This window comes from Carya illinoinensis, chromosome 15 (genome assembly GCF_018687715.1).
Source record: "Carya illinoinensis cultivar Pawnee chromosome 15, C.illinoinensisPawnee_v1, whole genome shotgun sequence".
Lineage (NCBI taxonomy): Eukaryota > Viridiplantae > Streptophyta > Magnoliopsida > Fagales > Juglandaceae > Carya > Carya illinoinensis.
Window position 1 is genome coordinate 5,282,584 of NC_056766.1, and position 144,179 is coordinate 5,426,762.

Consider the following 144,179-nt stretch of genomic DNA (forward strand, 5'->3'; position numbering starts at 1 on the left):
GAACCACTGCCGCCCAACCTCGGCACCAGCTCCCAACATTTTCTCTTCCATGTAATATCCTCGGCTCCGTCTTCTCCTTAACTAGCTCTCTTTAGGGGTTGGTGATCTAATGGTAGTTTTAAGGTTTTTGTTAGATGAATCATAAGTTGTTTCTAATATGATTAAATATTGGAGGGTCTCGTACGTGGGGCCAATTCCTGATCACCCTAAAACATCCATAAACAAGCACTAATATATAACATGGTCAATAGGTGGCCGGGTCATGTCTATTTTATAATTGTGGGTCCTACAAAGACTTCTTGAACATCAATTAAATTCTTTTAGCTTTCACTATCTTTGTGGTTCCTACAAAGACCTCTTTCTTCCGCTATCCTTTTGGCTGCAACGACTATTGGATTCAAGCTATACGACGTAGCCCACATGTAGGCTGTCAATGTGCGTGCAAATTATGTTCTCAAAATCAGTGAGAAGATTATCTCCTTCTCTCAAAAATCAAATACCTTAAGCAATGGTTTATGAGCTTAAACTTAGGGGTTGGTCACGTCTTGATCAATATGCAAGGCTAGCTCTGTGTGTGTGTTTGTGTGTGTGTGTGTGGTCTGAAAAGTTAAAATGAACAAATTAATGAAGTATTTTGGGCAGCAAAATGCTCATTCGAAACTGAAAAAATTATAAATATTCACGTTAACGGGACCCATGCAAACAGACTTTAATGGATTCAACGATGACATGATGGGGAAGGAAAGGCCAATATTATTCGACTATCATGTGGTCCCTTCATAATCTTTTTGACGGTCCACATTATTATTTATCATCAGCTCATGTAATGGCCTGGCTGCTACATGTCTACACTTTCTTGACTCAGATGGGCAAAATCCCACCTTTTTTGTGCGCATAAGAGGGGGCATTAGGCCGTGGCTGGGTCAAGAACTTAGAATAATGATTCCAGGATATATATTCTCTTTCAGGGTAAGAAAAGCTACGAGAATTAATAAAGGTGCATGTGTGTGTAGTAGTACTATTAATACTATATTATAATGAACAATGGATCATGTACATGGGTCATGGAATCGAAGGTCCTATGGATGGATCTAGCTAGTTAGATAGATGATCATCACTAGTCAAACAACACATGATCATGATATATATGAGCATGCTAATTTGATGCTGTGAAAGGTACATATATGAATTTTGTCCAACTTAAAATAATATTTTAGTGAGAAACCAATTAAAGAAATTTAATACATAGCTCATGGCATGCAATAATCTGTATTTTGATCGATGGTCAAATTAAAGAAAGGATATTATTCATGACGAGGATGGCTGGTGATCGATGATGGCGATTGATGGGGTTTCAAAGCAAGTTGAGAATTACAAATAGCCAAGAACGTCGTCGATCGTACGTAGAACTCATGATTTCCTATTATTTAGATTATTTATTTTGTGGTCCCATGAATATCTTATTTTAGTTCTTCCTCATCTATATATATTATATATAGAGATAATATTTAGATAGAGATACTTACACAATTAACTAAGTTAATTTAATTCTTTTCATAAGATACATTCATACAAACTCTGTTTGTATAAAAAAATTTTGAAATGCGAGCATTAACCACAAAGGTATTTTACATATTTGATATGATATATTAAATTATAAAATTATTTTTATTGTAAAATACATTTAACATATAGCCAGTTAGTTCTCTTTACATATACTGATCTCGATGGCTAATACGAGATATTATAATAGGAGGTGAATGTGCATTAGACAAGTTGATGAAAAATAGTACTTTTTAAACAAGACCTAATTTATAAAATTAAAAAAAATGGACCATGCATGGGTAACGGTTTCATAAAATTCAGTACTAGACGATGGATGATGGAAATGTAAATTGCTCCATTCATTCAAATTTTTTTTATCCAACATTCTTTTCTTGTAAGAGCCCTAACCTTGGTATTTTTCTCCTCATGGGCCCAGATTGTTGATGAGCCCAATTAATCTTCCTCGCCCCATTTCTTTTTCTTGTTAAGTACGAACCGACCAAAATGATCATGTGGCCCACCTGACACCTATTTTTAAGGCCCATTTTGGTCAGCTTCAGTCCCTTCGCTGAAAAGTTCAACGTCGTTTTAATTAGCTAGCTTGTAGGTGTATAAATATATTTATATATGAGTAATGCTATATATTATACCATCATCCTATTTTTATTATATTATATAAAATGTGACATATTTATTAATCATCAAATAAAATATTATCTAATAGTGATAAATATGCCACATTTATATTATACTTGGCTAATCGTAAACGTGCACAACCTTGCCGTGGGGGTAAACATGGCCTCCATTTTGGTTTATGATGTTGTTCAATACGCTTATGCCTGAGGTCTTTTGCATACGCTAATATTATAATGAAATGCTTTTGATAAAAGCACTACCATCTTTCTTAAGATTTGTTTGTATATGCATTCTATAACTGCCTCATATTTACATACTAATATAGGTTTGTTGTTAGTGAGTCCGTGGACTCACCCCTTTATCCACCAATGTTTTTACATATGACTTTGATTGTTGTGATGGTTGGAATAGATGACACATGACATGATTATAAAATAAGATATGAGATAAGTATCAGGTGGCATAAGTGGACTTGTATGAGTTAAGAAATTTTTTTTCATTGTTTAGTATATTTTACTTCGAAGATTTTTGCAGCATTTGATTTTTGGAGCAATTTTTGAATTTACATTCTTATTATAATGGATTTCAGGTTAAAGGGTTCACCTTGAGTATAGGGAGTGACTATCTGCTCATCTAATTATAGTGCTCGCCGTAAGTGTAATATATTTTTGGCTAACCCAAGTATTAATGACCAAAATGATCATTTCAGCATTTGCAACTTGGTAGTAGAGCTCAGTGTTAGGTAGCTTTGCTACAAACGAGTGACACTTAATATGTCTGTGATCATGGCAAGCGATTTTATTACTTTTTTTTATGTCCAATTTCTTAATCCAAACGTACAATTTTAATTACATTTCATGGATGAAGTGCATGAGTACACCATATATACATTACCACATCAACATTAACTATAACATAAAAAGAATTAGGTTACGTACTAGGAACTTTCTTTTTTCAAAGAAGAGATATGGTACTTCCAAATTTATTAATTTCCTTCACTTTCGGTAGAATCATACAATAAAAATAAGAATTTTGGGGGATTAAAAAAGGATCAAATATAAAGTTTCCATAGTCACGTCTCAAAACACCTCCGCAACCAACAGGGCTTGAGTTTCCAAGAGATGAACAATCAATATAAAACTTCATTCTCCCCACTAAGTATGCATCTAATGATCTAAACAGCCTTCATGCACGTAATTTCCACTAAACCCATGCATTTTGGTTTTAGTTATATTAGTAGGCCTTACAAAGTGGCATACTTTATTATTTGAATTTACGAGGGTTGGTAATCGATCATCGACACAATTAGAGTTGGTCATAATCAGATTTCAAGTTGTCAATTCAAGTTGATCAAATATATAACTAGATAGTGCTTGCAAGTTCAAACGGGTTGAACAGCCTTGGCCTGTAACATCATCTTATAAACCTGTATGTTTAGAACGAGAGGTATATATAACTCGTGGGTTCCCAATTTTGAAGGAATTCCTACCAAGATAACGAATTCCGCCATAGGTGCCTGGAATGGAACAACAGATTTGTTTTGCATGCATGTTAGACCACCCTAAAGATTATAAATGTACAAGTGAGGTGATTTTCCCCCCGCACATGGAAGTTCTTAGCCCTGCCCCTTGGGGGGACCCATAAGGAGATAGGAAGTATGCATGAAGAGAATGAAAGGGGATAAGGACAAGGGGTGCAAGACAGACAGAGGATAGTATTGAGAGGAGAGAAAAAAGTGGTAAGCTGACATAAAGGTGTCAGGAGAGAACTGACTTGAAATGACGGGGGAGAAGAGTTAAAAGGAAGGAAGACCTACGGATTGGGGATCTTTTTTGGGGGGACTTCTTTTCAGACGTTTTGGAGCGACTTCAAGAATTTTTTGGGATACTTCATCTTCTTCAACCCGAAGAAAGAAAATTCAAAGGAAAGAACTCCATTGTATAGTGAAGATGAGAAGTTATGAGAGACTGTAAATAAGCTTATTATAGTGGCAACTCCCCTCCCCAACCCCCATAGACGTAAGCCTAGTGTCGAACCGCATAAAATCTGCGTGTCATCTCTCTTTATTTCATTTGCATTTAAATAATGTTCACCTCTATACTACACACTAGTATAAGTTTGTTGGTTACTAAGTCAATAGACTAACCCCTTTATCCACCAATGTTTTTACAGATAACTGATAGTTGTGACGGTTGGAATAGATGGCACATGACAGGTTTATAAAATAATATATGAGATAAGTGTTAGGTGGCATAAGTGGGCTTGTATGAGTCACAAATTTTTTTTCCATTGTTTAGTTTATTTTACTTATAAGATTTTTGTGACACTTGATTTTTGGAGGAATTTTTGTATTTAAATTCTTATTATTATGAATTTTAGGTTAAAGGATTTACCTCGGGTACGGGTCGTGACACTATGATCTGCTTACCTACTTATAGTGCCCGCCATAAGTGTAATATTAATATATTTTTGGCTAACCCAAGTAAGCATGACCTAAATGATCATTTCAGCATTTGCAACTTGGCAGTAGATCGAGCTCAGTGTTAAGCAGCTTTGCTACAAACGAGCGACTGTGATCATGGCAAGCGGTTTTATTATTTTTTTCAATGTCCAATTTCTTAATCCAAACAAATATAACATTAAAAAAATAAATAAATAGGATATTTGGAATTGATACTTGCAACATGCAAATGGCTTATAATTATTTTGAAAAAAAAAATAATAAATATAGAATTTATATAAAAATTAATTATTTTTTTAATAATAAATTTTATTTTTTTAAAAATAACTGTACTGTATTTATAGACTCTATAATTACATCTATGTGTAGTCCGAGAATGATTTCGATAAAGATTATTAGGATTCTTTTTATTTATTCATTTATTTATACTTTTATAGATTTTTTTTAAAAGTTATAATATTATTTAAAAACACTTTATTAATCATTAAATAAAAAAAAAAAATTATCGAGACGCATGTACTCTCGTTCGATTTATTTATACAACACGTTCGTAGATCTACGGACTGTTTCACTCTGCGCGTGACTGCATAGTCTGCATCACTAGTCTTTGCCACGTGATTGGACAAAATCTATATATCTTCAAATCACATGCATACTCATCTCGTCTTGTCATTGCAGTTGTTTTTCTTGTTGCATGCGTCGGTACATGCTTGTATTGTAATTTGGCAAAGAGACGAATAATATTAGATATGGTTATAGAATATATAAATATTATATAATTTATAATTAAAAAGTTAATTTTTTTATCTTTTTATGTAGATTCGGTATTAATTTATTTTTCTTAAAAAAACTACATAGCACTTATATAATTACAACTATAAATATTATTTCTCTGATAACACTTACCCTACGAGAGAAATTCTAATTCTTTCGAAAAAGTGATCCCAATGAGTGTCTCGTTTTTATTTTATTTTATTTAACTTAATGATTAAAACAATATTTTTAAATAATGTTGAATTTTTTTAAATGTTTATGATAATTAAAAAAAAATGTGTAGAAAAAGAAAAGAAAAGTAAAAAAATTGAAATGCACGGTAATTGGGACATGTTTTCGGGAGCTCTTTCGATGCCTGTAGAGGACTCATCCCACAAATAAAAGCGATAATGTCGAATTTTTTTATTTAATGAATGAAAAAGTATTTTTAAATGATCTTTTGTATTTTATTTTTTTAAAGAAATTAAAGATATAAAATTTATATATATATATATAAGGATAAATAGCCCAACCAGATCATACATATGGGACAAAAAGATTCTAAAGGAGAAAATATCTCTTCAATTTTTATTTTATTTTTTATGGATTTTCATTCAGTACTCAAGTTCAATGTATCCTACCTTGCATAAATATCTGATCTTCCTCTTTCTCTCTCTCCCATGGAAATGGAGACATTCTTAATTTTCATGCTTCTTTCCCAGATTTTTCATATATTTCACATTTTTTATTCTTTATTGTCTCTTTTTTTCTTTCTTTTATTTTGATTGAATGAAAACCCTTTCGCACATCTTCCATCAATACTGTTCATGAATCTGTTTGTTGGCAATGTGGCACAGTAGCAGTACTAGTTCATCAGTCTACGTACGGTGAAGATAAATGGAAATTTGATAAAGCTAAAACCGTAGAGAGATGATTTAGAATTAAAAGGGAATATTAGCAGGCTAAGGCAATATGCAACCAGTGAAGATTAATTAAAAAAAAAATAGATAGTAAAGAAATTTGAAGACCAATTGCGAATCAAAATAAGGCCAGCCATTTTCTATATTTTCTAGGAATTTTCAAAACAAGTTTTCAAGCTATCTGAATATATATATATATATATATATTATATAGCACTAGAATTGCAAATCTTGTGATTTAATGTAAAGCATCAAATATATTAATAATGCTTCCAAACATTACAATGAAATCATGGCAAAAAAATCCCCAAAATTCCAAACCCTAAAATTCAAAATCGTAAAATTGATCAACAATTGCGAAAATTAATTAGGGCTTGGTAATACAGTACTTTCCACATCCCAAAGGCTCAACTCTACTCAAGGGAAGTATTCTATAGTGGGTTCGGGCTCATGATGACGATAGGACAATGGCAAACGGTGCAGATTGGTGTACAGGAAAAGAGCAACAGAGAGAGAACAGAAAAGAAATGAAAGAGAGTGTAAGGAAGAAGGAAGAAACGGGATCCTGCGTTTTGGACTCCCGTGTAAAGAAAACAATGTCGTTCCACATGGAATGGAACGGTACTGTCGTTCAGTTATTTTTTTAAAAAATATTCAAATATAAAATGACGTCGTTTTACATCTAAATTTAAAAAAAAAAAAAAAAAAAAGACGTCAATGTTCGGAGTCAAAGTTCAGAGCTCTACATGCCTCTGAACTTCGACTCCGACATACATTCTCGAAGGAACTCCGACTCCAACTCTGAATTCCAAATACTAATCGAAGCAGAGGTCAGACAGAATCGAAGTTGGCAAAGACTTTGGTTTCTAGGTTTTTTTTTTTTCTCTTATTTTTCTTTACTGTGCAAGGCTATGTTGGGTTGCTTGAAATTATGAAAATTTGCTAAGAAAACAAGGGACATAATTGGAAAGATATTAGTTAACACAAATTACTGTTCATAATGGATAGCCACTTATATATTGCATTATGTTGTGAAAGGTGCAGTAATTATGATAAATAGTACAAAAAGTAAGAAAAATATACAGATTTAATGTAGTTTGACAGTATACCTACATTCACAGGAGCGAGTGGTAATTAAATTTCACTATAAAAAAATAAACGTTACATCATATCATATATATTTAGACTAACCCTAATACAACACAATATGAACCACATACTACAACACATTATTATTGTCATTATTGTCATACGGTAGATACATAAGTAAAAGTGGATTGACTCCCTCTTCCAAGAAGAAATCATTTTTGTTTGCATGCATTAAATGCAGATGTGCTTGCTACACAAAACAGAAACACGTGGCCCTAGGTGTAAGACTTGATTTGTCTACCTAATTTAAAAAATGTGCAAACCCTCGTCTATAAAAGCTTGCATATCAAAGCTGAGTTTAGAGAGAAGACAGCAGAGAGGTCAAGATATACAAATACTCAATTGAGTACTTTCTCTTTAATGACATTGTGAGGATTGGGTGTAGCTTTGGGTTTCAGTAATTTGTGATCACTCTTATATAGGTACTCTACTTTTGATTACCCCCCGCCGGTGAATCATGTAGCTAGGCTGCTTTTCTTCAAATCGATCTACATAAATCTTTGTGTCTTGTATGGTTGTAGAAATTTTATTATTATTATTATTATTATTATTATTATTTTCTAGTTCTTGACGATTCTAAAATCTCCATTGTCACAACAATCACTAATATTTAAAAAAAAAACTGTTTGCAATCAAATGGAGAAAACTGTTTTTATAAATTGTGCAGAAAGAAAGCTTCACATTAAATTTGCCATCAAATTAACGAGTCCTGCACTGAACTTGGGCTTTCAGATAACACAAACGGAGGGAAGCAATCGCTAATATTCATGGCTTCAGTTGAAGAAATGCGCGAGGCACCGCGAGCACGGGGTCTAGCCACAATACTGGCCATTGGTACAGCCAATCCGAAAAACTGTATCCACCAAAAAGACTACCCAGATTTCTACTTCCGTGTGACTGAGAGTGAGCACATGACAGAACTGAAGGACAAGTTTAAGCGTATTTGTAGGTGTTCTCAGACCCCAAGTCTTTACATTTTTTGGTAATTCAAGCACTAATAAAGCATGCATGCATTCATGCATGAAACATATATAGAAAGACTATCGATATTCTCTCATGAACTAACAAATGATCAAACACTTCAACTCATTGCTTCATAATGTTGTTTATAATAATCTGTAAAACTAGTATTTTGGACGTTGAATGTAAAATCTCACGAACAGGTGACAGAACGACGATAAGAAAACGTTATTGTCATCTTACTGAGGAGATTCTGAAAGCGAACTCGAATATGTGTAAGTACAAGGCCCCATCTTTAGATGCACGTCAAAATATGCTGATTTCAGAGGTACCCAAGCTCGGAAAGGAAGCAGCATTGAAGGCTATCGAAGAGTGGGGCCAATCCATCTCAAAGATTACACACCTTGTATTCTGCAGCTCTTCGAGCATCGACATGCCTGGTGCAGACTTTCAGCTCACTAAGCTCCTTGGACTTAATTTATCTATAAACAGATACCTGATCTCCCATCAAGCTTGTTATGCAGGTGGGACTGGCCTTCGCATTGCCAAGGATCTAGCCGAAAACAATGCAGGCGCGCGTGTTCTTGTCGTGTGTTCCGACATCATGACTGTTCTTTTTCATGCACCCTGCGAAACTCACATAGACATCTTGATAGGCCAAGCACTTTTCACAGATGGTGCAGCGGCTGTAATCATTGGTGCCAATCCCGACACCTCAATTGAGCATCCACTCTTTGAGCTAGTGTCGGCCAGGCAATCGATTATCCCCGACTCTGAGAGTGGAATTAGAGGAACTGTACGTGAAATGGGCCTCACCTACTATTTATCTGAAAAGGTTCCCAAGTCTGTTGGTGACTACATTAACAATTGCTTGGTCGAAACATTTAACCCAATTGGTATAAGTGATTGGAACTCCTTGTTTTATGTAGTTCATCCCGGTGGCCCTGCCATTCTTAACAGGATCCAAGAAAAGCTAGATCTAAACGAGGAAAAACTCAGAGCAAGTAGGCATGTGCTAAGTGAGTATGGGAACATGACCGGCCCTTGCGTGCTATTTGTACTCGATGAGATGAGGAAGAAGTCTGCAGAAGAAGGAAATGCAACAACTGGTGAAGGGTTGGAATGGGGAATTCTGCTTGGACTTGGGCCAGGTCTCACCGTGGAGACTCTTGTCTTGCACAGTATTCCCATAAATTAAGAACGAAGCTTCTTACTGCTCGTGATTTTTAATCTCTGCATGGTTTTAAGGAAAGATTGATATTATCTTTTCAAATTGTTGTGTGGTGTCAACTGTACTTGATGCTTTTATATTTTTAATAAGAAGGTTTTGCTGGTAATGTGGTTAAGCGTCTTTTTTTTTTCAAATGTGAACAACTTTGTGTGTTTTTTCTTTTAATAAAGAAGTCAAATGATTGTCGAACTGGAATAATCTTTTTGTATAATAACAAAACAAACCATCGTGTCACAATTTTAAAATTTATTTTCTAAATCAAATTATCATAAAGGTGATGTATGGTATAAAATTTTTCAAATAGAATTATTCACACCTCTTATAATATTGCTATATATATACTAGGGACGACCCCGGGTGCATTAGTCCCAAAGTGCACCTGATATAGTGATTTAAATTAAAAAATTGAAAAAATCAGTAGCTTATTTATCTGAAAAAATAAAATCCAAGATTAAAGAAAGGGTAAAAATCAAGATTAAAGAAAAAGAAAAAAAAAATCCTAAATTTTAGCAAAATATGAGTATTAATTTGCATATATATTGGATTATTTATTTACTTTCTATATAATAATAAAATATTATTAATTTCATAATTTTTTTAATTTTTATTTTTCTCACATTTTATAGTTCTACTAATTAAAATATTAATAATAATTATATTCTAATTAAATTAATAATTAATATTATATATTGAGTAAAGTCATTTTAATTTTTTTATTTAAATAAAAAAATTGAAACAAAAATAAAGAAAAATGAGTACACTGTCAGGAGAAAAATGATATAAAAAAAAGACGTCAATTCATGTGCACCGCAGTGCTATTAAAGACCTTCTGGTAAAACAAGATCCTTAATTAAATTCTTTAATGAAGCTAAACGTTAAATGGTCAAGGATCTTAAAAACCGTTTGGCAAAACAGGATCCTTCATTAAATTCTACAAGAGAGCTTATGTCAAATGGTTAAGGGTCTTAAAGGCCTTTTGGTAAAATATGACTTAACGAAAAAATAATAAAAATTACTATTCACAATTAGGTAACTACTTATTATAATAAAATAGATATATAGAGATGAGATAGAAATATCTTACTATCCAAATCACCTCTTCACCATTCCCAATCTGGGACGCCAAGTTAAATATCCCGTCTGCTTTCCCCTGTTTCCTGCACATACATTGAAGCACCCTGCATTTATTTGAACTCTAAAAAGCTACATAAACCCAAATTTTACTAGATTTAAATTATATTTACCTTGAAGCACCCCGGCCCCCTTCCCTAATTGCATTGAGGTTTGTCTCGTCCAAAGAGAGTCGAAAAAATCAAAGTACATCGCTGTTCACAGGACTTCAGAGTTCAGATTCCCCGAAGCAAGAATTAATTGTACAAGCACGTTAGCATGACAACCCACAAGTGTAAAGATTACAAATACCTTCTTCCAAGCAATTCTTTTTATTTTTATTTTTTTTGTACACATTTTACTCGCACAACATTTATAGCTTAGGATGAGGGGCCACAATCAATTGTTACATAATACATTCAAAATAGTACTACAACTCCAAATTTTAAAAGTAAACCTAAATATCATATACATTAGACTTGAAAAGTCAGAAAATTATCCAATGACCCAATATCCAAACTCCCAAGGCCTACTGAAGATTTCAAATACAACAGATTCAAAATATGACAATAGAAGCATATCCCCTACTTCAATCATCAAGAACTGTTATTGGGATTCTTCCTTTTATTTAAACCATCCCCACTAATTTATGTACACAAATACAAAGCAACAAATTAAACAGTGGCTCTCAGAACAACCACTTTTGGCCAAAATGGTATCGTGTTTCTGTTCATTTCAGCAGATTCAAGCTACATATAGTTTCTGGCTCTGCTGACCAGTAATATACAACCTTCATAGTCATATTTTCCCCAGTTTTAAGCATCCAAAAGTCAGCAAGATCTAACATTCCACAACCTAAACATACCAGTCAATTTTAAAATGTAGTGAAAATAAAATTCTTGACATTGGGAGATACAAGTAAAATTGAAATCAATAGTTGCCCAAAACCATTGACTTTACGTCTCCAAAAAAATCATGATTTCTATAGCCCGATCTCAACGGCACCTGAATTCTCTTCAAACTTTAGTGTCTTTGCTGCAGTTAAAAGCATGTCCATCCCTCCACCTTTTTCCGATGCCTCTTCTCCTTTATCATTCCATCTCTTTCCAAGATTTTCAACTGGCATAAACCCCCCTACACCTTTCTTTCTATGTTTAATTTCTTTAGTCTCGTAAGCTCTTTTGGCTCTGCGTATTGCCTGGATCCCTGCATTACATTTTCTGCAGAACCATTTCCCTCTTGGAATTGATGCGCGCGGTGGTTTCATGCAATAGATGTGGTATGCGTGATCACATCCATCACATAGAATGATCTTATCATCATCTTGATCAGCAAGGCAAACCCTGCACAGACAAGAAGGGCAGTACCAACGGGGGCCATATGATTTTAATTGCTTAGTTGTCAGGCACCTAGCATGGTAGTATTTATTTGGGCAAAAGCTGTGACCACAAGCCTTCAGCTTTTCACCATCTTCTACCTCATTTCCACAAATTTTACAGAGGAAAGAGTTTTTTCCACCTTTAGATGGTTGAAGCCCATTGTCCATACTACAATTTGAGTTTTCTTCCATGTCAATAGAAGTTTCTTCATTTATAGGAGAAGTTTCATCATCACCTCCATTACTTAGGGACTTGGGAGCAATAAGCCTATCACACACTTCACAATTTTGATGGGGTGATGCGATTCTACTTGCAGTGCAAACGGCACAGTACCAGCTTTTAGGGGGAATCTCCTTGATGGCAGGTTCAATGCAGGAGACATGGTACATCTCCTCACATGAATCACATAATAAATAATCCCTACCATCTGCCTTGCATCCACATTGTCTGCAAGTGCAAACTTTGAACACACCACAATCTTCTGTTTGCACTGGTTTAATTGGAGAGTCTGATTCCCGGGGAAGAAACTGTTTTGCAGGGAAAAATAATTTGTTATACGTATTATCCAAAATGCATATAGTACAGATGAAGAGATTTGCATATAAGTCAAAGAGGAGAAGAATATGCATGATTTATCACTAAAATTGAGAGATTTAAACAGTAAGGAAAAAAGAAAGAAAACAAGAACAAGAACATGAGACTCTGCCTTGCCTTATGCCCAGCAAAACTCAGAAGCCAGAGGCAATTAGTTATCCAGTCTTACAGATAAAGTAACAACTAAAACCATCGCACACCTCACGTGTAAAGCAGGGAAAACATGAGACCTTAGTTTAAAAAAGAAATTATTTGATTTCCCAAGATGAAGAATAACCCCATGGCTTTTAGGCAAAGCCGCTCTAAAGGACAAAAGTTAAAATGCTCAAGTACTGCCCCCGTTGAAAACCTTGCTGCTAACTCTTTGGTAGCCACTTACCACATACAGGACAGGGATCCACGTGTAAGGGATTTAGTTCTAAGCACAAAGAGCACAGGAAACCTTGTAAGAAAAAACGGGGAAAAAAGGAGCGAAACAGCTCCTTTTCATTTTATCATTATTATTAGTTTTTGAAGGAAAGTAATTCAGAGTATGAAGATATTATGTGCTTGCAATCAGCTCTACAGAACATATGACTTTCAATTGTAATGGAGGCTCAAAACATGACATCGTCGGGAGTTTCCAGAAGCTTTCCTGAATTTATCTTCTTGAAAAAACCAAATGCAGCCTAATTTATCCATAATAGTAGCTTAAACATCAATCCAAATTCATCTACAACCAAATGCAGCATGTTAATATTAATGCAGATGCTGTTAAATAAAGCACCTAGTAATACTATATTACGTAGAACCTCCCTTACCTCATGTTCACCATCTTCATATGTGCTGTGTACTCGTCCTCCCACCTTGGAGACAAGAGTTAAAAAATTGAGTTGAGATAAAAACAATAGCAAACCATTACATAATTTTTTATTTTTTTTTATTTTTTTATATAAGTAAAAAAAATACCATTACATAATGTATGAAGTGTAAATGATAATACTGGAAATAAATATATATAACCAAAACTCAAGGCACTGGATTGGCTTAGCAATCTTTGAAAGTCGGTCTGTCTCACCTGCTCATGATAGGCAGTCCTTGACATGTCTGAAAGGCTCTTTGCAAGATAAACAAACCCACTTCCAATCTCCTGAAGCTTTTGCCATACCTAAAATTGTTAATTCAAATTTAAGGCATATCCAATGACATAATTCAAATTATTAAGTAAACGATTTTATTAATGAGAATAGGCATAGCCCAAGTACACAAGGGTGTATACAAGAGGTAACACCTATTTAGGAGGAAGACAGAACAAAACTTCAAGCATAAAGGTCATGCTTGGTTATGAAAAATGTTAAGAATATTTGAGAATTTTTTACATTGGGTTTTGGAAAAGAAGAGAAAATTTTGAGTAAATATATATATATTGAAGATAAGTGTTGTATTGGAGTTTGTGAAAAGTTGTTTAAATACAATTTTTAAGAGTATTTTTATTTTTGAATTTGTAAAAGTTGTAATGATTTTTGTGTTTGCATAACGATTGAGTAATAATTTGATAAAAATTTGAAATAGAAATTTCTTTGAGATTCAAAGATGTTTCGTTTGACTTGATAAACTTTTTGAAAGATTTTAAAAACTTCTGTGAAACCAAACATGACCAAAGTATTATTTATGAGATAAAGTAACCATTATCACCACACAATTACTAGAAATTTATACAATATTTCCCTAGCATAAAAACCATGATGCATTGAAAGTATCAAATATGACCAAATAACTTTTGAATGGGCTACGATACCAAAAACGTGTATTAATCAATACATAAATCAAGCAGTTTTGCAATGCAATCTGATAGAGTGCAAAATGAAGGACTTGTAGAAATTATTACAACGAAAAGCTTTTCCAAGATCTAAGTCCAACAATTTATTTGGACAGTGCAAAATTGTAAATGCGTAATTTCTTTTCCAAAATAGATATTTTTTACTACTGAAAAAAGAAAAGAACATTTATTGATACGCTGAAACAAAAGGCAAACGTCAAAAGAGTGAAGTTGTATAGGCCTTGAACTATTATTTCGAAAGTATATATAACACATAAATCTAGGGGCTTGAACAATTTCTAGGGGCTGCATCACTGTTTCTCACCTTCTCTTCGCAGATGATACTTTAATTTTCAGTGATGCTAATAAGGATCATCTTCGTGCTTTAAGAGCTTTATTGTTATGTTTTGAAGCTGTCTCTGGGCTTAGAATTAATTTATCTAAGTCTGAAATTGTTCCTGTGGGTTCAGTCAGCAATATTTTTTATCTGGCCAATATTCTTGGCTGTAAAGTTGCTTCATTACCCATGAAATATCTTGGGTTACCTTTGGGGGCTCCTCATAAATCTGTGTCTATTTGGGATGGGGTGATTGAGAAGATCGAGAGGAGGCTAGCTGGCTGGAAAAAACTATATTTGTCCAAAGGGGGTAGAGTTACTTTGATTAAAAGCACCTTGTCTAATTTACCCACTTATTACCTCTCTCTTTTCCCTATTCCAGCAGGGGTGGTCAAAAAAATTGAGAGGATTTTTAGAAATTTCTTATGGGATGGTATTGGGGAGGAACGTAAATTTCACTTGGTGAGTTGGAATAAGGTTTGTACTCCGGTGTCTACTGGAGGTTTGGATGTGCAGAATTTAAACCATCCTAATAAAGCCCTCCTTGGGAAGTGGCTTTGGAGGTACAACAATGAGAGAAACGCATTGTGGAGACGGATTATAGATGCTAAATATGGAAGGATGTGGGGAAATTGGTGTACTAATGAAATAAAAGGTTTTGTGGTGGGATTATGGAAGTCCATTCGGATGGGATGGGGGGATTTTGTCAAAAATATTAATTTCAAAGTGGGGGGCCGGGACTAATATTTTCTTTTGGCATGATGTTCGGTGTGGTAATTAACCCCTTAAATTAGCATTCACTAGCCTTTTCAGGATTGCTAAATATAAAGGGGTTGCTATGGCTGATTCATACTTGTTTTCTAACAATATGCTGAATTGGAATGTGGAATTTTCTAGAGATTTACAGGAGTGGGAAGTGAGTGAAGCAGCTGATTTTTATGTAAAACTTTATAATTCGAAGATTGATCTGATCAGGGAGGATAGGATGCTGTGGGTTAATGATAATAAGTCCAGATTCTCTGTGAATTCCTATTATAACGTTTTAAATAGTCATGGTAATAAAACATACCCCTGGAAATGCATTTGGAAAGCTAGAGTGCCCAGTAAAGTTGCATTTTTCTGCTGGTTGGTGTCGCTGGAGAAGGTTTTAACAACTGATAATTTGAGGAAAAGGGGTTTATATGTGATGGATTGGTGCTTCATGTGTAAAAAAATGGTGAATCTGTTAACCACCTGTTTCTTCATTGCGAAATATGACTGTTTTGTGGAATGAGTTATTCACAAGGGTGGGCATTGCTTGGGTGATGCCTTTTCATGTGGGGGATTTCTTGGCTAGTTGGGAAGGTGCTGCAGGTTGTGGAGGCAATAAAGTTGAGTGGAGGATGATTCCTTTGTGTTTGTTTTGGTGTTTATGGCTTGAGAGAAACTGGAGGTGTTTCCAAGATTGTGAATGTACTATGGGGGAATTTAGGGATTTTTTCTTTAGCACTTTAAATTTTTGGATGAACAATCTTGTGAGGGATATGAATATTTGTAATGCTGTTCTCTAATTTTGTTTTGCTTTAGCTTGTATTTAGGTGTATTCTCTTGTACACTTCCCATGTACTTGGGCTATGCCTATTTACTTGGAATAAAATTCTTATTACCAATCAAAATATATATATATAACACATAAAAGAGTATGACATATAAGAGCTTAACGCAAAAAGAATCTCGAGATTACCTGTTGAATATCTGAAGAGAAAAGGACAGGTGAATGTTCATAAGCTCCCTCTTTCATCCTCAAGTTTATGATACTAAAGTCAAAAAAGTCAGCCTTGATGCCTTGGAAATTCTCAAACAGCAGCTTGCACAATGAGGTGAACTTGTCCGAAATTAAAATATTAAACAAAGCACGCTGACACTTCTCAGTATTGATATTGTGATCAGATTCATTTAAACATCCACTAGATAAAGCACCTGCATGTCCATTAGCTGCTTTCTGGGATCCATTCGGCATGCACTGTGTTTGTGAAGCTTCGAGCCTGTCTTCATCACAATGGCCAGATTCCTGCAAGACAAAGATGAAAGAGAAATAATTATAAAAACAAATGATGGCTACTTTCAGTAAAACACTGCAACTTTGGTTACCTTAACCACCATCGTACCATCAGTTCCATGATTAAATACAAGTGCCTTCCTAATGCATCCCCGTATACAAGTTTCATCAACACTTGAGGACCGATACATGTGCTCCAGTATAACATTTCTCCAGTGCCTCTGTGAACAGTCATCTGAACCGTCCATAGGAAGATGGACTTCTTCAATAGAATTCTTTTCTATAACCGTGCGACCAGGTTCTTTCAGAGTCTGCAAGATTTCAAATACAATTTGATAAAGGGTAATGAGGACCAAACCACAGGCATACGGTACCATATCCTAATGTTTCACCAATTTCTGTTCACCGTATCCAAATTGTAGCATCCCCTTGTTCCCCATCCGTATCTGTGCTTCTAGGTATGTATGGATAACATCACTGTCCTAAAATCTAAAAAATATATATGCACCGACTTGCATATTTATTTGAGTATGCAATAATGAGTACACCATATGTTTGGAGGCTGCGCTCAACAGCTTCCATTTCCATAGTTTTAGAGATTTCATGGGATTGTTCTTTTTCTTTTTTGATAAGTAATAAGTAGATTTTACTCATACGAAGGAATTGTTCTTTTTCTTCTTTTCCTTAGTTGGGTGCTTCATATTGTACACTTACCATGCACTTGGGTTGCACCCTTCCACGCTCTGAATAAGATTGCCTCACTTATTCCAAAAACACCCACAAAAGATCTTTCTTAGAAAATTTCAATCTGCTCCTGTAAGAGTCTTAAAAAACATGTAAAAGAAGTGTTGTGTCCAGAATGCACAAACGTTCATGTTTCATTTTGCTAAAATATCACCACCAGTCCTAAAGGAGGTGATCACTACTACCTTCAGTGGAAGAGATCACTGTTCAGAATCTTCAGATTCAACTTGGGATTTAGCAGCCACATTTATAAAGGTTATTTTTGGCCTAAGGCTAAATCCAATTACGAGACAATATGCAAATTCCAACCAGTGATTATCCAATGCACAAAAATTCTAACTCCATTTGGAATATGACACCTCTAATAATATCATATCGTGCATGTCCTATGTATTGGGGTTGTGCCTATTATTATCAATAAAATTGTTATTTACTAAAAAATAATAATAACCTATCATGAAAACTAAAATGCCATTTAGTTCATGGTTTCCTCGTATTTATTTATTCTTCTTGCTAGGTATTTTCTCTTGTATACATCCACTGTACTTGGAATACAGCTATTGGTGTTAAAAAGTAAATTAATTACAGAAAAAATATATCACCACAACACCAAATCTAAAAGGCCAACATAAGTGATTCATTCTGATACGCATGTCAGGGAGCGCATGCGTCGATACGTCAAAAAGGATGGCCAATACTAGATGCATGCCCCATAACTGACCAGTCACAACATTTCCGCAACCCAACCTTTCTTGAAATTGGGAGATTAGTGAACAAGGCATGTCTTTGATGGTATATGGTTTAATATAACGACTAATCACATGGACTTGATTGCACATTACAACCATTTTAACTGTGTAAGCTGGGAATAGAAAGAAGCAATTTTCCTCAATTCCATCTTAAGTTCAATTTTGAGGGAAAAAACCTCATCTAGTTCACAGTGCCGAGGTAAAAGCTCAAAACATGACTACATGTTTTTCTGCTTCCACTTCCAGCCCAAGGCTTTCCAGTATAAGCCACTGGTCTTGATAAATATGCTGACTAGAACATCCCTGCATCTCTCTATTATGGCAGCAAGCAAAATTTGTATGCATGTCAGTGATAGTTTCTTCAAAAGTTTTAGGTGCCTAATCACAATCAGTTGCTTCACGTACAGTCACTGGACAGATTTTTTTTTTTTTTTTTAATATCCATGGGTGTCCGGGCCAGCTTGTGTGCACCTCGAATAATCCCACGGGGCACTGAAACTTTTTCTTTTTTTAATGAATAAACAAATTTTATTAATCAAAAACTGAAGGAAAAAGCCAGTATTACACCACAGGGCACAGAATTTAACGGCCAGTTAAACCTCAAGTGGCCCCGAGGGGACTCAAACTGATGACCATTGGGGAGCAAACTCAAGGCCTGACCACCTGAGCTACCCCTCATGGTTACTGGGCAGATTTTTTCTCCGAATAAAAGCAGCTTAGAACATTTCAGATAGAAATTTCAAGGTACAACACCCAACTTTAAGCCTTGAAACTCAAGAGTTATTAACAATTGATCAAACTGTTTTACGTGCTAGAAAAAAGTTGGCAAACACATCTTGCAATTGAACTAGATATGAAAATATAAAGTGAAGGTGCAAAAACCTGTTCAGTTAACTGACTTGCAGCCTCTGCACAAACTCTCCAGTCTTGCTGAGCTCTGCCATCGGAACTTGATCTCACATGCTTCCGCCTCTTGTAAGTTCGGAAGTGCTTGCTTCCACCAGAGTTCCACTCATTCCCATTTCCAATTGCAGAGCCATTATTCACTGCTTCACTCTTCAAGCCCTCAGCGCAGTATGTGCCATCACCGGTACCAGTTCCCTCTTCATCACCCATTCCCTCAGTACTAAAAAGAAGTTAACAATTAGGGTTTCAAAGTCATTCCCACTTTCCGATATTGGAGATTTACGTGAATTATCAGGACACCCACTACACAAAGCAAAAAATAATAGCCAAAACATCCACAAACTAAACCAATTTTGTAAAGGAAAAAGCTACTCGGATCGAAATTTTTTACTGAGAAAGGCGACCAACTGAGGTGGAAAAGCCAGATGGCTATTTAAGAAAAAAGAAAAACAAAACCCTTAGCTCCCCGAGACGCTCTCTGCTCCACATTTGTAAAACAAAGACAAAACAAATTACAAAAGAACAGTGCGGGAAGTAGGAACAGTAGCATATACTCGCCGTTCATCTCTCTCTCTGTCTGTGTATAGCCTCTCTTTTTACTTTGCTTCCAAAATTCAATGTACCTCTATCTATCTCTTTGAAAATGCGACACCAGATCTTGAAGGATTCTGTGGGGGATGGAGGGAGGGAGGAGAAAGAGGGTTTAGGGTTATGAGGGAGAGGGACGGCAAAATGAGGGAGAAATTTAGTTTTCCCAAGGGTTCAGACCAGAGACGGAAAAATGGGGGAGAAATCTTTTTCTTTGTAAGTACCCTCGAGCACCGTTCGGTAGAGAAAAAACGCAGGAATATAATTTACATGGAATTTCGAAAACTAGCGTTTTCACTTGCTTTCGGTTTCTGGGGAAACCAAAAGATGACTAAGAAGAAAGCCCAACACTTGCGCCTAACTCCTTTGAATGAAAGAAATAGCTTTCTAGAGTCAGAAACACCGAAAAGTACACATTTTCTCGCTTGTTCTTTTCTTCTGCTACATTTTTCACAGTCATGGAAATTAATAAAAGAAATTGAGAGTCCATTTGAGGATAACAGAGAGAGAGAGAGAAACGCTTACCTGAGTTGAATTTTGATTCTTGAAGCCCTAATGAGTAATGAGAGAATTATTTTGCTTTTCTGGAATCCCTAAAGAGAAAAAATCAAAACCCCAAAATGTAAGAAATTGGTGGCGTTGGGACTCTGCCGTGGCTCTTCCGACTTCCGGTGCTCTGATCCAAAATATTTTTAATATTTTAAAAAATAATAATAATAAAATTTTAAAAACATAGAGAGCGGTATTTTAGTATTTCGTTGCCTTTTATTTTATTTTGTTTATTAATATTTTTAACATGAAAAATAAGAACGAAATATAGGAGGAGATACTTTGAACCAAGCCATCATATCACTTTTGAGTAATACTATATTGATTAAAAAATGTTATTTTAATATTATTGTTATTTTAAAATTTAAAAAAATTAAATTTTTTATTATATTTTATGTAAAAATTTGATAAAATTATAATAAAAATATGAGATAATATGACATACTATCATTATCCAAACGGGGCGTAAATTTGCAAATACTGCACATTCCATTTAAAAATAAATAGTAAACTCTATGATTAAAAAAATAATTTTTTCTTATAAACTCAAGATTATTACCTTTTTTCAAAAAAATGTGAGACTTGTACAGGTTAAATCTGTAAATTTTATTTCTCATTTTTTTTAATTGATAAGATTGATTTTCAAATTTAATTTATGTATTCATAAATTTATGTAATTATAAATATAATTTATGACATTCACAACCTTAAATATAAAATTTTAAAATATCAAATATGAAGAGTTTTTTCTCTTATCAAAAAGAAACTTGAAGAGTTTGGTTTGAATTCAAATATGTTATAATTCAAGCATCGACATGCCTAGTGCAAATTTTCAACTCCCCAAACTCCTCGAACTTGATTTATCCATAACAGATACATGATCTCCCATCAAGCTTGTTATGCAGGTGGAACTGGCCTTCACATTACCAAGGATCCAGTCGAAAACAATGCAGGCGTGCGTGTTCTTGTCTCATGTTCCGACAGCATCACTATTGTTTTTCATGCACCCTGCGAAACCCACAGAGACGTCTTGATAGGCCAAGAACTTTTCACAAATGGTGCAGCGGCTGTAATCGTTGGTACCAATTCTGAACACCCCAATTGAGCATCCACTCTTGTAGCTAGTATCGGCCAGGCATTCATTGAAACTAGCAATTATCCTTTTCATGAGTTAGGATCAGTAGATAAAAAGAATTCATTTTTTTGAAGGGAACACAAGTTTTGGATATGAACTTGACAGCCATTAACCTCGATTTTATTTTCTTCCCCTAGCTCTACATGTCCAAGTGAATGCTTTCTTGATATATACTTAATTATTTGCTCTTCTTCTTTTTCTTCTAATTCATTTCTTGATCCATAGGCACATGTAGATTTGGCCTTACAGCATGCATGTTAAATTTCTGTCACAAGGAAACGTCATCTCCTCCTTATTGAGGAGATTTGGCAAATCCAAACATTGGGGACTGAGTTCTGATATGTTGAAACACTTCAAGTTATGGGAACTATCGAGATGATCAAGCTCGGCAAGGAAGCGGCAACCAAGACTCAAAGAGTGTGGTCAACCCATCTCATTGATCACGGACCTTGTATCATGCATAATATTCAGTTGGGACTTTCCCAACCCTGTCTATGAACTCACCAAGCTCCTTAGCCTTAATACATCGATTGAGACACACATGATCAATAAACACTACCATACTGGTGAGATTGGCCTTGGCCTCAGCATGTGTATTAAAGAGGACGATAACTCGTAAGATTTATTGATACTCTTAACTTATGACAGAAGAAAACTATTTTCATCATGTCTAGCACCTTGGACAAACCAATGATGCTTACGTCTGGTTTTGATAGAAAAATACTTTCAAATCATCTCATCTTATCTTATATCACCTATTCTCATCTTAATATTCAAATACTACAAACACAAACATTTTCAATTTTAAATCTTGAACTTTTTCATCTAATCATTACCAAATTACTAAAAATTTGCCAAACTTACCAAAAATATAACACAAAAAGCAATTTAGCTTTTTCAAAATCTAGAACAAAAATTATATTAAAAATTTTTTATTATAATAATATTTTTATTCAACTTTTTCACTATCATTTCTCACAACTCCATAAAACAACCAATTACCCAAGATCCTAACTCCCAAGCCATACTGAAGATTTCATATACAATAGATTCAAATATGACAAAACAACCATATCCCTACGTCAATCATCATGAACTCTTTTTGGGATTCTTCTTTTTATTTAAACAACAAAACTACCATCCCCACAAATTTATGTACACCAATACAAAGCAACAAATTAAACAGTGGCTTTCAGAACAATCACTTTTGGCTTAACTGGTATCGAGTTTCTGCTCATATTCAAGCTACATATATAGTTTCTGGCTCTGCTGACCAGTAATATACAACCTTCAGAATCATATTTTCCCCAGTTTATGCATCCAAAAGTCAGCAAGATCTAACATTCCACAACCTACACATACCAGTCAATTTAAAAATGTAGTAAAAATAAAATTCTTGGCATTGGGAGATACAAGTAAAATTGAAATCAATACTTGCCAAAAACCATTGACTTTACGTCTCCAAAAAATTCATGATTGCTATAGCCCGATCTCAACAGCACCCAAATTCTCTTAAAACTTTAGCGTCTTTGCTGCAGTTAAAAGCATGTCCATCCCTCCACCTTTTTCTGATGCCTCTTCTCCTTTATCATTCCATCTCTTTTCAAGATTTTCAACTGGCATTGACCCCCCTAAACCCTTCTTTTTATGTTTAATTTCTATAGTCTCGTAAGCTCTTTTTGCTCTGCGTATTGCCTGGATCCCTGCATTACATTTTCTGCAGAACCATTTCCCTCTTGGAATTGATGTGCGCAGTGGTTTTATGCAATAGATGTGGTATGCATGATCACAACCATCACATAGAATGATCTTATCATCATCTTGATCAGCAAGGCAAACCTTGCACAGACAAGAAGGGCAGTACCAACGAGGGCCATATGATTTTAATTACTTAGTTGTCAGGCACCTAGCATGATAGTATTTATTTGGGCAAAAGTTGTGACCACAAGCCTTTAACTTTTCACCATCTTCTACCTCATTTCTACGAATTTTACAGGGTAAAGAGTTTTTTCCACCTTTTGATGGTTGAAGCCCATCGTCCATACCACAATTTGAGTTTTCTTCGATGTCAATAGAAGTTTCTTCATTTATAGCTGAAGTTTCATCATCACCTCCATTACTAAAGGACTTGGGAGCAATAAGCCTATCACACATTTCACAATTTTGATGGGGTGACGCAATTCTACTTGCAGTGCAAACAATACAGTACCAGCTTTTAGGAGGAATTTCTTTGATGGCAGGTTCAATGCAGGAGACATGGTACATCTCCTCACACGAATCACATAATAAATAATCCATTCCATTTGCCTTGCCTCCGCATTGCGTGCAAGTGCAAACTTTGAACACATTAGAATCTTCTGTTTGCAATGGTATGATCTAAGAGTCTAATTCCCGAGGAAGAAACTGTTTTGCAATGAAATCCTAATTGAAAATACGTATTATCCAGAATGCATATAGTATAGATGAAGAGATTTGAATATAAGTCGAAGAGGAGAAGAATATGCACGATTTAGAGAGATTTACACTGCATGGAAAAAAGAAAGAAAACAAAAACATGAGACTCTGCATTAGCTTATACCTAGAAAAACTCAAAATGCCAGAGGCAATTAGTTATCTAGTCTTATAGATAAAGTAACAACTAAAACCTTCCACAACTCACAATGCAATAATAAGTGATCCATTAATTCTCCATGTTTTTTGCACAAATAGCACCAATCCATCTCAATGAGTCCCCTCCTCCTAGGGGTGGGCAGCGGGGCCCCGGAACCCGCTACCCCGCCCCGTTCGCCCCGACCCCGCATAGGGCGGGCGGGGCGCCCCGCACCGTTAGGGCCGGGGCGGGGGGCCCCGGCCCGTATCCCAACCCCCAGCGGAGGCGGGGGACGGAAACGGACCCCCCCCGGTCCGTGTTTCCCCCGCCCCGCATCTATATATATATAATATAAATATATAATATATTATATATATTATATATATATAAGTTATATAAGAGAAACGGCGCTGTTTTGTGGTGGACAAAACGGCGCCGTTTCAATTAGTGGGTTAATAATATAACCCACTAATTGAAACGGCGCCGTTTTGTCCACCACAAAACGGCGCCGTTTCTCTAAATACCCTAACCCATAACCCAACCCCCCCCCCGATCCCCTGATTCCCCTCCCCTCCCCTCCCCTCCCCTCCCGAGTCCTTTCACGGCTTCACCCCCTTCGGCGTTCCATTCGGTGTTCCCTCCTCCCACCGACAACCAGTCCGGCCGCCGCACGTATTCCATCATCCCTCTCTCTCGTACGACGCACGAGGCCGGACGCAAGCCGCACGCCGCACGGTAACATTTCTCCTCCCCTTTTGATTTTCTCCGTTTGGTTATTATTTTTTATTTTTTTTTTAGTTTTGATCAGAGATTGGAGGTAGGATGGGGTTGAATCGGAGATGGAGGATGGGATTGTTTGGATTGTGTGCTGTGGATGTCTTCGGATTGTGTGATTGTTTGGATTCCCGATTGAATGCTCTGTTATTTTTTTTGTTTTTGTTAATTGCATTGTGATTCGGACCCCTAAATTGATTTAGGGGTTTCATGATTGAAACCCCTAAATTGAATTAGGGGTTGAAACCCCTATCAATTTAGGGTTTCGGATTGGAACCCCAATCCGAAACCCTAATTTGATTTAGGGGTTGAAACCTAAATCAATTTAGGGTTTCGGATTGGGGTTCCAATCCGAAACCCTAATTTGATTTAGGGGTTTCAACCCCTAAATCAAAATTATTGGACAAAAATTCTATCAGAGTTGCATTTTTATCAGATTTGAAAAGTTTTAAATGTATTTTAAAGTTGTTACTTGTCTCTAATTAAATGTATCCCAAATCCGAAACCCTAATTAAATGTCTCTAATTTTAAAAATTCTATCCCAAATCCGAAACCCTAATTTGATTTAGGGGTTGAAACCCCTAAATCAAAATTAGGGTTTCGGATTGGAACCCCAATCCGAAACCCTAATTTTGAATTAGGGGTTGAAACCCCTATCAATTTAGGGTTTCGGATTGGGGTTCAAATCCGAAACCCTAATTTGATTGAGGGGTTGAAACCTAAATCAATTTAGGGTTTCGGATTGGGGTTCAAATCCAAAACCCTAATTTGATTTAGGGGTTGAAACCCCTAAATCATCACGTTTTGGATGCTTGTCTCTGTCTCCCATACCTAATTTGAGTTGTTACTTGTTATGAATGTTGCTTTTATTTTTATATTTTTTAGACGTTGGAATGAAGATAAATGATTGGACAAAAATTAAGAGATGAAAATATTATAATATTTAAAATAAATTTTCTTATTAAAGTGAAAATTTAATAAGATAGTTTTTTTAGTAAGATAGTAAATTTCGAAAAAATATATATTTTTCTGTCATAAATTATTATTTCTTTTGTCATGTGGTAAATAAACTATTTTTTTTAACATATATCTCATTTTCAAATTTTTTAAACATCTTTCAAGATTTTAAAAAATTAAAAGATATACCAATATACTAATATTAATGTCAGTAACTATTAAGAAATGAATTTTATAAAATTAAATATATGAAAAGTAAAAATGAGATACCCTAAATAATATAATGCCTATTAAAAAATGTATTTTAAAGTGGCCTATTAAAATAATGCCTATTTTAAAGTGGCCTATTAAAATAATGCCTATTAACATGGCCTATTAAAATAATGCCTATTAAAAATATGAAGCATCTCTCTTCGACTCTTCCTAATCAAATTATTTGGAATTGCTTATATGAGGTGTAAAAACTTATTATAGTGTAGCCATTCATATTATCATCATTATATATAAAAAGTACTTAATACATCAATAATAGTTATGAATGTAGTTTTTGCTGATTGTGTTGAATTGTACTTTGAATTTTTTTTTTTTTTTTTTTGTTGGAAAATCAGGAATGTCTTCGGATTTCAGTGATAGCTCGCCTTCCCCAGCCAACACCCCTACCCCAGAAACTAACCCTACTCCTACCCCTATAACGAGTACACCTTGCCCTGCTCCGAAGCCCACACAGGGCAAGAAACCTGTATCTATAGTTTGGCAACACTTTACCAAACTAGAGGGTGGGGACCCCAACAACCCACAAGCTAAATGTAATCACTGTGGGAAAATGTATGGATGTCACTATAAGAAACATGGTACATCCCAGCTGAAGGTCCATCTAGAGGAACAATGCAAGAAGAGTCCAATATTAAAATCCTTAGTAGAGAAGGGCCAATCTAGACTAGATATTAAAATGGCTGATGGGAGTAGTGGGGCCGGAGGGCCAACATTGAAGGGGTATACGAAGTATAACCCCGATGAGTGTAGAAGGAAGTTAGCTCGTATGATTATCATGGACGAGCTGCCTTTTCAGTTTGTGGAGGGTAAAGGGTTCCAAGAATTTGTCCAAGAGTTGGAACCCAGATTTGTACTTCCTTCTCGTCACACCGTGGCAAAGGATATTAAGAAGATGTACCTTCGTGATAAAGATGTTTTGAGGGGCCAACTCGCGGGTTTGGTAGTTTGCCTCACTACCGATACTTGGACTTCTATCCAAAATATGAATTACATGTCGTTGACTGTGCATTTTGTTGATGCTGATTGGGTTCTGCACAAAAAGATTATTAAATTTTGTCAAATAACTGATCATAAGGGTGAGACGATTGGGAAGGCATTGGAGGCCGCAATAAAGGAGTGGGGGTTGGAAAAGGTTTTGTCTGTGTCAGTTGATAATGCGTCATCTAATGATGTCGCATTGGGATATCTAAAGAATTATCTTAAAGATGCAAATAAGACATTCTTGGGTGGTGAATACTTGCATGTTAGATGTGCTGCACATATTTTGAATTTAATTTTGACTGAGGGGTTGAAAGATGTTGATGACTCGGTTGCCCGAGTTAGAATGGCTGTGAAATGGGTGAGGTCTTCTCCTTCAAGATTGGAGAAATTCAAAGTTGCTGCAAAGGCTGCGGGCATAACATCGAAAAAGGGTCTTTGTACTGATGTTCCTACCAGATGGAACTCAACCTTCTTGATGTTGGAGGCGGCCCAGGAATATAAGGCAGCCTTTCAATTATTGGGTGATGAAGACATCCAATATGTCAAATACTTTGATGAGCACGGGGGATCACGAAAGCCTAATGATGATGACTGGGTGGTAGTTTCTACTTTCGTTGATTTTCTTGGATTATTTTATGATGTCACGTTGAATATATCTGGTTCTTTGTACCCTACATCCCATGGGTTTTGTCAACAAATATGTAGGGTAAAAGAAGAATTAGAAGATATGCGTAGGGGTTCCAATGAAAGGATGAGGGGGATGGCAAATTCCATGATGCTAAAATATGACAAGTATTGGGGAGATTTGACTAGAATGAATATTTTCTTATATGTGGCTGTTATTCTTGATCCCCGTCTGAAAGTTTCAGGCTTGTTATATGGGTTGGGACTTGTTCACGATCAGGTATGGACTGACATTATTGGTGAATTGGCCCGAGATACCCTGAAAAAATTGTATGACGAGTTTATGGCAATTAAGGATGGTACTACATCGAAGACACATACACCGACCCCAACTCCTTCTACAGACATCGTGACCGGGCCTCCTACAAAGAAGCGCAGAATGCCGTGGACTAAGACCCTCGCACAGAATCCCACACTAGTCCAACAATCTACGGAGGTCGTTTCTGAGTTAGACAACTATTTGTCAGCGGATATGGTCCAAGATGATGATGATCATTGGGATATATTAGGATGGTGGAAGAATGCCTCAAAGAAATATCCCATCATTTCTGAGATTGCCCGCTGTATTTTGGCCATCCCTATTAGCACCGTTGCCTCAAAGTCAGCCTTTAGTACCGGAGGTCGTATATTGGATCCTTTCCGTAGTTCATTGTCTCCTACAACTGTAGAGGCATTTATATGCACACAGAGTTGGACGATAGGAAAGGATATTCATGTTCCGGATATTTTAGATTTTAAGGAGACCGATGAGGGTGGTGATCAGTCTGGATTTGGACCACCTGGTAATTATTTTTTATTTTATTAATTTAATTTTTTTATATTCATTTCCATTTCATCGTTATTAATTTTAATATTAATTTTTGTAGTAACACATGAGACGTCTAGCACCTCTGCAACATAAAAATGTGTTCAAGCCCGGGCCGCCCCAACTGTCACACCTCTTGACTCAAAGACAAGCCACAGCTGACAAGCCTCTTTAGAATGATCAATTTTTAATGATTTGTAAAAATTTTGTATTCAATAATTTGTAATGTTGATACAATGTCCTTTGGACACTTTTATGTTTGTAATTTTGTAATTGTTTAGCCTTTCAATTTTGTAATAGCTTAGTTATTATTATTAGTTTATTACGTATTAAACTCTTAGACATAACATTTTTTTTTTCTTTTAAATTTCGGAAAATTTTTTTTTTCTTTTTTACTTATAATTTTATGGGCCCAAAATGGCCCATTGCTGAGATTTCTAGGCCCAAAATGGCCCAGAAATTGCTTCTGGGCCCAAAATGGCCTAGAAATTGCGTCTGGGCCATTTTCGGCCCAGAAATTGCCTCTGGGCCCAAGGCCCAGAAGGGGGGTGCGGGGGGCCGGACGGACTGGCCCCCCACCCGTACCCCGTCATGCGGGACGGGGTACCCCGCCCCCGCACACCGGAGGCGGGGGACGGAGTGGATTTTTCCCATCCGCCCCATGCGGGGGCGGGGGCCGGGGGGGGGGGGGGGGGGGGGGCTACCCCGCACCGTATGGTGCGGGTAGCACCCCTACCTCCTCCTTAAGTTGTCTGTGGTCAGAATGTTCCTAAGAGTAGCGGTCCATACAAAAAAAGCTACTTTGGAAGGCACACAAGACCTCTAAATACTTTTTTCCACGGGAAATGTACATTAATTACCTTGTGATGCCAATATTTTGTAATATGCCTTAACTGTGAACTTCTTGTTGCCAATGGACCTCCACTGTATCCTATCTCCCTGTGCCGTTATACTTCCCGTGGAGTATATCAATCTGGAAAATTCTGAAACGATAGGCAATTCCCGGCAAAGTCCTTATGATGGTCACAAAAATTCAGATGTTTGGACTTTGGAGGATGGCTCCTTTGTGCTAAATGTGGTGCATTTGGCAAGAACACAAGGCCCAAAATCCTAAAGACCGTGGGAACACGAATTCGGAAGCAAAATCTATCATTTTCACCGAACTCTATGTTTGGATGAGTGCTCACAACAGCTCCCAAATCTCCAATTTACTATATTTTGAGGAATTTTGCTAGCTTTATTCTCCTTGCTAGATGGGTGTATCATTTTCTATGCTTCTTGTGTAAGTACTCAGCTTACCCCTCTATGCTTTAATATAATTTCCATTGCTTGTCAAAAGACAATTGACTTCCAAAGGTAAAGATACAAAACCTTCATCAATTCAGTTCTCAATTAATTTGGGGCAAAACTCACAATTGTTTTTAATAAGTAAACGATTGTATTAGTGAGAATTGAACAGGCATAGCCCAAGTACACAAGCGTGCATACAAGAGGTAACACCTATTTAGGTGGAAGATAGAACAAAACTTCAAGCATAAAGGTTATGCTTGGTTATGAAGAATGTTAAGAATTTTTGAGAATTTTTTACATTGGGTTTTGGAAAATGAGAGAAAATTTTGAGTAAATATATATATATTGAAGATAAGTGTTGTATTGGAGTTTGTGAAAGGTTGCTTGAATAGAATTTTTAAGAGTATTTTTATTTTGAAAATTGTAAAAGTTGTAATGATTTTTGTTTTTAGATAATGACCGAGTAATATTTGGATAAAAATTTGAAATTGAAATTTCTTTTAGATTTGAAGATGTTTCGTTTGATTGATAAAAAGTTTTGTAATATTTTAAAAAGTTTTGTAAAACCAAACATGGCCAAAGTATTATTTATGAGATAAAGTAACCGTTATTACCACACAATTACTAAAACTTTATACCATATTTCCCTAGCATAAGAACCATGAAGCATAGAAAGTATCAAATATGACCAAAGAACTTTTGAATGGGCTACGATACCGAAAAGTGTCTTAATCAACACATACATCAAGTAGGTTTGCTATGGAGACTCATAGAGTGCAAAATGAAGGACTTTTTAGAAATTATTACAACGAAAAGTTTTTCCAAGATCTCTAAAAATGAATAACGCTAATCAAACTCCACAACACAAGTGACCCACGAGATAGAAAAAAAAATTTGAATAAAAAATCAATTTTAAAAAAAGGCATAACCAGTTGTTTATCAATCTCATAGATCTCAGGAAGAGCATAACTTTAAATTAATGTTTTGAATATCTACAGGCAGGCATTTGATACAGAGACATCACGCTCAGGATATATAAACATACAAAATGAATAATGGATTGTATATCCATGCACCCAAAATTGTAAACGCGTAATTTCTTTTCCAAAAAGAAAAGAACATTTATGAATACACTGAATCAAAATGCAAACATCAAAAGAGTGAAGTTGTATAGGCCTTGAACTATTATTTCGACAGCGTATACACCATATAAAAGAGGATGAAACATAAAAGCTTAACCCAAAAAGACTCGGGATTACCTGTTGAATATCTGAAGAGAAAAGGATAGGTGAATGTTCATAAGCTCCCTCTTTCATCCTCAAGTTTATGATACTAAAGTCACAAGAGTCAGCCTTGATGCCTTGGAAATTCTCAAATAGCAGCTTGCACAATGAGGTGAACTTGTTCGAAATTAAAATATTAAACAAGGCATGCTGACACTTCTCAGTATTGTTATTGTGATCAGATTCATGTGAACATCCACTAGATATAGCACCTGCATGTCCATTAGCTGCTTTCTGGGATCCCGGCATGCACTGTGTTTGTGAAGCTTTGAGCCTGTCGTCATCACAATGACCAGATTCTTGCAAAACAACCATGAAAGAGAAACAATTATAAACACAAATGATGACTACTTTCAGTAAAACATCGCAACTTTGGTTACCTCAACCACCATCGTACCATCAGTTCCATGATTAGAGTTCTTGGAGAAACGGCAAATGGGACGAGATATAAAGGATTAGGAAAGATGATCATTGGGTTGAGACAGATGCAAAAACAGCAAGAAAAGAGAGTAGAAGACCATCAAGGGTCTTTGGTGGAGTTGAGTTCTAAGATTGACTTATTAGTGGAAGCAATTAATGGAGGAAGAATTGGTTCACGCAGTGGAAATGGTAGACATGATGATGAGATGAACACTGAACATTTAGATGTGTCGAGTGGAATGCCTTTTCATTCTATTAAGATTGAGTTTCCCAGATTTGGTGGTGAGAACCCCACAGGATGGATTTATGAGGCAAATCGCTATTTTGCCTTGTATCGAAATAGGTTTGAAGCACTGTCTGTCGCATTGAATGTGGAAGACGATGAGGTGCTTTTCATGTACGGAGTTGTACGACACAAGTGTCGTGGGGATGTGCAAGGAGTGCTACGAGGAGACAAACGAGATGGAGGAGGAGCTGAAGAGTGAGATTGATGAATTGAGAGCCAAGGTTGCTTTGCTCAAATTCTGGTCTCCCCTTGACCACCACTACCACGGCCGTCTCATTGTTCCAAGCCTCACTAGTGTTGTCCTTGTGCCCTCCTTTGATAACCCCTCTACCGAACCCGCAGTCCCCTTCCCTGCCCATAAGGCCCTTCTCATCAGTAACCAACTCAAGTCCTCTCTTTTTTTTCTCCTCCTATTTATTTGTTCTAGGAAAATTTTGTTGGCATTGATTATTAATATAAGTTTGCATTTGAATTTGTATACAAGTTTCTTGCTTTTTGAGTTGGTGAAACTGGGTTGATGATCGTGTTGTTTGATCTGTAAAATAATCAACTTTATTTGCTGTGTTTAGTTGCTCAATCATTCTTGCTATGATTGTACAAACCTTAAGTAGTGGAGAAGACCTAAGTTTGGTTTTGGGTTCATAATCATATTCTCTTAAAATCGTGAATAGTGTGCATCACTGGACTGCTCGACTATTTGTACTCTACTCTGTGCATAGCATGTGTTGTGAAATGTATTGTGTGTGGAATTACTCTTTATGTATTACTCTGAGGCATTATCCATTTCTTTCAAAATGCTTCTATATTATCAATTGTGGCTGCACTCGTTCCTAAATCACTATATTTTCTACTGTAGCAATGCAAATACTGGGTTTTTGTGTTTTGCGGATTTGAACTTGACTAAAAGGTGCAAAGAGTTCGTATAAAGCTGTCAGTGGCAAAGTTGTTATCTCCTTAATGTAAAATCCCTTGGCAAAAGTATACTATACTGACTTAATTAAGTTTTTACTTTTGATTATATGATAAAGTTAGCTATTCCCTATTGTTCAGGGTAATGCTTGAGAATGAGATGGAAGAAAGCTGTACTAGCACCATCAAGATTGGTGATGTGTCGTATAATGCCCTTCGCGCCTTTGTCAACTATTTGTACACTATTGAAGCATGCCTTGATGAGCAAATGGCTTGTGACCTTTTAGTATTGGCTGAAAAATACCAGGTAAAGCAACTCAAGGCATATTGTGAGAAGTTCCTAGTGTCAAAACTAAACTGGGACAATTCCATCATGAGCTATGCCTTTGCACACCAGGTTATGCTTGATTCGGCTTTATCATTGATCACGGACAACATGGACAAGCTTACTACAAAAGCGGAGTATGTGGAACTCTTGGAGAAGGATCCTCGACTTGTAGTGGAAATCTACAAAGCTTATCTCTCCAAATAGGTTAATATTACTGCTCACTTCTTTACCTAGGCTATAGGTAAGCATAGGGTTTCTTAGGTATGCTAATGTGAAGCAATGGTTACTCTTCAACTTGGGATATGGATCCATTTTCTAATGCAATATTGAATGTAGATGAGCTTCTTTTGTTTGGATGAAGTGAACCATCTGGTTTGGTTGGCAAGCTTTCTAATGACTTTTGGTGCCTAAATTTGAATTTGCCTAGCTTGTTTTGCTACTTTCATTTTGCGCGCCAAATCTCATCTTTTTTTTAACCCCTTCAAGAATGATCCATGTAAATCTCAAATTGAATGGTGGAAAACTTCCTTTTATTGCATCTCATCTATGGAATAGCATGCAAATTTTCTCGAGAATCGGATGAAACATGAAATGAAAATGTGTGAGGCTCAAGTTTATTAAGCTGCTTTGTAATCTTCAGGGGAAGAAATGAGGAAGGTGGCAAGTGGTGCATTAGCCTTTTATTGTGATGATATGATATTTCCCAAGATTTGCAGGCACCATTTTCTAGACCATGTGGACCTACTTTTAATGTATTACTCCAATATCTCATTGACTTGTACATGCTAGTAATGTTATGTACAAATTTCAAATAGACAAACTTCTTACAGATTTTATAAAAAAGTGGGTCTCACTAAAAAGAAGTTTTTTTTTTTTAATACTTTTTTATGATGGAATATGCTTTTTTACAAAAAATTTGTGTGGAACTTGTTTATTTGTAACTTGTACAAATCATTATTCTATGCATTATAATCAGATGTCAATTACATTCTTATGCTAACAATAGTCTTTTTCATTCTTGTTTCATCCATTTTTGTCCAAGATGATGCTTGGATTTCTGCTAAGAACATGTACTGTGTATTGCCCCTGAGTTTATGGCATGAGGTACTGGACTTCCTCTAGAAAATATGGAGGGCATGGGCTTTGTTTCTCAATCTTATCAGTCACTGCATTTATAGTGTGTTATCAATGATTGTGAATCAAAGCAAAGGTGCAAGTTTAAATCATAAAGAGGGTGTCTAGGAGTTGAAGGGAGTGAGTATTTGTCAGTTTGTTTGGAAAGCTAAGAAATGAAGTGAAATTTCAAAAATATGTACTTATTAGCTTGGGTTCACCATAAGTTCTTGAAACAAATTTTTTCTTATCTCATCATCTCTAAGAAAGTACGCTTGTTAGGAAATATTAGAAATTGTACAAGACAAGATGGAATTATAAGGGGCATTCAATGAGGTAAAATCAAATCTAATAGCGTTCAAGGAAGGAGGTAGCTAGTAACCAAGCAAAGCCTGCAAATGAAGGTACCCACCTAATTGAATAACTCCATGTACAACCAGCCCTACTTCTAACTGACTTTAGGTTTCCTTGTCCCTTTGTTTTTTTTCATTTTTACTTTTTTTCCCCTTCCTCTCTTCTGGGAAAAATGAGAAGAAAAAAAATCGCCTTTATATATAACAAAGCCAGTTTCTATAGTACTAGATATATCTAATAAAATCCTACGCTGTAAGTTACAAGATAATATACATTGTCATATGAATAGAACCTTTCTCGTTACTTAATCATATTCATAATTATGTTGCAAATTTTGAACAATCATGTTAATGTGCATTCTTGACCAATCTAATCTAGGGATGTATATTCTATAGAAAACATATCATATTAGTTAGTCGCCATCGCTTTCCATCTTGGTGAGACTTCAGGAAGACTCCTTTCACATAGCAAAGTGAATGACAATTAGGGCAAAAAGAATTATAAGTGCTTACTACCAACTTTCCCACAATCAAGCAGTTCACATACGTTTATCGCATATTAACATAATCAAGCTTGAATGAGGCCTTCTTCAATTTCACCTAGCGCAGATCGAAGCCCATCCCAATGCAGATGCAATTTCTTTCACTTCCCTAATAATTGGATACCTTGTCACATATACAAACACGCCCGCTGGGTGTTGGCATTCAATCCATCTCAAACAAGACAGTTGAGATATCACATTTGTGCCTGAGACAAGATAACATTCTAATATAATGCGAACTTTGCAAGAATGAAACAAATGCAGGTGTGAGAGAGAACATAATTCCTCTTTTCCTCAACAGTGAAAAGGACCATTTGCATGCAACAGGTCATATGTTCTAGTGTAAGTGTCAAATGGCTCGCACATGGAAACGAAAGTTTGAGCATTATAACTTAAGTCCAAAATTTTAGTGACAAAAGTAAGTCCCCAAAGTTAGTTACCAGAGCCTTCTCAAACTATCCACCAACAAATCTTTTACAAACATCCATCCCCATTAGGGAAATTTTGAACTGGCTCGCTGTAAGAGCATTTGTATTTGTCATCATGGAAAGTATGTAATTATTTTCATAGCTGGACATAGATCACAAAGGTTTAATACTCTTTCATATGCATTAAGGTACATCCAAACTGATGTGTTTTTTCTTTTTTATTTTGGGGGAAAGGAGTGTTTGTGGTTGTAATACAAGCAACTCACACTTGGAAGTCCTCCCCCAAGTACAAAAACTTGCCAAAACTGATTTAAATCAAAATGAATTTATGGTACAACTTCAGGTGGCAATATGACTAGTCTTAATCATCTTGATGAATGACGGTTAATAGATTCCAAGAAAAGGCTATGAAACTACCTAAAAATGAACAAAAGGATAAGCAATTTTCAAAAATAGAGTTGAAGGGGAAAAGCACATACCAGTCATGCCTGACTCCTATAAGTCCACAGTCATAGATAATAGGCAAGGTATTGGGCCCATTAACAGGAACAATGTTCATAACCCAGCAATCAATCTGGTGATCATGCAATGCTGCTGCAAACCTGCCACATGCAATCAGAATGATTTGAAATTCTTTTTGAGCATTTAAGGAAAGAGTTTATGGCTTTATAAAATTTCTCATTAACTTTGCAATAGTTTTCAAAAGTATGTAGAGTTATTAAATGATGTACCTCCATATCTAGCTCTCATGTCCATCACATTTCTTAGTTTGAAATCTTTCCAACAGAAACCACGAACATAGCAATGTATTATCTCATTCCAATACTTCGACTCTGCCATGAAAATTTCCTTTCTAGATACATAGGTGTCCATTTCTATGCTACGAAGCCTGTCTGGTGGATAATGAAGGCTTGCAGGCCATTTAGTTACATTAGCTCCATATCCATTCTTTGATAGTGGAGTGATGCATGCCTTCAAAGCAATATACTTGCAAAAAGTACCACTATGACATCTATATTGATTGATAAGTGTAGGCAGTTCATAGGAACTCACATTGTTTTGCTTGAAAATGAGAAGCACTTGCTCTTTATAATAATTCCAATAGGGCTCCAATTGTACTATTGAACAGTTCTTTTGGAATATTGACCTAGACGTGATTTGGTTCTCTCTTGAAGCGCTAATTATATAAGAGTCTATCTCAACCAGAAGTGAAGTGGAGAGATTGTGATACGTCATATTAACCAATGAGTGTACGTGGTGTATAGAATCTCAAATTGTACCATTGCCCAAATATGGGTTGTAACTCCAAAGAAAATTATAGGTTCAAAATCTACATGCAAAATTTCATACAAGATACTAAAGTTGACATCATTTGATATCTTTTCTTTGCCAGAACAATGTTACAAAAATGCAAGAAAATCCATCAGTTCCTACTAAGTTCTTTCCTTTCACAAAAGATATCTAACCACAATAACATAGATTTTGGTACTACATTGATCTTTTATTCATTTTATGGGCTATCAGCCAACTTTAGTATTAAAGTCCTATTCTTTCTCTTAAATCTCATCAATTTTCTTTACTGCAGTTTGCCCCATAATTTTTGCAACACTAAAATTCCGTTAGGAACATAGAAAGGATAGTGAACAAAATAAATAATGTGTCATTCCCTACAACTCAACTCAACTAAAGATAGGCTAAATAGAGTCCATGAGCCAAAATGTGGAGATTGTTATAAATGAACAAGCTAGGATTTTGCTATGATTTTAATGGTTGGAAAAAAAATTGAGGAAAAACACAATAGCATCAACGTCATCTGAAAAGGAACAGCTATGCCATCTAATTGTTGATTTTGATTGGCAATATGAAGATTTATACACTATATTATTTCACTCAACTAATGTAAACCCAAAGCAAGGGAAGCAGGTCATACCAAACATTGTCTGGATCATCATTGGAATCATATAATGGAGGCTGCACTCCAATTTCACAATTAAGATAGCAGCTGTTGTTCAACGGTTTTTTCCATATAGCAATGTATCCCTTCTTCTTTACTAGTTCCCAACAAATGCGAGTAGTCAGATCCTCCATTTATGTAGATATAAGCCACAAGGATGAATATTTGAATCCAAAGATATAATAGTACTCTATTCCTCAATACCTAAGGAAGATAACAATGGTACCAACAAAACACGTATCACCAGAAGAGAAGGCGGTAAAAAATAAAAAGGAAGCTCTTGGATGTGCAAGATCATCCTAAGGAAAGACATTACAAACAAAGATTGTTAAACTGTATAACACACTAATGATCAATAGCAGCTTGAAAAGGTATATTCAGAGTAACAATTTCATGATGAGTTACCTTTTCATTATTTCTGTAGGTTCTCTTCATGTTTATAAATAGGCTCTTCTACCCACACAAAGTGTGACGCTCCTAAATTCCGTTTGGGATTAGACGAACATTTGAAGCGTCAAGACATGCAACACAAGGTTACCTGCCCCCGTTCATGACATATTAGATGCAATGTTCCTAACATGCATATAACATTATGCAATATTCGTAGCGGATAATTTTTTTTTTCTTTAGCAATACTATGCACTTAATTGAAAATATCCCAAATGCTTAAAACATACTTCATACGTAAAGACCCATTGAATAGATCACAACACTAGTACAAAATGGTTATAATCCAAAAAGTACTAGAGATGCAACTCCATCGTACAAGTAGTAATTTACGTTAACTACTATATTAACTTTGACTTCGTACCGTCGTTTAGTCAACTGTGTCTAGTTGATCAGCTCCTGATTCTCCTTCAGGTCCTGTAACAAGATCTACCATTCGGGAGGAATGGTAGTTGGGACTACCAAAGTGAGATTTGATTACAAATCTCAGTAAGTTAACAAAAAACTTCCACACAAGCTAATGCTGCATGGATGACAGTAAAAACATAAATGCATAATCAAATTCATAAGTAATTAAAACATAACTTGGCGTACAACATAACATAATTGACATAACTTAAATTAAAACATGAACTGAACTTGACTTGACATGAACTTGATCTGAAACTTGACTTAGCATGAACTTGCTTTGAAACTTGAATTAACATAAACATGATATGAAACTTAACTTATCATGAACTTTTTCTGAAACTTGATTTAACATGAACGTGATATGAAACTTGACTTATCATGAACTTGTTCTGAAACTTGACTTATCATAAACTTGTTTTGAAACTTGACTTAACATGAAAAATACATACTCCACAGTTGTTGTGGCCCCATGTATTCTACACAAACTTGACTTAACATGAAAAATACATACTCCACAGTTGTTGTGGCCCCATGTATTCTACGTGTAAATACATACTCCACAGTTGTTATGGTCCCATGTATTCTACACAAACTTGACTTAACATGAAAAATACATACTCCACAGTTGTTGTGGCCCTATGTATTCTACGTGTAAATACATACTCCACAGTTGTTGTGGCCCCATGTATTCTACGTGTCACAATTGCTGTGTTTCACGTAGTGTATGCGTTACAATTACTGTGACCCCATACATAAGTAATCAAGATGAAACGTGATTGGAATACGAAATGACTGAAGCCCTGACGTAACATAAAGTGACTTGAACATAACTTGAAATACATGACCAACTTGAGATAGAAACATTTCGTAACATGACATAACATATAATAGACAATAAATTAAACATGACATACTTGCAACAATGAATATTACATAACTTGATATACATGTAATAGATGGCATACTTAGCATGACATACTTGTAAGGTACAGTAATACATGACAGAATATATTATGTAACAGATAAAAATTGATGACAGAATAAATTCTGTATAATAGACAATTACGTGATAACTTGGCATGGCATGACATATATGATAACACACATACATACACTGTAGTTCCTTTACTTAGCACACATACACAGTAGACTGCTAGTAAGTTAAAAGCTAACTTACCTCGATCTTCGCGTTTCTTATAAAACCTCAAGCGCGATCACGAGAAACTGTAATTAGTGATTCTAAAAATTAGCACTAAATCACTAATAACTTGAAATATGGAAAATACTAACTTAAAGAGTAAAATTTTCATTTTACTCTCTACATGTAGGAAAATGATTGTTTCACCCATAACTTAAGGATTTTGCATACTAACTCCAAAAGTCATCAAAATTTACATGCTTCATGTAAATTTTATCCTCAACTCAAATATCAATTTAGAAAAATTTAAAACTAATCACAACTATTAAAACTCCATAGGGCCGAAATTCCCATATGCTATTTCCATTGATTTTTGTTTCTAACTTGTTTTGATTAACCTTTTGATCTATGACTTATAAAGATGTGGTCTTCAAACCAAACCATCACATGGTTTAAAAAGATGTCCTAAAATATATATATATATATATATATATATATATATATATATATATATATATATATATATATATATATATATATATATATATATAAGCTTCTAATTCAAGATCACATGGTTAAAAATAAACCAAAACATAAATTTAGCCAAGAACATCCACACTTTGACTTATTTGAATATCTCTTTACATAAAATTTCATATTTTTGAAACTAACATCAAATATCTTCAAAATAATAATATAACATGTATATAAGATGCTTAGGATCCTCCAATAAAATTATCAAAGTCATTGGAATAGGTTTAGACCACCAAAGAGTTAAACTTTCTCAAAACAGAAACTGTTTTTCCTCTTCCAGTTTCTAAGTTTCTAAATCTAAGAAAATCTTTCATCAAAACCTTTAATCATGCAAAAATTCTCAAACAATAATCATATACACATGTTAACAATACTCCATAAAAATTTCGAATCAATATCTATCCATTAGCTTGGTCAAAAACTCCAAACTATAACATATTCTCCAGTTTATCTCCTAGAATGACCTTTTTATAATTTACACAATATTTGACAGACCAAATGATTTTCAAATGGGACAAATAAGATATCCACGTAAACTAGACTAAAAAAGAAACAACTTATATGAAGGAGACTTTATGATAAAACACTTAAAAAAGCTTCGAAATGGGCGTGCAAAAAAATACCTAAAAGCTGTCTGAGAGAGAGTGTTTGGTATTCTTTCAATGGAAAGTACAAATGAAGATAATTACGTGGGGAGGGGTGGCTGGAGATACTTATGGATGAGATATAGAAGAGATGAGGTTAGAGTGAGAGTTAAGTGTAGGACTCTCTTACCCGAAATGAGAGTTAAGTGTAGGACTCTCTTATCCGAAGTGAGAGTGGAGTGTTGGACTCTCTTACCTAATAATATCTACAAAAATCAACTCAAGATATTTTTACCCAATAATATCCACGAAATTAGCTTAAAATATTTTTATCAAATAATATCCACAAAATTAGCTTAAGATATTTTTATCTAATAATATCCACAATTTTGAACAGACGTTTCGTCCGAAAATATGAAAAAATGTTATTGCGCCATAAGACCTTAAATAACCCTCCGAGTCTAATGGCACAAACCATAATACATTTAGACAATTCTAACTATTTCCAATAATCAAAAACACACTTCTTATACCATAATGAGTAATAATACTAACTATGTAGTTAGACTAAAACCTATATGATTAATGGATTCGTGAAAGCTTATAGAGTCTTCACGAGGTTCCTAAAGTCAATAGAAATTCTACAATTAAATTTCTAGCGGCCTATTACACAAATTACCCTCCTGCCCTTAGGATCCTGTTGGCCTCAAGAAGCAGCTTTCCATCTCCATAACAAGCCAAAGAAAAATGGAATATTGGTGTCAAAGAGCTTTGGCTAACAAGTCTCACATATATTTACTTTCATGTTTTTACTTTCCTTTGATATACCAAACAACTCAAAACAAATACTTCTAATATATTGGAGGCCAAATAAGGCTTCGATGCTATATATAAAGGGACAAGCAAGTACCATCAAGGGTCCAATTAAATCCACAGCCTAAATAATGGATGAAGTCAAAAGCCTAACTTGGATATAATAGACATTGAGTAGCAAATGTTGCTACAATGGTATGCACACCACACTCTAAAGCAAACGAATATGGACTCATGGACATCTTTTTGTGCTGTTGATAGAGTAGTCACATTATGCTGCATCAAAAATGCACCAAAATTTACTACTCCACTCTCAACATCCAAGGCAACTTGGGTCTTATGGACAAAGGCAATTTTAGGAACCATCTGCAAATTAAGAGATTGCAATCAATGCCATACAAATACAAACTAATACATGATGAAAAATTCCAGAACAGAGTCACAGACCAACCTTAAGAATATGATTCAAGTGTTTATCTGCCATACCACCTGCCAAAAAAATGTACTCTTGTCATTTCTTATTGATATCCATTTGTAGTTACCTTTATTTCCAACCAGACCTATATGTGGCATATTACAAGACCGCACCTGCAATTATATCTCATACTTAGCCCAAAAAGAAACCCCCTTCAAAAATTTATATTGGATGAGCCACTAATAAGTTGTAGACTGAAAATAAGGGAAAATGCTCCAATATAACAAAATGCCATATATTAGCAAGCACCAATTTAACTAGGTTCTAACCACTTCAGCTACATTTTCAAAAAGTGTGCATAAAAACTTTGAGAGATCTGATCAAAATAGCATAAGTCAAGGATAAAAAGAAACTCACACAATATGTAGTTATCATTAAAAATTAGAGGTTTTCATAAAGCAATTTAAATAGCATTCCATGATGTGATAGAATGGAAGTACCACTTCATCCATTACCTAATAATTTTTTCAAAATAATGGCTCTCCTTGCCTCCCCAAAACCCCAACAGATACAACTTTCTCACCATATGAATCGGTATTACCTCTAGCTTCTCAATTCAAGAACACGGTAGTTCACACATCTTCAAACAGTATATATTTCAGAGCTACTCAAATAGGAACTCGCTCATTCAATAATATTTGAAAAAAATAGCACCAAAATTATCGCAAAAATTTAGATTTCAAAGAACCTATAAGATTTCGAACCTCAAATCTCAAGCTCTAAATGTAATCTAATAAAAAAAGGACCATCAATTAATTTATCTCGAAGAAACCCTTCATTAATCCTTTATCTAAATTCCACTTCCATTAGGCTAAGCCATCAAAAAACCCATGATTTGTACATTTCTTAACTACACAATCCCACAAGAAGAAGAAGAAGAAAGAAAATTACATAACCATGAGTCGTTCTAACAAACAATCGAAGATAAAATAATATTATTAACAATAACTCGTCTCGACTCCTCGACCAAGGTATCCTGACCTGATAACCCTTCAGCTTGGGCAGCAAGCAACCCAGCCCCTTCCTTTCCTCTGGGCAATGCCGCTCGTACTTCTCCACACTGTCACCCAATTTCAACTGCCTGGTAACATCCACATTGTCCATACACGATACATACTCAGTCATTCTCTGCTCGCAAACCTCGTACTTCTCAACCTTAAAGCTACCACGGTCAGCACCCTTCTTCCCGGCCTCCTCCTCTCTCCCGTTTCTCATGCTCCTCAACTACTCCTCTATTACACTCTCGTCTATGGCCATGACCTCGAAGTCCAGCGACATGGCCCCCATCTTGTCCATTTCCCCATCCTGATCATCATGTCCAATTGCGACAGCTTCGGCAACGTAGAAGGAGAAGATGGAGGCGGCGTCAATGACAAAGATGGTGTTTTAGTAGCTAGTGGTAGTGGATAAGTAGAATGAGGAGACGACGCTTTTTTGGTGATAGGTAAGAGGGAGGAGAAAATGAGGAAATGATAAGTGGAAGAGAAGCAGTCGAAGAGGAAGAATATGGAGAGACAAAGGACGGTAAAAGTTGTAATCTTGATGAAAGTCGGAGCTCTAACAGCCTCGCACAAGGCATTCATGCATGAACGTTACAGGTTTCATGGATTCCACTTTCCCGTTTGTCTCTCAAGAAAGCACAAGAAAAATGAAACAAAGATGAATTAATCAATGTTAAATCGAGAGGTATGATACACTCCAGAGTATGGACGTAGGGTACGGAGAGGAGCTGGGAACATTTTGAGGGTGACAAGATGGATAGGGAGAGCATGGCTGTGATTTTGTTTGAATTTTAGTAAATGAGTGTGAAAAAGTGTACTCTAAATACCCTATTATTGGACTAAAATGCTGAAATATGAATAGAAATTATAGAAATTAATGTGTATTCTTTAATTGAATTTCCATTTACGTTGGAATACTTCTAAACAGTTTTATTTTTATATTTAATTTTAGAGTTTATAAAAGAACAAGTCAAACCCAGTCAAATTAAAAGGAAGACATTCATGGGGTTTGAGAGCAATTTGGAAGAAAAGAAAAAGAAAAAAATCACAAAATGAAACCATAAGAAGTCCAAGTCCGAAATTCGCTAGGAGACAATCTGGACATACTTTAGTGTTTTGACTATATCTTTTTACTCACAAATCGTATTAATGCGACTCTTGATGCATTAGAAATCTATCTTAAAGGGCTATAACTTTGTCTCTAATAAGGATTTCAAAATTTGAACTCCTGAAGGTCGTACGTGGCTACCAAGATAAGTCCTAAAATTTAAGCGATTTTTTTATGCGGAAATTAAGAGGACATTAGGGTTTCTATCCTACCCTATATAAGCATATCATTAGCACGAAATGGAGGGGGGTGGGAGGCACAAGAGGCAGATCTGAAGAGAGGAGAAAATCAATTCCATGGCCATCGTTCGCTTCAATTTTCTCTGGAGATTTTTGTTGTCCAGTATATTTATGGGTAACTAAATTCTCAAGTAGGGTTAGGGATGAACTTGCATATTAGATGGTGTTTCTAATTTATTTTTAATTCATGTATTTGATTTTCAATTGCTAAAACTTGTTTGTTTTATCATTCTCAATTCATCGTTTATGTTTTCTTTTCTGAATAATCATAGAATTTATTCTGTTTATGGATTCAGTCATACTTTTTCTATTGAATTGATTAGTTCTTTGATTATGTTTGGATCAATTATTTATCTATATTGATTTAGTTTTTTGCTACAATATCGCTCAGGATTATGTTTGGATCAATTATTTATCTATATTGATTTAGTTTTTTGCTGCAATATCGCTCCCTGAGTATATTGTCGTCTTTGAATTTTCTTAATAGGGGTAGTAATTTAGGTATTTTAAAAGTGGTAAATGATTTTTCAAATGGTTAAATTTGATTTAATTTTGGTTTATAAATCTATACCTTCCAATTGGAAATTTTATAAATTGAGTTCCTAATTGAGTTATCCAATGAATTAAGAATAATTAAAATATCGGATTTGTGCAAGGGATTCCTGACGCTCTACTGTTCATCAAATTTGAGTACTTTTTCCTTTAATCACATTGCTTCACTTAAATTTACATTTAAAATTAATCTTTGTTCTCCATTACTTATTTAATATTTTTCTTTAGTTTGTTTGTTCCTCTTATTTGTCCTTTAATTTGTCTCCCTGTGGAATTGACACCCCAAAGTTGTGCTACAACTACCGCGTTATTCTTTGGGCATAATCAAATTTTGGCGCCGTTGCCGGGGAGACGGTAGAAAAATTGTGAGATAGTTTTTCTTTTCAACAGTTTGTAAAGGTGGTAACTTCGTTCGCTATTTTAGCTTGCTGCATCTTTTTTTTTTATTTTCTTTTTCTTTTTGTAGTTTTTTTTTAGTGTTACATTTTTCTCTACCTTGCTTGCACAGGTATATAGACGCCTTGGGTCAATTTGCTTGTAGACCTATGTTAGAGTCAGAATTTAATTTTTTTGATCATTTGTTTGATAATTCTTCTAATTCTGAGAAAATGAGTGAACACGAAGATCAACCCACTAGGACCCTTCAAGATTACCTCCACCCTACACGCACAGCCACACCATCATGCTTCATGTTTCCAGCTAATATTCGCCAATTTAATTTTAAAATAGGGATGATACAGTTACTCCCTACTTTTCATGGCTTGAAAAATGAAAATCCATATGTGCACATTAGGGAGTTTGAGGAAGTAGTTGCGACTTTTCATAGTCAAAATGCAACTGATGACATTGTGAGACTTAAGTTCTTTCCTTTCTCTTTGAAGGATAGAGCTAAGAGTTGGCTATACTTTTTGAGACCACGATCTATTGGGTCATGGAATGAGATGACTCAGGTCTTCTTTAATAAATACTTTTCCCAACATAAGACCAATGCTTTAAAAAGGCAAATCTCTACCTTTGTACAAAAGGACAATGAGATTTTGTATCAGTCTTGAGAGAGATTTAAGGAACTATTGAGTATGTGTCATCACCATGGGTATGAGAATTGGCGCTTAGTGAGCTATTTTTATGAAGGACTTACACCTAGAGAGTGTTAATTTGTAGAGATGATCTGTAATGGTGAGTTCTTACAAAAAGATCCTGATGAGGCCATAGAATACCTGAATGAGCTTGCTGAAAAAACTCACACTTGGACTAGACCTAGTGCTACTGAGAGCACAAATAGGTCACGACCTGCAGGAAACCTAAATGGTGGTGGAATTTACCATCTCAGGAAAGAAGATAACCTAAAGGCTAAGGTTAAGATGCTCACTAGGGAGCTAGAGGTATTAAAGAATAAAGACTTAAAGCCAACACACTTGGCTAATCATGCAGAGTCTTTTGGACCATGTTTTGTGTGTGGCGGGGTAGATCACCTTGCCCAAGAGTGTCTCACATTTGCTGAGATGAGAGAGATGTATGAGGAACAATGTAATGCCTTAGGTATGTACATGAAGCCTGTTACACCTTTCTCTGATACCTACAATCCTCGGTGGCGTAATCACCCAAATTTTAGTTGAAAATCTAAAAACCAGCCACCTGCACATCCCCCTAGATCATATCCTGCACCATATTATGCACCTTCATCTTCTAAGAGCCCCTTAGAAGATACTTTACATGCTTTTATTAAGGCACAGAGTAAAACTAATTAAAAGTTTGAATATTTGATTATGCAGGTTGTTGAAAAAAATAAAGAAATAAAGAGTCATATATCTAAGATAATGAACTCCTTGAGTGTGAATGAGTGTGGCAAGTTTCCTTCTCAAACTCAATCCGCACCCCAAGGTCAGCATATGGCACAAAAAAATTTAAAAGAGGTCAATGCCATTGTAACAAAAAGTGATAAGTTCTTACACATCCAAACAACTGATAAACCAAAGGATGTTGAAGAAGAACACAACAATGATAGTACCGAGTTCCCCAAGGATGCTGAGGTAATCAAGAGTCCAGTTAAGGTACCATTTCCTCAAGCTTTAAAATCTAGTATGCGAACTTTAGATCCTAATAATGAAATCTTGGAGAACCTCAGGCAGGTAAAGATTAACCTTCCTCTTTTGCATGTTATTAAACAAGTTCCCACTTATGCAAAAGTTCTTAAAGATTTGTGTACAGTTAAGAGGAAGCACCATGTTAAGAAGACAGCATTTCTGACAGAGCAAGTTAGTGCTCTAATTAAACAGTAAATTCTTCCTAAGTACAAGGATCCTGATTGTCCAACTATTGCATGTAATATTGAGAATCATGAGTTTAGGCAAGCCTTGCTATATCTAGGAACAAGTATTAATTTGATGCCTTATTCCATTTATTTGCATCTTGGTTTGGGTGAAATTAAGCCTACTTCTGTCGTGCTTCAGTTGGCTGATCGTTCAATTAAGAAATCGAGAGGGATAGTTGAGGATGTTTTGATCCAAATTGACAAGTTTTATTATCCTATTGATTTCTTAGTTTTAGACACTCAATCAGTTGTTGAGTCTAACTCTAAAGTTCCTCTCATATTAGGTAGACCTTTCCTTGATACGGCTAATGCACTTATAAATTGTAGGAATGGGTTGATGAAGCTATCTTTTGGAAACATGACCATGGAGGTCAACATTTTCCATATTGAGAAATAGCCAACAGATGACGAGTGCCACCAAATGTATATGATTGACGCACTCATAGATAAGGGAGTTCACACAACTCATGATTTTGATCCCCTTGAATATTTCCTTGTGAATTCTGAGTTTAATACATCTGTTAGTGATTCATCTGATATTATTAATATTTGTGTTGTTTTTTATGAAACTCAAGATTATGACACACATGTTTGGCAACAGAAATTTGAAGAGTTGCCTTAAAAATGTGGAAAACAAATTCCTGTAAGTATGAAAGCACCAAGAATTAAATTGAAACTTTTGCTTAAGTCTAAAGTCTATAAGGTTAAAATGAAAACGTTTCATGATAAAAATATTCTTAGGAAGAGGTTTAAACCTAATGACCGAATATACTTATATGATTTTGGATTTCACAAGTACCAAGGAAAACTTCGGTCTAGGTGGACTGGCCCTTATTTAGTAATGAATGTTTTTGTAAATGGGGTGGTAGAAATAGAAGATCCTAAAGATGGTCGGATCTTTAAAGTAAATGGTCAACGCCTTAAAGTATTAATTGATAGGCAAGTTTCGGAAGTGGAATATATTCCACTTGTGGATCCAGTCTATCAACTTTGACCACACCACCCAGGTATGTTTTTCTTTATTTATTTTGTTTTATTTTTTTTCCTTATTTTCTTTCTTTTCCTTTTTGTTTGCTGTTGTTTTCTTTGTTTTTGATTACAAGATAGTTTAATTTCATTTCAAGTTACCATCTTTGGTGTTTAGTGAGCTACCTATGTCACTTATCAGGTGTATTCTACTATTTTCAGTTACTCCCCATTCAATTTTGATTCTTAAACATTGAGGACAATGTTTCATTTAAGTTGGGGGGTGGTGGTGCAAATTCAGTATTTAAAATGCTTGTTGGAGCTTTGTGGCATATTTTCATGTGTCAATTTTTTTTTTAATTTGCATCACACGTGCATCATTTTCATATGTGTACTCATTCTTATTCATAGTCATCTTCGTGAATTCACCAAATTCACCATAATCATTTTTGCTGAAGCATTCACAGAATCCTTAATGCACTTATCCAAATTTTGTGGTAAGATGGTGGTTTGACACATGCAGCTAGAGAACTCTTTTGCTCAAGTATTCATGTGAGTTTGGAAAGGATTGAGAGCATACAAATACAGTAAATTGTGATAAACGTTCATTGATTTGTTGAATTGGGCACTTCTTTTGAGAATATTATTACATGATTTGTGGTATAATGGTGGATATACTTAGGATATGACGAAGGTCAACTTACGATTAACGTTTGAGCTTTCAAGCTATCCATTTCCATTATAGACCCCTAGTAGCCAACTTTGAGCCAATAAATACATGTAACTTTTTTTTTTCATATGCCCATATCATCCATGCCTCTCCACATTGGAGTATAACCTATACATAGATTTTCTTACCATTTTTACTTCCAAGTGTATACTAAGTGTAGAATTTATATTTTCTTTCTTTAATTTTATCATTTTCAATTAAAAAAAGAAGAAGACGACAGAAAAAAGAGAAAAATGCAAGTTGCAAAGTGTTCAATTGAGTGAGCTCCGAAAAAAAAAAGAAAAAAAAAAGAAGAAGAAGAAGAAAAAAAAAAGAAGTTGGTAGAGATGGAAAGAATACAAAAGTGGCATGTGTTTGTCCATCAAATTGTTGGAAAAAAAAAGAGGAAGAAGAAGGAAAAACATTATTATTTGATGATCTGAAAAGTTGGAGAGTACATTAAGCGAGAAATGTGGTCTATTGAGATATTTAATAAAATTCCCTTTGTATGTACTTGGAAGTTTTTTAATCCGTGTCATCCTTTTTTTTCATATAGCCCCGAAATCAAATCACATTACAACCTTTTGTGTTGACCGTTCTGATCCTAAGTAAGCTGTTGGAAAGACTGGTAGAAGTCTCATTTATTAGTGTTTCTATCATAAGATCAATGTTTGCTTGTTGCTTGTACATATTTGCCTAATTTTTCATGAGAGTGTATATACACCCATTGTCAACTCCATAGAGAGAGCCCTTACACGAAACACTATTATACCCGTGAGTTATGGAGTTGAACCTTTTGCTTGAGACGTTCTTAATATTGCATGTGTCAAGATTAGTATTAAGATGATTATGGCTTGGAGAACACACACACTCTGTGGATTGCTATAGGTGGATTGATCTTGTGGATTATTGGATTCCTTAGATTGTTTTGATATGTGAAATTTGAAAAGTGTGACTTGATGGCCTTTATGTGTGATTTTTTTTATCTCTTTCGTCGTTTTGACATGAAAATTGTTAGGGATTAGCAATGAGTAAGTTGGGGGATGTGATGAGTGTGCAAAAGTGCACTCTAAATACCCTATTATTGGACTAAAATGCTAAAATGTAAATGGAAATCATAGGAATTAATGTGTATTCTTTAATTGAATTTCTATTTACGTTCTGATACTCCTAAGCAGTTTTTTTTTTTTATATTTAATTTCAGAATTTATAAAAGAGCAAGTCAAGCCCAGTCAAATTCAAAGGAGGACATTCATGGGATTTGAGAGCAATTTGGAAGAAAAGAAAAAAAAAATCACAAAATGAAACTACAAAAAATCTAAGTCCGAAATTCGCTTGGAGACAATGTGGACATACTTTAGTGTTTTTACTTTATCCTTTTACTCACATATCGGATTAATGCGATTCTTAATGCATTAGAAAGCTATCTTAAAGGGCTATAACTTTGTCTCTAATAAGGATTTCAAAATTCAAACTCTTGAAGGCCGTACGTGACTGCCAAGATAAGTCCTAAAATTTAAGCGATTTTTTATGCGAAAATTAAGAGGACATTAGGGTTTCTATCCTACCCTATATAAACATATCATTAGCACGAAATAGAGGGAGTGGAAGGCACAAGAGGCAGATCTGAGAAGAGGCACAAGAGGCAAATCTGAGGAGAGGCACAAGAGGCAGATCTGAAGAGAGGAGAAAATCACTTCTATGGCCACCGTTCGCTTCAGTTTTCTCTAGAGATTTTTGTTGTCCAGTATATTTATGGGTAACTAAATTCTTAAGTAGGGTTAGAGATGAACTTGCACATTAGATGGTATTTCTAATTTATTTTTAATTCATGTATTTGATTTTCAATTGCTAAAATTCTTTTGTTTTATCATTCTCAATTCATCGTTGATGTTTTCTTCTCCGAATAATCATAGAATTTATTCTGTTTATGGATTCAGTCATACTTTTTCTATTGAATAGATTAGTTCTTTGATTATGTTTGGATCAATTATTTATTTATATTGATTTAGTTTTTTGCTGCAATATCGCTACCTAAGTATATTGTCGTCTTTGGATTTTCTCAATAAGGGTAGTAATTTAGGTATTTTAAAAGTGGTGAATGATTTTTAAAAGGGTTAAATTTGATTTAATTTTGGTTTATAAATCTATACCTTCCGATTGCGAATTTTGTAAATTGAGTTCATAATTGAGTTCTCCAATGAATTAAGAATAATTAAAATATCATATTTGTGCAAGGGATTCCTGACGCTCTACTGTTCGTCAAATTTGAGTACTTTTTCTGTTAATCACATTGCTTTACTTAAATTTACATTTAAAATTAATTTTTGTTCTCCATTACTTATTTAATATTTTTCTTTAGTTTCTTTGTTCCTCTTACTTTTCTTTTAATTTGTCTTCCTGTGGAATCGACACCCCAAAGTTGTGTTACAACTACCGCGTTATTCTTTGGGCGTAATCAGGTGACCTCTAACAAGGGACTTGCCGCTTGTCCTGTAAAAGTTAATAATTCACTCCCACGTGCATGTTTTGGGATACTTCATTTGTCTGTAGATTTGAATATGTATGAATAATGCTCATTATGTGCATATGATCTGTGAGATTATATGTTGCTATTATTTTTCATACATTGAAAATATCTAAGATAGATTAATAGAGATTTTAATCTGCTTTGGACATGTTTCATACGTACCGCGTGATCTCCTTAGACAATTAGTGTGTATTTTGCAAAATTTGCAAAAGCACAAATTCTAAGGAAGGCTCATGGGTAGTCAAGGGACTCTCTTATACCAAAGTCAGTTTTTTCTTTAGAAAGTATTTTTTAGCTCTAAAAGTTTATGAGTTTGAATATAAATTGGCTTGACTTATCTTATACTAGGTTTGCGGTGTCACTTACTCCTTTTTTTTTTAATATACTAGGTTTGTTGTGCCAGTACGTTGACGATTTCGAACTGTCACAAAAAACCTTTTGTAATGGTTTATTTCATTTCTGTGACGGTTTCTTCTATCATAAAACAATAAACATGCTTTCTGTTGTAGTGAGAGTATTCTTAGATATTCCCATATAGTTTCTTTCAAAACATCATTAAAAAACAAAACACTTTTCTTTTCTAAATTTTCATCTAATTGATCATTACAAATTTTGCAAACTTTCAAATAAAATACAAAAATAATACAATTTTTTCAAACTTCAAAACAAAAATAATATTAAAAAATAATATTTCAACAATTTTTTAATTTTATAATATTTTATTCAATTTTTTATTTGTATTTTTTTTTAAATTAAATAAAATATTTTAACTGTAATTATTTTACTATTTATAGAATTTTCATTTATCTTGTTACGACGTTACCCAAGCACGTCTTTAACCAAGATATATAAACCCAACATGCATCATCCTACTAGCCCAAGTTGATGATCAAGTGGACTGACTTGGGAACTTAAACATGATAAATTAAAAGGTTTCGTGAAAGTCCAACTTCTCATGCGAATTTAGATATACACTTGGACTTCAGATATGAAAGAACCACACAAGGTCGGGCTTGGAACAGGAGAATTAATGGCTTGAAGTACTTAACCCTAGCTAGCACGTACGATTAATTCTGGACCATATTTGGCCCCACGTACGTTGACGTGCATGCATGCATCAGGTTGTGATGATTTGATGAATATCAATAATCAATAATATATTATTCGGTCGATGGGAATTTCGCAGCAATTCACAGATCGAAATAGTTTTCAACCTTAGACGTCATGATCATATATATGTTGATCGATCAACTTCCAAAAAGGTGCAACAATTTTCAACCCATTTTTAGCAACTTTTACCTATCATTCACATCACAGGTCCAAAACCGACTTATTCCCTGCTGCTGAAATTGAAAAAATAGGCCCTATTTTGAGGTCGATCAGTATATATGTAAATAGCTCAGAAAATCACGTCACGCGTATTATTGATTCGAATGCAATGGGCAGAACGTAGCTAGCTAGCTAGGGCAGATGTACGTCTGACTTTCATGGGAGGGCAACTTTGTACGTTATTAGTCACGAAGAATGTAATATTTGTGAGCTTTCCTCGAAGCTTACTAACCTTACTTTTCAAGAAAAATAATCCCAGATCTAAAGATCAGTACAAGAAAATTAATAAAACGTGGAAGACCATAAACATCTATATCAACATAATTAGCTGCGAGCGCCATGCGATTCATACCATGTTGAACGCAAGTAATATGCAGATCGTCCATACTATATATGACGTTTAGGTATTTATACATATGCCATTGTATATGGCAGAAAAAGCAGCCACAAAATCCCTTTTTGCATCCCTTATATATATAAATATACAAAAATTCTATATATAGTCATTTTTACGTATTCTTTTATATACTTTACTAATGTGATTGATTGTGTATTAAAAAAACTGATCTAATCAATCATATTTGTGGAGTTTACAAGAAGTACATAAAAATAACTATATATAGTCATTACTTATATATATATACACTGTATGTGGAGTAATATATATGAACTACTTTAGCACTAACCCATTTCAATTATATGAAACTAAATATTAAAATTATAATGGATTGATGATATGTATCACATGAGATCGAAAGATAGAGAGATGTGGACCATGTATACTTATTTCCTGCAGATAACTTTCGCAATATAGACAAGAAATGATCCGGATTGAGATTCGATCGAGTTTTGTGGTTGTAATGCCATTTGGCTAGCTTGTGCATGGGATATTATTAATGCCCGAATATCAAGGCTACGGCGTTTTACATTTTCATGATCATTAACTATAAATATATATAGAAGGATATATATTGCATGCATGTGTGGGCGAGAACATATACTAGAACATTCCTTAATTTGTCAGAAGCTTAATATATTATTATATGGTTCTTATTCTTTGTTTGCGGCGTTGAGTTTTCATTATTTATTAATAGCAATGATAATAAGAAGATTTTCCCGTATATATAATGTCGTAAATGAGAAGAACAACGGACGTACGATGAATATATAGTAGTACTAGTACACGAAGAAATTATCAATGGTCAAGAAATAGTAAGAAACATCATGTTCTTGAATTCCTCGAAGTCAAGTTGGCCGTCCAAGTTGGTATCGTAAACACGAATCATAGCCCTGCAATCTCGGCCGCTGCTCTCGTCCCAGAGCCCCAGCCGTGACAACACGTCCTGCAGTTCCTCGCAGGAAATGAAGCCGTCGCCGTTTAAATCGAACACTTCGAATGCCTTGGCAAGGTCGCTTTCTTTATCGGACTCTTGGTCGGCCACCAGGACTTCGCTACTGCTGCTAATGTTATTGTCTTTCTCCGATGATATGGAATCGTAAAAGAAAAGGAACTCGTTGAAGTCGAGGCTTGGTTTTCCCAAGAGTGGTTGGAGCTCCTCTAGGCTGAATTTGACGCCAATTTTCTCGAAAAGCGGCCAGTTGAGTTCCTCCAGGCTCACGAGCCCATCTCCATTCTTGTCAAGCTTTCCAAAAATCTGTTGTAAATCGTCGGTGTTGAGGGGAGACATGATGAAAAAATCACCGTAAAGGTTAACAAATGAATTAGCAGAACGTACACGACATGACATATATATGCTTGCCGTTCGAGTAACTTTGTGGTTGCGGCCTTCAATGTTGATGAATGCGGCAGGTTACTGCATGCTAGCTAATCGGCATATTTATAGCCCCAATAGGCAAAAAGTCACCGTTTTTGCCATTCCATGGTACGGAATTTAGGTACGAAATGATATATAATTTTCAACAAAAGACAATGAATATATCGTGGTGTACTTGCCTATATAGGCACCTCGTACGCGCGTCAAGTATATAGGGGCAGTTATGATAGGATCTCATGAAGAGAAGGTCAACCTAGTGTCACGGACTTAGAATTTCTTCACTCGACCCGTGCGGCCTTAGGAGGCTTTCTCTCCCACAAAGCTCCTAAGTAAACCTTCTAAAGGACTCAAGACAATAGAGAACAAACTAGAGAGAGAAGATAGAGAGAGATGCTCTAGAGAACTTGTTTTTCTTATTGCTTGGTGATTTATACAAATAAGAGCCCCTCTATTTATAGGGAACTCTTGGTACAAAGAATGGTTAGGATTGTGATACTTGTCACCAATCCAAGGGTAAAGAACTTTCTAGATTCCTACTCTAGAATTGTCTATAACACACTTTCTAGAACACTACTCTAGAATTGTCTATAACGCCCCTTCTAGATGACTCTACACAATTCCACAAGATTACAAAGGACTAGGAGGCATCTAGAAGGTTAGGAAATTCTCTAGAAAAATCTAGATGGTGACATTCTCCCCCACCAAGCTTCGCGACGTCCTCGACGCGGTGTCTTCATGGAACTTTCGGATGTGATCTTCAAACTGCCACAATGACTCATTTGGTTCCCAAGTTGTCTCACTTTCGGGCAATCCCTTCCACTTGATCAAGTATTCTTGGCGTGGCATATGACTCTTTCGCCTGATGACACAGTCCGCCAAGATTTCTTCTACTTCTTTGTCGAAAGTGGTAGTTATGCCCAATGGCGCACGCTTGGACTCTCCTCGTGTTGGCTCCTCTTCATCACCATGGTAAGGCTTCAAACAGCTGACATGGAAAACTGGATGAAGTTTGAACTTGGAGGGTAAGTCCAGCTTGTAGGAGACCTTCCCTATTTTCTTGATGATTGGGAATGGTCCCTCATAACGTCGTACAAGCCCCTTGTGTAGCTTTCTTGTGAACTTGTGTTGGCTCGACAAGATCTTTACTAACACCAAGTCGCCTATACGATATTCTGCGTGCCTCCTCTTCTGATCAGCCCACTTCTTCATCTTCTTGGTTGCTTTGTCTAAGTAGGAACGGGTCACATCCAATTGCTCGTTCCAAGACTTAGCAACCTTGAAGGCTGTCGGACAATTCCCCGCGTAGCTTGTCTCCAATGACTGGGGAGTAAGTGGCTGCTGTCCCATTACAATCTCAAATGGGCTTTTGTTTGTGGACTCGCTCCTTTGTAAATTGTAGGAGAATTGAGCGACATCCAATAATTTGGCCCAATCGGATTGGTTGGCACTTACAAAGTGCCTCAAGTATAACTCTAACAAGGCATTCACCCTCTCAGTTTGCCCATCTGTCTGAGGGTGGAAGCTGGTAGAGAAATGTAGGGCAGACCCCATAAGCTTGAATAGTCCTGACCAGAACTTTCCTGTGAAGCGAGGGTCTCGATCACTAATAATGCTCCGTGGTAAGCCCTAATACTTTACCACATGTTTGAAGAATAACTTTGCAGTTTCTTCAGCTGAGTAATCCTTAGGAGCCGCGATGAAGGTGGCATACTTAGAGAATCGATCCACCACCACAATGAGGGTACCGCAACCCTCAGATTTAGGTAGAGCCACTATAAAATCCATGCTCACACTTTCCCATGGGTGAGAAGGAATGGGTAGTGGTTCTAGCAATCCTGCAGGACTTTGATTCTCCACTTTGTCTTGTTGACACACAAGACAAGTCTTCACGTAGAGTTCCACCTCATCTCTCAATTGAGGCCAATAGTAGGAAGCTTCTAGCAAAGCTCGAGTACGTCGTTGGCCCGGGTGTCCAGCCCACAAGGAATCATGGCATTCCTTGATAAGGTTCCTCCGTAGGTTTCCCCATTTTGGAACATAGATTCGCCGCCTGATGGTGTAGAGAAGACCGTCTTCTACCCAGAATCTCTTGGTTTTCCCTTCCTTAGCCATGTTCACCAAGTTCTTGGCTAAGGAATCATGCTCCATGCCTTCACGGATCACATCAAGTAGCTCCCCTTGAACTTGAGTGATAGCAAAAAGTTCCCCCTTCCTACTTAGTGCATCAGCAACGAGGTTGGCCTTGCCCGGTTTGTACTCCAAGACAAAGTCAAATTCTGCCAAGAAGTCTTGACACCTAGCTTGCTTTGGGCTTAGTTTCTTCTGACTCTGGAAGTAACTAGTGGCAATATTATCTGTCTTGACCACAAAACGGGAGCCAAGCAAATAGTGTCGCCAAACTCTGAGGCAATGGATGATGGCCGTTATCTCCTTCTCTTGCACGGTGTATCTCCGTTCAGTCTCATTGAGTTTGCGACTCTCATATGCAATGGGATGTCCCTCTTGCATAAGAACTCCCCCTATGGCAAAATCTGATGCATCTGTTTGCACCTCAAAAGGCTTGGTACAATCTGGTAGGCCCATGACCGATTCCTCCGTGATGGCTGTCTTCAGATCGTCAAAGGCTTCCTGACACCTTGATTACCACTCCCATGTTTTGTTCTTCTTGAGCAAGTCGGTGAGGGGGGATGCTCTTGTAGAGTATCCCTTTATAAATCTCCTATAATATTTGACAAGCCCAAGGAAGGATCGAAGCTCGGTAACCTTAATGGGAGGATCCCACTTCTTGATTGCCTCAATTTTCCCCTTTTCCATGCTAAGTTTTCCCCCTTGGATTTTATGGCCAAGGAAATGGACTTCATTTAGAGCAAATGAGCACTTCTCTTTCTTGACATAGAGTTGGTTTTCCCTTAAGACACGGAAAACAACCCTTAGATGCTCCACATGTTCTTCAAGGGTAGAACTATAGATGACAATATCATCTAGATAGACTACCACAAACTGATCGAGATAGGGATGGAAGATCTTGTTCATGAGCGTACAGAAGGTGGCTGGAGCATTTGTGAAGCCAAATGGCATCACTAGGAACTCGTATGCTCCATAGCGAGTTACACAAGTTGTCTTTGCTTCATCCCCTTCCGCAATCCTCACTTGGTAATATCCCGATCTTAGATCAAGTTTGGAGAAGTACTTTGCATGGCCCAATTGATCAAACAAATCAGCAATTAAAGGAATAGGATACTTGTTCTTGATGGTTACCTTATTTAGGGCCCGGTAGTCAATGCACAGCCGCAAAGACCCATCATGCTTCCTTTGAAACAAAATGGATGCCCCGTATGGTGCCTTGGAGGGTTGGATGAATCCGGCATCAAGTAGCTCCTTAAGTTGCCTCCTTAGTTCTTCAAGCTCTGGAGGCGACATGCGATAAGGGCTTTGGCGGGTGGTTTAGTGCCGGGTTCCATCTCGATCTGATGATCCACCTCTCTCCTAGGTGGTAGTTGCTTGGGCAACTCTGGAGGCATGACATCCTCATAGTCCCTGAGGACCCTTTAGATTTCCTTGGGTGGAGGGGAGGAAATCTTCACTTCATCCTCCTCCATGGAGGCCAAGTAAGACACCTCTCCCTTCTTCCATCCTTTCTTGAATTGCATGGCGGATAGAAGTTGGGTGGTGTTTGGCTTGGACACGGTGGGTATCATGCATGGACCCCCTTCCAAGATGCACACCGAGTTGTAGTGGGGAAGAGACACTACATTGAACTGTCTCAAGAATTCCATCCCTAACACGATGTTGAAATCATCCATAGGAGCGACCGAGAAATCCACCGTACCTTTCCAGGTGCCAAGTTGTAGCTCCACCCCGTGAGCTACGCCATCAAGGGGTTTGGCCTCAGAATTCACGGTCTTCAGCCACCCTTGACCCTTCTTAAGAGGAATCCCTAGCCGTGTGGCCTCTTCCTTCTTAATGAAGTTATGAGAAGCTCCTGAGTCGACCATAGCGTGACTCTTCCTCCCATTAACGAACACCTCTACAAACATCAAAGACCCATCCTTGGTGGTTGGCTTCGTGCTTGCCTTGAGAGAGTTGAGAAGTTGTAGACACCCCAGGTGCGACTTCTCTTGAACTTCCTTCTCCTCCAACATAGCGTTGAGGGCCTTCCTCTTGGGACAATCTCTAGCCCAATGTGGGCCGTTACAAAGGAAACAAGCATCCTTTGGCTTCTTGTCCTTAGAGTAGTCCTTCTTGCCCTCCTTTGATGTTGAAGGCTTGTCACCTCGGTCTTTATACTGTGGAGGCTTGAACCCCTTCGCTCCCCCACCCTTAGTGTGATTATCCTTCGAAGACTTGGATTTTGAAGAGTTGTCACTCTTATGATACTCAAATTCTTCTAAGGTTTCTGCCACGGTCAGGGCGGTGGAGATGTCGTTGACTCCACGACGCTTGAGTTCTTGAGCCACCCAAGATTTGAGACCATCGGTGAAGTTGAAGAGGAGATCTTCTTCACTCATGTTTGTAATTTGAAGCATGAAGGCAGAAAATTCCTCAACATAGTTGCGGATAGAAGAAGTGTGCTTCAACTCCTTCATTCTCTTCCGCGCATGGATAGCCACATTCTCGGGCAGGGCTGAGCACCGATTGAATCGGAGTCGGATTTGGCCTCCTTCGACTCCGACTCTGACTTTGTCGGAGGCCGAATCCGACCTCCGACTCCGACTCCGCTTACACCCTACTCCGCTCCAACTCCGACTCCGACTTGTCGGAGCGGAGTCGAAGTTGGGCTTTTTGTTGGGCTTTTTTATTGGGCCTTTTTTTAGACTTTTTTCTTTAACCTAATTAACATTTCAATTTTACAATTTGCAACTCTAATCGGATTTGGACTTCTATATCAATTTTTTTTTTTTAAATATAATTTGAGATTTCTAATTTATCTAACCAAAATCATCACATTAGAAAATAAAACTAAATTCAAAATCTATCACTATAAAAAATAAAACTAAATTCAAATGTGCAACTAAAATTAAAAACTAAATTAAAACTAAATACACACATTAAAATTACATAACCAAAATTACAAAATGTTAATTAAAAAATACATAACCAAAATTAAAACTTAAAATTAAAAATACATAACCAAAAGTCCAAAATTACAACCTAAAATTAAAAATACATAACCAAAGGTCCAAAAAATGTAATTTTTCAACTTGTGCCTGAAAAAAAAAAAAATTAGTAAAGAAATAAGATATCATATAAATTTATAAAAATAAAGAAAGCAAAATTGAAATAAGATACCAGAAACAAGATTGTCAATCCTCTTCACGGAGTATGCTAGCCATAGAATTGGCTAATTCTGCATTAAGATGTTAAAGTATAGGAAATTAGTATTACAAAATGTTAAAATCAACTCATATAACAACTTAAAAAAAATCTCTAAATACATTACCTGAGTCTAGCTTATAACTCTCTGCATCATCAATGGCTTCAGAATAATTTTGACTCAAGCATATGGGAGTAGACTTCAACCAATTTTGCGAGCACACGAGAGCTTCTACAGTTCTAGGAGCCAAAGAGCTCCTAAACGGATCCAGGACACGGCCTCTTGTGCTAAATGCTGACTCAGATGCAACGGTGGTGATAGGAATGGCCAAGATATCTCTTGCCATTAGAGCAAGAACTGGATACTTGGTAGAGTTGACTTTCCACCAAATTAAAATATCGAAACTCCCCGTAGGAATCTCAATATTCTCCAACAAATACCGCTCTAACTCTGACTTACAATCCATCAAAGATGCTGTATGCTCTTTATGGAACTCCCTCAAAAAATCCAAGGGATCATAGTCTGTAACTGTACTACTACTCCCCATTGATGCACTAGCTTCACCGCTTTGAGTTTTGTTAGCACCAGTTACGCACCCACCACCAAACTCTACATATGCCTCATACAAATATTCCATATCCCTCTTGAGGAGTGCAACAAATTCCTCACCCTTCGCCTCACCCAATGTTTTCTTGAACCAATATGCTTGAGTAACCAATTTAAACCGCGGATCAAGAATAGCAGCAATAAACAACAACCGATTTATTTTTTCAAGATCACCCCAATATTTATTATACTTTGTCTTCATTCTGAAAGCCATTGAACTCAAACGTCGATTACTATTGTCACAAAAATTATTCAAGTGTTTATGAATGGCAATAAGCTCCTGGACATAATTATTTGATGTGACATATAGTGTACCAGAAATGCGCAATGTAACACCATAAAATATTTGAAGAAACTTCGAAAAGTTTCTTATGGTCTCCCAATCATCCGGCCCAGGAGCTCCTAGACCCTTTCTCCCATGTCCATCCTCAGACAAATAAACTCGTGAGTAGGGATCTTCATCAAGCAAAAGTTGGAAGGCTTTTTGATACTTCTCAGCCACGTCCAACATAAGAAAAGTCGAATTCCATCTAGTAGGCATGTCAAGAGTCAAAAAACTAGAGCGTTGAACTTTTGATCTATCAACACAAGACTTGAAAGTGGCAAGTCTTTGGGGAGAAGACTTCACATACTTAATCAGATTTCGGACCCTTACAATTGAGTCATCAACATCTTTCAAACCTTCACTCACAATAAGGTTTAAGATGTGTGCCGTACACCTCATGTGAATAAACTCGTGATTTGCTATACAATCCGCACTTCCTATTTCCCTTGTTCTCAACCAATCAATAGCAGAGTCGTTAGAGGTAGCATTATCCACTGTAATTGTGAGGATTTTGTCAATGCCCCAATCAAGCATACACTCCTCCAACTCCCTCCCAATCGTTGCCCCCTTATGGTCGCTAATCCGAACAAATGAAATGATCCGTTTATGCAACTTCCAATTATTATCAATGAAGTGAGCGGTCACACACATGTAATTAATATTTTGGATAGAAGTCCAAGTGTCGGTGGTTAGGCATACTCTTTGTTTGGTGGTCAAAAACATTTTCTTCAAGCTATCCTTCTCTCTCAAGAATACCCTCATACAGTCACGCATTACGGTAAATCGAGAAGGAATAGGAAACCTTGGATCAAGGGCTTTAACAAATTCCCGAAACCCTTCTCCCTCAACACATCTAAATGGTAGCTCATCCACTATCACCATCCTAGCAAGGGCAGCTCGTATTTTTTTCTCATTATATTTGGCCATCCCTAAGGTCTTCTCCCCTTCCCCTCCTTCACTTCTTGCTTCCGGGACCAAGAATGTTTGACTCTTATCCAATTTACTCTTACGGTTTTTGGGGCAAAGTTGGATGTGTGTTTTCATGGCCGAAGTGCCTTGCCTTTTGGGATGGCATTTCCATTGCCTATGACAATGATTACAAGTAGCTATAGGCTCTTCGGGATCACAATCGGGCACTCTTGTTAAGTGGGACCATACCTCAGACCTATTCTTAATATTTCTACTACCAGGTGGAGGGCGAGGGGTAGAATGAAAGGCACTAGGAGTACCTACTGAAGAGCCTATTGGTCCGCTAGACTCATCAACTATTGGAATGGAAATATCAATCGGTTGTTCTGGGGCTGGAATGCCAGGACAAGATGCACCTGTGGATGTAGGAGTGTTTGTGCCTTCCATATCCATTATTTAATAACTAGAACTGTAGAGCACAACAAATAAGATAAACATAAAGAAAATAAATTCATGAACTAATGTAAAGATTACTCAAGTAACTTATATGATATACATATATACTTATATAGTAGTAATGAGAAAAAATGTCCTATGAATCTATAAATGTGGTTGCATCGCTTGACCCTGGCTCGACACTTCGCTCGAGCGAATTCAGGCAGAGTGTGTCGCTCGACCCTCGCTCGACAGTGAGCTCGAGCGAATTCAGGCAGAGTGTGCCGCTCGACCCTCGCTCGACACTGAGCTCGAGCGAACTCAGTGCTTACTGGGTTAAAAGCTTCTGCAAATCTGCTTAGTGCTTACTAGAGGAATGGGAAAAAACAAGTAATAGCATTTCAGATCATCAAGGGCTACTGAAGGAGATTGATCCTAACAACATTTAGTGTATTTCATAGTAGATCCTAACAACAAATTCCAACAAATTCCATACTTCAATAAATTCTAAACCATTTGTACACTTAAACCCATGACCCCCATCCATCTCTCATGAAGAAAACCCATGGCCTTTCATAAATAGCACACAACAATCCTAAAATCCACAACTATCCAACGATTCCAGCACACAAACAAACCTAATATCAACAACTATCAAGAAAATGAACAAAAATAATGCAAAAATAGTTAAGATATACAAATTATAGAGAGAGAAAGAGAGAGAGAGAGAGGCACCTTGGTTTTGCAAAGAATGGGCTTTCAGAGGAGTGACGGAGGTCGGAGGGGCGACGGCACGGCACGGGTTCAGATGAGAGGTGAGGCACTGAGGAGTGAGGAAGAAAATGAGCTGTGAAGGCACTAAACACTGAAAGTCTGAAGGGGGAGGGGAGGGAATCGGGGGGGGGGGGGGGGAAATGAAAAGTGGAAAACCCTAATGGGTTAGGCTGAAACGACGCGGGGGGGGGGGGGGAAATGAAAAGTGGAAAACCCTAATGGGTTAGGCTGAAACGACGCCGTTTCAGCCTAACCCATTAGGGTTTTCCACTTTTCACTTTTAAAAAATTGGGAAAAAAAAAAGTTAAAATACAAATTAATTATTTAGTAAAAATAAATTAATAAGTTAGTAAAAATATATTTAAGTTAGTAAAAATGTATACTAATAAATATATTATATATTAGTAATATACTAATACTAATACTATTAGTCTATTAATATATAGTAAATTAGTAATATTTATTAACTTATTTACTATGGTCTAATAACTAGATAGTCTAGATGTAATAATTAGTAACTAATAATATCCCTTTCAAAAAAAAGTAACTAATAATATCTAATAACACTAGTTACACTAGTACTGATAGATAATAACTTAAAGATACTAATTTAATATACATACAACTAATAGTATACTAATAAATATATTATATATTAGTAATGCACTAATACTAATACTATTGGTCTATTAATATATAGTAAATTAGTAATATTTATTAACTTATTTACTATAGTCTAATAACTAGATAGTCTAGATGTAATAACTACTAACTAGTAACTAATAATATGTCCATAACACTAGTTACACTAGTAATAATAGATAATAACTTAAAGATATATATTTAATATATATGTAACTCAATAGTATACTATTGAATTATATTAGTAATTTACTATATATTAATAGTCTAATACTATTAGTCTATTAGTAAGTTAGTATATGGACTATGGTATAATAGTAAATTAGTATATGGTATAATAGTAAATTAGTAATATTTATTAACTTATTTACTATAGTGAATGGTCTATAACAAATATGTAATAACTAGATGTAATAACTAGTAACTAATTATATGTAATAACACTAGTTACACTAGTACTAATAGATAATAACTTAGAAGATATTAATTTAATATATATTAACTAATAGTATACTATTATATATATATTATATTAGTAATAAACTACTACTAATACTATTAGTCTTTAATATATAGTAATATTTATTAACTTATTTACTATAGTCTAATAACTTATAACTAGATAGTCTAGATGTAATAATTAGTAACTAATAATATGTGATAACACTACACTAGTACTAAATTACTAATAGATAATAACTTAAAGATATTAATTTAATATATACAACTAATAGTATACTATTATATATATTAGTAATTTACTATATACTAATAGTCTAATACTATTAGTCTATTAGTGTATAGTAAATTAATAATATTTATTAACTTATTTACTATAAGTTTATAACTAATAACTAGTGCTAATTGCTAGTATATTATTGGATTTAACTAATGATGTTACTATATGTATATTTATATGATTACTATATAGAAAAACACATATTTTTTACAAAACATGTACACTAGCGGAGTCGGAGTCGGAGTCGAAGTCGGAGTCGGAATAGGGAGTCGGAGTCGGAGTCGGAGTCGGAGTCGGATCCGGCTGGACTCCGACTCCGACTCCGACTCCGACTTTTCTCGAGAAAAAACTCCGACTTCGACTCCGACTTGTCAGAGCCGGAGCGGAGTCGGGGTTGGAGTCGGATTTTCGGATTTTTGCTCAGCCCTATTCTCGGGATAGAATTGCCTCTTAAGTTCACGCTTGAACTCTTCCCAAGAATCAATGGAGCAAGTACCCTTCTCTATCTCACTATGCTTACGACGCCACCAAGTACCAGCAAGATTAGTAAGATAGAGGGAAGCAGTACGTACCTTGACACGCTCGTCTTGCATGTTCAAAGCTTCAAAGTAGCGCTCCATGTGCCACATGTAGTTGTTAAGTTCTTTGGCATCCCGCTTGCCATCGAACTCTTTCGGTTTGGGGGTATCCACCCTTGGTGTCGCCATCATTCCAGCTCCGACGACGCCCCCATTGGCCACTGCACGCTTGCATATAGCCCAATCCACCTTGGTCTCCTCCAGATCGACGCGGTATTCCTCCATTTGTCCTTGGAGTTTTGTTAGCTCCCCCAAGACCCGGTCTTGGAAAGCAACGTTCTCAACATGTTGTGCTTCGATGGTAGGGTGGATGGTGCTCAGAATGGACTCCTTGAGCGATTCGGATTGTCCCTCCAATCCTAGCTCCTCCAAGCCTTGCTCCACGATATCAAGTCGGTCCCTGACATCTGCTACCGCCACCTCCATCCTGGTCACCGTGTTGTCGAGGGTGCTCACCTCCCTGTGAGACTGATCCCATTCCTCGATCTTGGCCAATATCTTGGCCATGGCCCTCTCGATCCCATCGAGACGAGACTCCATAGATGAGCTTGAGTCCTTCGACCTCTTGCTCTTTCTTATCTCCTGGACCTCCATGGTGATCTCACTTGGATCTGCCATCCCAACCTGGATAGCTCTGATACCAACTGTCACGGACTTAGAATTTCTTCACTCGACCCGTGCGGCCTTAGGAGGCTTTCTCTCCCACAAAGCTACTAAGTAAGCATTCTAAAGGACTCAAGACAATAGAGAACAAACTAGAGAGAGAAGATAGAGAGAGATGCTCTAGAGAAATTGTTTCTCTTATTGCTTGGTGATTTATACAAATGAGAGTCCCTCTATTTATAGGGAACTCTTGGTACAAAGAATGGTTAGGATTGTGACACTTGTCACCAATCCAAGGGTAAAGAACTTTCTAGATTCCTACTCTAGAATTGTCTATAACGCCCTTTCTAGAACACTACTCTAGAATTGTCTATAACGCCCCTTTTAGATGACTCTACACAATTCCACAAGATTACAAAGGACTAGGAGGCATCTAGAAGGTTAGGAAATTCTCTAGAAAAATCTAGGTGGTGACACTAGCCTACCCATGGACTCATATATGCTATGAGTCAACTTGGCCCATGCCAACTATATTATTGCTTATTGTTTATTTTAATTTAATTATTTATTTTCCAAGGAAACTATTGAAGGTTTTCAAGTTGTAATCTTTATAAATAGGACCCTTAGTCTTTGCATTTACATATTTTGGCAAATTTCCTAGAGGAGAATTATTTTGTTTAGGAGATCAATAATCAGTACTAGGTACTTGTGCTTTTTGGGTGCAATTCGTGAATCCCAAAGAAAGGATCACACCTTGCAATTTGTGAATAGGTGTGATTCATTTATCTTATTCTTGCAACTTGGTGCAATTCGTGAATCCAAGTTGAGTTCTTCAATACATAAGGTTTATAGCTTTCTTGTGCAATTCGTAAATCAAGTATTGAATTAATATTGTTTATGCTTTTGTTCATTCAAGTTCATAAGTTTGTTCTTTTGTTCTTGAGTGTTCTTCGTTGTTCTTGAGTGTTCTTCATATTTTTTGCTCTTCCAATCCATCCAATCCATAAAATCTTCCAACACTTGTGTTTGTCAACTTTCCATAAAGTGTTTGCAACATCTTTTTAGCCTTGGCCGAAATTCACTTCTTTTGGGAATTGAATTCAAATTTTGGTAAATCCTTTCCTAATTTGAATTGTCTAATCCGCCCACTCATCTTGCCAATTAAGGTTCCTATAATTTAAGAATCCTAATTGACCAAGCCCTCCTTCCATAGCCGACCATACACCTCATCCCTTAATTAAAGGAATTGTCAATCATTTCCAATCCCTTAAATCCCTCATCCCTTGATTTAAGGAATTGTCAATCATCTTCAATTCTTTAAATCTCTCATCCCTTAAATCTCTCAAGTCCAATTTGACTTATCAAATTATCCCCACCAAATCCTCAAGGATTCCTACTACTTAGGAATCCTTCCAAAGTCATGTTCTTCATCCACTCAAATCACTCAATCCCTCAAACCACCCTATCCCTAAAATCACTCCAATTCCAATTCCTTAATTTAAGGAATTTATAGTCATCTCCAATCCCTTAAATCCCTCATCCATTAATTTAAGGAATTGTTAATCATCTTCAATTCCTTAAATCTCTTATCCCTTAAATCTCTCAAGTCCACTTTGACTTACCAAACTAGCCCCACCAAATTCTCAAGGATTCCTACCACTTAGGAATCCTCCCAAAACCCTATCCTCCATCTACTCAAATCACTCAATCACTCAAACTACCCTATCTCTAAAATCACTCAATTCCTAGAATTCCTCAAGTCAAGCAAAACCCTAAACCTTCATCCTAGCCGTCCATCATACATCTTCTAAACCCTAAACTCCATCTTCCAAGTGGCGCTAACCCTAGCCCACTCTAGTGTCGTGCGCCTCTTACCATTGAACCCACCACAATTCCTTGCTCATTTCCATCACTCCATACACCCATCTTTGCCCAAACATCTAACCACACCATACCCAAGTGGTCATCTTGACCACCATTGCTCGAGAACCAAACAAGAGAGGAACAAGGATCCGGTCATCATAAGACCACCATTGGCGTGGAGGACTTATTGTCTATGGACTTGACTGGAGTCCCTAACAGGTTGACAATGGAAGTTGTCATGAAACTTCGTAGGAAGTTCACCGAAAGACAAATCATTCAATTTTAGAACTAGAATTTACCAATATATAGCTGCATGTGCGTTGATCATAAAACGATGTTATAAAATTAAATTTACAAATTAATATAATTTGATATAATAATTATAAAATTATTTAATTTTATTATAAAATAAGTCTAATATATCACGTGAAAATATATATGTATATCAATTTATAAATTTATTTTTATAAAATATTTATGTCACTTCTCTTTCGAATATTCTAGCTAGGGCAAATAATTCAGATCACTTGGTCGATAGGCATAAGCAGACAAGTTTTTGCGTATCAGATCATCAAGCAGTGCCAAATCGTGAGTCTATGAAATTAGAATTTTATGGTGGAGATCTACTTGTTCACATAATATGGTGGAAATCCAGCCCAGCCCGTAATCCAGTTATACCGGATTTCGGTTCCCATTTTCGGACCGGGTCAAATCCGAGCCGGCATCCGGATTTGAAAAACCGGATTAATCTGGGACCCGAGTTTAAAACCCGGTACCTGGGTGTTATAAACTAAAGAAACAAGACCCAATTCTAGCCACGCCACCCCCCCTCCCATTCAGATTTTCCCGTCTCTCTCAATCTCTGCTTTGCAATGAGCAAACTCCTTCGCCTCCCTCCACCAGTTTCCTCTCTCTCTCTCTCTCTCTCTCTCTCTCTCTCTCTCTCATCCCTTCAAGTGCTAGAGCTTTCATCTTGTCCGGAGCCCGAATTTGATCTCGCGGCTTACCGAACGGTGGAAGTGCTTTCGGATCCAAGGGATTAGAACGTGTTTTCGTTTGGGTATGTTTTCTTTCTTTCCTTTGTTATTTTCTCTATTTGTTGATTTTGGGTTTTTTTTTTTTTTATGAGAATTCATGTTGATTTTTTTTTTCTTTTTTTTTGGGGAATGTTTGAATGTTTTGAGTATTTTTATGTAGATTTATTTGAATGTTGGTTAGCTGCATTTTCTATCTTCCCCCTGTTCTTTTCTCTATTTGTTGATTTTGGTTTTTTTTTTTTTTTTATGAGAATGTTTAAATGTTTTGAGTATTTTTACGTAGATTTTTTTGAATGTTTGAGGAGTATTTATTCTGTTAGCTGCAAAATGCTAGAGCCATGGGTAATGGGTTTAAATCTAAAAATTGGGTTTGTTGCTATGTACATAAAAGAGATAGGGTTTCTGTTAGTTGTACTAAATCCATCAGGAATCAGAGTAAACTTGATTTTCTATTGCATTAATGACTTCCTGTGCAAGTTAGCTTTTGTTTATTGCTAAATATAAAAATTTGAACAGAAGACATATTAGCTTTTGTTTACTTGGTCTGCTTGAGTATTTTGGTTATCTGTGAGCGTGAATATTTATTAATTTGTCAACTTTTGGTCTTTCTTGGGTTAGGATGTGTTGCTATGTGGAGTTTATGCACGAACAGAGGCTGTTTATGGGAATATTGATCATGCGAGACAAGTCTTTGACATGGCACTGACATTAATTGAAGGGCTTCCAGTGGTATGGTCTCTGTGTTTGTGTGGATTCGACTCATGATCAACAAAAATAAAGAATAAAGAAGAGATATAAAACAAATTAAAACATGCATGTATGTACCATGCATGAAACATTAAATTAACAAAGATTCCTTGGCAACATGCATTGCAATTTCAACCAGACATGCTAGATCACCTGGATTTATATATATATATATATATATATATATATATATATATATATATATATATATATATATAAACTTGTGGATTAAGGGAAGAACAAACAGAAGCAATTAGCAGCAAGGCCGGTGATCGGGAATCTGATCATTGATATCAGTTCATGAAGAAGAAATTGAATGTGCATTGAACTTGAAAAAGAATAAGCCAAGGAGTGTTTGGATGCGATAAATGTGTAGCAAAAGCAGCACTTTATAATATTCAGCACTGGCATTATTTAAATGATTTTTCTTTTTTGGGTTAGTAGAATAATTAGATTATTTTTCTGATCTTTGTAGCATGCATTTATCAATAGCAAACTAAGTCTGGTTTTGGACAGGTTGTACTTGCCAGTCTTGCCTACTAGTTTTCCCACTAGGTCATTGACACCAAATAGATCAAAAGTTTTACAGATGTGTAGAGCATAGAAGTTTTACAAAATGCAACTTATAAAGGTATTTCCAGAAATCTATAGATGCTAATTTCTGTTCAATATGGTGATAATTAAAGTTATACATAACTGTTTAATTTTTTACTAATTTTGTGATTTTGTAATTACATTGCACATTTTAGTATTTTTCTTTTTTCTGTATTAGCCCCTTGTCACATTTTAGTACTTTTTTACTGACCTTTTTAGCTTACAATATTTGCAGGATCTCTCAGCTAGATCACTTAGAAGTTGCTACATGCCGGAATTATTTTGTAATTCATATAATGTAGTTTTGTATTTTGCAGTGTAATATAATGTGTAAATAACAAAATAATGTAGTGGATTGTGACAATTTGCAGGAATCCAGCAAAGAAGAATCAGAGAGCAAGGTACCTCTGCCATCTCAGGTACGAGTAAGGCCTTTATGACGGTAATGCAAATCAGGAAAATCAAAAGCTAATTGGTTGGAAGCATCCTCTGAATGATCAGGATTCGGGCTTCCACATTCTCTGCCTTCTATCTATTCCGCCATAAGATGGGTTGAATGCTAAGATGGATCCAACGTGATACATTTTTGGGGGGCTGCATGGAAGACTAGAAAAATTGTGGTTCTCTTTGATTGTGTGTAGATTATGGTCATAGGTTTTAGCGATTCTGCATCTATTGATAGAGTGAGCATAGAGCTTGAGGATAGAAATGTGAACTGGAAGTTTTGTCTGATCATTATTTCTGGTTTCATTGCCCTGGCAAGGGACTTGAAAAGTTGCAATTAGCCAGCTGTTAGGCCTGTGTAACTTGGCACAATATGGAGCCGAATTTTGTACATTCTTTTTCTCTATGGTGGGTTTCAAAGATATGGATTATGGAGGGGGCTCTCATTAGCTTCAGTGCGAGTTGGAATGGCGTATTTGTAAATGTGGAAGAATTCTGCTTTTCAACATTTTTAATGCAATATAGGCTTTTATCAACAAAATTATACTTCTAAACCCTTACATGAAAATAATAAAAAAAATAAAAATCTGGGTTGAACCCAAAACCCGAAATCCTGGTTTTAAAAAACCCGAAATCATCCAGGTTCCGGCCCGTGTTTGACCCGGGTTAACCTGGTCCGAGTTCCAGTCTGGGTATATCCGGATTTCCAGATTGGAATCTAGATAAACAATCCTAATCATCCTCAGTAGATAAATAGTTTCTCTAGATTCTCCTAACTTAACCTTAAGAATAACGCCAACTATTATTTCTATTTAGTATATAACTTAGCCCAACCAGATCATACATATGGGACAAAAAGATTCTAAAGGAGAAAATATCTATTCATTTTTTTATTTTATTTTATTTTTTATGGATTTTCATTCAGTACTCAAGTTCAATGTATCCTACCTTGCATAAATATCTGATCTTCCTCTTTCTCTCTCTCCCATGGAAATGGAGACATTCTTAATTTTCATGCTTCTTTCCCAGATTTTTCATATATTTCACATTTTTTATTCTTTATTGTCTCTTTTTTTCTTTCTTTTATTTTGATTGAATGAAAACCCTTTCTCACATCTTCCATCAATACTGTTCATGAATCTGTTTGTTGGCAATGTGGCACATTAGCACTAGTTCATCTGCAGTCCACGTACGGTGAAGATAAATGTTAATTTGATAAAGCTAAAACCGTACAGAGATGATTTAGAATTAAAAGGGAATATTAGCAGGCTAAGGCAATATGCAACCAGTGAAGATCAATAAAAAAAAAATAGATAGTAAAGAAATTTGAAGACCAATTGCGAATCAAAATAAGGCCAGCCATTTTCTATATTTTCTAGGAATCTTCAAAACAGGTTTTCAAGCTATCTGAATATAATATATATATTATATAGCACTAGAATTGCAAGTCTTGTGGTTTAATGTAAAGCATCAAATATATTAATGCTTCCAAACATTACAATGAAATCATGGCAAAAAAATCCCCAAAATTCCAAACCCTAAAATTCAAAATCATAAAATTGGTCAACAATTGCGAAAATTAATTAGGGCTTGGTAATACAGTACTTACCCATCGCAAAGGCTCAACTCTGCTCAAGGGAAGTATTCTATAGTGGGCTTGGGCTTACGATGATGATAGGACAATGGCAAATGGTGTAGATTGGCGTACAGGAAAAGAGCAACGGAGAGATAACAGAGAAAAAGGGAAAGAGAGTGTGAGGAAGAAGGAAGAAAGGGGGTCCTGCGTTTTGGACCCCCGTGTGAAGAAAACGATGTCGTTCCACATGGAATGGAACAACGTTGTTTAGTCTTTTTTTAAAAAAAAAATTCAAATATAAAACGACGTCATTTTACATCTAAACTTTTTTTAAGAAAAAAATGTCAGTGTTCGGAGTCAGAGTTTAGAGCTCTATATGCCTTTAAACTCCGACTCCGACATACATTCTAGAAGGAACTCCGACTCCAACTTTGAATTTCAAATATTAATCGAAGTAGAGGTCGGACAAAATCGGAGTTGGCGGAGAGTTTGCACAGCCTATGGTGGTTTCTAGGTTTTTCTTTTCTTTTATTTTTCTTTACTATGCAAGGCTATGTTGGGTTGCTTGAAATTATGAAAATTTGCTAAGAAAACAAGGGACATAATTGGAAAGATATGATATTAGTGAACACAAGTTATTGTTCACACTGGATAGACACTTATATATTGCATTATGTTGTGAAACGTGTAGTAATTATGATGAATAGTATGAAAAGTATTAGGAAAGTAAGTTAACTCTATAATTTGACGTAGTTTGACAGTATACCTACATTCACAGGAGCGAGCGGCGATTAAATTTCACTATAAAAAAAATAATGTTACACCATATATATCATATATATTTAGACTAACCCTAATACAACACAGTATGAACCACATACTACAACACATTATTATTGTCATTATTGTCATACGGTAGATATATAAGTAAAAATGGCTTGAGTACTCCCTCTGCCAAGAAGAAATCATTTTTGTTTGCATGCATTAAATGCAGATGTGCTTGCAACACAAAACAGAAACATGTGGCCCTAGGTGTAAGACTTGATTTGCCTGCCTAATTTAAAAAATGTGCAAACCCTCGTCTATAAAAGCTTGCATATCAAAGCTGAGTTTAGAGAGAAGACAGCCGAGAGGTCAAGATATACAAATACTCAATTGAGTACTTTCTCTTTAATGACATTGTGAGGATTGGGTGTAGCTTTGGGTTTCAGTAATTTGTGATCACTCTTATATAGGTACTCTACTTTTGATTACTCTCCGCCGGTGAATCATGTAGCTAGGCTGCTTTTCTTCAAATCGATCTACATAAATCTTTGTGTCTTGTGTGGTTGTAGAAATTTTATTATTATTATTATTATTATTATTATTAGTTTTTTTTTCTAGTTCTTGACGATTCTAAAATCTCCATTGTCACAACAATCACTAATATTTTAAGAAAAAACTATTTGCAATCAAATGGAGAAAACTGTTTTTCTAAATTGTGCAGAAAGAAAGCTTCACATTAAATTTGCCATCAAATTAACGAGTCCTGCACTGAACTTGGGCTTTCAGATAACACAAACAGTGGGAAGCAATCGCTAATATTCATGGCTTCAGTTGAAGAAATGCGCAAGGCACCGCGAGCACGGGGTCTAGCCACAATACTGGCCATTGGTACAGCCAATCCTAAAAACTGTATCCACCAAAAAGACTACCCAGATTTCTACTTCCGTGTGACTGGGAGTGAGCACATGACAGAACTGAAGGACAAGTTTAAGCGTATTTGTAGGTGTTCTCAGACCCCAAGTCTTTACATTTTTTGGTAATTCAAGCACTAATAAAGCATGCATGCATTCATGCATGAAACATATATAGAAAGACTATCGATATTCTCTCACGAACTAACAAATGATCAGACACTTCAACTCACTGCTTCGTAATGTTGTTTATAATAATATGTAAAACTAGTATTTTGGACGTTGAATGTAAAATCTCACGAACAGGTGACAGAACGACGATAAGAAAACGTTATTGTCATCTTACTGAGGAGATTCTGAAAGCTAACTCGAATATGTGTAAGTACAAGGCCCCATCTTTAGATGCACGTCAAAATATGCTGATTTCAGAGGTACCCAAGCTCGGAACGGAAGCAGCATTGAAGGCTATCGAAGAGTGGGGCCAACCCATCTCAAAGATTACACACCTTGTATTCTGCAGCTCTTCGAGCATCGACATGCCTGGTGCAGACTTTCAGCTCACTAAGCTCCTTGGACTTAATTTATCTATAAACAGATACCTGATCTCCCATCAAGCTTGTTATGCAGGTGGGACTGGCCTTCGCATTGCCAAGGATCTAGCCGAAAACAATGCAGGCGCGCGTGTTCTTGTCGTGTGTTCCGACATCATGACTGTTCTTTTTCATGCACCCTGCGAAACTCACATAGACATCTTGATAGGCCAAGCACTTTTCACGGATGGTGCAGCGGCTGTAATCATTGGTGCCAATCCTGACACCTCAATTGAGCATCCACTCTTTGAGCTAGTGTCGGCCAGGCAATCGATTATCCCCGACTCTGAGAGTGGAATTAGAGGAACTGTACGTGAAATGGGCCTCACCAACTATTTATCTGAAAAGGTTCCCAAGTCTGTTGGTGACTACATTAACAATTGCTTGGTCGAAACATTTAGCCCAATTGGTTTAAGTGATTGGAACTCCTTGTTTTATGTAGTTCATCCCGGTGGCCCTGCCATTCTTAACAGGATCCAAGAAAAGCTAGATCTAAACGAGGAAAAACTCAGAGCAAGTAGGCATGTGCTAAGTGAGTACGGGAACATGACCGGCCCTTGCGTGCTACTTGTACTCGATGAGGTGAGGAAGAAGTCTGCAGAAGAAGGAAATGCAACAACTGGTGAAGGGTTGGAATGGGGAGTTCTGCTTGGACTTGGGCCAGGTCTCACCGTGGAGACTCTAGTCTTGCACAGTATTCCCATAAATTAAGAACGAAGCTTCTTGCTGCTCGTGATTTTTAATCTCTGCATGGTTTTAAGGAAAGATTGATATTATCTTTTCAAATTGTTGTGCTGGTGTCAACTGTACTTGATGCTTTTATATTTTTAATAAGAAGGTTTTGCTGGTAATGTGGTTAAGCGTCTTTTATTTTTCAAATGTGAACAACTTTGTGTGTTTTTTCTTTGAATAAAGAAGATCAAATGATTGTTGAACTGGAATAATCATTTTGTATAATAACAAAACAAATCATCATGATAATTTTAAAATTTATCTTCTAAATCAAATTATTATAAAGGTGATGTATAGTATAAAAGTTTTTAAATAGAATTGTTCACCTCTTATAATATTGCTATATATATATACACAAGAACCGGCCCCGGGTGTATTAGTCCTGGGGTGCACTGACATAATGATTTAAATAAATAAAAAAAAGTGAAAAAATCAGTAGTTTATTTGGCTAAGAAAATAAAATACAAGGTGAAAGAAAGGAAAAATCTAAATAAAAAATAAATAAATTTCAGCTAAGTATGAGTATTGGTCTGCATCTATGTTAGATTATCTATTTACTCTATATAATAATAAAATATTATTAATTTAATAATTTTTTAATTTTTATTTTTATCACATTTTATAGTTCTACTAATTAAAATATTAATAATAATTATATTCTAATCAAATTAATAATATTAAATATTAATATTAATAATAATTATATTCTAATTAAATTAATAATTAACATTATATATTGAGCATTTTAAGTATTTTATTAGTTAAATTTACTTAAAGTTGAATTTTACAATAAGAATGCTCTAAAGCGTTTCTATTCTAAAGAATAAAGTTATTTTAATTTTTTTATTTAAAAAAATTGAAACAAAAATAAAGGAAAACGAGTACACTATCAGAAGAAAAATGATATGAAAAAGAAACCTCAATTCATGTGCACTGCAGGGCTATTAAGGACCTTTTGATAAAGTAAGATATTTCATTAAATTTTATAATTGTGCTACGTGTCAAAAGGTCAAGGGTCTTAAAAACAGTTTGGTAAAATAAGATCATTCATTAAATTTCAAAACAGAGCTACACGTCAAATGGTCAAAGGTCTTAAGGGCCTTATGGTAAAACAAGACTTAACGAACTTAACAAAAAAATAAGAAAAGTTAACGGAAAAATAATAAAAGTTATTATTCCTAATTAAGTAACCACTTATTATACTTGAGATGAGATGAAAATATCTTTTCTTTTCTTTTTTTATAAATAAAACGTTATTTCGTTGAGATGAGATGAAAATATCTTACTATCCAAATCATACATTTTCACCATACCCAATTCGGCACGCCAAGTTAAATATCCCGTCTGCTTTCCTCTATTTCCTGCACATACATTGAAGCACCTTGCATTTATTTGAACTCTAAGAGCTGCATAAACCCAAATTTTACTAAATTTAAATTATGAGTAATGCTACATACAGTCATTTTTACGCACTCTCTGCGCACTCCACTAATATGATTGGCTAGATTAATTTTTTTTTAATACACAACCAATCATATCACTGGAATGCACAAAGGAGTCCGCAAAAATGACTGCACATAGAATTTTCCTTAAATTATATTTACCTTGAAGCACCCCGCCCCCTTCCCTAATTCCATTGAGGTTTGTCTCGTCCAAAGAGAGTCGAAACAATCAAAGCTCATCGCTGTTCACAGGACTTCAGATTCCCCGAAGCAAGAATTAATGGTACAAACACGTTTGCATGACAACCCACAAGTGTAAAGATTACAAATACATTCTTCCAAGCAAAACCCTTCTTTTTATTTATTTTTATTTTTTGTACACATTTTACTCGCACAAGATTTATAGCTTAGGATGAGGGGCCACAATCAATTGTAACATAATACATTCACAACAGTATTACAATTCCAAATTTTAAAAGAAAACCTAAATATCATATACATTAGACTTGAAAAGTCAGAAAATTATCCAATGACACAATATCCAAACTCCCAAGGCCTACTGAAGATTTCAAATACAACAGATTCAAAATATGACAATCGAAGCATATCCCCTACTTCAATCATCAAGAACTGTTATTGGGATTCTTCCTTTTATTTAAACCATCCCCACTAATTTATGTACACAAATACAAAGCAACAAATTAAACAGTGGCTCTCAGAACAATCACTTTTGGCCAAAATGGTATCGTGTTTCTGTTCATTTCAGCAGATTCAAGCTACATATAGTTTCTGGCTCTGCTGACCAGTAATATACAACCTTCAGAATCATATTTTCCCCAGTTTTAAGCATCCAAAAGTCAGCAAGATCTAACATTCCACAACCTACACATACCAGTCAATTTAAAAATGTAGTGAAAATAAAATTCTTAGACATTGGGAGATACAAGTAAAATTGAAATCAATAGTTGCCCAAAACCATTGACTTTATGTCTCCACAAAATTCATGATTTCTATAGCTCGATCTCAACGGCACCCGAATTCTCTTCAAACTTTAGTGTCTTTGCTGCAGTTAAAAGCATGTCCATCCCTCCACCTTTTTCTGATGCCTCTTCTCCTTTATCATTCCATCTCTTTCCAAGATTTTCAACTGGCATAAACCCCCCCACACCTTTCTTTCTATGTTTAATTTCTTTAGTCTCGTAAGCTCTTTTGGCTCTGCGTATTGCCTGGATCCCTGCATTACATTTTCTGCAGAACCATTTCCCTCTTGGAATTGATGTGCGCGGTGGTTTCATGCAATAGATGTGGTATGCATGATCACAGCCATCACATAGAATGATCTTATCATCATCTTGATCAGCAAGGCAAACCCTGCACAGACAAGAAGGGCAGTACCAACGGGGGCCATATGATTTTAATTGCTTAGTAGTCAGGCATCTAGCATGGTAGTATTTATTTGGGCAAAAGCTGTGACCACAAGCCTTCAGCTTTTCACCATCTTCCACCTCATTTCCACAAATTTTACAGCGGAAAGAGTTTTTTCCACCTTTAGATGGTTGAAGCCCATTGTCCATACTACAATTTGAGTTTTCTTCCATGTCAATAGAAGTTTCTTCATTTATAGGAGAAGTTTCATCATCACCTCCATTACTTGGGGACTTGGGAGCAATAAGCCTATCACACACTTCACAATTTTGATGGGGTGATGTGACTCTACTTGAAGTGCAAACGGTACAGTACCAGCTTTTAGGGGGAATCTCCTTGATGGCAGGTTCAATGCAGGAGACATGGTACATCTCCTCACATGAATCACATAATAAATAATCCCTACCATCTGCCTTGCGTCCACATTGCCTGCAAGTGCAAACTTTGAACACACCACAATCTTCTGTTTGCACTGGTTTAATTGGAGAGTCTGATTCCCGGGGAAGAAACTGTTTTGGAGGGAAAAATAAGTTGTTATACGTATTATCCAAAATGCATATAGTACAGATGAAGAGATTTGAATACAAGTCAAAGAGGAGAAGAATATGCATGATTTATCACTAAAATTGAGAGATTTAAACCGTAAGGAAAAAAGAAAGAAAACAAGGACAAGAACATGAGACTCTGCCTTGCCTTCTGCCCAGCAAAACTCAGAATGCCAGAGGCAATTAGTTATCCAGTCTTACAGATAAAGTAACAACTAAAACCATCGCACACCTCACGTGTAAAGCAGGGAAAAAATGAGACCTTAGTTTAAAAAAGAAATTATTTGATTTCCCAAGATGAAGAATAACCCCATGGCTTTTAGGCAAAGCCGCTCTAAAGGACAAAAGTTAAAATGCTCAAGTACTGCCCCCGTTGAAAACCTTGCTGCTAACTCTTTGGTAGCCACTTACCGCATACAGGACAGGGATCCACGTGTAAGGGATTTAGTTCTAAGCGCAAAGAGCACAGGAAACCTTGTAAGAAAAAAGGGGAAAAAAGGAGCAAAACAGCTCCTTTTTATTTTATCATTATTATTAGTTTTTGAAGGAAAGTAATTCAGAGTATGAAGATATTATGTGCTTGCAATCAGCTCTACAGAACATATGACTTTCAATTGTAATGGAGGCTCAAAACATGACATCATCGGGAGTTTCCAGAAGCTTTCCTGAATTTATCTTCTTCAAAAAACCAAATGCAGCCTAATTTATCCATAATAGTAGCTTAAACATCAATCCAAATTCATCTACAACCAAATGCAGCATGTTAATATTAATGCAGATGCTGTTAAATAAAGCACATAGTAATACTATATTACGTAGAACCTCCCTTACCTCATGTTCACCAACTTCATATGTGCTGTGTACTCGTCCTCCCACCTTGGAGACAAAAGTAAAAAAATTGAGTTGAGATAAAAACAATAGCAAACCATTACATAATTTTATTTATTTTTTTATAAGTAAAAAAAAACACCATTACATAATGTATGAAGTGTAAATGATAATACTGGAAATAAATATATATAACGAAAACTCAAGGCACTAGATTGGCTTAGCAATCTTTGAAAGTCGGTCTGTCTCACCTGCTCATGATAGGCAGTCCTTGACATGTCTGAAAGGTTCTTTGCAAGAGAAACAAACTCACTTCCAATCTCCTGAAGCTTTCGCCATACCTAAAATTATTAATTCAAATTTAAGGCATATCCAATGACATAATTCAAATTATTAAGTAAACGATTGTATTAATGAGAATAGACATAGCCCAAGTACACAAGGGTGTATAAAAGAGGTTACACCTATTTAGGAGGAAGACAGAACAAAACTTCAAGCATAAAGGTCATGCTTGGTTATGAAAAATGTTAAGAATATTTGAGAATTTTTTACATTGGGTTTTGGAAAAGAAGAGAAAATTTTGAGTAAATATATATATATTGAAGATAAGTGTTGTATTGAAGTTTGTGAAAAGTTGTTCAAATACAATTTTTAAGAGTATTTTTTTTTTTTTTGGAATTTGTAAAAGCTGTAATGATTTTTGTGTTTGGATAACGATTGAGTAATAATTGGATAAAAATTTGAAATAGAAATTTCTTTGAGATTCAAAGATGTTTCGTTTGACTTAATAAAATTTTTGAAAGATTTTAAAAAGTCACAGTTCTGTGACACCAAACATGACCAAAGTATTATTTATGAGATAAAGTAACCATTATCACCACACAATTACTAGAAATTTATAAAATATTTCCCTAGCATAAAAACCATGATGCATTGAAAGTATCAAATATGACCAAATAACTTTTGAATGGGCTACGATACCAAAAACGTGTATTAATCAAGACATAAATCAAGCAGTTCTGCAATGCAATCTGATAGAGTGCAAAATGAAGGACTTGTAGAAATTATTACAACGAAAAGCTTTTCCAAGATCTAAGTCCAACAATTTATTTGGACAGTGCAAAATTGTAAATGCGTAATTTCTTTTCCAAATAAATAGATATTTTTTACTACTGAAAAAAGAAAAGAACATTTATTAATACACTGGAACAAAAGGCAAATGTCAAAAGAGTGAAGTTGTATAGGCCTTGAACTATTATTTCGAAAGTATATATAACACATAAATCTAGGGGCTTGAACAATTTCTAGGGGCTGCATCACTGTTTCTCACCTTCTCTTCGCAGATGATACTTTAATTTTCAGTGATGCTAACAAGGATCATCTTCGTGCTTTAAGAGCTTTATTGTTATGTTTTGAAGCGGTCTCTGGGCTTAGAATTAATTTATCTAAGTCTGAAATTGTTCCTGTGGGTTCAGTCAGCAATAGTTTTGATCTGGCCAATATTCTTGGCTGTAAAGTTGCTTCTTGACCCATGTATCTTGGGTTACCTTTGGGGGCTCCTCATAAATCTGTGTCTATTTGGGATGGGGTGATTGAGAAGATCGAGAGGACGCTAGCTGGCTGGAAAAAGCTATATTTGTCCACAGTGGGTAGAGTTACTTTGATTAAAAGAACCCTGTCTAATTTACCCACTTATTACCTCTCTCTTTTCCCTATTCCAGCAGGGGTGGTCAAAAAAATTGAGAGGATTTTTAGAAATTTCTTATGGGATGGTATTGGGGAGGAACGTAAATGTCACTTGGTGAGTTGGAATAAGGTTTGTACTCCGGTGTCTACTGGAGGTTTGGATGTGCGAAATTTAAACCATCCTAATAAAGCCCTCCTTGGAAAGTGGCTTTGGAGGTACAACAATGAGAGAAACGCATTGTGGAGACAGATTGTAGATGCTAAATATGGAAGGATGTGGGGAAATTGGTGTACTAATGAAATAAAAGGTTTGGGGTGGGATTATGGAAGTCCATTCGGATGGGATGGGGGGATTTTGTCAAAAATATTAATTTCAAAGTTGGGGGGGGGGGTGAATATAAAGGGGTTGCTATGGCTGATTCAGACTTGTTTTCTAACAATTTGCAGAATTGGAATGTGGAATTTTCTAGAGATTTACAGGACTGGGAAGTGAGTGAAGCTGCTACTTTATAATTCGAAGATTGATCTGATCAGGGAGGATAGGATGCTGTGGGTTAATGATAATAAGTCCAGATTCTCTGTGAATTCCTATTATAACGTTTTAAATAGTCATGGTAATAAAACATACCCCTGGAAATGCATTTGGAAAGCTAGAGTGCCCAGTAAAGTTGCATTTTTCTGCTGGTTGGTGTCGCTGGAGAAGGTTTTAACTACTGATGATTTGAGGAAAAGGGATTTATATGTGATGGATTGGTCCTTCATGTGTAAAAAAATGGTGAATCTGTTAGCCACCTGCTTCTTCATTGCGAAATGGTGACAGTTTTGTGGAATGAGTTATTCGCAAGGGTGGGCATTGCTTGGGTGATGCCTTTTCATGTGATGGATTTCTTGGGTAGTTGGGAAGGTGCTGCAGGTTGTGGAGGCAATAAAGTTGAGTGGAGGATGATTCCTTCGTGTTTATTTTGATGTCTATGGCTTGAGAGAAACGGGAGGTGTTTCAAGATTGTGAACACACTATGGGGGAATTTAGGGATTTTTTTCTTTAGCACTTTAAATTTTTGGGTGAACAATCTTGTGAGGGATATGAATATTTGTAATGCTGTTCTCTAATTTTGTTTTGCTTTAGTTTGTATTTAGGTGCATTCTCTTGTACACTTCCCATGTACTTGGGCTATGCCTATTTACTTGGAATAAAATTTCTTATTACCAATCAATATATATATATATAACACATAAAAGAGTATGATATATAAGAGCTTAACGCAAAAAGAATCTCGAGATTACCTGTTCAATATCTGAAGAGAAAAGGACAGGTGAATGTTCATAAGCTCCCTCTTTCATCCTCAAGTTTATGATACTAAAGTCAAAAAAGTCAGCCTTGATGCCTTGGAAATTCTCAAACAGCAGCTTGCACAATGAGGTGAACTTTTCCGAAATTAAAATATTAAACAAAGCACGTTGACACTTCTCAGTATTGTTATTGTGATCAGATTCATTTAAACATCCACTAGATAAAGCACCTGCATGTCCATTAGCTGCTTTCTGCGATCCATTCGGCATGCACTGTGTTTGTGAAGCTTCGAGCCTGTCTTCATCACAATGGCCAGATTCCTGCAAGACAACGATGATAATTATAAATACAAATGATGGCTACTTTCAGTAAAACACTGCAACTTTGGTTACCTTAACCACCATCGTACCATCAGTTCCATGATTAAATACAAGTGCCTTCCTAATGCATCCCCGTATACAAGTTTCATCAACACTTGAGGACCGATACATGTGCTCCAGTATAACATTTCTCCAGTACCTCTGTGAACAGTCATCTGAACCGTCCATAGGAAGATGGACTTCTTCAATAGAATTCTTTTCTATAACCGTGCAACCAGGTTCTTTCAGAGTCTGCAAGATTTCAAATACAATTTGATAAAGGGTAATGAGGACCAAACCACAGGCATACGGTACCATATCCTAATGTTTCACCAATTTCTGTTCACCATATCCAAATTGTAGCATCCCTTTGCTCCCCATCAGTATTTGTGCTTCTAGGTATGTATGGATAACATCACTGTCCTAAAATCTAAAAAATATATATGCATCGACTTGCATACTTATTTGAGTATGCAATAATGAGTACACCATATGTTTGGAGGCTGCGCTCAACAGCTTCCATTTCCATAGTTTTAGAGATTTCATGGAATTGTTCTTTTTCTTTTTTGATAAGTAATAAGGAGATTTTACTCATACGAAGGAATTGTTCTTTTTCTTCTTTTACTTAGTTGGGTGCTTCATATTGTATACTTACCATGCACTTGGGTTGCACCCTTCCATGCTCTGAATAAGATTGCCTCACTTATTCCAAAAGCACCCACAAAAGATCTTTCTCAGAAAATTTCAATCTGCTCATGTAAGAGTCTTAAAAAACATGTAAAAGAAGTGTTTTGTCCAGAATGCACAAACGTTCATGTTTCATTTTGCTAAATATCACCACCAGTCCTAAAGGAGGTGATCACAGCTACCTTCAGTACAAGAGATCACTGTTCAGAATCTTCAGATTCAACTTGGGATTTAGCAGCCACATTTATAAAGGTTATTTTTGGCCTAAGGCTAAATCCAATTACGAGACACTATGCAAATTCCAACCAGTGATTATCCAATGCACAAAAATTCTAATTCCATTTGTAATATGACACCTCTAATAATATCATATCGTCCATGTCCTATGTATTGGGGTTGTGCCTATTATTATCAATAAAATTGTTATTTACTAAAAAATAATAATAACATATCATGAAAACCAAAATGCCATTTTAGTTCATGGTTTCCTCGTATTTATTTATTCTTCTTGCTAGGTATTTTCTCTTGTATACATCCACTGTACTTGGAATACAGCTACTGAAGTTAAAAAGTAAATTAATTACAGAAAAAACTATATCACCACAACACCAAATCTAAAAGGCCAACATAAATGATTAATTGTGATACGCATGTTAGGGAGCGTAGGCGTCAATACGTCGAAAAGGATGGCCAATACTAGATGCATGCCCCATAACTGACCAGTCACAACATTTCCGCAACCCACCCCTTCTTGAAATTAGGGGATTAGTGAACAAGGCATGTCTTTGATGGTATATGGCTTAATATAACGACTAATCACATGGACTTGATTGCACATCACAACAATTTTAACTTGTGAGCTGGGAATAGAAAGAAGCAATTTTCCTCAATTCCATCTTAAGTTCAATTTTGAGGGAAAAAACCTCATCTAGTTCACAGTACTGAGGTAAAAGCTCAAAACATGACTACATGTTTTTCTGCTTCCACTTCCAGCCCAAGGCTTTCCAGTATAAGTCACTGGTGTTGATAAATATGCTGACTAGAACGTCCCTGCATCTCTCTACTATGGCAGCAAGCAAAATTTGTATGCATGTCAGTGATAGTTTCTTCAAAAGTTTTAGGTGCCTAATCACAATCAGTTGCTTCGCGTACGGTCACTGGACAGATTTTTTTTTTTTTTTTTTAATATCCATGGGTGTCCAGGCCAGCTTGTGCGCACATCGACTAATCCCACGGGGCACTGAACTTAACAGCCAGGTAAACCTCAAGTGGCCCCGAGGGGACTCAAACTGATGACCATTGGGGGGCAAACTCAAGGCCTGACCAACTGAGCTACCCCCTCAAGTTTAATGGGCAGATTTTTTCTCCGAATAAAAGCAGTTTAGAATATTTCAGATAGAAATTTCAAGGTACAACACCCAACTTTAAGCCTTGAAACTCAAGAGTTATTAACAATTGATCAAACTGTTTTACGTGCTAGAAAAAAGTTGGCAAACACATCTTGCAATTGAACTAGATATGAAAATATAAAGTGTAGGTGCAAAAACCTGTTCTGTTAACTGACTTGCAGCCTCTGCACAAACTCTCCAGTCTTGCTGAGCTCTGCCATCTGAACTTGATCTCACATGCTTCCGCCTCTTGTAAGTTCGGAAGTGCTTGCTTCCACCAGAGTTCCACTCATTCCCATTTCCAATTGCAGACCCATTCTTCACTGCTTCACTCTTCAAGCCCTCAGCACAGTATGTGCCATCACCGGTACCAGTTCCCTCTTCATCACTCATTCCCTCAGTACTAAAAAGAAGTTAACAATTAGGGTTTCAAAGTCATTCCCACTTTCCGATATTGGAGATGTACATGAATTATCAGGACACCCACTACACAAAGCAAACAATAATAGCCAAAACAACCACAAACTAAACCAATTTTGTAAAGGAAAAAGCTACTCGGACCGAGTTTCTTACTGAGAAAGGCGACCAACTGAGGTGGAAAAGCCAGATGGCTATTTCGGGGAAAAGAAAAAAAAAAAAAAAAAACCCTTAGCTCCCCGAGACCCTCTCTGCTCCACATTTGAAAATCAAAGACAAAAAAAATCACAAAAGAACAGTGCGGGAAGTAGGAACAGTAGCATATACTCGCCGTTCATCTCTCTCTCTGTCTTTGTATAGCCTCTCTTTTTAATTTGCTTCCAAAATTCAATGTACCTCTATCTTTCTCTTTGAAAATGCGACATCAGAGATCTTGAAGGATTCTGTGGGGGATGGAGGGAGGGAGGAGAAAGAGGGTTTAGGGTTATGAGGGAGAGGGACGGCAAAATGAGGGAGAAATTTCGTTTTCCCAAGGGTTCAGACCAGAGACGGAAAAATGAGGGAGAAATCTTTTTCTTTGTAAATACCCTCGAGCACCGTTCGGTAGCCAAAAAAAGCAGGAAAATAATTTACATGGAATTTCGAAAACTAGCGTTTTCTCTTGCTTTTGGTTTCTGGGGAAACTAAAAGTTCGACTAAGAAGAAAGCCCAACACTTGCGCCTAACTCCGTTGAATGAAAGAAATAGCTTTCTAAGTCAGAAACACCGAAAAGTATACATTTTCTCACTTGTGTTCTTTTCTTTTGCTACATTTTTTACAGCGTCAGGGAAATTAATAAAAGAAATTGAGAATCCATTTGAGGATAACAGAGAGAGAGAAACGCTTACCTGAGTTGAATTTTGATTCTTGAAGCCCTAATGAGAGAATTATTTTGCTTTTCTAGAATCCCTAAAGAGAAAAAATCAAAACCCCAAAATGTAAGAAATTGGTGGCGTTGGGACTCTGCCGTGGCTCTTCCGACTTCCGGTGATCTGATCCAAAATATTTTTAATCTTTTTTAAAAAATAATAAAATTTTAAAAACACAGAGAGCGGTATTCTATGTATCAGTGACTGTTTATTTTCCCACCACATATTTATAATTTTTTATAAAATATAAAAATGTTTTTCATAATATATATATAGCTGTTTTTTATAAAATATGTAGTGTGTAATAGGGAATAATGATTAAAAAAATTATTTTAATATTATTATTATTTTAAAATTTAAAAAAATTAATTTTTTATTATATTTTATGTAAAAATTTAATAAAATTATAATAAAGAGATAAAATAAGATGACATGCTATCACTATCCAAAGGCGCGTAATTTTGCAAGTATTGCACACTTTATCTAAAAGAAAAGTAGAATCTATGATTAGAAAAATAGTTTTTTCATATAAACTCAAGATTTATTACCTTTTTTCAAAAAAATGTGAGAGACTTGTACACCTTAAATCTATAAATTTTATTTTTCATTATTTTTAATTGATAAGATTTATTTTCAAATTTAATTTATATATTATCTTTCATCATTCATAAATTTATGTAATTATAAATATAATTTATGAAATTAACAACCTTAAATATAAATTTTAAAATATTAAATATGAAGAGTTTTTTCTCTTATAACAAAGAAACTTGAAGAGTTTGGTTTGAATTCAAATAGGTTATAATTCAAGCATCGACATGCCTAGCACAAATTTTCAACGCATGAATCTCCTCGAACTTAATTTATCCATAACAGATGCATGATCTCCCATCAAACTTGTTATGCAGGTGGGATTGGCCTTCACATTGCCAAGGATCTAGCTGAAAACAATGCAGGCGCGTGTTCTTGTCTTGTGTTCCGATACCATCACTGTTGTTTTTCATGCACCCTGCAAAACCCACAGAGACATCTTGATAGGCCAAGAACTGTTCACAAATAGTGCAGCGGCTGTAATAGTTGGTACCAATCTCGACACCTCAATTGAGCATCCACTCTTTTAGCTAGTGTTGGCCAGGCATTCATTGAAGCTAGCAATTATCCTTTTCATGAGTTAGGATCAGTAGCTAGAAAGAATTCATTTTTTTGAAGGGAACACAAGTTTTGGATATGAACTTGACAACCTTGAATCTCGATTTATTTTCTTCCCCTAGCTCTATATGTCCAAGTGAATGCTTTCTTGATATATACTTGATTATTTGCTTTTCTTCTTTTTCTTTTAATTCATTTCATGATCCATTGGCGCATGTAGATTTTTGGCCTTACAGCATGCATGGTAAATTTCTGTCACAATTGAGAAGTTATTGATAAGGAAAAGTCATCTCCTCCTTACCGAGGAGATTTTGGCAAATCCAAACATTGGGGACTCTGAGTTCTGATATGCTGAAACACTTCAAGCTATGGGAGCTGTCGAGATAATCAAGCTCGGTAAGGAAGCAGCAACCAAGATTATCAAAGAGTGGGGTCAACCCATCTCAAAGATCACGGACCTTGTATTATGCACAATGTTCGGTTGGGACTTTCCCAGACCTATCTATGAACTCACCGAGCTGCTTGGCCTTAATACATCGATCGAGACACACATGATCAATAAACATTGCCATACTGGTGAGATTGGCCTTGGCCTCGCCATGTGTATTAAAGAGGAAGATACCTCGTAACATTTATTGGTACTCTAACTTATGATAAGAAAATTATTTTCATAGCCAAGGATGCTTGGACAAACCAAGGATGCTTAGGCCTGGTTTTGATAGCAAAGTACTCAAGTCATCTCATCTCATCTCAAAATTTAAATACTACATATATAAACACTTTTCAATTTTAAATCTTCAACTTTTTCATCTAATCATTACCAAATTATTACAAATTTGCCAAACTTACCAAAAAAAAAAATACAAAAAAAAAATTAAGCTTTTTCAAAATCTAAAACAAAAATTAAATTAAAAAATTTCTTATAATAATATTTTTATTTAACTTTTTCACTATCATTTCCCACAACTCCATAAAACAACCAATTACCCAAGATCTTAACTCCCAAGGCATACTGAAGATTTCATATACAATAGATTCAAATATGACAAAACAACCATATCCCTATTTCAATCATCATGAACTCTTCTTGGGATTCTTTTTTTTATTTAAACAATAAAACTACCATCCCCAAAAATTTATGTACACCAATACAAAGCAACAAATTAAACAGTGGCTCTCAGAACAATCACTTTTGCTTAACTGGTAACGTGTTTCTGTTCATTTCAACAGATTCAAGCTACATATATAGTTTATGGCTCTGCTGACCAGTAATATACAACCTTCAGAATTATATTTTCCCCAGTTTATGCATCCAAAAGTCAACAAGATCTAACATTCCACAACCTACACATACCAGTCAATTTACAAATGTAGTAAAAATAAAATTCTTGGCATTGGGAGATACAAGTAAAATTGAGATCAATACTTGCCAAAAACCATTGACTTTGTGTCTCCAAAAAATTCATGATTGCTATAGCCCGATCTCAACAGCACTCAAATTCTCTTCAAATTTTAGTGTCTTTGTTGCAGTTAAAAGCATGTCCATCCCTCCACCTTTTTCTGATGCCTCTTCTCCTTTATCATTCCATCTCTTTTCAAGATTTTCAACTAGCATTGACCCCCCTAAACCCTTCTTTCTATGTTTCATTTCTATAGTCTCGTAAGCTCTTTTTGCTCTGTGTATTGCCTGGATCCCTGCATTACATTTTCTGCAAAACCATTTCCCTCTTGGAATTGATGTGCGCAGTGGTTTTATGCAATAGATGTGGTATGCATGATCACAACCATCACATAGAATGATCTTATCATCATCTTGATTAGCAAGGCAAACCCTGCACAGACAAAAAGGGCAGTACCAACGGGGGCCATATGATTTTAATTGCTTAATTGTCAGGCACCTAGCATGATAGTATTTATTTGGGCAAAAGTTGTGACCACAAGCCTTTAACTTTTCACCATCTTCTACCTCATTTCCACAAATTTTACAGGGTAAAGAGTTTTTTCCACCTTTTGATGGTTGAAGCCCATCGTCCATACCACAATTAGAGTTTTCTTCGATGTCAATAGAAGTTTCTTTGATGGCAAGTTCAATGTAGGAGACATGGTACATGTCCTCACATGAATCACATAATAAATAATCCCTTCCATCTGCCTTGCCTCCGCATTGCCTGCAAGTGCAAACTTTGAACACACCAGAATCTTCTGTTTGCATTGGTTTGATCTGAGAGTCTGATTTCCGGGGAAGAAACTGTTTTGCAGTGAAATCCTAATTGAAAATACGTATTATCCAGAATGCATATAGTACAAATGAAGAGATTTGAATACAAGTCAAAGAGGAGAAGAATATGCACGATTTAGAGAGATTTACACTGCATGGAAAAAAGAAAGAAAACAAAAACATGAGACTCTGCCTTAGCTTATACCTAGAAAAACTCGGAATGCCAGAGGCAATTAGTTATCCAGTCTTACAAATAAAGTAATAACTAAAACCTTCCACACCTCACGTGTAAAGCAGGGAAAAAATGAGACCTTAGGTAAAAAAGAAATTATTTGTTTGCCCAAGATGAATAATGACACCATGGCTTTTAGGCAAAGTGGTTCTCAAGGACAAAAGTTCAAATGCTTTTTTTTTTTTTTTTTTGATAAGTTAAAGAGAAAATATTATTGATCTGAACAAAAGTTAAAATGCTCAAATACAGCCCCCGTTGAAAATCTTGCTACGAACTCTTTGGTAGCCACTTACTGAATACAGGAAAGGGATCCACATGTGTATGGGATTTAGTTCTAAGCACAAAGAGCATAGGAAACCTTGTAAGAAAAAAGGGGAAAAAAGTAGCAAAACGGCTCTTTTTATTTATTATTATTATTAGTTTTTGGAGGAAAGTAATTCAGAAAATGACGATATTATGTGCTTGCAATCAGCTCTAAAGAACACATGACTTTCAATTGTAATGGCGGCTCAAAACATGACATCATTGGGAGTTTCCATAAGCTTTCTTGAATTTATCTTCTTCAAAGAACCAAATGCAGCCTAGTTTATCTATATTAGTAGCTTAAACATCAATCCAAATTCATCTAGAACCAAATGTAGCATGTTAATATTAACAATGATGCTGTTGAATAAAGCACATAGTAATACTATAATACGTAGAACCTCCCTTACCTCATGTTCACCATCTTCAAATGTGCTGTGTATTTGTCCTCCCACCTTGGAGACAAAAGTGAAAAAATTGAGTTGAGATAAAAACACTATCAAGCCATTACATAATGTATGAAGTGTAAATGATAATACCGGAAATAAATATATATAACCAAAACTTTTTTTGATAAGTAATAAAAAAATTTTATTAATAAGCATAGTCTAGCTACTATAGAACCAAAACTAAGGCACTTGGATTGACTTAGCAATCTTTGAAAGTCGGTCTGTCTCACCTACTCATGATAGGCAGTCCTTGACATGTTTGAAAGGCTCTTTGCAAGAGAAACAAACTCACTTCCAATCTCTTGAAGCTTTTGTCATACCCAAAAATATTAATTCCAATTTAAGGCATATCCAATCACAAAAAGAAACTGAATACATCTGGGAATAAGCATATGTCCTTATTGTAGAAACTAAACATTGCATATGTAGCATAGTAGCTTCTAGATGAATACGCTTGTGAACTGGGTCTATTTCGTCGTGCAGCATCAATGCAACACAGCAACATCTAGAAAATAACATTTCATTAGCCATCAATTCTCATGGATACAAACACACCCTAACATCCAAGAAAAGATCAAGAAAAGAACATGCGTAAAAACTTTAATCTAACTGCAGGCTTTTACCCCTTTTCAAACTTATATGCCAATAGTTAAGGAGCTTTCATAATTAACATGCTAAGAAGCGTTTCAACACTATCTGGTTCTATAATTGACATGCTAGGGGTTGACTCAAGTGGTAATGCCTTGGGTTTGAGGGTATGCTGTAACAGCCCGCTAGAAATTCAATTTTGAAATTTCTATTAGTTTTAGGAACCTCGTGAAGACCCCATAAATTTTCACGAATCGACTAATCGCATAGGTTTTAGCATGTCAACATAGTTAGTGTTATCACTCACTATGGTGCCAAAAATGCGATTTTAATTATTTGAGATAGTTAGAAGTGTCAGAATACATTAAAGTCTACACCACTAGGCTTAATTGAATATTTAGGATTTTTCAGTACTAAGTTTATTACGTTTATTTTTGGAGTGAATAGTAACCTCGGTAAACGTACTAAGTGCAGTGTTTGCAAAATCACAGTGTGTAATGTCCAAATTAGGTTAGCGAAATTTTATTTGGACACTTGGCAAGATCTTAACCACATATAATGAATAGTATTAGATACTTGGCACAAAGAGAAACCATTAGATGGAATTGTGAAGGAAATCAAGGTGTGAGATCATGACACCTAAGCAAAATATTTTTCATCTGATCAACCAAATTGAGACCCACTAAGGCCACGAAATTGGCCACCTTGGCAAGGCTTCTTGGAGAAGTTTCTTCCCCCACTTGGCAGATCATTCATTGCCTCAAGCTGCATTCAATAGTATGGAGGAACCCACCCATCAAGCACCATGCCCCATAGCTTTTGTCCTTGCCCCCCACTATCCTTCACTTCATATCACATGTATATCTCCACTCAATGATCATTAAGGTCCAAATAATCTCCCTTCAGAAGTCTAGAGTCGTGCAAGACACATTTACTTCACTTTAATCATCTCTTCACCCCGTTCTTAGAGAGAAACCCAAAAAAGCTCTCTCAGACAGATTTATGGATCTTTTTGCGTGGAGATTATCAACCCTTTGTAAGTATTTTCACATGATGACTCCTTCATAAAAGTTGTTCCTCTTTGAGTCTAGTTTCCATAGATATATTTTTCGTATCATTTCATGGTCATTTGGTCAGTCAAAAGTATTTTTAACCATGGAAAGGTCATTCTGGGCGTGAATCTGGAGAGTATGTTATGTTTTGGAGTTTTTGACCAATCTAATGGACATATCTTGGTCCGAAAATTTTATGGAGTGTTCTTAACATGTGTTTAAGAGTTTTCATTGAGGTTTTGTTACATGACTAAAGCTTTTGATGATAGATTTTCTTAAATCTAGAAACTTGAAAACTGGAAGTGGCAAAACAGTTTTTATTAGGAGAAAGTTTGAATATTTCGAGATTTGATCTTACTCTAAAGGCTTTGATATTTTTATATGATGATCCTAAGTCTCTTATTTTCATGTTAGAATGTTATTTTGGAGATATTTAGTATTAGTTTCAAATATATGATTTTTCTATGCAAGAGGATTTCGGTTAGGCCTAAGATTTGATATTTTTGGATTAGATCCATGTTTATTTTTTTCTAGCCATGTGATTTTAAGTTTGATGGTTGGATCCTATTTAAGACACATCATTAAACCATGTGATGCTTTATTTCGAAGATCTCACATTCTTAAGCCATTGATCAAGAGATTTATCAAAACTAGTTGAGGAAAAAGTTTCTGTTTTTGTACTAAGTGTAAAACTAAAAACTCCAAATGTTATTTTGTGATTTTGGTGACTTTAGTTTGATGATTTAAAGCATGGTTGATGTTAGGATGATGTTATGAATATGTTAGAAGTAAGATTTGATTTTTGAAATTCTTGGAGATGTTTTGATTTAAGGTCAAAACTTGTGATTCAAATGCTTGGATCTTTTTACAAAAAGTTTGGTGTTGATTATTAGTTTTTTCTAAATGGATATTTTAAGTATGGTTTTGAACTTAGGATTGGAAGATGTTTGTTGCAAAGTTTTGGTTTAAGCATGAGTTTTGAAGTTGGAAAGAATTGCAACAAAAATCATGAGAAATGGCCTATGGATGTTTCGGCCATAGTGTGTTTTCCATAGTTGTGTTTTGTTTTAAATTTTTCTGAGTTGATATTTAAGTTTAGGACAAAATTTACATGAGGAATGTAAATTTTGGAAACTTTTGGAATTAGTATGCAAAATCTTTAAGTTATGGGTAAAACGGTCATTTTTCCACATGTAGAGAGTAAAATGAAAATTTTACTCTTTAAGTTAGTATTTTCTATATTTCAAGTTATTAGTAATTTAGTGCTAACTTTTAGAATCACTAATTACAGTTCCTCGTGATCGCGCTTGAGGTTTTATAAGAAATGCGGAAATTGAGGTAAGTTAGCTTTTAACTTACTAGCAGTCTACTGTGTATGTGTGCTAAGTAAAAGAACTACAGTGTATGTATGTGTGTTATCATATATGTCATGCCATGCCAAGTTATCACGTAATTGTCTATTATACAGAATTTATTCTGTCATCAATTTTTATCTGTTACATAATATATTCTGTTATGTATTACTGTACATTACAAGTACTCATGCTAAGTATGCCATCTATTACATGTATGTCAAGTCATGTAATATTCACTGTTGCAAATATGTCATGTTAAATATGTTGTCTATTATATGTTATGCCATGTTACGAAATGTTTCTATCTCAAGTTGGTCATGTATTTCAAGTTATGTTCAAGTCACGTTATGTTACGTCAGGGCTTCAGTCCTTTTGTATTCCAGTCACGTTTCATCTTGAGTACATTATGTTTGTATAGAATACATGGGGCCACAAAAACTGTGAAGTATGTATTTAACTACAATTGTGATGCGTAGAATACATGGGGCCACAACAACTGTGGAGTATGTATTTACACGTAGAATACATAGGGCCACAACAACTGTGGAGTATATATTTTTCATGTTAAGTCAAGTTTGTGTAGAATACATGGGACCACAACAACTGTGGAGTATGTATTTATACGTATAATACATGGGGCCACAACAACTGTGGAGTATGTATTTTTCATGTTAAGTCAAGTTTGCGTAGAATACATGGGGCCACAACAACTGTGGAGTATGTATTTACACGTAAAATACATGGGGCCACAACAACTGTGGAGTATGTATTTTTCATGTTAATTCAAGTTTCAAAGCAAGTTCATGCTAAGTCAAGTTTCAGATCAAGTTCATGTCAAGTCAAGTTCAGTTCATGTTTCAATTTAAGTTATGTCAATTATGCTATGTTGTACTCCAAGTTATGCTTTAATTACTTATGAATTTGATTATGCATTTATGTTTTTACTGTCATCCATGCATCATTAGCTTGTGTGGAAGTTTTTTGTTAACTTACTGAGATTTGTAATCAAATCTCACTTTGGTAGTCCCAACTACCATTCCCCCCGAAGGGTAGATCTTGTTACAGGACCCGAAGGAGAATCAGGAGCTGATCAACTAGACACAGTTGACTAAGTGACGGTGCGACATAAATGTTGATATAGTAATTAACGTAAATTACTACTTGTACGATTGAGTTGCATCTCTACTACTTTTTGGATCATAACCATTTTGGACTAGTGTTGTGATCTTAGTTGTTCAATGGATTTTTATGTATGAAGTATGTTTTAAGCATTTGGGATATTTTCAATTTGGTGCATAGTATTGCTAAAGAAAAAATTTATCCTCTGCGAATATTGCATATTGTTAGATGCATGTTAGGAATATTGCATCTTATATGTCATGAACGGGGGCAGGTAACCTTGTATTGCATGTCTCGACGCTTCAAATGTCCGTCCGATCCCAAACGGAATTTAGGGGCGTCACATATGCTCCCCCCATGTCCAAGGTTCAAATTCTCTTGAATGCAAACAATCTCTAGGGGTCAAGGCCATCAGGCTGAGAGATCTTTCCTTGAATTACCCAATGTGTACTTACGGAAAACTCCTTGCTAAGGGACTATGCACTCCGGGGATTAGTCAGGACGATGTTCCCAGACACCCAGTGCTAATAAAATTAAATAAATAAATCAAGAGAAAAGAGAAAAATTTTGATAGGTAAAATAATGGGATCTAAGGGAATTAGAAAAGTTCCAAAGAAAGGGAATGAGGTCCTATAATTAGCATAGGAGGCATAATGTAGCATTGGGATGATGTCATATGAGAAAGCAAGACTGGAAAAATATTAATCTTCTACTACATCATGAGATGGTAGGAGCTCATGGTGGAGTTGTTGAGTGGATTATGCCCTAGAGGATGGTGGAGTTGTTGGCTTGTTGGCAAAGTCCTTTTTCATTTTTTGATAAGCAAGAGATCAATTTAATTGAAGTGAGGCAAATAGGCATAGCCTATGTACAAAGAAGTATATAGAAGAACACCTAAATCCATTCTAGAAGTGCTAAATTAAATATAAGAAGTCATGAACATTGGTCACATTAAGCACAATGGCTGAAAACCAAAGCAATAATGTGTGTATAAAAAAAATCTGAAGCTCTACCATAGTGCGCTCCCTATGACATCTATATTGATTGATAAGTGTTGGCAGTTCATAGGAACTCACATTGTTTTGCTTGGAAATGAGAAGCACTTGCTCTTTATACTAATTCCAATAGGGCTCCAATTGTACTGTTGAACAATTCTTTTGGAATATTGACCTAGACGTGATTTGGTTCTCTCTTGAAGCGCTAATTATATAAGAGTCTATCTCAACCAGAAGTGAAATGGAGAGATTGTGATACGTCATACTAACCAATGAGTGTACGTGGTGTATAGAATCTCAAATTGTACCATTGCCCAAATATGGGTTGTAACTCCCAAGAAAATTATAGGTTAAAAATCTACATGCAAAATTTCATACAAGATACTGAAGTTAACATCATTTGATATCTTTTCTTTGCCAGAACAATGTTACAAAAATGCAAGAAAATCCATCAGTTCCTGCAAAGTTCTTTCCTTTCATAAAAGATATCTAACCACAATATCATAGATTTTGGTACTACGTTGATCTTTTATTCATTTTATGGGCTATCAGCCAACTTTAGTATTGAAGTCCTATTCTTTCTCTTAAATCTTATCAATTTTCTTTATTGCAGTTTGCCCCATAATTTTTGCAACACTGAAATTCCATTAGGAATGTAGAAAGGACAGTGAACAAAATAAATAATGTGTCATTCCCTACAACTCAACTCAACTAAAGATAGGCTAAATAGAGTCCATGAGCCAAAATGTGGAGATTGTTATAAATGAACAAGCTAGGATTTCGCTATGATTTTAATGGTTGGAAAAAAAAATTGAGGAAAAACACAATAGCATCAATGTCATCTGAAAAGGAACAGTTGTGCCATCTAATTGTTGATTTTGATTGGCAATATGAAGATTTATACACTATGTTATTTCACTCAACTAATGTAAACTCAAAGCAAGGGAAGCAGGTCATACCAAACATTGTCTGGATCATCATTGGAATCATATAATGGAGGCTGCACTCGAATTTCACAATTAAGATAGCAGCTGTTGTTCAAAGGTTTTTTTCCATATAGCAATGTATCCCTTCTTCTTTACTAGTTCCCAACAAATGCGAGTAGTCAGATCCTCCATTTATATCGATATAAGCCACAAGGATGAATATTTGAATCCAAAGATATAACAGTACTCTATTCCTCAATACCTAAGGAAGATAACAATGGTGCCAACAAAACACGTATCACCAGAAGAGAAGGCGGTAAAAAATAAAAAGGAAGCTCTTGGATGTGCAAGATCATCCTAGGGAAAGACATTACAAACAAAGATTGTTAAACTGTATAACACACTAATGATCAATAGCAGCTTGAAAAGTATATTCAGAGTAAAAATTTCATGATGAGTTACATTTCCATTGTTTCTGTAGGTTCTCTTCATGTTTATAAACAGGCTCTTCTGCCCACACAAAGTACCCTCCTGCCCTTAGGATCTTGTTGGCCTCAAGAAGCAGCTTTCCATCTCCATTACAAGCCAAAGAAAAATGGAATATTGGTGTCAAAGAGCTTTGGCTAACAAGTCTCACATATATTTACTTTCATGTTTTTACTTTCCTTTGATATACCAAACATCTCAAAACAAATACTTCTAATATATTGGAAGCCAAATAAAGCTTCAATGCTATATATAAAGGGAAAAGCAAGTACCATCAAGGGTCCAATTAACTCCACAGCCTAAATAATGGATGAAGTCAAAAGCCTGACTTAGATATAATAGAAGTTGAGTAGCAAATGTTGCTACAATGGTATGCACACCACGCTCTAAAGCAAATGAATATGGTTCTCATGGACATCTTTTCGTGCTATTGATGGAGTAGTCACATTATGCTGCATAAAAAATGCACCAAAATTTATTGCTCCACTCTCAACATCCAAGGCGACTTGGGTCTTATAGCCAAAGGCAATTTTAGGAACCATCTGCAAATTAAGAGATTGCAATCAATGCCATACAGGTACAAACTAATACACGATGAAAAATTCCAGAACAGAGTAACAGACCAACCTTAAGAATCTGATTCAAGTGTTTATCTGCCATACCACCTCCCAAAAAAATGTACTCTTGTTATTTCTTATTGATATCCATTTGTATCTACCTTTATTTCCAACCAAACCTATACGTGGTATATTACTCGACCGCACCTGCAATTATATCTTATACTCAGCCCAAAAAGAAACCCCCTTCAAAAATTTATACTGGATGAGCCACTAATAAGTTGCAGACTGAAAATAAGGGAAAATGCTCCAATATAACAAAATGCCATACATTAGCAAGCACCAATTTAACCAAGTTCTAACCACTTCAGCTACATTTTCAAAAAGTGTGCATAAAAAACTTTGAGAGATCTGATCAAAATAGCATAAGTCAAGGATAAAAAGAAACTCACACAATATGTAGTCATCATTAAAAATTAGAGGTTTTCATAAAACAATTTAAATAGCATTCCAAGATGTGATAGAATGGAAGTACCACTTCATCCATTACCTAATAATTTTTCAAAATAATGGCTCTCCTTGCCTCCCCAAAACCCTAACTGATACAACTTTCTCACCATATGAATCGGTCTTACCTCTAGCTTCTCAATTCAAGAACGCGGTAGTTCACACATCTTCAAACAGTATATATTTCAGAGCTACTCAAATCTAAACTCTCTCATTCAATAATATTTGAAAAAAATAGCTCCAAAATTATTGCAAAAATTTAGATTTCAAAGAACCTATAAGATTTTGAACCTCAAATCTCAAGCTCTAAATGTAATCTAATAAAAAAAGGACCATCAATTAATTTATCTTGAAGAAACCCTTCATTAATCCTTTTATCTAAATTCCACTTCCATTAGGCTAAGCCATCAAAAAACCTATGATTTGTACATTTCTTAACTACACAATCACACAAGAAGAAGAAGAAAGAAAATTACATAACCATGAGTCGTTCTAACAAACAATCGAAGACAAAATAATATTATTAACAGTAACTCGTCTCAACACCATGGCCAAGGTATCCTGACCTGATAACCCTTCGGCCTGGGTACCAAGTAACCCAGCCCCTTCCTTTCCTCTGGGCAATGCCACTCGTACTTCTCCACACTTCATGAATGTTACAGGCTTCATGGATTCCACTTTCCCATTTGTCTCTCAGGAAAGCATAGGAAAAATGAAACACAAATGAATTAATCAATGTTAAATCGAGAGGTACAATACACTCCAAAGCGTGGACATACGGTACAGAGAGGCGCTGGGAACATTTTGAGGGTGACAAGATGGATAGGGAGAGCGTGGCTCTGATTTTGTTTGGATTTCAGTAAAGGTGACCTCTAACAAGGAACTTGCCGCTTGTCCTGTAAAAGTTAATAATTCACTCTCACGTGCATGTTTTGGGATACTTCATTTGTCTGTAAGGTATCGTTTGTATTTGAATATGTACGAATAATGCTCATTATGTGGATATGATCTACGAGATTATATGTTGCTATTATTTTTCATACATTGAAAATATCTAAGATAGATTAATAGAGATTTTAATCTGCTTTGGACGTGTTTCTTACATACCGCGAGGTCTCCTTAGACAATTAGTGTGTATTTTGCAAAACTTGCAAAAGCACAATTTCCAAGGAAGGCTCGGGGGTAGTCAAGAGACCCTCTTATGCCAAAGTCAGTTTCCTCTTTAGAAAGTATTTTTTAGCTCTAAAAGTTTATGACTTTGAATATACATTGGCTTGACTTATCTTATACTAGGTTTGCGGTGTCACTGACTCCTTTTTTTTTAATATACTAGGTTTGTTATGCCAGTACGTTGACAGTTTCGAATTGTCACAAAAAACCTTTTGTAATGGTTTATATCATTTCTGTGACGGTTTCTTCTGTCATAAAACAATAAACATGCTTTCTGTTGTAGTGAGAGTATTATTAGATATTCCCATATATTTTCGATCTTCCCAAAATCATTAAAAAATAAAACATTTTTCTTTTTCAAATTTTCATCTAATTAATCATTACAAATTTTGCAAACTTTCAAATGAAATATAAAAAATAATACAATTTTTTCAAACTTCCAAATAAAAATAATTTTTTAACTTTATAATATTTTATTCAATTTTTTTATTTTTATTTTTGCAAAATCGAATAAAATTTTTAACTTTAATTATTTTACTAATATTTATAAATTATTTTACTATTATTTATAAAATTTTCATTTATCTTGTTACGACGTTACCCAAGCACGTACGCCTTTAACCAAGATATATATATAAACCTAACATGCGCATCATCCTACCAGCCCAAGTTGATGATCAAGTGGACTGACTTGGGAACTTAAACATGATAAATTAAAAGGTTTCATGAAAGTCCAAATTCTCATGCGAATTTAGATATACACTTGACTTCAGATATGAAAGAACCACACAAGGTCGGGCTTGGAACAGGAGAATTAATGGCTTGAAGTACTTAAACCCTAGCTAGCACGTACGATTAATTCTGGACCATATTTGGCCCCACGTACGTTGACGTGTATGCATGCATGCATCAGGTTGTGATGATTTGATGAATATCATTAGTCAATAATATATTATTCGATCGATGGGAATTTCGCAGCAATTCACAGATCGAAATAGTTTTCAACCTTAGATCACGTCATGATCATATATATATGTTGATCGATCAACTTCCAAAAAGTTGCAACAATATTCAACCCATTTTTAGCAACTTTTACCTATCATTCACATCACAGGTCCAAAACCGACTTATTCCCTGCTGCTGAAATTGAAAAAATAGGCCCTATTTTGAGGTCGATCAGTATATATGTAAATAGCTCAGAAAATCATGTCACGCGTATTATTGAATGCAATGGGCAGAACATAGCTAGCTAGCTAGGGCAGATGTACGTCTGACTAATTTCATGTGAGGACAAGCTAATTGGTTATTAGTACTCACGAAGAACGTAATATTTGTGAGCTTTCCTCGAAGCTTACTAACCTTAATTTTCAAGAAAAATAATCCCAGATCTAAAGATCAGTACAAGAAAATTAATAAAACGTGGAAGCTAGCTGACCATTAATATCTATATCAACATAATTAGCTGCGCGTGCCATGCGATTCATACCGTATTGAACGCAATATGCACGTCGTCAATACTATATATGACGTTTAGGTATTTATATATATGCCATTGTATATGGCAGAAAAAGCTGCCACAAAATCCCTTTTTGCATCCCTTATGTTGGTAACGGGTAAAGTTGTGTCCACTACCCACATGGGTGGAGAAGTTATTTGTTAACTCCCCACCACTATTATAACTTTAAGGAAAGTTATTTAACTTCCTCATTTGCAGGAAAGTTAATTAACTTTCAGATGTAAAAACTCTTTACGTGCATTTTATAGTGGTGGAAAAAGTCTAAGAAAAACTCTCCTCTCTCTCTACATTTTTCTAGAGAAACCATCTAAATCTCTTGATCTTGAAGCGTGGAATTATTTAGAAGACTCTAGTAGCCTCCTAAGTGACGTAGAAGTGCAAACGACATGGTAACGTGGGCCGTAAGACGAACAAAGATCTGACCTCGCGAAAATTCTGCTCCTTGAGGTAATTCGATTTAATCTCATTTAACACCTTATATATATAATATACAAAAATTTTATGTGCAATCCTTTTTATATACTCTTTTATACATTACACTGGTGTGATTAGTTATATATTAAAAAAAATTGATCCAGCCAATCATATTAGTAAATTGTACAGAGAGTATATAAAAGTAACTGTATATAATATTAGGGGTGGGCAGCGTGGCCCCGGAACCCTCTGCCCCGCCCCGTTCGCTCCGCCCCTGCATAGGGCGGGGCAGGGCCCCCCGGCCCGTATGGCCACCCCGAGCGGAGGCGGGGGACGGAAATGAACTCCCCGCAGTCCGTTTTTCCCCCGCCCCGCACCGTTTATATATATATAATATATAATATATTATATATTATATATATATAATATATAATATATTATATATTATATATATATAATAAGTTTCCTTTCAGGGGTTTGGCCTCCTCTGCTGTGGCTGGATCGAAGACCTCTCAACACCATCTACGGGAACCGGACTGAAAATCCACCTCTCTACATCTTCCCATTTCGATGGCAACGTCGACCGTCTGTTATTGAAAGGTAGCAACGCCACGTTTGCTGGCTGCGTCCGATTAGTACTGGTTTGCATCGGTACACGCTCCGAGCTCCAACCCTTTTGCATTCCGATGCCCACCTGACGATAATTTGGTGTCTCGGGACTCGGCAATGAACCGGACTTGCGAGACGACACAGCCGAGCTTTTTTTCATGGTTGCCAGCCGTGGCGAAGAGGAGGCGACGGTAACATTGTTGAGATCCAATGAAGCGGGTCTTCGTCTATCTGGCTTCTTGGATAGAGCTTCAGATCTAGATCTCCGATCCTGACATTCTGCGTAGACAAAGGGAAAAAGTTGTACAAATCAAATGCTTAACATAAACAAGGTAAAACCAAAAGCAAAAGCTTTCAGTTTGTCTTGTGAAGGAAGCGTACCTTTGAGAGCTAGAGAGAAGGAGCTCCTTGCAGAATCTAGAGGCTGATTTTTGTCTTCAAAATCTGCGTCGCTGTCTTCCTTTAGAACTACGTAAGATACAAGGAAACAATGAAGAGTGTACTGAAGGGGGGTGCGGGGGGCAGACGGATTGCCCCCCCCACCCCGTACTCCATCATGCGGGACGGGGTACCCCGCCCCCGCACACCGGGGGCAGGGGACTGGGGAGATTTTCCCCATCCGCCCCATGCGGGGCGGGGGGTGAGGGAGGTCTACCCCACACCGTATGGTGCCGGTAGCACCCCTATATAATATTACTCATATATATATGTATATATACACACTATACGTACATCGAGTACTATGAACTACTTTAGCGCTAACCCATATCGATTATATGAAACTACATATTAAAATCATAATGGATTGATGATATTATGTATCACATGAGATCGATAGATGGAGAGATATGGGCCATGTATACTTATTTCCTGCAGATAACTTTCGCAATATAGACAAGAAATGATCCGGATTGAGATCCGATCGAGTTTTGTGGTTGTAATGCCATTTGGCTAGCTTGTGCGTGGGATATTATTAGTGCCCGAATATCAAGGCTACGGCGTTTTACATTTTCATGATCATTAACTATAGATATATATAGAAGGATATATATTGCATGCATGTGTGGGCGAGAACATATACTAGAATATTCCTTAATTTGTCAGAAGCTTAATATATTATTATATGGTTCTGATTCTTTGTTTGCGGCATTGAGTTTTCATTATTTATTAATAGCAATGATAATAAGAAGATTTTCCCGTATATACAATGTCGTAAATTAAGAAGAACAACAGGCGTACGATGAATATATAGTAGTACTAGTACACGAAGAAATGATCAATGATCAAATAGTAAGAAACATCATGTTCTTGAATTCCTCGAAGTCAAGTTGGCCGTCCAAGTTGGTGTCGTAAACACGAATCATAGCCCTGCAATCTCGGCCGCTGCTCTCGTCCCACAGCCCCAGCCGTGACAACACGTTCTGCAGCTCCTCGCAGGAAATGAAGCCGTCGCCGTTTAAATCGAACACTTCGAATGCCTTGACAAGGTCGCTTTCTTTATTGGACTCTTGGTCGGCCACCAGGACTTCGCTACTGCTGCTAATGTTATTGTCTTTCTCCGATGATATGGAATCGTAAAAGAACAGGAACTCGTTGAAGTCGAGGCTTGGTTTTCCCAAGAGTGGTTGGAGCTCCTCTACGCTGAATTTGACGCCAATTTTCTCGAGAAGCCAGTTGAGTTCCTCCAGGCTCACGAGCCCATCTCCATTCTTGTCAAGCTTTTCAAAAATCTGTTGTAAATCGTCGGTGTTGAGGGGAGACATGATGAAAAAGTCACCATAAAGGTTAACACATGAATTAGCAGAACGTACACGACATGATATATATGCTTGCTGTTCGAGTAATTTTGTGGTTGCGGCCTTCAATGTTGATGAATACGGCAGGTTACTGAATGCTAGCTAATCGGCATATTTATAGCCCTAAAAGGCAAAAAGTCACCATTTTTGCCATTCCATGGTACGGAATTTAGGTACGAAATGATATATAATTTTCAACAAAAGACAATGAATATATCGTGGTGTACTTGGCCCCCGTACGCGCGTCAAGTACGCGGGGGCGGTTGACGAGGGAAGTTGTCATGAAACTTCCTGGGAAGTTCACCGAAAGATAAATCATTCAATCTCAGAACTAGAATTTTCCAATATGTAGCTGCATGTGCGTTGATCATAAAAAGATTTTATAAAATTAAATTTATAAATTAATATAATTTGATATAATAATTATAAAATTATTTAATTTTATTATAAAATAAATTTAATAAAAATATATAAATATATCAATTTATAAATTTATTTTTATAAAATATTTTTGTAATTATGTCACTTCTCTTCCGAATATTCTAGCTAGGGCAAATAATTCAGATCACTTGGCCGGTAGGCACAATCGGACAAGTTTTTGCGTATCAGATCGAGCGGTGCCAAATCGTGAGTCTATGAAATTAGAATTTTATGGTGGAAACTTGTTCACGTAATATTGTCCTCTTCTTTTATTTTCTTTTTTGAATAATTATTGTCCTTTGCTTGGCAATATGATAGGGACTATCGATCGTTGCCAATTCTGTATTTATTTATTTTTTTAAAGTGATTGCTTGGTACTTATGCGACTGTAATTATCATATTTCTATAAATGAAATCTAATCAATCTAATTTTTTTTATTTTTTTCCATTTTTTACACTTTTTTTTTCTTGGACATACCAAGGTGTTTAAATGTAATTACAATATTTCTTTTATAACTAGCACAATACAAATAATTTAGAGTAATGCTACATGCAATCGTGGAGTGTGCATATGCCACACAATCATTTAAAAAAAATGGGGTTTACGATTAAAAAATTAGTTTTTTTTTTCACGTGGCTCCCGTATTAATTCACTTTTTTCAAAGAGACTGCACGCCGCTTGCATAACCACGACTACAAATATCATTTCTCTTATAATAATTATTGGCCTCTCTTTTATATCTATTTTTTTATTTTTGGATGTCATCGACGCGTCGTGTGTAATATTAGAGACATCCCCATCAAATATTCTCTCCACTAGTTAGAATTATCTCTTTTTTTTTTTCTTTTTAAAAAAAAAAAAAAGATTTTGTCTTTAAGCAATTAATTTTTTGCTTCATATTTGATTTTAGGAAAACTCTGTACGCCCCCGGGGAGTAACCCCACCGCGGCCTCGTGGCCTATGTGGCACTAAATGGAAACGGCACCGTTTCTTTCTTCATATCTCTTAACCGTTCCCTCTCATTTTCGATTCGTTTTAGCGTAGTACTTCAACACAGCTTCTTCATCTCAAAATCGAATAAGTACATCTGTTCCTTCGTCTTCCCCAATCAATTACTCTCCCTCCCTCAGTTTGATCTCCCACCGAAAATGAAAAAAGAAAGCTGCTGTTAGTTCAAAACCAGAGAGAGAGAAGCTGGATGCGTCTCTCGTCGCTGTCGTGCATTGGAGGGAAATCAAATCAAAAGAGCTACTTTTGGTTGGATGCTGTAGAGGGAAACCAGAGAGTGAAACCAGAGAGGGAGATCAAAACTGAAAGAGGTCTCTGTCGTGCTTTGGATGCGTCTTGCAGAGTCGTCGTGCGTTGGAGGGAAATCGAATCCAAAAATCTGTTTTGGGTTGGATGCTGTAGAGGGAAACCGGAGAAGTCACCGTCGTGCTTTGGATCCGTCTTCGACTTCATGCATCTTTGGTCGCCGTCGTTCATTTCGCGTCACATCCTACAAATAAGAGCTGCTTGAGGCATCCTGCTGTATAGCAAAACCACAATGATTCGAATGAGACCCAGTCTTCCTCCGAACATTCTGAGTGAATTTCTTCAGCAAAAAGTTCTCCAGACATTAATCAAATTTCATTTTAAAATTTTTGTCAATGAGTGGCTTTTGTATTGAACAGGTTGTTGGGTACTTTGACAAAAGCACTACAGAGTTCGTGGGTGGATCTCATTGGGTAATAACAAGTTATCATATTGTTAGTTTTATAGCATTAATGGAGATAGCAGATTTCTTATGAACTCGTTTTTTAAAGCTGAATTGAAGAAATTTATTGAGGACCTACTTCCAGAGAAAGAAAAGGGACCATAACACCATTAAAAGAAGTTGAAAAAAATTGAAATCATCTGCTAATTAAAAGAAGCGGCTTTCTTGTGACAGAAGGGAGAAGAAGAAGAAGATGGAAGAGAGAGAGAGAGAGAGAGAATATGGGGCGAATTGGCGAAATGAGGAGATGAGAGAACTTAGTGAAGGAGAAATGCAGTGCATTAGAAACGACGCATCCAGCTTCTCCCTCTCTGGTTTCAAACTAACATTAGCTTTTATTTTTTATTAATATTTTAATTGTCACGTCAACCCCGGGACCGCGGCGGGGTTATTCCCCGGGAGTATGTAGTAGTTCTGTTGATTTTATCATCCCCGATGACACATTGACATGCACATTTAAGTTATTATAAATTTTTTGATGTCGGTAAGTTATTATAAATTTATAAGTTAGTCATTTAAATAAAAATAGAGAAATGCTTGGAATCCCGATAATGGGTACTCTTGAGAATTTCTCCCCACAGTGTATTTTTATTTTTTATTTTTACTTAATAATTAAGAAAGTTTTTTAATGGTATTGTGAATTTTTTGTTTTTTTTTTTAAATATTTAAGAATACCAAAAAAATAATAATAATGATGAAAACAAATCATAAAAAAAAAATGAATACCAATAAGCTGATTATGTGATTGGAAATGACAAAATTCAGAGTACCATCATTTCTTCTTTAGCCAAGAAGTTTAATATTTGTGGACTTTGTGGAGTTTATCCCTTTTTGCTTTGCTTTAATTTGTTATATTTTCTTTCTATACGTTATTTATTTATTTTTCAAGCAACTTTCATCCCAATAAAAAAGACTTTCAATTTGAGTATATATATATATATATATAATATTGTGTCAACTTCACAAATGGCCATTTGTGAAATGCAACCCTTAAATATCATGAAGAGCCATTTATATCATAAATCAGATCAAAGATAATGATTATCAATGAAAGTGATCGATCATGAAGATAATGAAGAGACATTTTATATGAAAGTGATCATGTGATAATGATTATCAATTCAGCTGAAATATTACATTTCTACACATCGTATTTGATTTTTCAAAGTCAGTGGTAGAACGAGAGAAAAACAAATCACAACATTTTCTTTTCCACAAGCACTTGTGTGCTGAGCAAATACGATCTCCCTTGTTCAGAACATGAGGATAGATACACAGGTTTTGACCCATTAAGCATCTTGCCATCAAGCTTAATTAAATCCAATAACGTGTTTTGAAAACTCTACCTAAACCTTTTGGATAATTATTACATACAACGGCCAAGAAAATTTCTGCACCAAATTGAATAATATTGTTTCTGACTGTCTTGATAAATAGGGGAAATTAATCTTTGAAAAAACTTTGATAAGGAAATTAAAAATATCAAGGAAAAAACAAAATCTAACACCCCTTAAGCTATCCCGAAATATTCAATTATTTCATCTAATTATTTCTGGCTTGAGACATGATATGTTTGGATAAGTTCACTTTCATGGCTCCAAGCAGAACTCGCCAGGTTCTGTGTAATTCTTTTCAAGCTGCTCTATCTTGTTTAATCTGAAACCCCTGATTCTTAGTTCCTCAGGCACCGAAGCATCTTTATAATCAATATTTTCAAGAATCCATCCTTTGTTCTGTACCGAACCTCGTACTTTTACCTGTTTAAAAAGATCATGTTAATAAAAGTAATTCGTTTCTAAACATACTAAACCATTGGGTATTGACATTGTCACCCGTATGAAATTAGTTTAAATAACCGAATCAAATGGCGCCAACAGCAGAAAACACGAGATGAACAGGAAGAAATAGAATGAGAGCATATATCAATCGTTTCTAATTTCTATAATGAAGTTTCGGTGAAAAATAATATCAAGAAAAATATGAGTCAGAAAAGGCAACAGGCTTAGAAAGCATCCATATTGATGTCAGATATATGTGGAATTCTGGAATTTATGACTAACTTGGTAATATTTGCTGCATTAATGCTAAAGAGAGAATTTTGGGAAAATTTACTTCAAATCCATCTTTTTTATCAGCTTGTCCTAGCTTACCTTTGCATCATCAACAGCATCGATGAGAAGAGCTCCATCCAAGGAGAGATCCTCAAGAATGACATCACGGCCTTTAATGACCATGGTGGACCTCTGAGAAATGGTGCAACTTCCACACACTTTCCTTTTGATTTCTGCAAAAGTAAGCCCCCATTTGGGCTTCCATGTGGTACGAGGCCAGACTTCTACCTCTTGCCCATTGAACACCTGTAGTACTGGATCAGCAACTTGGGCACCAGCCTAGCAGACAGACAAAAAGCCGAAATGCCATAATTTAAACAATGGAGAGAGAGAGAGAGAGAGAGAGAGAGAGAGAGAGAGAGAGAGATTCAAAATCTATGAGCACTTTAGATTTGCATTGATTTCTTGCAATATTATTCAGGTAGTTCCGTTTACAAAACAACTGAAGTATTCATACATCAAATCCAATAAGATTATGAGCACGTGTCTGTACATATATAATATCAATGCATATATATGTTAGGTCTGTTCACATTACTCAGAGAAGTGCAGTTTCAATAAAAGAAAAATTTTTAACCTTCTTTAAACCACGCATATACTTGGAGCAGAACATATTTTAGGTTTTGGCCATTTGAAAATAAAGTTAGCTGGAGATTATTCGGTAAAATAGAATACTAGGAGCTAGGGATCATTGCAGAGTATGTCCACCCAAAATGGAATCAATCAAAAAGGTTGGGCTGAGCACCGCCCCCCTCCACCTTGCCCCACCCCTCCGGCATCTGCCTTGCTGGGGTGGGGTCCCACGTCCACAGATGGGGGGCAGGGCCCGGGTTGTGCCCAAGCCCACCCAATGTTTATCCCATCCGCCCTGCCCATACATATATACATATTTTTTTAAAAAAAAATTCTCTAATAAAACAACGTCATTTCTTATTAGGTTCTGTTTAAAAACCACAACCCCTCACCCCGCAGCGTCACTCTCTCTTTTCACTCCCACTCTTTCCTCTCTTAGTGTCTCCTCCTCTTACGTCCTTGATGTCTCAAACCCCCGTCGTCTGTCGCTCTCTCTCTCTCTCTTCCTCTTGGCATCAACCCCGGCCTCCCAGCCCCATCTCTCTCTCTCTCTTAGCCAGAGTTTGGTTTTAGATGATTTTGGATTTTTTTTTTGGTTCATTTGGGCTGTGGTAGAGCCTGAGCTGTTGGTGTCGAGGCTTGGGGGGAAGCATACAGCCACGGAGGCCATTCCATCCCCTAGCAAAAAGGGAATCATTGTAGAGTGTGAAATGTGGTTATTAAAAGACCAACTATGAAGTGGAAGGCTTACCCAAAGAGTGCATCATGGAGAAAAATCTCATGATGTGGGATCAGAGAATATATAATTTGTGAAATCGCCACTTGTCCCAAAAACCTAAGCTCAAGTTTATGGGATGTGGTAGATTTTATGAATTGTATTATATCTTAACACTCACACTCGTGTGGATCAGACTCTCACTTCATAAGTAGGCCAAACATGTGAAATATTTAATTAAATTAGGTGAAGTGTAGAGTCAGGCTTGAACTCAGGACCTCTGCTCTGATGGAAAGAGATGGATTTTATTATTTATATACCCTTTTTGATACAAGTATGACAAAAGGATTGTCACAATTCCCTGCAACTTTGAACTATTTTTCATCCTGTATGATCTTTGAACTGTTTCTGTATGTATATGTAATCAGCAAGTAATCTCAGTTACAATCACGATTTATGATGCTTAACAAATTTATATAGAATTAAAATATTAGTTACCGTTTTAAGAATAAGGCTGTTTGCACGATAGATGGCCATTTCTCCAGAAGTTGCACTATGATATGGATTTCCTTTTGGTACCTTCAATTAAATTCAAGGAAATGAATAGAAACAGAATAAAACCAAACTGGTAAGCCCAGATCTCGTTTGACCTCAATTAGGTATAGAAGATAAAGGATAAAGAATTCTTAAATGCTGTAAACATCTACTAATAGCCAGAGAAAACTAATAAAATGGAGTAACAAAGATAAGAATGGAAATACATGCATAATAACCAATGAGTACTTAAATGGAAACTAGGCATATCCATCCATAAGAAATTAAATGAGTGGTTTACTGAGCTTCATGCTCAACAGATCGGAGTTATAACCACAAATATACATAACCTACAAGATAAATGACAGGCGTTTATTAGGAGAACTATAAATATATCACCATATAAACACGTCTTTTTTTAACAGGCTCTTGAGCCATCAGGCTTCTAATGCAGCCCTCTGGACTCAACAGGAAATCCAACAATATGCAGTCCAAGATGCTTCGTTAGTCTAAACACAAACTTCCAGTGCCAATGTTTGGGCATCAAGAGGAGCTAGACCAGATATGACTTCTCAATTTGATGGCCGGCCAAAGTGTAGAATCCATAAATCTATACTTCTAATTTAAATTGGTGTCTAGAACTTCAAATATATGGTATCTTATCTTGCTCTTAATATATGAAATTCCGCAAGACTAAGGCCTAATTTGGTTACACAAATGAGATGAGATGAAAAATCTGTAAATAATTGTGAGATAATTTGTGAATAGTAGTGAGATGGTTTGAGTAAATGAGATGAGATAAAAAATCTATAAATAGTAATGAGATAATTTGTGAATAGTAGTGAAATAGTTTGAGTTAAGATTTTTATGGGGTTTTGGGAAAGGAGAGAGAAAATTTTGAATAAAAAAAGTATAAAGTTAAAAGAGGATTAGAATATAAGTTTTTAATATGATTTTTGTTTTGGGATTTGAAAAAGTTGAATTGTTTGGAAGTTTGGAAGTTTGGGAAAGTTGAAATGATTAGGTAATGATTAGATGAAAAGGTTGAAAATTTGAAAATTTGAAAGTGAAAAATGTTTGTGTTTGAATGGTATTTGGATGTTGAGATGAGATGGGATGAGATGGTTTGAAAGTTTTGTGAAACCAAACTAGGCCTAAATGAATTGGCAATAACTACCCTGTTTAACAAGCTTTTGTATATATAGAAAGGCATAGCTATTGGTAATACAATTTTTTCTTTTTTTTCTTTTTATAGGTAAATTGGTAATACAAGTTTTAAGATAGCTTAGACTATTATATAAACATGGAAGTGTATCCCAGAGCATAAATTTCCATACAATAGACCAGACTTCCATTACCATTATTACTATCTTTGTCAACAAAATCACGGGCGGTCCTACTAAACAAGTCACACTGTTTATCACTTGATCTTTGAGGAGCTCTTGCATCCAGGGGATTAAAATATATGACATAACTATATATCCAGCAGATGGAGAAAAAGGGGACACTCTGTTTTATTTTATGGCATGAGTTTGACCAAATTCAATGTCATAAACTCCTCATTCTGTTAATCAAGAAAATGCACTGTACCACTTGAGTTTTTAAAACCACTAAATTATCAACCAACAAACTGGTCAGACTTAGGAAAATTATAATTTGTTGAAAACCACCCAGTATATCATTCAAGTTCCAAAACAAGGAACAGCCAAAAGGGTAGTGAAGATACTCTTACCTTAGCAGCATCCTCAGGGTTGTTCTTCACAGGTGCATAAGCAAGCCATGCATCCAAGACCTAATCATCATAGTACAACTACCAAACAATGAGGGCAACGATGAAAGAACTACCTTAATAGCACATGCTATCACAAAATAAATATGAAGAGCATTCTTCAGATAGCATTAAAACCACCAAGTAGATCTAAACACTCAAAATTAAGGAAGGATTGTGAGTGGCTTGAACCCTACTCAGGAAACCATAAATTACCGTAAATCCAACCCTTGCTGTTGGAGGCAAAGTTTTCGGATAGTCTTGCATCATACACTCAAGACGAGTTGAGGATTTAAATGAAGTTTTGCTAGCATCTTTGTATCTGCAGTAATATTGGATATAAGGACGATGGTAAACAAAAAGGAAGCACTAGCTTATATTTGCAACATCATGTGTGAGTGAGAGTGTGTCGCCAAACCTCCAAAAAATTGGAATCATGCTTTGGATTCTTTAACAACTTTTCCAACATGAATAATCGTGCTGAATCTAACTTCTATAGCCTTCAAAATTAAAGCAGCTTTCTATTTAAAGCAGGACTTAGCTATAACTACCTCATTCCCTAAACATTGCCATGAGCAAAATAATTTACGAAACAACATTTCTCCAAACTAGAGGGTCATAACCAGCAAATAGAAAATTTATAACATGGAATATACAAAGGTGTGACTAACACATTAATCGATTAGTCAGGTGAATTACTCTCAATCTATCAATTCAGAGTTCTTATACTCAGCAGCCCTACACCACACACCTGTTGAGGGAAAAAAATAAAAAGATAAAAAATAAAAGCAAGTATGTGGTGTAGGGTTGCTGAATAGAGTTGTTCTTCAATAAGAGTTATGAGGCCCAAGTGAAAAGGTTCACAGATTAAACAACAAATCAAAGAAAAGAAAACTTGATAATTTTTGGAACACTTGATCACTGCAAGCAATTAAGCACACACAATAATTTAGAAGTTCTAACCAAAACTTGGACATAAATAGAGAAGGTTTACTTTGGGTTAACAAACTCCTTTATGGCACCTCCTGTTTTTGTGAGCTCCTCAATGTATGGATCAAGTTCCAAAATCAACTGGAAAAAGAGTCATACAAGTCAAGCCTAGGCATGTAACATAGTAACAGTTCCATTAAAGAGAAAGTGCAAGTAAAACATATGAAAATCTCAATCAAATGCTAAAGCCAAGATACAAAGTCTTATAATTGATATTGATGATAGCTGAAATGTATAATGAAGCAACAGGTAACTTTTATCTAAAAGAAAAAACAGATGTTGGTAGGACTGCTAAAGCCTAGGCATGTAACAGTTCCATTAAAGAGAATGTGCAAGTGAAACTTAGGAAAATCTCATTCAAATGCTAAAGCCAAGATACAAAGTCTTATAATTGATATCGATGATAGCTGAAATGTATAATCAAGCACCCGATAACTTTTACCTAAAAGAAAAAACAGGTGTTGGTAGGACATGTATTTCATCAAAAACCAACGAAACAAAAATTCTCAAACCTCCTTTTCTAAATTGCTCCTATGATTTCATTAAAATGTACGACCAAAAAACTTAAGTTAGTAGATCAAGAGGTGACAGGTCTAATAGATACTTCTAATCATAACAAAGTATACATCCAACTGGTATGGATTCCTTATGATCACCTCCTATGTCCAGGAGGAAGCCAATAATTTGCACATGCAAAGCACTGAATAGGGAGCTCCAGAATACACAAAAAAGTTGATGTTTTCCCTTTGTGTAGGCATCAGGAGATTGGATCTAGTATAAGAAGAATGATTGAAAAACTAGAAAAATACTCTTGATGATCCAATTAAAACAAAAATACTGCTTCACAACATGTATTATACAAGAACGAAAAAAAAAAAACCAAGCTTCAATACCATGGTAAATGATGTCACCGAGAAGCTTAAGCTGGTATGTGGAGAAGCCTAATAAGTACAAATACCATTAATCAAGCATGTGTGCGCGCGCGCACACACAATTGAGAGAGAGAGAGGGAATAAAAAAAACACTGCTTCACTCTACAGATTCTGCACTATTTCTAGATTTTTATGCTCTGGTAACCAAATTTATGAATAGTAGTGACACAGACAATCCTTTCCTTTGTTTTAAATGGAGGGCAACTTTGTAAAACAATAATACTCCTATAGCTATTTTACAACTTATTTTACAAAAATATCATTTATTTAAAACAGAGTTGTATTATTATGTTTTGAAGCTGTATCAGGCCTTAAGGTGAATTTGGATAAGTTGGAGTTGATTCCGGTGGGGGAGGTGTGGAATATTAACGGCTTGGTGGACCTATTGTGTTGTAAAGTTGCTTTTTTACCTATGAAATATTTTGGCCTTCCATTGGGCAAATTGTTTAAGGCTAAGTCCATATGGGAGGGGTAGTTGAGAAGATTGAGAAAAGGCTGGAGGGTTGGAAGCGATTTTTTCTTTCTAAAGGGGGTAGAATTACTCTTACTAAAAGTACACTTGCCAATCTTCCAACTTATTATCTATCCTTATTTCCATTGCCTGCAGGGGTGCCAAGTCAGATTGAAATATTATTTCATACTTTTCTGTAGGGTGGAATGGTTGAGGAGACTAAAATTCACCTTGTTGGTTGGAATAGAGTTTGTGCTCCTATTTCAAATAGAGGTTTGGGGGTTCGAAATTTGAGAAGTTTCAACAAGGCTTTGTTGGGGAAATGGTTCTGGAGGTATGAATTGGAAGGGGAATCATTGTGGAGGGAGGTTATAGATCAGAAATATGGGAGTGATTGGGGGGGTTGGTGTTCTAAAGAGGCATGGGGGGCTTATGCTGTGAGTCTTTGGAAATTTATTAGGAAGGGTTGGGAGATTTTTGCTAATCATATAAATTTTGTTGTTGGTGAGGGTTCAAGGATCCCTTTTTGGCTTGATGTTTGGTGTGGTGATCGGGCTCTTTCTAGTATGTTTCCAGTTATTTTTCGTTTGGCAGCCAATTGGAATGCTACTGTTGCTGATTTGTTAAACAGTTCCAATGGAACATTGCAGTGGGATTTTTTTTTACTAGAGCTGTACAGGGCTGGGAAATTGATGAGGTCTCTGATTTTTTCAGCTTCTTACACTCACTGGGGATCGGTGGTAATGAGAGGGATAGAATGATATGGAAGCATACGGATAGTATAAAGTTTTCAGTACGGTCTTACTACAAGCGTTGACGTCCTCCTTTTCCTTGGAAGAGTATTTGGAGGTCACATGTGCCTTCCAAAGTCACTTTTTTTATATGGACAGCATCACTCGGGAATATTATGACGATCGATAACTTGAGAAAGTGCAGTCTTGTTGTTATGGAGTGGTGTTTCATGTGTAAGAAACATAGGGAATCTGTGGATCGTTTGCTTCTGCACTGCAAGGTGGCAAAGGCACTGTGGGATGGCGTTTTCAGTAGAGTTGGGATGGCTTGGGTGATGCCTATGAGAGTAGTGGATTTACTTGCGTGTTGGCTTGGATTGCGAAGTTCTTCTCAAGTGGCTGCTGTGTCTCATGTGGTGTATTTGGTGGGAAAGGAATGAGAGATGTTTTAATAATGAGCGCACTATGAAGGAAATCTGGAAACTCTTTTTCTTTATTTCAATGATTTTCAGCTATAATGCTTAATGGAGATTCAGCTCATGATTTTCTGTTTTCATTTCCTTCTTTCTAGAATGTAATTAGGCCTTTGTTTTTTTTTTTTTTTTTTGCATGGACTGTCTATTTCATTCGATGAAAAAAAAACAAAGAGTTGTAAAAAAGGTTGTGTTTTAATCATTTTCTATTTATAAATATGAAAAACTGCTGTAACTTTCTATAAAGGTACTTTACAGGACATCCACCCACTTTCCCTTGCCTTCCGATGAGGAGGGGAAATTTTGAAAATTAATTTTGAGATTTTCATCAGAAGCTGAAAAGATCCAGTGGATTTTTCAGTATACTTGGCAGCACTCATTGTAAACTTAGGTATGGCACAGTCCAATAAACTACACCAGAAATTTGAGAAGATTAATATAGGGGATAGGCACCCTATTTGATCAGAAGATGATGAGTTTTCTCCAGAAGCTTACTTGGTTTATATTTCCTGGGAAAGGAGAATAGCCAGTCTCATCGTTGACATCTCCATCATCATGTCCTGTTGCTCTTAGTAGAGGATCAAGCTGATTGTATTCCACATTGATCACCATTGTCCTCCCTGAAGCAATTTAGTTTGTAGAGGAATGATTAAAGACTAGAATAGAAACAAATTCTCCACATGGACACCACAATAAATTTCGCATGTGATATACCATTTTCACACAAGTTAAGCAAAGTAATTAACATAGCGAATAACTTCCAGGAAAAGAAAGCCATGATACAAGTTGGAAACTGTGAACCACGTACAACTGAATGTATTCAATAAAACAGAAAAATACCATCGGCATGAGTAAGTTTTGTAATTCCTCCAATAGCTTCTTTTGCTTTACGAGGAACAGTAAGAGAGTTAACATGGTATTGTCTGGTAGCACTTACACCCAGAGCCGCTGGGATTGCCTACATTCAAACAAGAACCAATGCTGAGAAAGTTTATTTTGCAACCAAGCACAACCCTAGCAGAGACATTTTTTTATATGGGTAACCCTACCAGAGAGATATTTCAACCAAAAATAAAACATAACATTGAATCAACCAACCTTGAATAGAAGTCCATTTGTATCTTGGAAAAACAGAACCCATCTCAAACCAGCATCATGCCTGAAATAATCATGAACTACTATAATCATGAAAGTACCTTTTTCCAAGCCAATTTTGAAATAAATGCATATCATGGGACATAACAATTTCTTGCTCTTATATATGTCCCGTATACCAGGGTTATGCCTATTACCATCAATAAAATACTTGTTTATTGATTAAAAAAACATTTGTATCCAGTACCATGAATTTCCAAAGGTAATTTTAGGCTGTCAAACTTACAGAAACAAAATTTTAGGGAGAAAGCTACAGTCATTGTTGATAAAATGATTGCAAACCTGCTAATTCTACTTTAAATAGAAGCAAAAAAGGATGCCAATAAACAGAAATTTGAGGTGCAAATTAGATTGGCTATAGTTTTACATTATGCAGTGGCTTTCTATCTGCTATAAGTCCAGAGGTTATTTATGTGACTCAGCCAGAAAAGAATGAGATGCAAGTGAGGACACAAGCATAGATCTCATATTTGTACACAAACAAGCAATCAAGATAAACAGTAAAATTACGAAGTTTAAAATAATGATGAACTCATAAGCACAAAAAGAAATTCCGGAGTTGAGATGAGATCTTAAGAATTACCAAACTTTCAGAAGGCCGCTAGAAAACAGAAGTGAATGCACATCACCATGGCCATGAGGTTTTGTCTACCACAAATAGAAAAGGGTTAAGGAACGAATATGCAATAAAGTTCCAAGGTTAAGAATTTTATTTGATGCCAACGACCAAATTATCAAGTCTATTTAATGCCATCGCTACCTGAATCCTGTATTTGTTACGTGGTTCAACTGCAAGCCTGGCATCATTATCATCCAAGCATGCAACCTTTTCCTGTAATGAATGGAAAATTGATTACAGAATGAACCCATTCCACTACTATAATGAGCTTTGTCCCTTAAGACGTCAACAACCAATCAAATCTGTTTTAAAATACCTGTTTTAAAAGTTTTACTTGTGTAGGTTCCATTCCAAAATACAAATTTGATTCTAAAAGCTCTACAATGCGTGTATGTGTGTCATCTGACGTCATTATAACCAAAGGAATCTGTGTTTGACAATCACCTACAAAAATATCATAGACGTTATTACTTTAACCAAGAAGCAAAATTAAGAAGGTAGTTTAATACTATTTTTTTTATGTGTAAAAATAAAGTATTTTAATACAATAATCACCCTCATTCACTAGTTTGCATTGACTAAGGGAAATCCAATAGCCAGTGACATGAGACATTTAATATGGGTCAGAGGGGATGTCATGGAAGATAAAGTAAGAGATAAAAATATCTGTTCAGAGGTGGTGATAGAACTTATTTAAGGAAAAGATGAGAATGAGTCACCAAAGGTGGTTTGCCAAGTGCATAGGAGATAGAAATTTAATTTAATTCAAGTTCAGAGAAAGTGATGATGAAGACAACTATGACTAGAATTGATAGAATAAAGAAAGAATCATGCAACCTGCCCTAATTTTTTAGGTTAATCTTACTTGCACTATCTGATAACAGGCTTGCATTTGCCTACCTTGCAAATAGTAGAAATTTAGGTATGTAATGTTTGAAAGGTTCAAGTAACTTAAATGACTTATTTTTTTTTTTGATGAGTAAAATCAAAGTATATTAATGAAAAGAATAGGCAAAAGCCATGTTCAGTACAAAGAATGCCCTACTACGTAGGCTCACTAGCTACCAGAAAATCATGGAGTAACTTAAATGACTTATTGGCAGCACAACTGGTGTAATGAGGATCATCTAAAGAAATTAGCTTCCGTTCAAAGTGATTAGCAACTCTTGTAGTGTCCTAACTTACAGATGCATCGTTCTATGAGTGTCTCATTATGTGATAAGTTCATGATTATTGTCCAGTACGTAAAAGAAATGAGCTAAACAGCAGAAGAAAGATTGGAGACTAAGCTGGAAATATTTTCATTCCATCTTTCCATACATTTGCACCAAATACAGTTAGCCACTTTTCCCAACAGAAATGACTCATCAGTCTTAGAATTTCCAGAAGCAGCTTTCTTTGGATATTCAATATCTTGGAAACATTTCATAAGGGAGGACATTTCATTAAGAGAACTGGATTGCTCTGAACTATTTCATGGCGCAAAAATCTAAAATTTTCAACTGCTAATTGACCGTTCATTTGCCCCTGCCATCTGAAGCTGCTTCCCACTTACTTGGTCTTACATCGTGCAGCTATTAGTTCCTTTCATTCAACAGAATTTTCTGAAAGAAGACAAAACTCTAGGAGAAAAATGACACTATCTCAGAACATCAGAAGCCATCCAAGGGGATGGTCCTATGTCCTGTTTTATTCCTAGCACCACCTTAAAGTTTTGTCAGATATGATTTTACAGGACACCAAGATAAGAACTTCAGAGATAATTGATCCTCTTTCCACATAATAACTAAATGTCCTGTAGATCCAACGAATGGTCCATAGCAAATCAGAAAAAACTGACACTTGATTACCAAGACAGCATCTTATGCAATCTCTAGATATTGCATGACAAATAGTATCGGTTGGCAACAGACCTTGTGTGAGCCTTCCACTAGCTTCTTGAAGAGCAAGAATAGACTCGATGTACTGCTGTAAAAAACATGCCCCTGTAGTAGTGTCTGCCGGAAGAGCCACCTGCAAGTCATAAAGACAATTTGGCTGAAGATATTCGCACCAGCATTGATCAAAATATGGGAGAATAAAATCATCAACCCCACTAATCTGCTAAGATACTTATCAAAAAAAAAAACTAATCTGCTAAGATCACATGCATCTATTAATCCAGAAATGAGATCAATTACACAAACAAAGACACGTGTGCAATGAAATTTCAATCAAATAATCAAGACAGCCATGTGCCAACCATAATTGACTTGAAGGAAGTAGTGTCAATAAACATGTCCTTACCAATGAGGACGCGAGATGATACAAATGCATTAATAATATGTTTAAAATTGCTGGAAACTAGGTACAATATGAAAAAAAATAAAAAAATCAAGCAACATAACGTGACCCAATGAAATGCAGACCGACAGAAGATCACTTGGGACATCTAATTGAAGACCTTTGAAAATGGAAATAGGTTAAAAAGAAGGAAATTAGACATTTAAAAAAGACAATTGATGGTTAAGCCAAATCTGTTTAAGATATGTGGGCTCTCACTATGTGGGTTGTCATGATAGATGATACATAAGAACATTGTGATCAACAAGAGAACTACATGCAAATGTATTTAATCAAGGATTAATTACCTTTATTCCATTGTATCCCAGACGTTCCCCAAGTCCTCCAGCAACAAGGACAAATGCAGCTTTTTGGGCCTCCCTGACCCCTGACTCCTCAAAATTGATAAAGTTTTCATCACCAAAAGTCAAAACCTCGCCTTTCGGAACCTGCAAAAATTATTTTTTTCATGTATCCACAAAGATTACTCTTGGAAAAGAGAGATTAACAGGCTCAGCACATCTTAAATATGTTTGTTGCATGGGATGAAGAGGTCAAAAATGGCTATACATGGCATTAGCCCATTCGTTTTAATGAGCATCAAGAGATTGTCTCTGAGAAATAAAACAGAGGCCTTGTCCCTCATTGGCATCCACAGTGCTTCCCAAATGAGCACAGGTCTGAAGGCAGGGAGTTCAAACCACAAGCTACAGGATGACAATGACTATAAACATCTAGAAAAGTAAAAATAATCCCGCAAAACCAGCGCTTGAGTGCCAGCATGTAATGATATACATTTCTTTTGAGAAAAGTAAGAAGGCATGTAATGATATACATATAACAAACTACTGATATTTCTTTTAGGTGCTGAGCACTGAGTGGAATTTGAAGCTATAGAATTGCTAGTTTACAAAAATGTCAAATTTGCACGTACTTGCATGTCTTTGTGCAGATGGTAAGATGCATTTTCACACATACTGTACGAACTAATTTGGAAGAATAAATTCTAGTTATTTGTGCCTGTTTACATTGAATGGCTCACGAAATGTAAGATGATTGTAGGTCATAAGTTCATAGGTGTAATATATATATATTAATATTCACTTACAGAAGGTGTGAAGCCATCAAAAGGGTTCTTTCCTGCTTTTGAATCCGCTAAGAGTTCTCTGGCAGTTTTAATATACAATTCCAAACCCCCAGGATAGCTGGAATTAAGCCGAGCCACCTGAAATAAACTTCCAATGAAAAGAAGAAATGGAAGGCTGCATAGTTAGTTTAAAATTGATTAAGGCCATTGTTAAGATAAGTTTAAAAACCCAATAACAGAGCTTAAAGGAAACAATAATGAATTGAATTAGAAGCAATTTTGGAGGAGAAACGCAACAAATTGGCAGTTATAAGAAGGTTCTCACTTCACTCATGCACCAGTCCTTGGGTGCATCAATTCCCGCACCCATCTTCTCAGCCTTCCACTCGACCCTATGTCTTCCAAGTTCTCACTCTCACTCATTCTCAAACGCAACATTTTCCGTCGCTCATCCTACTGTTCGAATCAACCCAATGCAGATTTTTCAAAGCCAGAATCATTTGCATATCGAATTCCTCAATCTTTTTCTTATTTAACAATTTTTTTAACGCAGATACGTGAAATATGCAATTAAAATTCACATAAATCGATCGTGACATAAAGAAACAGAACCAAGAACTTTGAACAAGGGCCTTCTCCAATTAAACTCGACAAGACTCGGCACTAATTCCAAAACATTTCACAGAGACTCAATTTCAAATACAGATCCAGCAAACAGAAATAGACCAAAAAAGCACAATTCTGAGACAAATCACAAACAAAGAATCAAAATATGTATTGAACCCAAAATTTTAACATCATAAACAATGAAAAAAACCAAACCTGATCCAAAAAACCTCTCTTTTCCTCATCATCGAAACCAGGCTCAGCCCAATGATCAAATAAATGACTCTGGCCCATCTCCACTAGCATCTTTGCCAGCTCAATCTGCCCAACCACCACCATTCCCAGTGAAAACCACCCAAAATCACGAAAACCATAACACATAAATAAATATATACATATTGGCGCAAACGGACCTTATCCGGGGACAGAAGGTGGAGGTTCTCGTGCAATTTAGGAGCAGAGGAGGCGAAACTCGCGCTGATGCCAAGCCTGGAGAGGCTGTCAGCGGTGGATTCGAGGGTTGTGGAACGCATGGTTGCGAGAGAGAAGTCGCAGAGATGTTGCGGTGCGATAAAGAATGATAGTAGGACTGTAGGAGTAGGAGTTTTACGGACGCGCACACAGAGAGAGAGAGAGAGAGACTGAAGCAAGTTAAAAGAGTTACAGCACTGCACGTTACAAACTCGGGATCAGAGATACAGTAGACAACAAATGTACGTTATACTTCTGTTTTTTTAAAGCGAGCCCCTTCGGACCGGTCGGGCTGTTTTTCTCATAATAACAGCCTCCACACATGGAATGACACGTAGGCAAGCTCACAATGAACTGTCTGAAGGAGATTCCAGCCGATTGATTTCAGAAACAACCCACTACGTATTACGAAAGGAAATACCAGGAACTCTCTCTTCCAAACAACCAGCTCGACTTCGCCGCACCATACCAGCACTGTCGTCGCCAACAAGTTTCGTCGCCCCCCACTGGGGTATTTTCCTCCGTCGCCTCCCAATGAGGTCATTTCCTCCATCGCCCCCCACCCCCCCAAAAAAAATTCCTCATTGCTCAGTCGCCCACCACTGAAAAGCTTTTCCTCCGTCGCCCCACCAAGTCGTCGCCCCCCATTGATTTGTGTTGTGCTCTGTATCACAGACAAAAAGGCCCAGATAAAGAAAGTGAATCGATTGTTTCTTTCTGCAATTTGCGTATAGTTAATTGGGAAGAGAAAACTCTGTCGTCTTCTATTTGATCTCAATGATTCTTTTACATGACCGAATACTAAAGGAACCAAAATCCAAAATCCAAAACCCAAAAAGAAAAAAAAAAATTGAAACAAACAGAGGAAAACAGTCATCAAAATCCCTCTATGGAGGCCAAAAAGAAACCAAGCTTGCGCCACCACGCTCGGGTTCGAGTTCGTGCCGCACCGTGAGGTAAAGCTCCGTCACGGCTCGAGGTCGAACTCTGTCGCGGCTTTGGGTCGAGCTCCTTCGCACCATGCGAAACGGGGTCCGTCGCATTGGTTCTGGTCGAAACCAAGCTTGAGCCACCACGCTCGGGTCCGAGTTCGTGCCGCACCGTGAGGTCAAGCTCCGTCGCGGCTCGAGGTCAAGCTCTGTCGCAGCTTTGGGTCGAGCTCCTTCGCACCATGAGAAACGAGGTCCGTAGCATTGGTTCTGGTCTGGTTTGGGATGGAGGCTTTGGCGGAAAAGGGAGAGTTCCGTGGGATCGATGGGTCTGGTTTGGGATGGGATGGGGTCTGGTTTGTGTATTCAATTTCTTATCAGCTATAGTCAGGCGTATAAAGAGGTGAAATGGAGGAGTTACGTGGCAATAGTTTATTGGTGGGCTGTTATTTGGGTATTAGCAGATTGACCGGTGGGAAGGTTTTCTCTTTTTTAAAATGAATCGGTGAGCCGGTAATGCTAGAGCTTAAAGCAGAGACAGACACTTGCAAGTATTACCGAGAGCTGGTTTGGATTTTCATTTTCTCCGACTTGTCCAGTCTCGTTATTATAATTTTTTAAAATTTTTATATAAATTATAATATATAATTTTATTTTTTTAAATTTTAAAATAATAATAATATTATAATAATAGTTTATTTAACTTTTAATTTTTATTTAAAATTATCTCATCTCATCAAAATCAGTAATCCTACTTGTAATCACAAGTCTATTACAAATCATTTTAAAAAAATAAATAAATCTAACTAATAAATAATAATTTTTTTATATTTTTGTAAAGTAGAGTTCATTTTTTTACGAGAGCTTACACGTAATTTGTCTATTTAAGACTTATATAAATTATTTCTCATTATTAAATTATTGAACCTCGCTAAGATTTTTTTTTTTTTTTTACTTTTTTAACAATAAAATTATTATTATTCAAATAAATTATGCAGGACTTGTATTATGTATATTGGGATCTATACAAATTATTACAATTTTAATAATACCTTGTAGCACAAAGGGTGATTTTGTCTTGTCATATAAAAGAGGACAAAGAAAATCCCTATAAGTTTATATGAGATAGTATAAAATATGGACATTGGACAATGATATTAGAGTGAGCATAAAAGATAAGGTTTGTGAATGAAAGAGTCTCGAAAACATGGGGTCCATCGAGTCTCCCTCGGTTCTTATATTTTTTATTTTTTTATTCCCCTTGTTTGTGCAACAAGGGTTGGAGGGATTAAGCATATTCTTAGCCTCGCATAAGCATATTCTCAGCATAAATCTGATCTCTTTTCTAATGGGAATTTGTTCTTGCCTTGTACCAAATGACTGGTTATACTTTCCAAATTGAAAATATAATGTGTTTTTCATTAACCTGAGAACCTTTTCCTGCAAAAATGATAATATATAATCAAAGATGATTCTGGTTCCTCAATGATTCCAACAAGTAGTGCTTTGAAAATGGAACCTGCTGAAGAGAGATTGAGGTCATTGATGAAGTGCCTGTCTTAATGATTTTAAAGGTGAGATAATTGATTAGTGCTTTGCTAATATCATCTGCAAATTATGGATGAATGGAGCATTCGCATTAAAAATTACCCAACAATGAAAGGGGACATCAGAATTTCTAATGCTCAATTCCATATGATACTAAAATGCTTTATTGATTCAGTAGCTTTTGTAAATGTACAAACAGAGAATATGCCCGAGCAGCATATAAAATTGTTCTGCAATGGCAGAAAACAAGAAGCTGTCAGTTCCAAAAAACAAAAAGAAAAAAGAAAAAGAAAAAAGAAAAATTGCTTTATGGAATTTACAACACACACAATTCCTCCATGGTATTTGCTGGATGCTTTCACTTAGCAGTCACCTTCTGGAGATACTTCAGTCAAATTTGTTAATTCATTATACGAACTGGTTTTATTAGCTGATCAAGATCATCAAATTGTACATCTGACAAATCACTGTCACAAAATGTTTGCTCGCTTCCTGGATCATTACTTTCACCAACTTCTTCATCGCTGACATCAAGGCCGATGTAATCAGCAAATTTTCCTTCAAGTAAAAGGTCGTCATTGTTATGTGAGGGGTGTTTTTCAAAAACTGTTGTTCCAGGCTCAGAAACATTGATATGCATAGAACCAAAGTAACGCCCTCGAGCATTCTTCTGTGCTCCCACCCGTTTCCTTTTCTTTCCCTTACTTCGGTTTTTTGGGTGATGAAGTTTGCACTTGGACCCTTCAGGACAGGTTCCTGTTGCTTCAAAAACGGGGCAGACATAGCTGTGCTTCTTCCGACACTGTGAGTGCAGAGATATTCCCATTTACTCATTCTAAAGTTAGTGAGGGTTTGTGTGCGTGTGGGGAGAGAGAGAGAGAGGGGGGGGGGGGGGGGGGGGGGGGGTAATCAAGTATAAACAGAAATACAGGATTTAAAAGAATTGTCAAGACAAGATGCAGAGAGTATCAACAATTATAGAGCCTTCCAGAATAAACGGCAAAGAGAAGGAGCTGCTGAGGATTGGAAAAAATATGTTTGACCAAGGCGAAAAATAAAAGTACATGCTCATCCCTAAGAGGTCAATTGCTTGAGTCAGGTTAGACCAGATATAGCATGATCTACCCAATATTAAATGGAAGAGATTCATATTCTAATACTTGGAAGGAATTAAAGATGTGATCCAAGAAGGTTGTTAACATAATCTATGGCATGTCTAAATAAATATTCATAATCCCTTCATAAACCATAAGGCATAAGCACTTTATAAGAAGCAAGAAAGACAAAGTTCAACGTACATATAAAGATTCTTACTACAGACAATTTGAGGAAACGTCATGTAATGGTATTGGACTGGTGTTGCATGTGTGAGAAGAATAGGGAATCTGTAGATTTCCTGCTTCTACATTGTGAGATGGCCATGACCTTGTGAGATAGTTTTTTGTGGGAATAGGATTATCATGGGTCATGCCTCATAGGCTGGTGGATTTTCTAGCAAGCTGGGGAGGACTCCAAGGCCATCCACAAGTGGCAGCAATATGGAAGATGGCCCCTATATGTATGTGTTGGTGCATTTGGCAGAAAAGAATGATAGGAGCTTTGAAGATCAAGAAGACAATGGATGAGCTTAAGGCTTTCTTCTTTAAAACCTTGTTCTTATGGGCAGGGGTCATTGATTTTAAATGACTAGGTTGTGCTTGGATGCTCAGATGATCTTAAATAATTTGAATTGATCTGTGAATAGTAATATTTTGTAAGTCCCATTGAGATGTGTTTGAATGTAAATAGGTTAAGATACGTGTTTAAATGTATGAAGTAGGTTGAGATAGGTTTAACTTTTTTATAGGAAGTTGAAAAAGTAGCTGGTCCCATCAATGATTGGTTTTAGATGGGTTGAGGTGAGTTTGTGTTCCAATGTCCATGTTTTCAATTTTCAGTTGTAAACCCTAGTTAAGTACTTCTCAGTGTTCTTATGTATACATCCTGTGTACTTGGATTATTCCTCATTTTCCTACTAATAAAATTTCTTGATTACCTATCAAAACACATATTGTATAATTGATATCAATAGGAGAAAAAAAAGCTCAGTATACCTCGTTACCATCAGCGCAATAGCCCTTTAGAAATCCTTCACAAGTAGAGGCCTTTGGATTCACATTCACGTGTCTATAAGGACAACTTCTGTTGTTGCATAAACCTGCGAGGAAATCTATCAGAATTCTGAATGCATTTAAATACTTCAACTACAGTAAATTTAGCAAAAAGCACCTTGTAAAAAGAAAGAACAATCAGGCATTCTTTCTGGAATGACCTGCATCAAGATATACCGTCAACAAACAAGTATAGAATTATTGAGTTGGACCACATCAAGCTTTTAACTGAATATTTAGTTAGACCTTATGAGTCAATTTGCAGTTGGGATTGGAACATAAACCATTCAGAAACTTTGTGCAGACAGCAATCTTGGAGGAATCGTGGATATAGGGACATTTCCCATCATCTTTATTGCATTTCCCAAACCTCGTAAAGAACTGACAGTACTTTCGTTTTCTAGCTAACCTAAGCCTGGCAGTATGCAAACTCCATCTAACTTTCTCACTTGCCAATTTGCGAGTTCGTTTCTTTGGATCTCTAATAAGCTGGTTACCATTGCCAATCCGGACATACCTGCCAACATTGGAACACATATATCCCACTCAATAATATATTCAAAATGGTGAGACACTAAAATTCACATTTTTTTGCACCAGGTGACCTCGTTTATAAGCACACCCACATTTACTTCCATTAACTGGAGAAATCTATTAAAGAAGGAAAAATAACAACATACTCATCATTGCCAATCACTAATCTCCTTGGAATGTAAGATTTCTTGGTATCTTTTTCTGATGGAGCAGCAGTAGAACCCGGACACTCATCACCTACATCATATGCAAAAACTGGTAAGAGTAATTTAGTGACTACTTATGTGTGTGTGTGCGCGCATGTGAAAAGAGACTAACTAGTGACTACAACGTGACAACTTGCCATAGAAAAAAAAAAACAAAAACAGAGAACCCGAGCACAGACAAAGTAAAGAACTGAGGCCCAAGTTCATCAATGACCAAAGGAACCAAGAATAGGCCACCTGATATCCTCTGAAGCGTCTGCTTTGTGGAATCCATCTTGTAGCGAAATGAACCAATGCGGAATATCCGTTCTCCTACAAAATCATTGGATATATGAAATCTCAATTTATTACAGTAAAAGGAAGAAACTTTGCTGAATGTCCAATTTGTAACAAAATATTGATCATATCCAATAGTACAGATATCTCAGAGATATTTTTGATCAGTTAGAGGAATATAATTGTAATATATCCATGAGACAAAAATCTCACAGATTTCAAGAAGTGAAAATGCATCTGCACACTAGGATTCATAAATGGCCAATGTGGGTTATCTCTATAGTACGAAAAGACTCACGGGAAGAATGGTTTCTATTCTTTGTCCGAGAACAACTGCGTGCAGAGCCAATCTGTTCTCTTTTCTTCCTCTCAACCGCAGCAACTGCCAGTGTAGCTTCCTATAGAAAAGTTGAAGAGTACTTCTTAAGAAGCAATAAGAAAGCTCTTTTGTTTGAAAACCAACCATTACTCAGCTTAAGATAACTATAAAGGGTGAAATAATTGGCTGCATGGGTTGCAGCAGAACTAACCTCATTAGCTTTCTTTGAGTTCTTCTCAATGGATTTTGACCATTTAAGACTAGACCCACCAACACTTAATACCTTAAATTTACGAAGTGAAAATCCATTGATTGACCTTGTATAAACAGTATCCCTTTTTCTCAAGAGCAGCAGTTTCCTACTGAAAGAAGGAATATATTTGCTTAGGCGAACAGAAACAGGCATGATAAGAAATGCAACCAGCTATAAATATCTCTTTCAAACAAACAAAAAAGGTACCACATGCTGATGTACCTGATCATAGATAAGGAACTATTATTGGAAATGGGAATTTGATTGTGCATGAAATTTCTCCAGTATGTTCCTCTTTTCCAGGGAAAGAGGTGAGGCAAGACCTTCTGATGATGCAAAGAATCACGTTCATCTTTTGAGGACTGCATGCCACGTAGTGTCCACACCAAAGAGGATTTTATAGGTTTACATGTCTTTGCCACAACTGCAAATAAAAACATAACTTACACCTTTCAGTAACTCCTGACCATGTAAAAGCCAACTAATCTTTAGGCCAACTAATCTATGTGAAGGCACCAATGTTTCAAAACTTCTCCATCAGTAGTAAGTTGATAATTTAGAACAATTGGGACTGGTACCACAAGTGACATTTAGTGAATTTGCAAAATAACACCACCAACAAACCTACAGCTTTGAACAACAATTGTACCAAATCAAAACCAATTGAGATATGATGTCTACAGTAAAGATCATAGTTCACTCCTCAAATCTGGCAATGGTGGTGATTTTATATCATAATACAAAAGCCATGTCCAAGATAAAGGTCAACATTTGCATAATGGACATTTAACATTTTTTTTATCAGTATTATGGTCATTTAACTGAAAAACCAAATGGCACTCCAGAACCAAAATAAGTCTCTAGAATAGGTAATTACCAATATAAATAAACATTTTATGTATAATATATCACTGAATAACAAATACAATAACTTCCATCATGAAGTCAGATTGCAGAACATCATACAACTTCTACTGTAAATACATAGTCTCAGCCATGCCAGTGCCAGTGCTCGTGCTCGTGCTCGTGCTCATTGGCTAGCAAACACAGTGGAAGAGTGCTCTTTTTAGAGGGAAGGAAGGATTTGTTCAAGACTTATCGTATTGGGTCTTTGTCGTTGGTTGCCCATCGGCGTTCCAATGGCTACCAGCATTATTTAGAATTCATTGAGTATGGTGACAATGGGCGATGAGGTCTGATTGTGTTCCCGAAAGGGATGGAAGGAAGGGGAAGGAAAAGCCTTTCCATGGAGATGAAGCATGCTCTGTCTCGCCTTTCCAAGGCTCCAATGGTGGATCAAGGTGATGGGAAAGGGAAAGAATTGGGTAGGCATGCTAGGACGTATGTTGCGGCTGCGAAGGGTGGTAGAGTAGGAAGTAGGGTGGCATTGCAGGGTGGTACAGGCCATTCTTCACAAAATGGAGAAAAGGACAAAAGGCATTGGGTAGCAAGGGAGTGTTATGTTGTAGAGAGCGTTGGTCGAAACTCTGTACCTGAAAAAGATAGTGGTGGTTTGTTCGGTATTTGCATAGTGGAAAGTGAGGGGCGCAGAGTCCTGTTTGGGCTAGAGGACGAGCTGCGTTGTCTTAAGAAGTCTGTTGAAGATTTGCTAGGCAAGGTGGACTGCGATTGAAATCCTAGTCAAGGCTTGGGCCTAGGCCAAGGTAACTCTGGTTTTGGGTCAAGGCAGTATACGAGGCATGAAAAAGCAAAGCTAAGATGGGCTTGGGCTTGGGCCTGACAGGCCCAACTCGTCCCAAAAAGGGATGGCGCCTAAAACAAAATGGGCTTACACCCATCCAAGCCCAAAGGAATACCTAGTTTGAAAAGGGCTCAACGTCCTCCTCTGGGACCATGGCTATGCTGCCACAACATCCAGGGGTATCACCATCCCTCTGTCAACGTCTTCTAGGGTAGTTTCCAGTGACCCATGTGCCAGAAACCTAGCGCCGACACTGTACAAGAAAGATGGGAAATCGAGGGACACATCTTCTGGTGGGCCGATGCTCTGTGGGATGATGCAGACTAGTGCACCGACATTATCTAGGCTGCTTCTCGACACCGCAGAGGTAAGGGTGACGTCTCCAATGCCAGCAACAAAGCTTATGCATCAACGTTTGGGTTTGGGAGGTTAGGAGTGAGGGGGGTTAACACAAGAAATTTCACAGGAGACATATAGGCAAGATCTCAACCTCAATGCAGTGCAGATGAATATTCCGATGCCGGAAAAAGTTGTAACCATTGAGAAAAATCTTCCTAATGTGGCTGAGAGTGTGGCATCTATGGGTGATAATGCGCACACAGTAGGGGAGGCAGAAGTGGAAGGAACTATGGTTCTCTTTGGGTCTAATTTGGGTGAGAAGGTACAACAACTGGGGTTGATCCTGTCCCTATTTGTACCGTACCACCTAGTTCATCCTCAGCTTGGGTCATTCAAAAAGTGGAATAGATTCAAAGTTGTGTAGGAATCTCGTGTGGGTTTTGAAGACCAATTTATACTTGGTTTGGTTACTAAATACCAAACTATTTCATCTCATTTCATCTCATCTAATCATTACAAATTTTTCAAATTCTCATACAAAATATAATAAACAATTCAAAATTTTCAAATTCCAAAACAAAATTAATATTAAAAAATTATATTATAAAAATATTTTATTTAACTACCAACAAAACATCTCATCTTATCTCATCTTAACTGTGTAACCAAACGAGGCATAAGGCTCTCCTCACAGCAATTGATGCAGGTCACTATCATCATGATATGGGATCTAAAAGAAATAGAGAATTAAGAAGACTTACTTGGTCTATCAATTATGAAGGGAATGAGGGGAGTACAAACAAAGGGAGGGCTATAGCTGTTGATAAATGAAGCCCAAAATTCTTATTTAGAATGTTAGGGAGTTGAATGAGATTGAAAAGCACCTCCGAATAAAAAATTTGTTGAGACTTTGGAAAGTAGACATCATTTGTTTGATGGAGACTAAATTGAAGTCTATTACAAGAAGCACTATCTGAAGTATTTGGGGCTGTCAATATGCAGGTTGGTCATATTTAGGTTCAAATGGGGCGTCAGGTGGAGTTTTGGTTATGTGGCTTGAGAGAGCTTTTGAAGAGGAGGAGGTACACCGAGTAGTTAGAAAAATAAATAGAGACAAAGCTCCAAACCCGGATGGTTTTACCAAGGCATTTTTTCAGACTTGTTGGGAGGTGGTGAAAGAGAATGCCATGCAGGTTTTTCAAGAATTTTTCACTTTTGGGAAATTTGAGAAGAGTTTAAATGCTACATTCATTGCACTTGTCCCCATAAAGGTTAGTGCAATGGAGGTGAAAGATTTCCATCCTGTTAGTCTTGTGGGCATTATGTGTAAGATACTTTCAAAAGTTCTTGCTAATAGGATGAGCATGGTCATGGACAAAATCATCTCTACGTCTCAAAATGAACATGTTAGGGGAAGGAAAATTTTGGATTTGGTCCTTATCACTAATGAATGCTTGGACAGCAGGATAAAATCAGGAGTTCTGGGTATTTTATGCAAATTAGACATGGAGAAGGCTTATGACCATGTTAATTGAGAATTCCCTTTTTATTTGTTAAGGAGATGTATTTTAGGGAAAGATGGAGGTCATGGATGAGGCATTGTGTGTAAACAGTTTGTGAGGGTTGCATCGAGGCGATCCATTATCTCCCCTCTTATTTGTTATTGTCATGAAGCTCTAAGCAAAATGTTGTCAATTTCAGTGGAGGGTGGACTCTTGTCAGGATACTCGATGGGGGATACTAACCAAGGCTCTACCATTATTTCACATCTTTTGTTTGCAAATGACAAGTTATTTTGTGAGGCAAATCAAGGTCATATTCAATCTTTGAAGGCCATCTTGCTTTGTTTTGAAGCGGTATCCAATCTAAAAGTAAATCTTTCAAAATCCAAGTTGGTTGCCATGGGTAACACTCGCAATGTCAGGGGAATGGCCAGCATATTGAGCTGTGGGGTTTCATCGCTGCCTATGAAGTATCTTGGTCTTCCGCTAGGAGCATCATTCAAAGCCAAGACTATTTGGGATGAGGGGTTAGAGCAGATAGAGCAAAGGCTGGCTGGGTGGAAAATGTTGTATTTGTGTAAAGGGGGTTGTATTACTTTATTAAAGAGTACTCTCTCAAATCTTCCTTCATATTTTTTATTCATTATTTCCCCTTCCAGCTAGTGTTGCCTTACGGATTGAGAAGCTCCAAAGAGACTTTCTGAGTGGACTTGGCGACGAGTTTAAGTTTCACCTAGTTGGTTGGGACAAGGTGTGCTCTCCATTGAGAGGTGGCGGTTGGTGGTATGAAACTTGAGAGACTTCAAAAAGGCAGATCTCAATGGTATTACATGTCAGCAATGGTATATAGGAAGTACATAGGAAGTACATGGCAATGGTATTATTCACATGTATACTCAGCATCTCAATGGTATTATTCCGCAATCTGAAAGCATCAACGAAGGCAGATCTCTCTCCGTAGAGGAAAGAACAAGAAAGGCAGAATTGACTTCAGAGATAAAAAGGGTATTATCTTTTGAAGAAATATCTTGGCGACAGAAATCAAGAGCTTTGCAGCTGAAAAAAGGGGATAAGAGTACAAAATTCTTCCATAGAGTGGCAAATTCGCATAGGAGGAATAATACCATTGAGATGCTGAGTATCAATGGTAGAGAGTGTACGGAGGCCCCTGTGATATGGGAACATGTGCTGAATTTTTTCGAACAACTATTTACAGAAAGAGAGGGATGGACGCCAAAAGTGGATGGACTTGTATTTGATTCCATTGAGCCACAGATTGCGACAAGATTGGAAAGAGCGTTCGAGGAAGAGGAGATATATGAAGTGATCAGACGTATGGGGAAAGACAAAGCACCAGGACCAGACGGTTTTTCGATGGGGTTCTTCCACACTTGTTGGGAGGTGATAAAAGAGGATTTGATGAATGTCTTCCAGGAACTATTCTCGTCAGGGAGATTTCAGAAAAGTTTGAACACGACCTTTATTGCATTAATTCCAAAGAAGACCGAGGCTGTAGAAGTGAAGGATTTTAGGCCCGTTAGCCTCATTAACGGGGTCTATAAAATTATTTCAAAGGTTCTAGCAAACAGGTTGGGCGAGGCCATTGGTAAGATAATCTCAAAGCCACAAAATGCCTTTGTTAGGGGTTGTCAGATTTTGGACTCGGTATTAATAGCCAATGAATGTTTAGATAGTAGATTAAAATCCAGTATGGCAGGGATTATTTGTAAATTAGACATGGAAAAGGCATATGACCATGTAAATTGGGATTTTCTTATATATCTCTTGAGGAGGTGTGGTTTTGGGGAAAAATGGTGTAGATGGATCAAATGGTGCATTTCAACAGCAAGATTTTCAATTCTGATTAATGGCAGTCCAGAAGGCTTCTTTAACAGCTCGAGAGGTTTAAGACAAGGGGATCCATTGTCCCCTCTTCTCTTTATCATAATGGAGGCCCTGAGTCGAATGATAATGACTCTAGTTAACAATGGTTTGCTGGTTGGTTTTTCCGTGGGTGATCTGAACAGGGGCCTTATCTCGATATCTCATTTACTTTTTGCTGATGACACGCTGATTTTCTGTGAGACTGAACAAGAACAACTTAGGACTCTGAAAGCGCTACTGTTATGCTTTGAAGCAGCATCAGGTCTGAGAGTAAATTTTGATAAATCAGAATTAGTTCCAATTGGGAATGTTAGTAGATCTCGACAGTTGGCTAACACATTGGGCTGTAAGGTCACCGCTCTTCCAATGACTTATCTGGGTTTACCTTTGGGGGCGGCTTCAAGAGCCATAGCTATCTGGGATACAGTTATTGAGAAAATAGAGAGAAGATTGGCTGGATGGAAAAGACTGTACTTGTCGAAGGGAGGCCGAGTGACCCTGATAAAGAGTACTCTTTCTAACTTACCCACTTATTTTCTATCTCTTTTTACAATACCAGCTTCTGTGGCAGCACGGATTGAAAAATTGTACCGTGATTTTCTTTGGAGTGGGTTGGGGGATGAATTCAAGTTTCATCTAATCAATTGGGATACGGTTTGCAGACCAATTTCTTCAGGAGGGTTGGGGATAAAGAATCTGAGAATTTTCAATCGGGCTCTCCTAGGGAAATGGTTTTGGAGATATAATATGGAGTCGGACGCACTATGGAAAGTAGTAGTTCATAGTAAATATGGCAACCTTTGGGGGGGATGGTGTACTAGAGAGGGGAATGGATCATATGAAGTGGGGATGTGGAAACAAATTAGAAGAGGGTGGAGGATGTTTGCCAATAATACTAAACTTTTGGTGGGGGAGGGCACACGAATAAGTTTTTGGAGGGACATTTGGTGTGGGGAAGAGGCACTGAAGGACACTTTTCCATGTGTATATTTAGTGGCCTGTGATCAAGAAGCTTCGGTCGCGGACCTGTTGGTTCGCTCGGGGGATCAAGTTCACTGGAACATCACTTTTTGTAGAGCAGCACAGGATTGGGAAGTAAACAATTTCACTGATTTTTTCAACCAAGTGTACTCTATGAAGCCGAACGGATTGCATGAAGACAAACTGTGGTGGAAACATACGGGTAAGGGTATTTTCTCGGTTTGCTCTTATTATAAGGCCCTTACAGCTACACCGAATGTTTCGTTTCCATGGAAAAGATTGTGAAGGAATAAAGCGCCGCCCAAAACACTTTTCTTCGTTTGGACAACAGCTCTGGGCAAGATTCTGACTACCGATAATTTGCGGAAGAGGCGGGTAATCATTACTGATTGGTGCTATATGTGTAAGAAAGATGGTGAGTCAGTGAACCATCTCCTGCTACATTGTGAGACAGCGAGAGCCTTGTGGTGTGAAGTTTTCCGTCGAGTAAGGTTAAATTGGATGATGCCGAAGTCAGTACTTGAACTAGTAGCCAGCTGGGCGATGCCGGGAGGAGATTTACAAGTCAAAGCTATGTGGAAGATGGTACCTATCTGCATTATGTGGTGCATTTGGCAAGAGAGAAATGAACGAACATTTGAAGATAAGGAGAGGACAACTGAGGAGCTTTGTATCTATTTGTTCAGCACTTTACTTCTATGGTCTCTAGCTATAGACTTTAATGGCCTAAATGTACACGAGTTTCTGGTGACTACTTTAGCCACCTAGATAGGTTTTACCGCTTGTATACCTTCTTGTGTACTTGGGCTATGCCTTTTATTAATATTATCGTTTACTTATCAAAAAAAAAAAAAAATACATAGTATCAACCTGCAAATTTATCTCTTTATCTAGAATGATGTATGTAATCAAATGAGTTGCACAACACTTTATTACATAACAAAAACAATGGGAAAAAACTGGCACTTATTTTTTCAAATATTTCCTGTAAGCAGCCATGTACAATCACCAAAGGAAGAATATGACAATATCAACGGAGGAAGGCATACACTTAGGTTCTTGACAGATTAACAGGAGTCGGAACATATGATGGAACAAAGCTACCAACTCAAAAAATACATTCCGAAATTTCATGCGCTAATTTTACCCAGCACTAAAAAATGCTAACTCTATGTGAATGGATTCTTTACTGCCAAACATTAACTTTAAACTAAATGCCAGCATTTGTGTGTGTGTGCAGACTAACTGGTTGGGTCAGACAATAGTTGTTTGTAAAGATAAAATAGACAACACACGATTAATAAGTTCTTCAAACATATTTCTTTTACACACCTCGTTGTATTTGGATAGCACCTTTGTGCTTATAATAAAATTCTTACTAATAAAAAAAAAAAGTTCTTCATACATACCCTTATGCTGTCGCCTCTTAGTAAATTTTCGGCTAGAAACAACCTTAGGAGCCTGTTGCCTTTCTGAATTTAAAAGGTCATCACACACGGCAACTGATTGCTTGATCTGATTTTCCAAAGAAGCCCTAATAAGCTGATTTTTGCTCCTCTTGTAATAGCCCTCAGAGCCTGCTTGAACTTTACTGCCATTTTGTACAGACAGATCACAAGGGCTTGAGGTTGCAACCAGCTGATTTGATTTGCGTTTTACATATACTATCTTCCTCGTGTTAAAAGACGACACATTCCCGTCACTTAGTTCAGTTTGGCTTTCCAAGTTGTTTGATGTGCCAGTAAGATTTTCAGAAATTTCAGAAATCTTCAAAGAATCTTCAGCAGTATTTGTCAGATTGTTAGCTTCTGTAAGTTTCATGGGAGCTGATGTAGTTTCACAGCAAACACGATTCGGATGCTCCACCTGTGAGGAAGATGATTTATCCCCAGAAGAACCAGCATTTTGAGTAGGTAATTTGGTGCCATTGGGTAATGGAGGTGTCCCAGGTCTCTCAATAGGAGTATGAATTCCTGTTCTCAGAAGGTTCTGTGGGTCAGTATCATCAAACCTACCGTCAGACCCTGTACTCTTCCTCGACTCACCTGCAACTGAAGAGTTCGCCCGATATACAGATGAACTCAAACCATGAGAACCCTGGTGTCGTGCAGCAACTAGAGCAGGTTTTCTTACAAGACTGTTGCCTTTACGAATGTAAGAAGTACTTAGAGTCTTCCCATTATTTTCCACCAACTTCCTTCTGGGAGGAAAGGTATTTGAGAAAGGCTTATTTCCTGACAGAGGAGGAACAGAAGGATTACCAGTTCGATGCCAAGTTCGGGGCTTTACAATATGGGTAGAAGAGGCTGTCTTCTTTGAATTGTTTGAAAAAAATGATGAACGGCCTGGAAAAGTCTTAGGAAGGGAATGAATCAGCTGTGTCTTGCTTCCCATTAATTCTGCACTCGTGAGATTTAGACTATGAGATGTAAGTTTGGAATCTTGTGATGGTAATGGCACCGTCTTCCCCACTATTGGGTGGTCAATTCCAGTTGCAAGGTTGAGCTTGGTGGACTGTGGAAATGAAGTATGAGCAGGTGCATTGGAACTGACTCCAACAACAGTTTTCTGATTAAATTTTTGGTCATCCCCACATACCTTCTCATTGGAAAGTTGGCCGGGTGGTTGTTTGCAATTTAACATGCGTATGCTCAGGACTTCAGCCGAGATTTCTGGAAAACCTATATCTGGAAGTGTTCCAGACACAGCATCCATAACTTCATCATTAGTGTTAGATGAAGAAACTCCAGCACCATCATCAGATAAAGACAGATAGTTTGACCCTAGAGGTAAATTATCCTTCACAAGAAGATAATCAGATTCCATATCTGAATTGGAAAGTCTTTGATATAAGTCTGGGGACTGAGGTTCAGAAGTAACTTTGCACCGAGGCGTCTCACCATGAATCAGAACTTTATTTTTTGCATCATTTGCCTCCATTTTTTCTCCACCACTAGTGTCTATATCCATAACATCATTTTGATTAATGTTATCGGCTATAAATACAGCACTATTTTCTTTCTGCTCACTACCAAACCCTGATGGACAAGGGGACTGTGCATTTGGATCCCCAGCATGTGAACAAGATTCAACCCCTACATCAAAAAGTTTCAAATAATCATCTGATAAGACATCCCTTGTTGCACCCACAGCCTCAGCAAATCGTACCTCTGAAGTGTTCTCAATCAACACAGTGAAACCAGTACTACACATATAGTTTATGCTAGACACTGCAACTTCCCCTTCTTTTTGTGTTAGATCATCATTGCTAGTTAGGGACACTTCTGCACAACATGTGGAGGTGCCTGTGGGTCCCTCATTGGTCTCAGATACAGTTGGCCTAGACAATGCTGAATCAGAGACAGAAACCCCTCTCTTCTTTTTGTATCTGGGTGAAGTCTCATTCAGATAACCATGAACATCATTTTTTACTGTGAACTCTTCAGATAGCCCAGGTACTGAACTTTTTGCATGCAGCACACTGATGCCATCGGCACCAGGTAGTATGCCATCCAAACTTCCAACATCAGAAACTGCAACTTCCACGGGACATGAACCCTTAACAGATAAATTTAAGGTTGTATTCGCTGGGGTTTCAGGGCCAACTGCATCATTGACAGGCTCTACACATATGTCAGTCGAATTTGAGAAATTTAACTGAGTCCTTGTATTTCTCCTCTTCTTAATCTTAAGTGTGTTATCCTCACAAGCTCTGACCAAAACCATGCCATTTAAAGATTCTTCTACCCTAAAATTCTCTTGTGACACAGTAGCCCCACCTGGAGATGGATGCTTGCCAGCATCATTGATGGTCCCTCTGTTGAAAACATTATTTTTCTTCTCTTCTAAACTACCATGACCATTGTCAGAATTCCTGGTGGCATCTCTGCCATGGTTGGAGCATTCTGCATAAACAAGACCCTGGCATATATCAATTTCTTCTGAACTCGACAAACCAAGTATCGCACTGCTTCCCACCAGTCCCTCATGAATTTCTTCCACAATACCATTTACAAATGATGTGGTGAACTGATTTGTACTGGGCTCTTTTTTAATTGCACCCTTGATGCCAATATCACAAACTGTACTATTCTCTTGTGACTTAACCATATCATTTTCAAAACCCAATTTGCTATCTGTACCATGGGGTGAACTAAATGAATTAGTTATATCCTCATGAATTTTGATTTCCTCTGAACTTAAAAAGGCAGAATTAACATTTTCATCAGTAAATTCTTTTTCTCGACCTTTCTCAAGCAATAAAGGGAGTCCCCCATGACAAAACTGCTTGCTGACATTTTCCACACTACCAACGCCAGAAAAATGTATTTCATTTGATGGCTTACATAAATCATTGTCAGAATTTGAGATGCTTTGCGAACTCTGAATTGTATTATCCGCATTTACAGGACTCTTGTCAATTTTATTCTCTTCACGACTCGAAGAAACTAATGGAGAAGTTGAATTGTTCAAATTTTTCTTGATGCTAGGTGCACATGTCCTACTAGAATCAATATTAATTCTACAATCATATGATACTGTGGGCAATGAAGATATATCTGCCACGTCATTTTCAGGCAAAATATTTACCTTATCTGTACAAGGCTGCAAAAACACATTGGACCTTGAAGTCATGCCATCAGAAGTTCTTATCTGTTCCGAAGGTGTTGCATTCTTATCAAAACCAGAGGCAGCAGCTGGACTGTGAGTAGAGTCATCTGCTTTAACGGGTTCATCAAACTTTTTTGTTTGTTGTGAGCTAGAAATACGAGATTGATGGTTTATAACTTTCTTCACAACTTTCTTTACAACTTTCTTCTTCTTTATAACCTTGGGGGCAGTTGTTTTACCACAGCCAGCAACAGTACCATTTTTATGCAAAAGCAGACCCTTAGGAGACCTGTCCACTGCACTCTTCCCTAGTGACGCACTGGCTCCACTGGAACAAGGCTGTGAATTACCATCATGAACACTCCCAACAACAGAAGTCAGTACTCTCTTTTCAAACTGTTTCGAGTCCTTTCTAGAAGTGGAAGCCTTATTAGGAATACCTGTGGAGCTATCCATATTGACAGCGCCCACATTGAGTTTACTCAGTCGGGAATTTGAATGATCTCCATCAGAGACTTTCCTAGTTTTTTCATTTCTAGGGGTCAAATCTGCATCAGAAACAACTGCTGAGCTAGATGGTGCCACTATTGCCTTGGCCACCAGTGAGTTAGATTTGAAAGAAACATCAAGCTCTACAGGGCTTCCCTGTCTCTCCTGTTCTTCTTCTTCTTCCATCCCATATCCCGAATTCATATATTGATCTCTACCTCTGAAGGAACCAGAGTTGGTTTTTTCAAAATAACCAGAATAATGTGACCGTTCACTCTCTCTACTCCTGTGATTAGGTTTGGCCATCTGAATTCTCAGAAAAGCACTCTTCTTCTGTATTTGTTTCCTCGGGGTGTGATTATGATTATATTCATGACTACCCTCCCTGCTCCCTCTATTATGATTATATCTTGCAACGTCCAAACCAAAATACTCATGCTTTGTTGAACCAATTTGAACCCCTTCACCATCACTAATCTCATTGCTTCCCATCTCATACAAAAAATCACTTACATCTCTGGCGGCTTGTCGATCATGACCTCCATCACTTCTACCACTCCTATATGCCTCATTATCATGAACCGAGCCAAATCGGTAATCATAAACACCCGAGTTTGGTTCAATATCCCTTGAATTAGAAACAAATCCAAAATCACGAGAAGATGTATCAGAATTAGATAGAATATGACCTCGGCGATGATAATTGTTATCGCCACGACCCCAAACCAAATTTTCATTTCTGTGGTTTGGATCAAACCCATCATCGTATTCTACTCTGAACCTGGAACTACCCTCTGAATCATGCCTAAACTGATCAAACAAGCGCTGACGCTGATGTGCGTCGTTTCGATCCAAAACGAGAGGCGGGAGGTAAGGCTTCTCAGTGGAGCGGTGGTGGATATCGGGCAGAACCCCAGAGGGGTCAGAGAAATCGGGGCGGGTGTGGTCTATATCTGGCAACCGGTGACGAGGGCGGTCGTCAATTCGGCGAATTTGGGTGAAATCCTGAACTGGGTGGGCATAAGTGGGGGAGGAGAAAGCAAATTGGGGCTGATTAGGGTTGTATTGTTTGTGGTGGTGGGGGTGGTGGTGTTGGGATGGAGGAGGAGGAGGAGGAGGAGGGGGAGGGAGGGATTGTTGGTAAGAACGAGGGAGAGTTGAAATATGCGGTAGAGGCGGCGGTAGCTGTGGCAGAGGCTGAGGCTGAGGCTGAGAAAGGTAGCGGTTGTGATGATGGGGATGGAAATTGGAGGTTTCGCGGAACTGAGGGTGAGGAGTGGAAGCAGAAGCAGGAGGAGGAGGAGGAAGAGGAGGATGAGGATGGGGAACAGGATCATACCTGGAGGAATGGTGGAGGAAGTGAGGATGAAGATCCATGGAGGCGGGCGGTTGTTCGTGGTCTTCTTTACTTCGATGCCGATGATTCCTTGCGTAGGTGCTTGCGAACGAGCTCAAGATTTTTGACCGCTCGCCGGTTCCTTGAATTTAAAAGATTTTGTGTGTCCAGTCAAAGCACTTCGGTTCGACGTGCCCACCTTTATCTTAAATCTAATCCAATGGCTATCAGCAGGCCACGCTATCCAGCAGTTTCAGACCGCGTTTCCTACCGTGCAAGAAAAAAATGGTAATGCTATTATGTCTCCAAAATTTATCCCCTAGGTGTGTTCTTAGGGCTAATTATATTTTTTTTCTTTTACTTTTTATTTCAAGTATTTTTTAATCATATTTAAATATTTTAAAAAAATAAAAAAATATCATACATTAATAGTCACTTAATTAATTAGTAAGTAAAAAAATTTTAAAAAAATACATAAGTAGTCAAAATGAAAAAGATAAAATAAGGAGGCAGATTAACATTATTCAATAAAAAAAATCAGTTATTATCTTCACACCACACATTAATATATAATTTTTTATTTTTGTTTTTAAATAAATTAGCAAAAATGATAAAGCACATATCGGTTTGTGATATAGGAAATTATAAGTAGAATTTTTCAAGAGAGAGAGAGAGATACTACTTAGAAGTCGGTTCACCTACACACCCCGATCTCATAGAGTTACGTCATAGTCCGGGTGGGCCAAACGCCCATCTCCCATTGTCTCTTTCCCTTATGCTTCTCGCATCTTTCATTGTTAGAATGGCTTTTTGAAAAAAAAAAAATTTAAAAATTGGCAATATGAACTCTCTCTCTCTCTCTCTCTCTCTCTCTCTCTCTCTCTCTCTCTCTCTCTCTCTCTCTCTCTCTCTCTGTGATCTATAATGAATTTTCAATTGTAATTATTCGATTTATCAGCTTCACAAATGCACACCATAGCAGGAAAGTAGGTCCTCAAACAGATAGTGGGCGGTTTATTCATCATTGAATGGAATCTCATAGTAACTACAGTTATTTGCATTGTGATAAATTTGGTGATTCCTCTATGCATGCTAGAGGCAGAACTGCTCATAGGGGACAATGTTGTTCATGGCAAGGAAGCATACACATTGTGGGGTGATCAAGAGAAGTATGATCCTTCCAAGCATGGCCCCTTCTCAGATATTTTCTTGCACATTAATCCCTCAAGTACTGGTGTGACGCCCCCAAATTCTGTTTGGGATCGGACGGACATTTGAAGCGTCGAGACATGCAACACAAGATTACCTGCCCCCGTTCATGACATATAAGATACAATATTCCTAACATGCATCTAACATTATGCAATATTCGCAACGGATAATTTTTTTTTTTTAGTAATACTATGCACCAAATTGAAAATATCCTAAATGCTTAAAACATACTTCATACATAAAAACCCATTGAATAACTAAGATCACAACACTAGTACAAAATGGTTATGATCCAAAAAGTATTAGAGATGCAACTCTATCGTTCAAGTAGTAATTTATGTTAACTACTATATTAACATTGACGTCACACCATCGCTTAGTCAACTGTGTCTAGTTAATCAGCTCCTGATTCTTCTTTAGGTCCTGTAACAAGATCTACCATTTGGCAAGAATAGTAGTTGGGACTACCAAAGTGAGATTTGATTCTCAGTAGGTTAACAAAAAACTTCCACACAAACTAATGATGCATGGATGACAGTAAAAGTATAAATGTATAATCAAATTCATAAGTAATTAGAGCATAACTTGGCGTACAACATAGCATAATTGACATAACTTAAATTGAAACATGAACTGAAATTGACTTGACATGAACTTGATCTGAAACTTGACTTAGCATGAACTTGCTCTGAAACTTGAATTAACATGAACATGATATGAAACTTAACTTATCATGAACTTGTTCTGAAACTTGACTTAACATGAAAAAAACATACTCCACAGTTGTTGTGACCCCATGTATTCTACGTGTAAATACATACTCTAAATTTGTTGTGGCCCCATGTATTCTACACAAACTTGACTTAACATGAAAAATACATACTCCACAGTTGTTGTGGCCCCATGTATTCTACGTGTAAATACATACTCCATAGTTGTTGTGACCACATGCATTCTACGTGTAAATACATACTCCACAATTGTTGTGGCTCTATGTATTCTACACATCACAATGCAGTTAAATACATACTCCACAGTTGTTATGGCCCCATATATTCTACGTGTAAATACATACTCCACAGTTGTTGTGGCTCCATGTATTCTACACGTCACAATTGCTGTGTCTCACGTAGTGTATGCGTCACAATTGTTGTGACCCCATACTTCGTGTGCCACAGATGTTGTGGACCCCACGAAACTGAATGTACTCAAGATGAAATGTGACTGGAATACGAAAGGATTGAAACCCTGATGTAACATAACGTGACTTGAACATAACTTGAAATACATGACCAACTTGAGATAGAAATATTTCGTAACATGGCATAACATATAATAGATAATATATTTAACATGACATACTTGTAACAGTGAATATTACATGACTTGACATACATATAATAGACGGTATACTTAGTATGACGTACTTGTAAGGTACAGTAATACATGACAGAATATATTATGTAACAGATAAAAATTGATGACAGAATAAATTCTGTATAATAGACAATTACGTGATAACTTGGCATGGCATGACATATATGATAACACGCATACATACACTATAGTTCCTTTACTTACCACACATACACAGTAGACTGCTAGTAAGTTAAAAGCTAACTTACCTCGATATCCGCGTTTCTTATCAAACTTTAAGCGCGATCACGAGGAACTGTAATTAGTGATTCTAAAAGTTAGCACTAAATTACTAATAAATTGAAATATGGAAAATACTAACTTAAAGAGTAAAATTTTCATTTTACTCTCTGTATGTAGAAAAATGACCGTTTTATCCATAACTTAAGAATTTTGCATACTAACTCCAAAAGTTACCAAAATTTACATATCTCATGTAAATTTTATCCCCAATTCAAATATCAATTTAGAAAAATTTAAAACTAATCACAACTATTAAAACTCCATAGGACCGAAATTTCCATATGCTATTTCTATTGATTTTTGTTTCCAATTTGTTTTGATCAACCTTTTGATCTATGACTTATAAATATGTGATCTTCAAACCAAACCATCACATGGTTTAAAAAGATATCCTAAAACATATATAAGCTTCTAATTCAAGATCACATGGTTAAAAATTAACCAAAACATAAATTTAGCCAAGAACATTCACACTTTAGCTTATTTAAATATCTCTTTACATAAAATTTCATATTTTTGAAACTAACATCAAATATCTTCAAAATAATAATATAACACGTATATAAGATGCTTAGGATCCTCCAATAAAATTATTAAAGTCATTGGAATAGGTTTAGACTACCAAAGAGTTAAACTTTCTCAAAATAGAAACTATTTTTCCTCTTCCAGTTTCTAAGTTTCTAAATCTAAGGAAATCTTTCATCAAAACCTTTAATCATGCAAAAATCTTCAACTAATAGTCATATATACATGTTAACAATATTCCATAAAAATTTCGGACCAATATCTATCCATTTGCTTGGTCAAAAACTCCAAACTATAACATATTCTCCAGTTTATCTCCCAGAATGACATTTCTATAGTTTACATAATATTTGACTGACCAAATAATCTTCACATGGGATAAATAAGATATTCACGTAAATTAGACTCAAAAAGAAACAACTTATATGAATGAGACTTTATGATAAAACACTTACAAAAGTTTTGAAATGGGCGTGCAAAAGAACTCCTAAAAGCTGTCCGAGAGAGAGTGTTTGATATTTTTTTAATGGAAAGTGTAAACGAAGATAATTTCGTGGGGAGGGGTGGCTGGAGATACTTATGGATGAGATATGGAAGAGATGAGGCTGGAGTGAGAGTTAAGTGTAGGACTCTCTTACCCGAAATGAGAGTTAAGTGTGAGACTTTCTTACCCGAAGTGAGAGTTAAGTGTAGGACTCTCTTACCCAATAATATCCACGAAATTAGCTTAAAATATTTTTATCCAATAATATCCACAAAATTAGTTTAAAATATTTTTATCCAATAATATCTACAAAAATTAACTCAAGATATTTTTTTATCCAATAATATCTACAGTTTTGAACAGACGTTTCGTCCGAAAATATGAAAAAGTGTTATTGCGCCATAAGACCTTAAATAACCCTCCGAGTCTAATGGCACAAACCATAATAC

General features: G+C 36.4%; 9 protein-coding genes and 3 pseudogenes across 20 annotated transcripts; 3 read left to right on the forward strand and 9 right to left on the reverse strand.

Annotated features, from left to right (window-relative positions):
* Positions 1-7,747: 7,747 nt before the first annotated feature.
* Positions 7,748-9,761, forward strand: LOC122296179 (chalcone synthase-like). The gene is made up of 3 exons (XM_043105654.1): positions 7,748-7,886; positions 8,197-8,409; positions 8,628-9,761. The coding sequence occupies exons 2-3, from the start codon at positions 8,232-8,234 to the stop codon at positions 9,620-9,622; spliced, it is 1,173 nt and encodes a 390-aa protein (XP_042961588.1). The 5' UTR covers positions 7,748-7,886; positions 8,197-8,231; the 3' UTR covers positions 9,623-9,761.
* Positions 9,762-11,353: 1,592 nt separating this feature from the next.
* On the reverse strand, positions 11,354-20,595 carry LOC122296178 (PHD finger protein EHD3-like). Of its 4 annotated transcripts, XM_043105650.1 has the most exons (7): positions 20,424-20,595; positions 19,287-19,530; positions 17,004-17,222; positions 16,597-16,923; positions 13,796-13,885; positions 13,539-13,583; positions 11,354-12,671 (listed from the first exon to the last, which is right to left on the reverse strand). In XM_043105650.1, exons 2-7 carry the CDS (start codon positions 19,518-19,520, stop codon positions 11,748-11,750), a joined length of 1,839 nt encoding a protein of 612 aa, XP_042961584.1. In that variant the 5' UTR covers positions 19,521-19,530; positions 20,424-20,595; the 3' UTR covers positions 11,354-11,747. The 4 variants fall into 4 exon arrangements, with proteins under 4 accessions (XP_042961584.1, XP_042961586.1, XP_042961587.1 ...); XM_043105652.1 differs by lacking the exon at positions 20,424-20,595 and having other exon boundaries at positions 17,021-17,222; positions 19,287-19,427; XM_043105653.1 differs by lacking the exons at positions 19,287-19,530; positions 20,424-20,595 and adding an exon at positions 17,626-19,262 and having other exon boundaries at positions 17,021-17,222.
* A 2,242-nt stretch (positions 20,596-22,837) lies between these two features.
* Positions 22,838-31,534, reverse strand: LOC122296577 (annotated as a pseudogene).
* A 486-nt stretch (positions 31,535-32,020) lies between these two features.
* LOC122296579 lies at positions 32,021-33,814 on the forward strand (annotated as a pseudogene).
* A 1,410-nt stretch (positions 33,815-35,224) lies between these two features.
* On the reverse strand, positions 35,225-43,537 carry LOC122296580 (annotated as a pseudogene).
* Positions 43,538-53,796: 10,259 nt separating this feature from the next.
* LOC122297252 (probable calcium-binding protein CML44) lies at positions 53,797-54,724 on the reverse strand. Of its 2 annotated transcripts, XM_043107255.1 has the most exons (2): positions 54,436-54,724; positions 53,797-54,354 (listed from the first exon to the last, which is right to left on the reverse strand). In XM_043107255.1, the coding sequence occupies exons 1-2, from the start codon at positions 54,445-54,447 to the stop codon at positions 53,902-53,904; spliced, it is 465 nt and encodes a 154-aa protein (XP_042963189.1). In that variant the 5' UTR covers positions 54,448-54,724; the 3' UTR covers positions 53,797-53,901. The 2 variants fall into 2 exon arrangements, with proteins under 2 accessions (XP_042963189.1, XP_042963188.1); XM_043107254.1 differs by having other exon boundaries at positions 53,797-54,700.
* Positions 54,725-73,243: 18,519 nt separating this feature from the next.
* Positions 73,244-74,813, forward strand: LOC122296210 (chalcone synthase-like). Its single transcript, XM_043105709.1, has 2 exons — positions 73,244-73,424; positions 73,643-74,813. Exons 1-2 carry the CDS (start codon positions 73,247-73,249, stop codon positions 74,635-74,637), a joined length of 1,173 nt encoding a protein of 390 aa, XP_042961643.1. The 5' UTR covers positions 73,244-73,246; the 3' UTR covers positions 74,638-74,813.
* A 2,015-nt stretch (positions 74,814-76,828) lies between these two features.
* On the reverse strand, positions 76,829-85,802 carry LOC122296209 (PHD finger protein EHD3-like). 6 transcript variants are annotated; one of them, XM_043105704.1, is made up of 7 exons: positions 85,615-85,802; positions 84,469-84,712; positions 82,268-82,486; positions 81,869-82,195; positions 79,150-79,239; positions 78,902-78,946; positions 76,829-78,034 (listed from the first exon to the last, which is right to left on the reverse strand). In XM_043105704.1, exons 2-7 carry the CDS (start codon positions 84,700-84,702, stop codon positions 77,111-77,113), a joined length of 1,839 nt encoding a protein of 612 aa, XP_042961638.1. In that variant the 5' UTR covers positions 84,703-84,712; positions 85,615-85,802; the 3' UTR covers positions 76,829-77,110. The 6 variants fall into 6 exon arrangements, with proteins under 6 accessions (XP_042961638.1, XP_042961637.1, XP_042961640.1 ...); XM_043105703.1 differs by lacking the exon at positions 85,615-85,802 and adding an exon at positions 85,054-85,561; XM_043105706.1 differs by lacking the exon at positions 85,615-85,802 and adding an exon at positions 85,123-85,560.
* Positions 85,803-87,935: 2,133 nt separating this feature from the next.
* Positions 87,936-88,996, reverse strand: LOC122296581 (PHD finger protein EHD3-like). The gene has a single exon (XM_043106384.1). It carries the CDS (start codon positions 88,994-88,996, stop codon positions 88,256-88,258), a length of 741 nt encoding a protein of 246 aa, XP_042962318.1. The 3' UTR covers positions 87,936-88,255.
* A 13,464-nt stretch (positions 88,997-102,460) lies between these two features.
* Positions 102,461-103,367, reverse strand: LOC122295730 (probable calcium-binding protein CML44). Its single transcript, XM_043104834.1, has one exon. The coding sequence runs from the start codon at positions 103,041-103,043 to the stop codon at positions 102,564-102,566; it is 480 nt and encodes a 159-aa protein (XP_042960768.1). The 5' UTR covers positions 103,044-103,367; the 3' UTR covers positions 102,461-102,563.
* A 3,165-nt stretch (positions 103,368-106,532) lies between these two features.
* Positions 106,533-121,015, reverse strand: LOC122296207 (UDP-sugar pyrophosphorylase-like). Of its 2 annotated transcripts, none has more exons than XM_043105698.1 (17): positions 120,734-121,015; positions 120,537-120,641; positions 119,736-119,852; positions 118,936-119,076; positions 118,219-118,318; positions 116,622-116,749; positions 116,447-116,518; positions 116,270-116,334; positions 115,630-115,690; positions 115,372-115,489; positions 115,027-115,151; positions 111,949-112,025; positions 111,171-111,276; positions 110,919-110,978; positions 109,151-109,231; positions 107,404-107,643; positions 106,533-107,010 (listed from the first exon to the last, which is right to left on the reverse strand). In XM_043105698.1, the coding sequence occupies exons 1-17, from the start codon at positions 120,851-120,853 to the stop codon at positions 106,843-106,845; spliced, it is 1,884 nt and encodes a 627-aa protein (XP_042961632.1). In that variant the 5' UTR covers positions 120,854-121,015; the 3' UTR covers positions 106,533-106,842. The 2 variants fall into 2 exon arrangements, with proteins under 2 accessions (XP_042961632.1, XP_042961633.1); XM_043105699.1 differs by having other exon boundaries at positions 119,736-119,862; positions 120,734-121,013.
* Positions 121,016-123,414: 2,399 nt separating this feature from the next.
* LOC122296208 lies at positions 123,415-140,014 on the reverse strand. 2 transcript variants are annotated; one of them, XM_043105702.1, is made up of 10 exons: positions 134,824-140,014; positions 127,229-127,430; positions 126,965-127,112; positions 126,733-126,832; positions 126,396-126,470; positions 126,099-126,189; positions 125,665-125,935; positions 125,537-125,579; positions 125,362-125,465; positions 123,415-124,070 (listed from the first exon to the last, which is right to left on the reverse strand). In XM_043105702.1, exons 1-10 carry the CDS (start codon positions 139,889-139,891, stop codon positions 123,669-123,671), a joined length of 6,504 nt encoding a protein of 2,167 aa, XP_042961636.1. In that variant the 5' UTR covers positions 139,892-140,014; the 3' UTR covers positions 123,415-123,668. The 2 variants fall into 2 exon arrangements, with proteins under 2 accessions (XP_042961636.1, XP_042961635.1); XM_043105701.1 differs by having other exon boundaries at positions 126,965-127,115.
* Between the last annotated feature and the right edge of the window lie 4,165 nt (positions 140,015-144,179).

Coding starts and splice junctions, on each gene's coding strand:
- LOC122296179 (XM_043105654.1), top strand. CDS start 8,232: ATGGCTTCAGTTGAAGAAATGCGCGAGGCACCGCGAGCACGGGGTCTA. Junction 8,410..8,627: donor GGACAAGTTTAAGCGTATTT/GTAGGTGTTCTC, acceptor TCTCACGAACAG/GTGACAGAACGACGATAAGA.
- LOC122296178 (XM_043105650.1), bottom strand. CDS start 19,520: ATGGGTGATGAAGAGGGAACTGGTACCGGTGATGGCACATACTGCGCT. Junction 17,223..19,286: donor CAAGTCAGTTAACTGAACAG/GTTTTTGCACCT, acceptor GAAATCTTGCAG/ACTCTGAAAGAACCTGGTCG. Junction 13,584..13,795: donor GGACTGCCTATCATGAGCAG/GTGAGACAGACC, acceptor CTTGTCTCCAAG/GTGGGAGGACGAGTACACAG.
- LOC122297252 (XM_043107254.1), bottom strand. CDS start 54,447: ATGTCATGTCGTGTACGTTCTGCTAATTCATTTGTTAACCTTTACGGT.
- LOC122296210 (XM_043105709.1), top strand. CDS start 73,247: ATGGCTTCAGTTGAAGAAATGCGCAAGGCACCGCGAGCACGGGGTCTA. Junction 73,425..73,642: donor GGACAAGTTTAAGCGTATTT/GTAGGTGTTCTC, acceptor TCTCACGAACAG/GTGACAGAACGACGATAAGA.
- LOC122296209 (XM_043105703.1), bottom strand. Junction 82,196..82,267: donor ATGGTACGATGGTGGTTAAG/GTAACCAAAGTT, acceptor GTTGTCTTGCAG/GAATCTGGCCATTGTGATGA. Junction 78,947..79,149: donor GGACTGCCTATCATGAGCAG/GTGAGACAGACC, acceptor TTTGTCTCCAAG/GTGGGAGGACGAGTACACAG.
- LOC122296581 (XM_043106384.1), bottom strand. CDS start 88,996: ATGCAAACAGAAGATTCTGGTGTGTTCAAAGTTTGCACTTGCAGGCAA.
- LOC122295730 (XM_043104834.1), bottom strand. CDS start 103,043: ATGTCTCCCCTCAACACCGACGATTTACAACAGATTTTTGAAAAGCTT.
- LOC122296207 (XM_043105698.1), bottom strand. CDS start 120,853: ATGCGTTCCACAACCCTCGAATCCACCGCTGACAGCCTCTCCAGGCTT. Junction 119,853..120,536: donor AGAGAGGTTTTTTGGATCAG/GTTTGGTTTTTT, acceptor AGTTTATTTCAG/GTGGCTCGGCTTAATTCCAG. Junction 116,750..118,218: donor TAGTGGAAGGCTCACACAAG/GTCTGTTGCCAA, acceptor ATATTTTTGTAG/GTGATTGTCAAACACAGATT.
- LOC122296208 (XM_043105701.1), bottom strand. CDS start 139,891: ATGGATCTTCATCCTCACTTCCTCCACCATTCCTCCAGGTATGATCCT. Junction 127,431..134,823: donor TAAGAGGCGACAGCATAAGG/GTATGTATGAAG, acceptor TTTTATTTGCAG/TTGTGGCAAAGACATGTAAA. Junction 126,833..126,964: donor ACTCAAAGAAAGCTAATGAG/GTTAGTTCTGCT, acceptor ACTTTTCTATAG/GAAGCTACACTGGCAGTTGC.